Source organism: Arvicanthis niloticus, chromosome 20 (genome assembly GCF_011762505.2).
Source record: "Arvicanthis niloticus isolate mArvNil1 chromosome 20, mArvNil1.pat.X, whole genome shotgun sequence".
Taxonomy (NCBI): Eukaryota; Metazoa; Chordata; class Mammalia; order Rodentia; family Muridae; genus Arvicanthis; species Arvicanthis niloticus.
Genome location: NC_047677.1, coordinates 47,331,012 through 47,452,907, shown reverse-complemented (window position 1 = coordinate 47,452,907; position 121,896 = coordinate 47,331,012). Strand labels below are relative to the sequence as shown.

The window sequence follows — 121,896 nt, the reverse complement described above, 5'->3', positions numbered from 1 at the left end:
GGGAACAGGAATCGGGCTGCTGGGGCAGGAGTAGAGGGTGGGTCTCATCAGCTCCGGGCAACCGTATCCCCAGAGCTATGGGCCTTGATGGCTTTGCCTGACAGTTCCCCAAGTCCTAGGCCTTCCAGCTAACCTGAATTACAGTTCTTCGGCACCACTAGAAAACCTTTCTGGACAGCTCTGCCCAGAGCCCTCAACCTTCGTGGAACACCAACCACTGTGATGGTTATTCTGGACTTGACTGCATCTGGAAAGAACTAAGAGACTCTGGGTAAGTGTGGGAGGGCATTTCCGGGAAGGACTGACTGAGGGGAAAAGAGACTCTCCATGGTGGGCGGTACCTTCTTGGGGTGGCGTGATGTAAGAAGTCTGGGGGTGGGGCACAGTGCCGTTTGCTTGCCCACCTTTGCTTCATGCTTGTGAATGCATCTGCTCTGTTGCTGCTGCAGCTGCTGCAACCAGAACCCCACCTTTTCCTATGACTCCCGGGGCTCTTCCTGAGGTTCTTTATGGGTTCAGTGCCACATTGGGATTACTGAGGAGCCCAGTGTCCCGGAGCAGCTACGATATCCTCGCCTCTCCAGCGTGCAGACGCTTATATCATTTAAGCTGATCTGACAAGCCCTTTCGTTCGTAATAGACGCGTTCATTCTATCCCTCGGTTCCCTGACTAATGCATCCACTTACTTAATTGTCACAACCCCAGAGGAGATGCCACCTATGGCCTGCTCATTTGGTGATGTCTTCTAGGCTCTAGCAATATAGATTGAAACCAGTGTCCCTGGAATTCTTAGCAAATTAACAAACACTGTAGCAGGCATACCTCTGGGTCCCTTCAGAGAAGGGTGAACTTCAGAGCTCACGGTGGGGCTCACCGCTAGGGGTTCAGGGAGACTCCCTTCTATGAACCCTGTAGAACATCTCTGCAGCGTGAGCGAGGGGTGGGCAGAGGTGGGCAGTTTTCTCCTTCCGATCTTACTTCTCTGGTTTATGGCACGTTCTGGACACACTGAATGGATTCTTCTCTTTAACGTCAGGCCCCACTCGCCGGGGCAGCAGCCTGGCTCCTGGAATCGGTTAGAATACGAGGCATAAAAGCAGCTGGTGTGTGTGTGTGTGTGTGTGTGTGTGTGTGTGTGTGTGTGTGTGTGACCTTTTAGATCCCCAAGTCCTAGAAAGCCTCCCCAAAGGCTTCCAGCCAGCTTTGCTGATAGCCAGCTGAGGTGAACGTTGGCCTGAAGATCTTCTCGGTAGAGCTGAGTGTGGGCGCCGGGATAGGTTGGAGGAGAGCATCCTCACTATTTGGCTAGTCTGAGGCTCCTGTCCTTTATGTCCCCAATACACACGGTAGGGGAGGGGGGTCACCACACCAGGGCCTGTCCTGCGTGCATCCATACACGCACAGGTAGAGGAGGGGGGTCATTGCACCAGGGCTAGACGTCAAACTCCTCTCCTGCGTGCACCTCACATGAGAAGCGGGGATTAGGGGCGCGCAGGAACCGCACACGCCGAGCTGGGGAGCAGGCGGCCGGGCGGGCGCGGCCTCCGGGTACCGCGGCGCTGCCACCTGCGCAGCCAGCGCGCCGCCATTGGCTCGCGGAGAAGCCGCTCTAATCCGCGCTGCCTCCGCCCCCGCGCGGCGCTGCGCTCCGCGGAGTCTCTGACCTTCCTCCTTCCCGCAGCCCCGGAGAGACGCGCGGCGGTCACGCCAGCCTTTTCCTCCTCCTCCTCCTTCTCCTCCTCCCCCGGGAAGCCTCCAGGCTTGAGGCTGGGCCGCCGCCGCCCGCTTTGCCGCCCGCCCCGCCGATGGTGTCCGGTGCTCCGGCGCCCAGGTAGGGGGTCTAAAGCGTGGAGAGAGCCCGGGTTTGGGGGCGGGGTGGGGGATGGTTGGGGGGTGTATGTGGGGAATCCAGGGCCCCAGTGTGGGATGCAGGTGCCCAGAGTGTGATGGCGTTGGAATCAGCCAAAGGCAGGTACCTGGGGAGAGATGGGCGCGCGCCCCGGGATGCTCTTGGGCTTGACCCAGGCAGTGCCAGGATGACCCCTTGGGGATGCTGAAAGGATGGCCTCTACCCTGGGGAAAGGGGGAGGAAATAGGATCGTTGGGAAGCTGGGGCCTGCCCCCCCCCAACCCCTCGGTATTGAGTGTGTTTTTCTGGGGCCAGCTGGGATGGGTGGGCCGATGCCAGCTTGGTGCGTATGTTATTTCTGGATCAGAGTGGGCTGGGGAGAAGCACAGCCGGCGATGTCTGGTTTAGATTACAGGTACTTCCTTCTCTGCTTCCGACCCCTCCCCCCACCAGCTGGGGGTGGGAGGTGGAAGGAGAGAGGAGGTGGGGATGCTGAGCCCCTCCAACCCCCCTCCCCCCCCCCCGCAGATGCTGCAGAATGTTCTCTGCGCCACATCGCCTCTTTCCGCCAACCTCAGACCATTTAGTCACGGTTGGGGTGCTCTCCTGGTTGTGTTCACCTTTCAGGAGGCCGTGGAAAGGTTAAAGGGTCATTAATGTGACAGTGGCTTGGCTAGACCCAGCTTCAAACCCCGGCTTTTAAGTTTCAGCCTTGCCCCCCACCCCCATCCCCACTTCCCCCAAGCCCAGCTCTGCAGCCTGGGGGAAATGGACACGTGCGGCACCTTCTAGGCTCAACCAAAAATAGCCCATTGTCAGGGGCTGGCACAGCTGGGGCGCAGATTGCCAGTGGTCTGGGAAGCTCTGCCCACAGCCTGATTTTTTTATCAGATGTTTGCCTGGGTATCAGATCACCCTTCCCAAGCAGCTTCCTGGCGCCCCAGGTGAGAGGTCACCTCTGGCCCCATGTTCTTGAACCCTGTCAACCTGGAGGTTATTTATGTCTGACCTGTCCCCCTCTAGACCAAAGAGACTTTGGGTTAAGAATCTGATTTGTCTCTGTCATTATTCCTGTGTCTGAGAAGGGCTCCTCACTGAAGAAATGTTTGCAGTATGAACAAACGAACGAACAAACGAATGAATGAATGAATGAATGAATGAATGAATATGTAAATTCTGAGCAATAGCTAGCACACTGAGAGATGGAGGGGAGCCCCTTTGGTCTTTCTATTTCCCGGGACCAAAGAGCCACTAAAAAATTACTTTAACCCTGGAGTTGAATGTCACCTGTGACTTTTGGGAGGCTTTTGTCCTGATGTCTCCTGACATGTTGATCCCTGTGTTCCTGGGGAGGCTGGCCCTTTTGGGCCTCCCTTTCTTCAAGCTTCTGGGTTGGTGATTTCTCCTAAGGTGATTTCTCTCAACTTTAACTAGACAATCCATGTCAGCTTTCAGGGCTGGGTGGGCCAGGCTGTGCTACGTCTCTGGGGTCTTCCCAGTAAGTTGTGTGTGTAAAAGGTGACATGGGCCTTTGCAGAGCCCTTCTTGGCCGGCCTTGTTCCTTTGACAGGTGCACAGCCCTCCCGGAGTAGGCTGTACCACCCTGCCAGTCAGCTGACGCCTCTTCCTCCCTTCTCTGCTTTCCAACACTCTGAATTCTCTCGGTTCCTCAGCAAAGCCACACTGCTCTCGCCTGCAAGCCTTCCGAAGCGTCCTTGCTGGTGGCCCCTGCCCTATCTTACTCCTTCTCCTCAGACCCGCTCTCCCAGTCTTTGATTGACATCTTCCCTGGGTTATGGACAGTCTGTGGATGAAGGAGGTGTGTCTTGGTCTGGTGTCCCCAAGGCCTGACACAGAGAGACCGTCACGTGTGGAAAGTGTGACGTAGTGGGTCCTCCGTGACTTCAGGTCACTTGAAAGGTTCTTCCTCAGGAGATGCCTGCATCCCCGGCAGGATTGAGTGGCAGTGGGAGACCCCATTGAAGAAGAGAAGCTTCTGTGAGCTGGGCAGGCCAGGAGGGACAGGGAGGGCCAGCGGGGGAGGGGGAGGAGCTCACTGATCTGGGGGTCCTCCCCATGGAAGCAAGAAGAGGAGCTGAGGGAATGGCTGTACTGAGGAGGAACAGGCTCCAGCCAAGGGCCTGGGACACACTGTGACAAGCACTTTCTGCTGAACCATGCCCCTAGCCCCTCTCTGGAGGATTCTAGGCAAGGTCATTTCTTCTGTGATTTATAGCGCCAGCCCTTTGTTTTACATTAATTTTTTTTTTTTTACATTTCTATTATGATTGTTGCTATTACACTTTTGTTTTATTTTGTTTTGTTTGAGGCTAGGTTTTTCTGTGTAGCGCTGGCTATCCTGGAACTCACTCTGTAGACCAGCTTGGTCTGGAACTCACAGAGATCCACCTGCCTCTGCCTCCCCAGCCGGTGGGATCAAAGACATGTGCCACCACACCCTGCTTAGTATATACTTTTTTTTTTGAGACAGGGTTTCACTATGTAGCTCACGGACCTGGAACTCACTCTGTAGACCAGGGTGGCCTCAAACTCACAGAGCTCCGCCTGTCTCTGCCTCCTTTTTGTTACTTTTTATCATGTGTAGGTGTGCAGGTGAGTGCGGGTGTCTGTGGAGGTCAGCGGTGTTGGATCCCCTGGAGCTGGGGTGAACGGCCGTAGGGAGCCGCCCAGTGTGGGTGCGGGGAACCAGCTCATTCTCCCCAAGAGCAATGTGAACTCTCACCTGCTGAGAGCATCCTTCCTGGCCTGTCCTAGATTTTTTTCTTAAAGGAAAACCAAACCAAACCAGAACAACAACAACATCTTACAGGCTGGTGAGATGACTCAGTGAGGGGAAGGTGCCATTAAGACGGATGATTTGAGGTTGATTTCTAGGACCCCCGTGGGCAGGGGAGAGTTCCGACTGGTTGCCTTTTGACCTCCACTCTCGATGTGGCAAATAAACAACTAGGAAATAAAAGAAGAAACAAACCCGACCTTTCAAGCCAGATGTGTTATGTCTGTACACACACACACACACACACACACACACACACACACACGTAGACACTATGATATCAGCCCTTGGGAGTTAGAAACAGGAGGATTAAGAACTAAGTCCAGCTTTGCGGCTCATGTTGAACCTATCTAGACTATATGAGACTGTTTCAAACAAAAAGCTTTCGTTTCTTTCTTTTTCTTATTGCAATAATTGGCGTTTGCTGGGAATCGTTTAGATAGGACTGAAAAGCCGTTAGTTACTGTTGCCACCCTTGGCCTGCCCTGTGTACCCTGCAGTTGGTTTCCATGACCATGAAGGGCTGAGCCTTAGGGCCTGGGATGGGGTAGCCAGGGCCCTAGGAGGTACCCAACAGGAGCCACCCACTTGTAGAATCAGAACTTCAGTTCAGTGACAGTGGCGATCAGATGCCCCCACAGGCTTTGCAGAGCTGGCAGGACCTTCTAAGGTGTGTCCAGTTAGGTCTCAGCATCCTCAGGTACAGCTGCTGCACCAGGGTGGGCCAATGATGGTACCCAAGCAGCCAGGGCGATAGAAGATACTCACTTCTAGGAAGGGTGGGCAGGAAGAGGACTTGGTGAGGCAGGAGCTTAGATGTTAAGAAAGTGGGTACTGAAGAGGTGCCTTGAGCCTTCAAACTGGGGCTCCTGAAGACTGGGAGGACCAGAGGCCGTCAGCATCATGTGGTGGGAGAATGCTGGTGGGAGGGTAGCTCAGTGGTTAGGGGTACTGGCTACTCCCACAGAGGACCTATTCGGGTTTGATTCCCAGCACTTACAAGGTGGATCAGAACTGTCTGTCGCTCAAGTCCCAGAGCATCTGGTACCCTCTTCTGACATCATTGGGTACCAGGTGCACAGGGTACACAGGCATCCATGCAGGCAAAACGCTCATCCACATGAAATAAAACAAGTATATCGAAAAAAAATTTTAAAGCTGGTATAGGCTGGGATAGGGGCTGTCCAATAAGGTCCGGGATGCCTAGCTATGGTGAAGTCTGAATTTGAGCGAGGGACCTGGCTCCATAGTAAAGTGCTTGTGTAGTGTGCCTGAGACCCTGGTTAAATCCCATCACTTTAAAAATAAGTTCAGGGGGCTGGAGAGATGGCTCAGTGGTTAAGAGCACTGGCTGCTCCTCCAGAGGTCCTGAGTTCAATTCCCAGCAACCACATGGTGGCTCACAACCATCTGTAACGGGATCTTATGCCATCTTCTGATGTGTCTGAAGAGAGCTATAGTGTACTCATATGCATAAAATAAGTAAATAAATCTTTAAAAAAAACTTCCACAAATCGGGCTGTGACCCCCCCCACAAGTGTACTGTGGTTCACACCTCTCCACGATAAATAAACAAATAAATGTAATGATTTAAAAAGAAAAAAAGACAAACTTAATTTGTCTTTTATCTGAAATCTGAATTGCACTGGCATCCTTTGGCCTCTAGGAGGCGGTGTTTAGGGATGGAGAAGAGGAATCTCCTATTTTCTGGAGAAAATTGTCTCTGTCTCTCTGTCTCTGTCTTTCTGTGCGCGCGTGCGCATGCACAACTGTGCAAGCATAGAGGTTAGGAGAGAGACCTCTGGCCTCAAGGTCCACCGCAAGGTCTCTTATTCTGTCTGACAGGGTCTCTTACTCTGTGGTCCTCAGTCCAGGCTTCCCTGGATTCTCAAGTCTCCTCCCCTCTGGCCATAGGAGCACTGAGATTACAGACACTTCTGTTCCCAGCTTGATGTGTGTTCCGGGGACTCAGACTCAGGTCCTGATGCTCACGATGCTCACAGGGCGAGCCTCTTACCCACCGAGCCAGTGCCCCAGCCCACAGTGTGGGTTTTGAATTGTGTAAACTGATTCTCCACACCGCGCTTCGAGTGCTTGCCCATTCAGATGGGGCAGAGAGATTTACCATCAAGGTAGATAAGTAAGGTTAATCCAGGGTAGCACAAATCCTTGCAGTAAGCTTTTTCCTGGCGGAGGGTGTGTTAGACAAACCCTCACATCTCAGGGGAGAGTGCGCTGGCACCTCATATTTGGAAATACCATTTTGGGGGTAAGCCCAGTAGGTGCAGTCTTAGTAGGCAGCGATGATCGGTGACGAGTCACCAGGAGGACTCATCCGTCAGGAACAACCCCCCCTCCTCCCCCTCCCCCACCCGTGCCAACCAAGGTGGTTCTTCCTTCTGTTGTCATCCAGTCAGCCGCCCTCGGCAGAGTCTGTTGTGCACCAGGCACTGTTGTAGGCGCCTGGGGATAGTGGGGACAACATGAAAAGATAGTTGTAATTCATGGTAGGTTAAAGCAGGTGACTTTATATATGATTGAGATTTGATTTGTTTAAATTATTATTATTATTATTATTATTATTATTATTATTATTATTATTATTAGGTTTTAGAAACAGGGTCTCTCTGTGTAGCCCTGACTGTCCTGAATCTGACTTTGTAGATCAGGCTGGCCTTGAACTCAGAGATTCACCTGCTTCTGCCTCCCAAGTGTTGGGATTAAAGGCGTGTGCCACCACTGCCTGGCTCATTCTTATTATTTTTTAAGGGTTTTTGTTTGTTTGTTTGTTGGTTAGTTGGTTGGTTTTTTGAGACAGGGTTTCTCTGTGTAGCCCTGGCTGTCCTGGAACTCACTCTGTAGACCAGGCTGGCCTCGAACTCAGAGATCCACCTGCCTCTGCCTCCCAAGTGCTGGGATTAAAGGCGAGCGCCACCATTGCCTGGCTATTTTTTTTTTAAAGGTTTTAAAGTGTGTACGAGTGTTTCGTCTGCATGTACATCCGTGCACTACATGCGTGCCTGTCATCTGCTGGGTGTCAGATCTCCTGAGACTGGAATTATAGACAGCAGTGAACTGTGGGTGCTGGGAACTGAACCCAGGCCCTCTGTCAGAGCAGCCAGTGCACTTAACCATTAAATCATTTCTCTAGTCCCTTTTAAAATTATTTTTTACACTTATTAATTGGGGAGGATGAGGGGAAGGGGGAACACACCAGGGTCACAGCGCCCTTGTGGAAATTGGAGGACGACTTCTGGGAAATGATTCTTTCCACCGTGTGGGTCGTAGGGATGACACAAGTCCCCAGGCTTTGCCGAAAACATCCTTACCCACGTCTCATCCAGCCTGGGTTTTGTTTATTTAGGCTCTTCATCCTTGAGACACACAGTTCCTCACTGTGTACCCGAATGTCCTGGTCCTTGCTACGTAGCCAGATGACCTCACAGCAGATATCTGAGGTCTCTGTCTCTGTCTTCTGACCACAGCAGCTATCTGATCTGTCTGTCTCTACCTCCCGAGGCCAGGATTGCCAGTTCCACCACACTCGGCGTCTTTCTCCTCTTCTTTTCAGACATAGTCTCCTTATGTTTCCCTGGCTGGCCTGGAACCCTCGGAGATCCTCCTGCCTCTGCCTCCTGAGTGCTGGGATCAAGGGCGTGCACCTCCATACCTTGTCCGTAGTCAAGGTCTATAACAGCAGCAACGCCTTCAGGACAGCGCAGGCAATCTCCAACAAGCCCAATGATCCCTGGCACCAGTTTTCCGCTGACCTCCATATGGGTGCCATAAAATATGTATGTACGTATGTATGTACATACATATGTCTCACACATGCATGTGTAAATATTAGAAATATTAAAAATAAAAAAAGCCAGGCACTGGTGTGGTACGCCTTTAATCCCAGCACTTGGGAGGCAGAGGCAGGTGGATTTCTGAGTTCGAGGCCAGCCTGGTCTACACAGTGAGTTCCAGGACAGCCAGGACTACACAGAGAAACCCTGTCTCGAAAAACCAAAAAAAAAAAAAAAAAAAAAAAAAAAAAGCCAGATTCACACTTGGGAAATGGAAATAGGAAGGTCGGGAGTTCAAGGCCACCCTCTACTACAAAGTGAGTTCCAGACCAACCTGGGCTTTACGGGACCCTGTCTCCAAATATAAGGTGGTAGTGTGGCTCAGTGGGTGGAGTGCCATGCCTGGTGCATATAAAACTCTCCTGGGCTGGAGGCTTCTTGCTCCTGGCTGTGCGCTCAGCTCACTGTGCCAGATGCTCAATGAGCCAGTTTTGAGTATAGCCTAAGTGCTGACCACTCAGTAGTGAAGGACACACACTCTATTCTTGTTACCCGGACGCATCTGCCTAAATCCCAGTTCCCCCACAGAACGCTGCAGCCTCACTTCCCAGTGACAGCTGTGTGCTGGACTCCTTCCCATGCACAGCCCCCTGATGCTTGGTTGGCGTGGTTTTATCTTCTTACAGTGCTGAGTCGAAACCCAGAGTCCCAATACGCTAGCTAGGCAGGTGCTCTCCCACTGAGCTACAGTCCCAGGCCTTATTTCCAGTTGCAGTTGGGTATACTGAGACGCAGAGGGGCCTCAGGCTTCCAGCCAAGGTCCTTCTGAGCTTGTGATTCCAATGCCAGACTGTACCCAGGCTTTTTTCTCGTGTCCTCTACCCCTCCTCCAGCTGGGTATCTGGTGTCCCCCTATCACCGGCCCCATCAGGCTGCAGCCCCACCCTCTGCCCCTGTCTGGGTATTAGGTGACTGGCTGCCATCTCACCTGTCCTATTTGGCAGGTTCTTCTGATGGATCCCCCCATCTCATGGGGGTCCTGTCCTCACCTCTACCCCCTCACCATTCCCAGCCCTTTGTCATTGGCCCTGAAGAAGGGACAGACCCTGTTTGGCAATGTGTCGGGGTGGGGAATACCTCCCCCCTTCCCCCTCCTCCATCCCTGCTCAGGGCAGCCTGGTAAACACAGTGAACTTGGCTGGACCAACCATAGGGCCCAAGGGACAGGGCTGAAAATGGGTGGCAGCTGCCAGCACCTTCAAGCCAGGCTCACAGGAATCAAGTCTTGAGGTACTGAGGAAGGAAGGAGAGCAAGGCAGGACCAGGCTGGGTGTGAGGAGCAAGTGACACAGGATGGGGGCTTCCCAAGAGTCCACCCTGCTCCACAGGGCTGTGGCAGTGGGGACTGAAGTCATCTGAGGTCTGTGGGCTTCCTTGAGGGCTGTGTCCCCCTGGCAACACTCAGGGAACATTTATGTGAGGGAGGTTCTTTTTTTTTTTTTTAAACTGGGACAGAGTCTCATGTATCCCAGACTGTTTTCAAACTCACTGATTATCCAAAGACAACCTCAAACACCTGATCTTCCTGCCCCTAGCTTCCCAGTTATCAAGGTGTGCACCTCCAAGCCCAGTTTCTCTGGTGCTTGGGATAGAATCTTGGACCTCATGCATGCTAGGCAAGCACTCTGCCAGTTGAAGTACCCTCTCTAGCCTACACTAGTATATGTGTATATATATGGATATGTATACATACATGAATATGTACATGTGTGTATATGTGTATATATAGGGATACAGATACATATACTTGTATGCATATGTATATGTATGTATGTTTTATCACTTTTAAAAAATTACACTTAATTTATTCGTATGCATGCGCACATGCCTGTCATGGCATCCACGCCGAGGTCAGGGGACAGCTTGCCAGAGGGAGTTTGCTCCTTTACCACGTGACTCCAGGACACTGGACTCCAGTTAACTGAGGAGGGCCTTTCCCTGCTGAGCTACTCACCAGCCTCCCCTTCACTTTAGAAACAAAGTCTCTTGTAGCCCAGGTTGGCTTCGAACTCCCCACCCTCCTGCCTCTGTCTTTCAAGTGCTGGGATTGCTGGCATGGGTGGCCACACCCAGCTAAGTGTTTTCTTTACTGAAGAACTCATCAGGGCCTTAATATGCTGTGGTGCCAGTGTCAAGGAGCTGCCGAACCATCAGGATGCCCTTTGAGGAGTAAGTAGTGGGCAGTTTGTCCGGACAATTAGATAGCACTCCACAACCTGAGCCATTAGTGCTTGAACAGACAAGCTGACGCTAGAACATTTTACAGAGTCAGAGAGTCAGTCTTGGACGGCTACTTGGCTGTTGGAGGGTCAAGGGAAGACAAAATGTACACACAGTGAAGGGATCAACGGTATCAGGAGTTTAACGGCGGAATGGGGTGGGATAGACCAAGTCAGCTGATCTCTGTGGTCCTATATCGGCAGACACCTCCAGTCACACCTGACAGGTCCTGTCGACTCTCCGAGGCCACATGTGAGCCCCAGTGCAGATTGTGAGTGTTGGGAAGGATGGCGTATCCATGGAGAACTGTCAGTTGATAAATGTGCCCTGGGCGCAGGGTGCTCTAGGTGGGGAGACCCCGTGTGGGGCTGGGGGAGCATTCTGTACTTTCCAGTCACTTAGCTATGAACCTGACAGTCTTAAAAGTAAAGGAAGGCTGGAGATATCTCAGCGGTTTAGAGCACTTGTGACTTTTGAGCCTCAGCACCCACAGAGCGGCTTAGAACTAACTTTAGATCCGGGGCTTTGGGCCTTCTTGGGCAAAAAATGCACGTGTGTGTATGCTTGTGCACGTGCTCACACATGTATATGTGTGGTATTTGTACACATACACACACGTGTGTGCAAATGTGCACACGTGTGTGCTTCTGCCCATAGGTGTGCCTTTGTGTGCGTGTGCACGCATGTGTGCAAATGTGTATGTGCATTTTTGTGTGCATGCACTGTGTGTGCGTGTATGTGTGTGTACACAACCTCACATAGTGTCTGGGTGTGGTGGTACATGCTTTTAAGGCCTGCCACACTATGCCTGGCCCCCCTTTTTTTTTTTGGTGTGGGAGAAAACACAGCGTCTCTAGAAGGGGGACAGGAGGAACATCTTTTACATTGTGGCATAAGGTAGAGAGAGCATGGTGGGGCAGGGGCCAGAGGGCAGGGGCCAAGTTCCAGGCACTGTCTTTGTCTGCTCCTCTTTTCTCAGACAGCACAGATGGGGGTGGAGGGGGAGGTGCTGTGTGTGAGACAGCGTCCTCCACAACTTCCCACAGTCACCTCGTGACATGGGCACGACTGTCCCTGCCCTGCAGATGACAAAGCAAGAACAGGGAGCTGGTAACCGGGCAGGAAGAGGCTCTCGTGATGGGGCATCACCTGTGCGGAGGTTTGTCCCTGCCACCTCACAGGTAACGTTCTTCATCGCTGTACAGTATCAGGAGGTGCGAGCGTTAGGAAGGTCGGAGCAGGACTCTGGGTGAAGATTTGGAAACAGGAGGTTTAGATGCAGGAAGGCTGCTTACAGAGTTGTCCCATGTCGAGATGGTGGCCGGGTCCTCACACTTTACTGGCCAGTCACAGGGCACAGGCTCTGCTCTTCAGCTGAGGGATGTCCAGAGAAAGACTCAGGCGTGAGCCATCCGCTACCAGGTACACTAGAAGCGTCCAAACCCTGACAGGGCAGTCCCCAGCATTCCCAGCATGCCCTGCGGCCCTTGAAGTCTCTGCTCTGGGAACAGTTCACTGTGCTTGGGGCAGTTGCTTCCGGCTTCTCATTAGTCGAGGGGAGCTGGGCCAGGCCAGAGACTGAGCTTCAGCGCATGGTGGCAGCGTCTTAGGCAGTGACAGATATTTCTTTCATTTCCCTGCCTTTGTGTTTGTCTGTGTGTGCATCTTTGTGTATGCCTGTGTGTGTACATCTGTGTGTGTGCATCTGTGTGTGTCTGGGTGTCTGTGTGTGTGCATCTGTGTGTATGTACCTGTGTGTGTGTCTGTGTGTGTGTTTGTGTGTGCCTCTCTGTGTGTTTGTGTGTGCATCTGTGTGTGTGTGTCTCTCTGTGTGTTTGTGCATCTGTATGTGTGTGTGTGTATCTGTGTATGTGGGTGGGTGGTTGTGCAGGCATTTGACCAGCAGCTTTGCTGGCCTGTCTGGCTTCCCAGGCGGCCCAGACACTTTAGCTCCCAGTAAGTCTTAGTCCCTGGTTGCTAGACTCCTCAGCTTCCTGTCAACACAACGTAGGGGTACCAGAGCACAAGCAGAGACTTCTGCCCAGTGACAGTGACCCTTCCTTCCTCAAATCTCTTTGTGGACAGTGAGCCTTTTGCTTAAGACCTTTGGAGAATGGGTGGTGGTTCCTCCTGCCAGCAGGGTTAGCCCTTTCAGTTTGCTTTAAATGGGCCAGCCATAGCCGAAGTGTCGTGGGATTTGCTGGCTCCAGTGGCATCAGAGGAAGCCTGATGTGAAAACCCATACTCTTCGGCCTGTCGCAGGGTGTGGCAGTGAGTGGAGATACCGCTTCACCCTGTGGTTCTGGAGGAGACAGATTCCACCTGGGGTGGGGCAAGCATCACACAGTGGCTGTTCTTAGTGTCCACTGATCCACTGATGGCTCCAGTGTGGTACCTCAGCTGCAAACTTTTATCACCTTTCTTATGTTATTTTGGTTTTAGTCAATTAGCTTATTTTGAGATGGTTCTCATAATGCTGCTCTGTCTGTCCTTGACTCACAGGGATCCGTAAGTCTTTGCTTCCCAAATACTAGAATTAAAGGTGTACATCATTACTTCTATTTTGTTGTTGTTGTTTATGTGCATTGGTGGTTTTACCTGTGGGAGGGTCTCAGATCTCGGAGTTACAGACAGTTGTGAGCTGTCATATGGGTGCTGGGAATTGAACCTGGGCCTCCTGGGAGAGTAGAGAGTATTCTTAACTACTGTGCCATCTCTACAGGTCTCTACTTTAAATTAAAAAGAAAACTTTAAAAATTTAAAAGTTTAAAAATTAAAATAAATTAAAATTTAAAAAAATATATTTTATTTTATGTGTATGAGTGTTCTGCCCGCATGCATATATGAATGTGTACTGTTTGTCCATGGAAGTCAGAAAAAGGTGTGGGATCCCTGGAACTGGAGTTAGGAATGGTTAGGAAGATACCATGTGGGTGCTGGGAATTGAACTCAGGTCCTCTGCAAGGGCAGCCAGTGTCAGCCATTTCAGCCCCTAGTTATAGTTTTGGGACAGGATGTCACGTCATTCAGGCTGGCCTTGGAGTTGCTGTATAGCCATGGATGATTTGAACTCTTACCCGGCCTCCAGCCTGCGTGCTGGGGTTTCAGGCCTGTGCCAGCATGCCGGTATCACGGTATCACGCCTTGCCTGGGATGCAACCCAGGGCTTTGTCCCTGTAAGTTCTCCACCAGCTGAGCTGCACTCCGGCCTTACCAGTGACCTGTGGTAGCATACACACTGCTTTTGCTGGCTGTCAGCCTGGCTGGCTTCTAGAGTCTCAGTTACTGTGGCCATGTCTGTGGTCTATGGCATCTCTGACCTGTCTTCTAACTGTAACTCTTGTCCCATGCTGGCTCTCAGCTCGGGTCCAGCAACCCTGGCTCCTTCAGGGGACATTATCTGAGACTTCCTTCTGTGACAGGTATCTGCCAGGCTTCCTCCTCTTCCTCGTCTTCCTCTTCCTTCTTCTGAGTTCTGTCGCTGCCTTCAGACACACCAGAAGAGGGCATCAGATCCCATTACAGATGGCTGTGAGCCACTATGTGGTTGCTGGGAATTGAACTCAGGACCTCTGGAAGAACCGTCAGTGCTCTTAACCGCTGAGCCATCTCTCCAGCCTGCCAGGCCTTCTTGTAGAAGCAGGACCATGGGTGAAGTTCAGGTCCAAGGTGGCTTGTCCCCCAGCATGCCCACGCTGAAAGCAGTACTACAACCGAGCCCTCAGCCTCTCCCGTCATCCCGTGTGCCAGAGCTGTGCCCCACTCATGGCTGCAGATGCAATGGCTGCTTGCCGGCCCCCAGGCATGAGCTGCTGTCTGTTGGCAGAGGCCAGTGTCTCCTGCTGCCATCCGGACTGTTCTTCCTCAGGAAGGCTGCTCTGGAAAAGATCAGAGGGCACAGAGGGGATGCGTCTGAGGCACAGAGGTGACAGGCAGCTATCTGGCATCAAGACTGACAGAACGAAAGCTCTGCCTTCAGACCTACACCGCCCTCACTGGGCCGTGCCACCCACCAAGGCTTGTGATTCACACAGAGATTTTGTTGAGGGAAGTTACCCATGCCAGTAACCCCAGCTTCCTGGGGGCGAGGCAGGAGGAGCCTAAGAGTTTTAAGGTCAGCTCTGGCAGCACAAGGAGCTCCTATATTAAAAAATGAAACTAACTAAAATAAATAAATAAAAATAAACAAACCACCAACACCAACAAAAGCCCCAAACCATCGTAGGCTATGGTAGTTCTAGCTATACTACCATTATTTGGGAAACAAAGGTTAGGAGGCAGGAGGATCAGGAGTTCAATGTCATCCTCAGCTATAAAACTAGTTCAGGGGCAGCCTGGGCTATGTGAGAACCTGTCTCAAAATATAAAAACAAATGAACTGGGCGGTGCATGCCTTTAATCCCAGCGCCCAGGAGTCAGAGGCTGGCCGATCTCTTGAGTCGGAGGCCAGCCTGGTCTACTCAGTGAATTCCAGGACAGCTAGAGCTATTGGTACCCTGCCCTCAGCCCTCAGAGATGCACAGAGAAACCTATCTCAGAAAAACCTTAAAATAACAGATAAATAAATAAATAAATAAATAAATGTAAACAAACCCAGGGGATGGACCTTCAGAGTGATCCTCTGGTCCAGGGTCTTTCAGCAGGGTCAGGAGAGGTTGCAGACTCCACTCTCTAACATAAGACAGGGTCCCTCTCCCTCCTGTCCCTGTGCCAGGACAGCATCCCCCAGCAGGTTCAGTCCAGTCCAAGTGGAGCACCACAGATTGTGACTTTAGTAGGGACCACTCATGCATTTCCTGGAGGGAACTGTGGTCTGGACGTTGCTGACTCTGCCAGGCAACATGTCAAGGGTCCACTACCATGTGGGAGATGGAGGATCTGGGGGCCTCTGGGAAGTGTTTATACCTGAGGTCTGATCCCAGCACCCAATCCTCGATGACACATCATCACACAATCCACAGCCATAGGGTGGCCTGGCCCATCCAAATGCCTTCAGCTGCTTGAGGGGTACAGGAACCGGGATAGATCCTGCTGCCTCTGACGCCTGGCTCCAGTAGGGATCACAGGGACACCCACTGCAGCAGTGACTCCCTCTGTCTGAGGGACAGCTCCCTCTGCCCTCCTAGCAGTCCCCCAAGGTACAAGAGAACATCGCAAGCAGATTCACAGAGAGGGAAACTGAGGCCAGTCTCCTGTGCAAAATCACGTGGTAAGTTAGGGGCGGAGACCCTTTGATAGAACTGTAGATGGCAATCCAGGTTTAACCGGTCTCCCACAGCCTCCATTTTCTGGAAACGGTTCAGGACTGACTGCACCCACTTCCAGGTCACACCCTTGTCTGTTTCTGTGCTGTGCTGCGCTGGACAGCTCAGTGCCTGTGGTTAGCCTCACTCAGTAGCCCTGCTGGTCCTCAGAGGCTGACGGCACTGCTCTTTTTCCTTGTAGCTCAGGCTGGTCTTGAACCACGGTTCCTCCTGTGTCCCTTTCCCAAGTGAAGCATGAAAGGCTTGGGCCACCATGCCTAACCTTCTACCTTTTGAGACAGAGTCTCTTGGAGGTCACAGGCTCACAGGCTGAGTTAGGCTAGAGCTCTCCAACTCCACAAAGCCGTGGAGCTTTGCTTTTTGCATGGACTCTAGGACGTGGAATACAGGTTCTCCGTGCTCGCTTCACCAGTGGAGACATCTTTCTTTTTCTTGTTCTCCTCTTCTTCTTCTTCTTCTTCCTCCTCCCCCTCTCCCTCCTCCTCACCTCCTTCTTCCTCCTCCTCCTCTTCCTCCTCCTCCTCTTCTTCCCCTTCCTCCTCTTCCTCCTCTTCCTCCTCCTCCTCTTCCTCCTCTTCCCCTTCCTCCTCTTCCTCCTCCTCCTTCTCTTCCTCCACTTCCTCCTCCACTTCCTCTTCTTCCTCTTCCTCCTCCTCCCCCTCTTTCTCCTTTCTTTTGCTTTTTGAGACAGGGTTTCTCTGCACAGCCCTAGCTATCCTGGGACTCATTCAGTAGACAAGGCTGGCGTTGAACTCTGAGATCCACCTGCCTATCTTTCAAATCTTTTTTTTTTTTTTTTTTTTTTGAGACCACCCAGGCTGCTTTTGAACTCAAAGTTCTCATGCCTCCTGTGCCCCCAGGCCTACCGAAGCCTTTCACTGTTCACGCCTGTCAGGAGCACCTCTTACTTGCTTTTCTGTCTTCATCAGGATTTCTAATCTCTCCCCTCCCCTCCCCACCAAGTGAGCCGGATTTTCAGAGAGGCAGAGGGGGAGAGCTAGCTGAGTAGACTTAATTATACTAACGTGTGAATGGCTGACATCTCTTCCTTAACTCTTGCAGTGACTGTGTGTATGTGAGGAGGAGGCTTGGGTACTGGGGACGTAACACGGGGTGACAGGTATGTTTATTTAGTATGTTCCCGGCTCTGGGCTTAATATAACCAAACCAGTGATAGATAAATAAATGGTTTTGGAAATGTTAACTCCTAAAGAACCAGAAATATTGAGAGAGTTTCCTCCACACTTTATCATCTATCAAACTCATAGACATAAACTTTAAAAGTAAGAAAGGTGTCTGGGAGACGGCTCAGCCGCGGAGGGCGCTGCTTGCTCTTGCAGGGGACCTGGTCAGATCTCCATCATTTATGTCTCTTCATAGCCATCCATAGCTCCAGTTCCAGGGAAGTCAAGGCCCTCTTCTGGCCTCTGAAGGCACTGACTGGGATTGAATGTAGCACACAGACATATATACAGTCAAGATACTCACACCATATAAAATAAAAGTAAATCTAGGGGCTGGAGAAGATGGCTCCGTGGTTAAGAGCACTGGCTGCTCTTTCAGAGGACTGGGGTTCAGTTCCCAGCACTACATGGAAGCTCACAACTGTTTGTAACTGCAATTCCAGGGGATCTGACGCCCCCTTCTGGCTTCCTCAGGCACTGCATGCCCATGATGCTCATGCATACATGTACCTGGGCAAAACATTCGTCAGTGTGGAAAAATACAAATCGGTGTGGAAAAATATAAATCTTTAAAATAAAATATTAAAAAAAATAAATCTGGAAAATAGAATCAAAGCAGAAATGGTGCTGGGAGCCTGGGAGACGCTTGTTGACAAGCGTGAAGACATTGCTGTGGGGACCTACACGGCAGAATGGAGGATACTGACTTGTGTATGTTGCCTCCTGACCTCCACGGTTACACGTGACACAGTCACTCAGTTGTTTAGGCTGATTTTGGATTTTTTTATTCTCCTGCCCTAGCCGTGTGCTGCTGCTACAGATGCAAGCTACCATGTCCAGGAATGAAGAATTTATGTGATTCAACAAAAGTGGGCATGTAATTGGGCATGGGGCATGGCGGCTTCCAGCTCTAATGCTAACTCTCGGGAGACAGAGGCAGGAGGAGCTCTGAATTCTAGGCCATTCGGGGCAACAGAGTGAGACCATGTCTCAAAAAAAACAAACCAAAACCAAACCATGAAAATAGGCCCAGAGAGATAACTCCCGTTAAAAGCACTGGCTACTCTTGCCCATGTTCTGTTCCAAGGACCCACATGAGAGGACTCCAACAGCCTGTCACTCATCTCCAGGGGTCTGGCACTCTCCTCTGCCCTCCCTGGGCACTCATATACACTGAACATTGGCACACAGAAACATAAATAAAAAATTAAATTAATAATAATTTTTAGTAGGTTGTGGTGGCTCACTCATTTAATCCCAGCACTTGGGAGCCAGATGCAGATGGATCTCTGAGTTCAAGACCAACCTAGTCTACAGAATGTACCTTCTCTTTCAAGAACAAGGCTAGCCTGGTGACCCTATGTGATGGTTTGTATATGCTTGGCCCAGGGAGTGGCACTATTTGGAGGTGTGGCCTTGTTGGAGTGGGCTTGGCCTTGTTGGAGTAGCTGTGTCATTGAGGGTGTGGCCTTAAGACCCTCATCCTAGCTGCCTGGAAGTCAGTATTCTGCTAGCAGCCTTCAGATGAAGATGTAGAACTCTTAGCTCCTCCTGCACCATGCCTGCCTGGATGCTGCCATGTTCCCGCCTTGATGATAATGGACTGAACCTCTGAACCTGTAAGCCAGCCCCAATTAAATGTTGTCCTTATAAGAGTTGCATTGGTCATGGTGTCTGTTCACAGCAGTAAAACCCTAACTAAGACAACTGATCTCAAAAAAACCAAAAAATAAAAAACAACAAGCAAGCACTGTAGCTGGGAGGTTGGGGACTTGCAAGGCCTTGGCTTCCACCCCCAGCTCTGCACAACTGAAAGCCAAAAGAAAAAAACAAAAAAACCAAAAACAAGCAGGAAAAGGCTTTGAATAGACACTTCGCCTGAGAAGACACACAGATGGTGGGTAAAACAGTGTCCGACGTCAGTAATCACTAACAAAATGCAAATCAAGTCCACAAAAGATGCCACTTCACACTTGCTGGTGATGGCCATTAGCCCCAAAATAGAAAAAACGGTCATTGTCGAGGAGGATGTGGGAGCACTGGGACCTGGTGCTTTGCACGGGATTCCAAAACCGTGCAGCCAACCGGGAGAACAGCTGGTACTCCGGGTGATCCAGAAGCTGAAATCTTTGTTCCCAATTCTTCTAGATACTGAGAAGTTGAAGTACCTCAAAGAAGGTTTTCAAAAGAGATACTAAGTAGATATAGGGCCTCAAGCATCATTGTTCTCAATGGCGGCAGCATGTTCAGTGGCAACTGAACGGACAAACAAAACATGTTGTGCATATAAGATGGAATATTACCCAGCCTGCCAAGGAAGGCAATTCTAATACAAGCTGCTGTACGGGTTTTTTGTTTGTTTGTTTTTGTTATTTTTGTTATTTATTTATTTATTTTTATTTTCTTGAGACAGGGTTTCTCTGTGTAGCCCTGGCTGTCCTGGAACTCACTCTGTAGACCAGGCTGGCCTCGAACTCAGAGATCCATTTGCTCCAACCTCTTGAGTCCTGGGATTAAAGGCCTGCACCATCACTGATGGGCTAAGCTTATGTTTTTACTTATTGTTTTGAGACAGGGTCGTATTGAGTTAATCCAATTTCCCCTTGATCACTTTGTAGCCCAGGCAGACTTTGAACTAGATAGACATCCTCCTGCCTCAGCCTTCCAAGTTTGGATAACAGAGCTGAATCACAGCAGCCTGCAGTCTGTGCTTTAACAAGTACCACTCTGCCGAAAAGCTCCTCAGTCTGGGGTCACCTGCTCCCAGGAGACACTTGGAAATGTCTGCGTGGTTTTTTTTTTTGGGGGGGTGGGTGGGGTGGGGGGGTTGGAGACAGGGTTTCTCTGTGTAGCCCTGGCTGTCCTGGAACTCACTCTGTAGACCAGGCTGGTGTCGAACTCAGAAATCCGCCTGTCTCTGCCTCCCAAGTGCTGGGATTAAAGGCGTGCGCCACCACCACCCGGCATATCTGCCCGGCATATCTGCATGTTTTTAACATGTCTGAGCGGGATGGGTGTGTGTGTTCCCGTTGGACCTGGTGGAGTCAGGCCAGGAATGCACTTGAATTCCACAGATCCCAAGAAAGCCCTATATGTCAGCCAGTGCGGAGTCGGGAAAACCTTAGTGGACACCAAACTATGTGTGTGGTCTCTGTACTCCTCTCCACTGTGTGTGTGTATGTGTGTGTACCTCTGTGTGTGTCTGTGCGTGCATGCGTACACTCGGCCACCTGTGTGCAAGCCTGTGTGTGCACTGGAGATGGAACCCAGGGCCTCCCTCGAACATGCTAAGCACATGCATATCACCGAACCACACCCTATGCCCTCCCCCACATGCCTCCGGGAAGGTCAGGAAGACAGAGGAGGAAGGACTGTGTGGTACAAGACATTTACTTTCGCACTTGACTTCCACACTTGAGTTGGATGTCCCCCATTGTTCCCCTACAGGTTGAAATTGCAGAAATAGACATGGGATGCCCCGGCCCAGAGTGCCTGGGTGTTCTGAGGGCCTGGAACGCCCGGCCCAGAGTGCCTGGGTGTCGTGAGGGCCTGGGGGCGACTGGGCCCCGTTTGCCTCACGTTATTGCTAATGCTGTTTTATGGAGCACCGAGCGTCATCTCTAAATATAGCCCATGACTGTAGAGGCAGCTGCATCCCTAAGTGTGAGCGCTGTTGGGGGTCACGGCAGAGGAGGCTGGAGTATGAGGTGCAGGGCCAAGCCTTGGCTTCCCGGAGGCCTGGCGTTGGACTTGTGTTTTCCTCTCCCTCCCCTCCCCCTCCCCTATGCTTCCTCCCCTTCCTCGTCTTCCCTCTCTTCCTTTTCTTCTTTTTTAATGGATGAAGCAGATCCCCAACTTATGGTTTTGTTTTTGTTTGTTTGTTTGTTTGTTTGTTTTTTTAAGACAGGGTTTCTCTGCGTAGCCCCGGCTGTCCCAGAACTCACTCTGTAGACCAGGCTGGCCTCGAACTTATGGAGATCTGCCTGCTAAGCATTACCTTGTTTTATGCGGTAAAGGTGATAGAAGCCAGGGCTTCATGTATGCTAGGGAGCGCTCTGTCAAGTGAGCCACACCCCGACCCTGCATCAGGTGCTTTGGTGACCCCTCTTAGTGTCTGCTGTCCCTCGGACTTCTTGCTTCAGGAGTGTCCAGTTGGTGGCCGTGGCTATGTTATTAATTAATGAAACTGGGGAATTGACTGAGACAGTTTCACTGAGTAGTCCTGGCTGTCTTAGATCCACTGTGTAGACCCGGATGACCTGAACTCACACCAGTTCTCCCACTTCTGCCTCCCCAGGGACGGGATTCAAGGTGTGCTCCACCACACCCGACTTAAATGTATATTTTAATATTTATCCACTTGTCACCTTGATGTTGTTTTATTCTTTGGGGAGGATTAGAAAAGCCTTTAAGGAAAAGTCCTTTAAGCTGATTTAAATATCTTGCCCATACTGTGAGAGCACAGAGACAATGTGCTAACAGCCAGATAATTGTTACTTTGTTACTTCAACACACACTATAGAGAGTTCCAGAGAAGCGAGCCTGTGCTCCTCCATGCTTCTCCTCTTCCACCTTGCTCCCCAGCAGGATGTGCCCAGGTGTGTTGCCAGGCACTCTGAGTCTGTCGCTGAGACCTGACCCCAAGTCACCCACAGGAGTTCTGTCAAAGCCACTGTCGTCTGTTTTCCCTTGGACAAAGCGCTGCTTCTCAGCCCCGTGTTTTCTGGTTCTTGAGAACCCAGTGTTGTGTTTGCTCGCCTTGGTGTTGCTGGTTTGTGTTATCTATCTGGGTGTCTTTGTTTGCTTTCCTGCCCTTTCTTTGAATGCCTTTTTTTAAAACAGATTTTATTTATTTATTTTATTTATATGAGTACACTGTCACTGTCTTCAGACACACCAGAAGAGGGCATCAGACCCCATTACAGATGGTTGCGAGCCACCATGTGGCTGCTGGGAATTGAACTCAGGACCTCTGGAAGAGCAGTCAGTGCTCTTAACCGCTGAGCCATCTCTCCAGCCCTTTGGATGTCTTTTTAGGTCTCCTTTTGCACCGTCTCTGTCTGGACTCAGACAACATGCTCCATCTTTGCTTATGCTTAAACATCCTCTGTCCGTTCCTCTTCCCAACAACCCATTTTCTTCCTGTGGTTCAGACTGAATATTCTCTGAGCTCTGCACCCTTCTGTCTCTGCCCTCAACTTCACTGCTTCCCCTCCTCTGTTGTTTTCATTTTCCTGTTGAATCTTCCAGCGAACCAGCAAGAAAGGCTCCTTCCACCATTACAGAGTACATTTGCATGTTCATCATGGCTGACAAGGTTCTACAGCATAGGAGCCCTGCTTCCTCTCTGTTACCCTGTCCTTGTTCTCCGTCTGGGTAATCCTTCCCGACACCCATCCACTCATCCACCCACCCATCATCCATCTCCCCATCCACACAACTCCCACTATCTACCCATTCACTGATCCATAATCCACCCACCTATCTACCGACCCACCCAACCATTCCCGTCCACCTGTCCATCTACCTTCTATTGTTTCTTGAAACAGGGTCTCACTATATAGCCCTGCCTGGCTTGGAACTCACTATATAGGCCAGGCTAGCTTTGAACTTGCCTGCCTCTGCCTCACCAGTGCTGAGATTAAAGGTGTGCACATTACACATATCTATCCACCTACCCACCCATCCATCCACCCATCCATCCACCCATCTAACCATCCATCTATCCAATCATCCATCACCTGCCTACCCCTACACCCATCTGTCCATCTGTCCATCCAATCATCCATCAGTCCATCCAATCATTCATCCATCCATCCACCTGTACCCCTGTACATCCATCCATTCATCCATCCATCCAATATCCATTCATCCAATTTTGCATCCATCTAATCATCCATCCATCTATCTACCCACCTGCCTACCCCTATGCCCATCCACTCATCCATCCATCCATCCATCCATCCATCCATCCAATCATCCATCTACCCACCCACCTGCCCACCCCTATATCCATCCATCCATCCAATCGTCCATCTACCCACCCACCTGCTCACCCCTATATCCATCCATCCATCCAATCGTCCATCTACCCACCCACCTGCCCACTCCTATATCCATCCATCCATTCATCCACCCATCTATCCATCCATCCAATCGTCCATCTACCCACCTACCTGCCCACCCCTATATCCATCCATCCAATCATCCTTCTACTCACCCACCTGCCCACCCCTATATCTATCCATCCATCTATCCATCAATCCATCCATCCATCCATCCAATAGATCTGGGTCCCTCCCACTTCAGGACACTCGCCTTGTCTGTTTTCTCTGCCAGAAACGCTCTGCCCACAAATCATCACACATCTCCCTCTCTCCCTCTATTTAAGTCTGTTCAAATGTCACCTCTTCAAAGGGAGGCTGTAGCTGGGGGTGTAGCTCAGTGGTAGAGAGCTTCCCCGGGCCCCATCCCCAGCACCGCGAGCTCTAAAACAGCTTCACATTCGCAGTCTTTTCTTTTAGCCAACATTATTTTTCCAGATAACACAAGCTAGGGTTTGACATTACATTATTTATCATGTAACTCCCCTTTTGGCATGAAATGTCCCTGATCTTGTGGATGGCGTAAGCCTCGTTGTCTACTGTGTGCCCGACCCTTCTCTAAAAGATAACACTGCACATAGTAGGTATTCAGGAAGTACTTGCTGAACATACTCAAGACACTCACATGGGATTTATCCAGACACAACACAGTGTTGGTGCCGGCTTCATCTTCCAGCTGTGTGTTGACAGGGATCTCGTGCATAGAGTCCCAGGCTTGTGAACTGCAGATTCTGATTTGGGATGCCTGCGGTGAGGCCAGAGTGCTACATGTCTGGGTGGGCAGTGCAGACTGTGCTTGCCCTCTGTCTCTGCTGGCTCTGTCTCTTTTCTCAGTTTCTTTGTCTCTTTGTGTCTCCGTCTGTCTTCCTCTGTGTGTATCACTGTGTATATGTATGTGTGTGTGTATATGTGTGTGTCTGTGTGTATCTGTGTGTATGTGTTTATCTATGTGTATGTGTGTGTATGTGTGTATATGTGTATCTGTGTGTATGTGTGTATATATATATGTGTGTATTTGTGTGTATGTGTATCTGTATGTGTGTGTATGTGTGTGTGTGTGTATTTGTGTGTATGTGTGTGTATCTGTATGTGTGTATGTATGTGTATGTATGTATCTATGTATACGTGTGTGTGTGTATATGTGTGTATGGGTGTGTATGTATGTATCTGTATACGTGTGTGTGTGTATATGTGTATATGGGTGTATATGTATGTATGTATCTGTGTGTATGTATGTTATCTGTGCATATGTGTGTATCTGTGCATATGTGTGTATCTGTATGTATGTGTGTATGTATGTGAATCTGTGTATCTGTATGTATGTGTGTATGTATGTGAATCTGTGTATGTGTGTATGTATGTATATGTATGTATGTGTATATGTGTGTATGTGTGTATCTGTGTGTATCTGTGTATACGTATGTGTGTATCTGTGTATGTATGTGTATGTGTGTGTATATGTGTATATGTATGTGTATCTGTGTGTATGTATGTTTGTGTATGTGTGTGTCTGTGTATATATGTGTGTATATGTGTGTATCTGTATATGTGTGTATCTGTGTGTATATGTGTTTATGTCTGTGTATATCTATGTGTGAATCTGCGTGTGTGTATCTGTATATCTGTGTCTACATGTGTATCTGTGTGTATGTCTGTGTGTGTATCTTTGTGTGTGTGTATGTGTATATGTCTCCATGTGTATCTGTGTGTGTGTGTGTGTAACCCTTACCCTCCCACAGGCTTAGGTCTGTCCTCTCCCACTGACCTTCACGCCCAGCCTTGGACCTAGATTTTGAGCAGTGGTGCCTTAGACTTGGGTTTTCCTACTTACCAAGCCCTGTGCCTGCTGCCTGGAGTCAGCAGTCTGCTCAGTGGGCGTCCAGTGCCCTCCGGGCCGAAGGGCTCAGATACGGCTTCTGCCTGTTCACTTCCCAGTGCCCATGTGTTCAACCTCCTATACAGACCCTCAGTGGAGCCTTGTCTGTTTTGTTTCTGCAGAGCTGCTCAGGGGTCGAGGAGGATTCTGGCATTTTGGCAGCCAAGAGAACATTATGCAAATGACATGCAAATCAGAGCTAATGAGTCCTGATTGCATTGGTGTTGGTGCTGGGAAACACGTGGATAATTGTGCCAGAGTGGGGGCAGGGGCAGTGAGTGTTTTGGGGGCTGACAAGAAGCCACAGCAGGGGTGACAGAAGTGGGTGTCACAGGGGAGGGCTTGAGAGCAGCTGCTGTGTGGCCCTATGTATCACATGGTCCTTGTCTAGGCTGTCCTGATTAAGGAGTAGGAACAAGGGCAGAGGTTAGTCATGGGAGAACTGAAGCTGCACATTGTGGGGAGGGGGGCAGAAGGCTGTGACAGGGTCATGGGAGGTGGGGGAGGAGCTTCCCTGAAGTAGGTGGGGCAGATTAGGCTAATGGTAGGGGTGGTGTGGGAAGGATGCTCTCCATGGAGAGAGAAGGCAACAGGAGGGGTCTGCTCCTCTCACAGGGTCTGTCTGGTGTCAGTGTGTAGAATGGCAGGACTTGGGTCTGCCAGGCAGCAGATGGGTTGGGTCAAACTCATTGGGAGGGGCAGCTGTATTCAGCCTCCAAAGAGCTTCTCTGGAGGAAAGATGAACTTGGCTTGGGGGCTGGTGTGTGTGTGTGTGCGCGTGCGCGCCCTACAGCACCTGGGAACCCAATCCCTCCCCTCTGGAGCCCTCTCGGACCAAGGATGGCTGACAGTGGACTTCTTCCAAGGCTAGATGTTGGCCCTGATGCCCACTGCTTCCGATATTTCAGATACAATGACTGTTTTGCCTTTGGTCTGCTGAGGATGAGGACCGAACTTGGCTCTGAGCCTTACAGACTTCAAGTGCCTCTAGCCATGTTTTCCAGATAAGTCCTTCACCATGCAGTCACAAAGATCATAACGATCGCCTCAGAGAGGCCCAGCCTGGCTCTTTCTTGACTTTATCACCTTGAGAAAATGGCTCAGTCTCAGAGCCTGTTTTCTAGTGGGCGTTGTGGCTGTCTCGTGATTGGCAGGGCAACTGAACCCTCTAGTTCGAAGGTGCTTGCCACTGTGTACCAACATCTCCAGTGTTGTGGTACTTTCTATAGTTTGTGGCTGGCTTAGTTCACTGGCAGCAGTCTTCTGGCTGACAGGGACTTATGTGATGGATGTGGATTAGGTTCTAGTCATTACTAACATCCAGGGCCCGGTGGTACACACCTGGGATGCACACCAGGATCGAAAGGTGACAGCCAGCCTGGGCTGCGGAGTGAGGGCAAAGCCAGGCCAGGCAACTTCTCGAGATTTTGTCCTAGAATGAAGACTAGAGACTTGTTGGGGGAGGGGGGGGGGGTGCTGGTGATAGGTATGACTCAGGAGATGAAGGTGTGTGGAGCAAAGTCTGACCACCTGAGTGCAACACATGCACACATAAGATACAAAATTGTAGGACTGGAGAGATGGCTCAGCAAAACACTCACAGACATAAATAAAAATAAATAATTCTAGACCATTAAAAGAGACGTCCAAAAGAGCCTTAGTTAGGGTTTTATTGCTGTGAAGAGACACCATGACCATGGCAACTCTTAGAAGGACAACATTTCATTGGGGCTGGCTTACAGGTTCAGAGGTCCAGTCCATTATCATCATGGTGGGAAGCGTGGCAGCATCCAGGCAGACATGACGCTGGAGGAGCCAAGAGGTCTGTGTCTTACTCTGAAGGCATCCAGGAGGAGGGTCTCCTATGTTGGGCAGAGCTTGAACAGTAAAAGAGCTAAAAGCCCACCCCCTACAGTGACACACTTCCTCCAACAAAGCCACACCTCCTAATAGTGCCATTTCCCATGGCCTACCACAGCAGTGGTGTCCTGGAGCTCACTCTGTAGACCAGGCTGGCCTTGAATTCTCAGAGATCTGCCTGCCTCAGCCTATTTAGTACTGGGGTGAAAGGTGTGTACCCCCACACCTGGCTCATACATACATGCAACATACATACTTCCACATAATATCCTGCGTCCCTTATAAATAAACTTACTGTCTTTATAAAACTCATCATAAGGCCAAACTCTTATTCCTATTGATCCCACGTTGTTCCTTTTAAAATCCCCTTTCCCCCGTTAACTACAGTCTCATAGTCTCACTTTCTCATAAAGGTTTCTTCATTTATATGTACATGCTATTTGCGTGTGTGCCTGCATGACAGACAAGCACATCAGACAGAAGAAGCCATCAGATCTCATTACAGGTGCTTGTGAGCTACCGTCTGGTTGCTGGGAATTAAACTCAGGACTTCAGGCTGAACAGTCGGTGCCTGTAACTGCTGAGCCATCCCTCCAGATCTGGACTCTCTTTTTAATGCCGTTCTTGTCGTCTTCCACTTGACTCGCTCTCCTGTTCTCCTTCTGAAAAACGCTCAATCAGATGCTGTTTAGTGAGGAAGAGACACGTGTGACTCTAAAGTGGGCCATTTGTATTTCTACCTCTGTAGAATTTTAGATTTGTTTTTTATTTTATGTGTTCTTTTTGCTTGTATGTCATACATCATATGCATGCCTGTTGCCCTTGGAGGCCAGAAGAAGGTGCTTGATCTCCTGGAACTGGAATTACAGACAGTTATAGTTAGGGTTTTACTGTTGTGAACAGACACCATGACCAAGGCAACTCTTTTTTTTTTCCCCCCACGAGACGTGGGAGGAGAGCGGGATTCGAACACATGGGTCAGAAAGAGAGCGCAGAGGGGCCCTCTGCAGGATAGAGGGCTTATGGGCTGTGCCACCGCTGCCGGTTCCCTCAAGGCAACTCTTTTTTTTTTTTTTTTTTTTTTTTTTTTTTTTAAATAAGAATTTATTTATTTATTTTGTGTAAGTACACTGTAGCTGTCTTCAGACACCCATATGAGGGCATCAGATCTCATTATGGATGGTTGTGAGCCACCATGTGGTTGCTGGGATTTGAACTCATGACCTCTGGAAGAGCAGTCAGTGCTCTTAACCACTGAGCCATCTCACCAGCCCAAGGCAACTCTTATAAGGACAACATTTAATTGGGGCTGGCTTACAGGTTCAGAGGTTCAGTCCATTATCATTAAGGCGGGAACATGGCAGCATCCAAGTAGGCATGGTGCAGGAGGAGCTGAGAGTTCTACATCTTCATCTGAAGGCTGAAGGGTCTTAAAGCCCATACCCACAGTGACACACCTACTCCGACAAGGCCACGCCTACTCCAATAAAGCCACACCCACTCCAACAGGGCCACACCTCCTAATAGTGCCATTCCCTGGGCCGAGCATATGCAAACCATCACACAGACAGTCATAAGCTACCAAGTAAGTTCTAGGAACTGAACTCAGGACCTCTGAAAGAGCAGCCAAGGCTCTTAACCCAAGAGCTCTCTTGCCCCAACAAATAAATTATATAAATATATATACACATATATATGTATATGTATATATATATATATATATATACACACACACACACATATACATATATATATATATACACAGACATATGTATTATATATATAGTAATGGCTGGGGGTGCCTCATACTGGGAGAGCACTGTCACCCCATGTGTGAAGCCCTGCTTCAATGCCCAGCACTGAAAAAAGGAAAAACAAAACCAAACAGACTTTCCCCCCACCCCCCATTTTGTTTCTGTCTTCTGTTTTATCTGCCCTCTCTGGGGAGCAGTGCTGGGTTGGGGTGAAGCTCGGCCCAAGAAAGAAGACTGGGGCATGCATCTTAGCGGGGAGGCCGGGGACCCATGGAATGTGTGAGGAACTCTCTGACCCCAGAGTGCAACTTGCACTGATCTTGTTCTAGGAGCAACTACAAGCAAAGATACCACAGTGTGCCGTGATTCCGGGGAATAGGAGGCTTTGCTTCATCAATTACGGGAGGACAAGGAGATGCAGATGGGGAAATACACAGGAAGGGAGTGTGAACCTTGAGTCATAAGCAATAGCACAGCCCTGTGTCCTTGTGATGGAGAGAGCCGTCTATGGTCCAGATTGGTCCCCTCTGCCCTCAGTGTGCCAAGGGTCAGAGTGGTGTTAGCCACAGAATGTGTGGTTTTTTTCTCAGACAAGACTGTCATCAGCAGAGAAGGGTCACCAAGGGACAGATGCTACAGTGACCCTTACCTCAGGCGTTATTGTAGTGTCAGCTGCGGACAGATGTCCTGTAGATCATGCTGTATATCCTGGTCCCTGGTCCAGTGTTTGGTCTCAGGCCACCACTCCTCCTGGGTCAGGTCACAGGGCTGTGCCGAGTCTGGAGCTCAGAAGGTGGCCGGTCTGCAATAGGGGTGAGTGAGCCCAGGGCCAGCGGCTCCAGGTAGCATCAGGAGTTTCAGGGTGGGGGCAGTGGTGGACTGTCTCTGCCCTACGGGTCTTCCCTCAGCAGCACAGCTGAGCCAAATGGCCCAGCTCCTTAGTGCGGGGAGGAGCCCCATGGTCACACCCTGTCTGTGGAGCAGTTCATGTGTCAGGCCTGGCTCAGGGCACTTTCCTGCATTCAGGAGAGCATCCTCACACCCGGCGGCGAGGGCTCAGATGCGTAGCTGGGATTATATAGGAAGTTTGTGTGTTGTGGGTTCTGGTTCAGTGTACGCATGTGTGCACTCGTCTTAAAGACATGTGATGGGCTAATATTAGTATTGTACGTGTGCTTCTTGTGCACAGGTGAGCTGGTTCACAGGCTTGTGGAAATGCACGCATGCGAATACACGTAATAGATGTACATGTGGGTTGTGAGTAGGAGTGTGCGCTGACACACGTGGGTACATGGATCACATGTGTATGTGGTGTTCCTTAAGGGGCCTCAGAGTTGGCATCAGAGGCCCGGGTGCCAGCAGCCAACTGGAGAGCTTTTATGACTCTGATGCCCAGACCCAGTCTATAAAATGGGATACTTAGGAGGCAGAGGCACGGGCTGGAGAGATGGCTCAGCGGTTAAGAGCACTGACTGATCTTCCAGAGGTCCTGAGTTCAATTCCCAGCAACCACATGGTGCCTCACAACCATCTGTAATGGGATCTGATGCTCTCTTCTGGTGTGTCTGAAGAGAGTAATGGTGAACTTATATACATAAAATAATAAACCTTTTTTTTTTTTTTTTTAAAAAGGAGGCAGAGGTGGAAAGATCAGGAGTTCAAGACCAGTCTCAGTTCCATAGCAGATTTAAGGGCTGCATCAGACACAGCCACAGACACACACACACACAGACACACAGACACACACACACACACACACACACGAGTGGCTGGAGAGATGGCCCAGCGTGTATTGCTCTTTCAGAGGACCTGACTTTGAATCCCAGCCCCCCATGTCTGAAGAGAATCCCTCCAGCTCTAGGAGAACCAAGGTCTCCTGTCTCTGTAGGCACAGGTATAAATAAAATAAGTCTTAAAAACAACAACAACGACAAAATCTGGGGAGCATGAACATGGCTCGGTCAGTATTTTACTCAAGAGCTTAAGGATCTGAGTTCAAATCCCTAGTGCTTGCATAAAAAACAGAGACACCGTGGCACATGCTTATAATCACAGCCCTAGAGAGGTGGGGACAGTAGGGCTCTGTGGTGAGCTAGTGTAGGCCAACTGTGAGCTCCTGAGGAACCAAGCCCCCGTTGTCCACTGGCCTCCACGCACACGCACACGTGCATTAAAAAAAATAATACCGCGTGTGTGTGTGTGTGTGTGTGTGTGTGTAAACAGGGTCTCTCTATGTAGCCTCTACTGTCCTGGAACTGGCTCTGTAGACCAGGCTGGCCTTGAACTCAGAGTGACATGCCTGCCTCTGCACCCCAAGTGGAGTGCCGGGACTAAAGGCCTGCACCACCACTGTGCGGTCAATCACCCTTATTGTTAATAAAGCAGTATGGTGGCTCTCCATGGTCCAACACTCCGGAGGCAGAGGCAGGAGAATCTAGTCTGGGTAGTGAAGCCCAGGCTAGTCAGACTGTCTCAAATATAAATCTATGAATCCGTATAATGGGTATGAACTCTCATGGTACTAGATTGTGTGTCGCTATTTCACAGTCAACCTGGCATGGCAGGACTTGGGAATGGGGGGGGGTGCCTGGTCACTGAACCCCAATCAGGAGCATCACGTGCCCTGCAGTGAGGCTGACAGCCAAGGGGGATATCCGGCAAACCCGGGCCGGCAGCGAAAATTCACGAGAGGCGCGCCTGCGCCCGGGTCACCGCGGTGTGGTGCAGAAAGAGGACGTCCCCTGCCGTCCACCCAGGGAGGACGTCTGTGCGCAGCATTGCCCGGTTACCATAGAAACGAGCAGCGGGCGGTGGGTGGCTGAGGAAGGAGGCGGGTCGGGAGGGGGGAGGCCGGCGCGTGGGGGCGGGGAGCTGGCTCCTGCAGTTCGGGCGCTGTCGCCTCCCGAGCCAGAGCGCCGGAGGGGACCCCGAGGACTGAGCCCTGAGCCCGACGCCAGGCGCCCCTGTCCTGCCCGCTGCCACGGAGCAGGTGACCAGCCAGCCCTTCCGGCCCTGACCTGGCCCAGCAGGGGCAGTAAGCGCCCACCTGTCCCCAGCTTGGTGCCCAACCGGGCTCAGGTAGGCGATGGGGGTTCTGGAGAAGTCTGCGTGGAGAGTGGGGATCCAGCACCCCTGCCTTCCTGCTGGGCGCACCTGGTAGCAAGTGTTCAGGTCTGCAGGTCCATGCAGGTCCGAGGGGCTCTGGGGGCCAGGGACTTGCTCTCTGCATCGCATCGGGACTGTCTCCTGACTGTCTTGTCTCTCCTTCTCCGTATCTCCTTCCCTGTCCATACCACAGACGTGACTTCTAAAGCTGCCCCACTCCCTGTGGACAACAGGCTTAAGGGGGTAGAGTCTTACCGCCGCTGAGCTGTGTGTTTCCCTCAGGTCGGTGCCAGACAGGGAGGGGCCAGGCGTGGAGAGAAGTGCGCTAGTGCTGGTATGCCTTGCCCTCTGCGGCCAGACCCACTGGCCTCAGGGCAGAGATCTGCTAGTCTCTGGGCATTTGTCACGAACCAACCTCTGGGGGTGACTCCTGGGTGGGCTTGTACAGTGGACTGAGGCAGCTCAGTCCCTCCCCCTCCATGCCAATGGGATGACCCGCAACTCTCGAAAAGGGCTCCTGTCCCAACCCCCAGCCAGCCAGGGGTCTCTATGTTGTGGGTATTCTTGTGGCCTTCATCTGTTTCTCTGTCCCTCTGCGGGCGATGCCCCTGGGGACCTGCTCCTTGCTACTCCAGGAACAGGGACACTGCAGAGACTCTACCGCTGCTGCCACCGCTCCTGAGGAGGGGATACTGGGAGGAGCTGAGGGAGGAGGTAGCCAGGAAACCCTGCTCAGAGGGCCAGAGTAGGCTACCTTGAGAGTGGACTAGGGCCAGCACCCCCTGGTAGTGCTTGGTCCTTCAGGAAGCGTGGGCCTCCCTCCTTCCCCTAGGCACTCAGGTCAGAGGACTGGCTGCAGGGTGGGAACTATTGTGGTTTATGGTGGTTCTGATTTCTGCAAATCTCAAGTACACAGTCTGGGAGTGTGGGTAAGGATTCTCACCTTGAAGTCTGGGGCCTGGGGGTGGTGGTGAGAGAGCAGAGGTGTGCCGGCAAGAATGGGAACAGGGGTGCAGACAACCCTCTCTGAACTCGTCTGCCTCCTCTCCCCTCCCTTGCCGGAGCTTTGAGTTGGTATGCCTTGCCCGCTGTGGCCAGACCCACTGACCTCATCAGGGCAGTCAGCCTGGCTTAGTGATGTCTGGAAGACAGAGGCTTTTAGCCAGCACCTGCCCCTAGCTTGACCTCTGCTTCCTCCTTCCTGTCCTGTCTGCCCCCTCCCCACCCCCCTCTTCTTGGCAGACTCCAGTTTTTGCATGATATTTGGCATGTACTCCAATGCCACTACACTCAGGTTGGGGTCCCCCGGGGTATATAACTCATCTCCAGTTGGCTGCAGCCAAACCACCTACTTAGAAACCAAGCTGAGACCCCACTTTGCCCAGGAGCTTCTGCATAAGAGAGAGCCCAAGGAAGGTCCTGGTACTCAAAGGCCTGGAGCGGGGGGGGGGGGGGGGGGGGGCTGGCCTCCCAAAAGCAGCTCCATCCAGTCCATGTCAGCTGCCCAGACCTCAATTCCAAAGTCGCCCCTCCACTCCTCTCAGCAGTAGAGGTCTTCCTGACTCCAGAGTGTTCCCACACCCACGTTCTCTCCCTTCCTATGACCACCTCTCCCAGGTACCCTGTCCTCCAGAGCCACAAGGCTCTGCTCTCCCTGCCCACTGCAAACCTTAGAAATGAAAACTAGACCATACCCCACATCTCCTCAGTCCTTGTAGTGGCTGGGACAGAAAGTCAGGTGTTCTGAATTCAAAGACCAGAATATATCCTCCACCGGGCCCCTCCCTCTCCCTTTCTCACTCCCTCCCCCAGTCTGCTGTAAGAATCTAACCACAGAGGCCCTGATACCACCTCAGTGTCTTTACACTGGCTGGGCCCTCTGGCTGAGTGCTCCTCAGAGCTCTCTCCCTTACCGCCCTCAGATCTTTGTTCAAATGTCACCTCTGAACGGCCTTCTCTGGCCATCTGCATTGAGTAGCGTGGTTGCTGGACCCAGCCATGTTCCCTGTCTTTTTCAGTGGCCAGGGTTCTTCACAGCACTTGTCAAAACACAGCCTACTTTGTCATTTACTGGTCCTCCAGTTTCTTGCCTGTCCAACCCCTTTAGAATTTCATCCTCACAGGCTCAGAATCCCCCACCCACCCCCATCCCCCACACCCTGCTGCAGTTTGCATCCTTCCTGAGAGCCATGGCTGCCACATAGAGCCTGAGTCCCTGCCTCAGGGGTGTTGGAGTTTTGGGCTCTGGGATTTGGTCCTCGAAATGGGAGAGCAGTGCCTTGATCTGGGCAGTGGTGCAGGCGCTCAGGCAGGACTGGCGATGGATGTGACTCCCTTTGAGAGGCTGAAAAGGAGGGAGAACAAGCTGCTACATCTGCCCTCACCACACCCCATCTCCCCACCGAAGAGAGGCAACGCTCCCTTCTCTCTGCCACCTGGGCCTGATTCGTCCCTAGCAGGAGTGTTACCCACACCCACATAGCCGGCATCCCTGACTCTTCTCAAGGCGATCAGTCGCGGATGCTGTGGGCTCAGGACAGGCAACCTGGTGCCTGGAGAGGCGATGAACCCAGACCAGAGGGTAGGTGGCTTTACTCTCAGCCAGTCCCCACTTCTGCTCCCCACCTATGGGTGTCTCACTTAGGGTCTCCTCCCCAAAACTTAGCCCCGAGTCAAACAATGAGCTAGAATCCCTGGAAAATTAAAACGGGGGAAGCCTGGATCCTTCAAATCTCTGTGTCCTTCAGGCTTGGATCCATGGCCTGGGGTGAAGCCCACGCCTCACTCCTGCTGGGCAATTCTAGGTTCCGGGCACCTGGCTTTCTTTACTGTCACCGTCTACTTCATGGGATGTGTGCACCCTAAGGTGGTAGAGGGCATCTTCTGCCTTCCCATCCAACACCCTACACAGGGAAGCCGTGTTGATCTGTGGGGACATGCTAGCTCCTTCATCAGGTGGGGAGCAGGCCGAGGGTAGGGCTGTGTTTGGAGGTGACATTACAGAGGGGAGAGGGGTTGTTCAGCTTGCGTGTTGCAGCTAGGATGCAGATAGGAACGGGCTGGAGGCTGCCCCCTGATGATCCGAGGCTCCCTCTAACCCCTTCTGCTGGCCGAGTTCATCAAGCTTCTGGCTACTCAGGCAGTGAGCACCCGACACTGGGTCTTCCTGCTTCCCTGCAGCAGAGGTAGGGCTGGATCCTGCCTCCTGCCTCCTTTGGGGGGCTAATGTCTGAATTTATCATTTCTTAAAGAAGCCCCTTGGGGAGCTTCAGGTGGTGAAAATGCAGGTCAGGTGGTTAGTGTTTGTTCGTTTGCTTGTTTGTTTGTTTGTTTGTTGGGGACATGGGAGATCTCCCGTGGCTCAAACTGGTTTAAATTAGCTATGGACACCAGGACAGTTTTGAGTTCCTGATTCTCCTGCACTTTCTGAGTTCTGGGATAACAGCTGTGTGCCACTGCACCTGCCTCAGGCCAGCTTCTAGATCCAAAGAAAAGCAAGAAGAAGTGAGCCCCAGGCCTGTCTTTTCACCAGGACCTTAGGAAGTCCATGATGAGAGCTCGGTGTGTTAGCTGAAGGTGTTGGCCATAGAACAAGGCTTACCACTGGTCACTGTGTTGGTGGCCCAGTGCCTTCTACCTCTGCCCCAGGATAGGTGGTGTGCACCTCCTTCAACCAGCTTCTCAGTGAGGAAACCGAGGTACCAGTAGTTGAAGTAACCCGCCCACAACTGAGAAGGGCAGAGCTGGGATTTGAACCCAGTCTTCAGTCCTATATGACGTGGGCAGCACACTGCAAAGCTGGGCTGGTACCCTGAGCCTACACTGAAGGAGAGGTGTGAGGAGAGGGCGGATGAGGGCTGGGAACTCAGGAATTGAGGCAAAGGGGAGGCACACTTGAGGGTGTGTGGCCAGAGGAGGATTATGGATTGGAGTGATGGGGGCCACACTAAGACCATTTTTACCAGGTTGGAATTCCAAAAGAAGCTTATCTGCCCTGCCCATCTCTAAGGAAGGAGGGTGGTGGAAACCACTGGGGATGTGAGCTAGAACCTGAGATAGCTGTGGATGGCCAGGCGGCCTGGAGGGATATTGCAGTGCTGGGCTGAACACCTGAGGACCCAACCAGCCCAGAGTCTCCTGCCTGCTGTGTGACCTGGGCCTGTTGCTTTACCTCTCTGAGTCTCACCTACCCTGTAGAACTGAAGAGCCTATCTCCGTGGGTTGTGGAAGAAGAGGGTGCATATAAAGAAGAGGGGACTGGGACCCATGGGTGTTGTTTTGCCGATGCACACGTGGGGAAACTAAGATTCCATCCCCCATTAAGAGACTTAGCCAGGATCTCCTTTGTGGCAGGTAGTAGTTAGAAGCCCACCAGGGGTGCACTGGCCTCACATAGAGAGGTTCCCCTGAAAGGGCCGCCACAGTACCCACACTAAGGGCAGCTAATGAATAACAAAGGGCGACCTCAGAAACAGTCCCTTTTACAGATGGGACAACTGAGGTGCAGACGGGTTTGAAGCTAGCCTGCTGGCTCCAGTCTGTGTTGTAAGACTACACTGTGCAGCCCCTCTGCCAGGGTCAAGTCCTAGCGGGGACACTAGGTCTCCTCATGATTGAAGGGATGGCTAGTCCCTCCCCTAAGGATTTCTGGGAAGACAACAGAACAGGTGTGCAAGGGTCTGTGACACCTGTCATAGTTCTCAGTAAAGCTCTGGTTCTCTCACTGCCTCTGGCCTCATCCCTTTATCTGGCTTCCTCCTCACTTCCTGGGGGTTGGGGCCCAGAAGGAACCAGACCCACGTGGGGACTGTAGCTGTAGTCAGGTAGGACCCAGCTCCACTATTCGCCACCTCAGTGGCCCTGGATATGCCATCTTATCTGCCCTGGGCCTCAGTTTCTCCATCTTTACACGTAGATGAAGTACCTAGCATGTAGACCAGCTCTTAGCACGTACCAGACACTCAGTAAATACTCGCCGCTGACAACCAAGCATGATGCCAGCGATGGCAAGGGCTGCAGATCAACCTAGCATGAGAGAGGCTGAGAAGGAGGGCGGCTTGTCAGCTCACACCACATCGCATCTGATGCTGTGACATCCCAGGACATTCCATCATGAATTGGGGAGAGCAGGAATGTGGCAATTCTTTGGGGGAACCCATGGCATCCTGAGTTCTGGTCCAAATGCCTGAGAAACTGGTGCATTTCCCAACCCTAGCATTAGGGGCCTTGGAAAGCGGGGTTTTCCCCTTGCTGCTGGGCAGGGGGAGCAGCTTCCCCTTTCCTCTGCTCCCAACTTCCCACTCCCCTCCCCCACTAGCTGTACGTGGGTGTGTACACTGTGGGAGGGCTCCTTTTGCTATCTCCATCCCCCACTACCAAAGCCATCCTCAACTCTGCCCAGGGATATACGGACAGCACACTGTGCCAGCTGCCTGTCCCTTCAGTCTAACCAGGTGGGTATGGGACAGGAGCCCCAGAGTCAAGCCCCCCAGCGGCTGTGCACTGTGCTCAGAGCATAGAACAGACAACCCTGGTGCCTGCTGTCTGTTATCATGACCCTTGTGGCCTGCAGTAGTGCTGGCTTGCTGGGCAGCTGGTCCCCATGGAAAGATGTTTCCCCCCCACACCCCGTCATGTTCCCACACCCCTGGACACACTCTTCACAGCTACATCCCTGAGCCCCTGCGTTTTCCATCTCTGACTACCACCTGTCGTGACTGAGAGTGAAAAGCTGGAGGGAGACTGCGTGTGGTGGCCTCTTGTCTAGGAAGTCCAGGAGCCTCTTGGGCACGTTACAGGAAGTGCCAGATGCCAGCCACACCCACTTCTTGACCCCTGACTGAAAGCCCTGTCATTAAGAGGGCGTGGCACTTTGTGGGAGAGGAACCTCCTCCTGCCTCGGTGTGCACGTGATCCCGTGTGGTTCTGAGAGCTCATTTGACGTCATTCGGCTTCCACTACCCCACCCTGTCTGCCTCTCTAAGCACATTCCCATGTGGGTCCGACCCTGAGGGGCAGGATTGTGGAGGGCCTAGAGTCTGCCGTGGGCTGGGCTCCTTCACTCATTTTGTTTAATTCATACTGATTTATTTTTAATCGTGTGTATGATGTAAATTTGTGTGTGTGGTGCCTGGAGTTACAGCTGGTCATGGGTGCTGGGAACCAAACTTGGGTCTCCTGGAAGAGCAGCAAGCATTGCTACCGACTGAGTCAATCTCTCCAGTCTCTCATCGAATTCTTAAAAAGTCATGTTCCAGGAAAGCCCAGGGGTCGGGGGTGTCACATAACTTGCCTAGAGTCACAGAGCACATTGGGATTGGACTTTTCACGGGCCACAAGCTACCTCAGCTGGGATCCCAGGGGAGTCCAGGAAGCCATGTTGCCTGTGGCCTGTGTACTGTTAGCCTGGCATTGCCAGGTCATAGCCACACTGTCCCTGGGGTGTGCTGAGAGGATACCCTCCAGCCAAGCCCCTAGGCTGGTGGTCATTCTTTCTTCTCTTGGGCCAGAGGGTGGGATTGGTTTTGGTTTTTGGTTGTTGTTTTTGAGACAGGGTTAAGCTAGAAAGCCCTGGTTGTCCTATGTAAACTAAGCTGACCTCAAAGTCAGAGATGTCCTCCTGCCTGTTTCCTGAGTGCTAGCATTGAAGGTCTGCACCACCACATCCTTCTCCCTTTTTAAATTTCTTTTACTGTATATGTATGAGTATTTTACCTGTATGTACCTCTGTATGAACATTACATACAGAACCCATGGCGGCCAGAAGAGAACCTTGGATCCCTGAGACTGGGAATTAGCTGGTTGTGAACCATCATGGGTGCTGGGAATTAAAGTCAGGTCCTCTGGAAGAGCAGTGAGTGCTCTTAAATACCCCCCCTCCCCACACACACACACCACCTTTGTTTTGGTTTTGACATACAGTTCATGTGCCGGAGAGATGGCTCAGTGGGTAGAGCATACAGATACAAGCCTGCGGCCCTCAGTCTGGATCACCGAAACGTTTGTGTTCTAGTTAGCTTTCTATTAATGCAATCAACATTATGTTTTTGGGACAGGGTCCAGCTTTATAGCCCTGGGTGTCTTGTGTAAACTAAGCTGACCTCAAACTCAAAGATGTCTTCCTGCTTTCTGGGTGCTGGTATTGAAGGTATGCACCGCCAAGAGCAACCTGGGAGGAAAGGGGCTTTCTGGCTTACACTTCCCAGTCACAGTTGGGCTTTGAGGGAAGTTGGCTCAAGCAGGAGCTGAGGCAGGAAACATGGAGGACCACTGCTCACAAGTTTGCTCAGCCTGCTTTCTCACTGGGTCCAGGACTCCCTGCCTAGGGGTGGCAATGCAAAAGGGGGCTGGGCCCTCCCACGTCAACCATAAATCAAGAAAATTGCCTCCGTTTTCGTGGTGGACCCAGGGTGATAACAGCCTTGCTCGCTCCTCCCAGTCACGTGTGTCCTCGGAGCTGGTCATCATTCCAATTATGCTTTGCGGTCTTCCCCAAATAGTTTCTTTTTGTATATATGTATATACTTTCCCAGCCAGGCTGATCTATGCACGTCACTTTGGTCATGTGGTGTGGCTTGGAATGGGGTGGGAGCTATGGGTCTGCACTGTATTTTACTTAGCCCCAGGGACATGGATTTGGGTCACTCCCTGCCTTTGGTGGCCACCTCACACTGTTGCAGTGGGCCAGCCTGTGCATGCATGCTTGCCTGGCACCCTGAAGGTGAATTCCTAGAGGTGGTGTTATGGGGGAGACCTCTGTCCAGTGAGACTGAGTGTCACGTGTCATCCAGTCTGCCCCCCCCCCTTTGGCTGAAGAGGCTTGTGAGGCCCTGTAACACTGGGTCATTACAGGAATAGGGTACCAGGCCAGAGCAAATGGAGAGGCAGAGGCTGGGCAGGGAGGGGCATCCCTGACTGAGGATCCTCATGGGTTGCTACTGCTTGCCCTGAGTCTGAGGGATGGTGGTTGCTAGGAGATGGGGTTTACCTGTCCTCTCTAGGAGGAGCTGAAGCTTGCAGAGCCAGGCCACCCTAACCCAGATAGATACCTCACAGTACATCAGCTACAGCTGCATTGCACAGACAAGGAAGTGTCCCGGGGAGCTATGGCTGCCTCTTTGAAGGCCCCTTGGCCCTCTGTGGCTGTTTCCTGATGATTGAGGCCCAGTCGGGGAGGAGTTTGCCCCCTGGCCCCTGGGGCAGATCGTGTCCTAGATTGGGCGACTGTGATGCCTGGTGACAGATCCAGGGCAGACACAGCATCCCGGCATGTTGTGTAGATCACAGTGTGACCCCAGGGCCAGAGAGCCACATGCCCAGACATGTGGGGGAAGGCTTGTGAGCAGCTTAATGGGGGCTGTTGAGGCAGGGCCAGGACAGTCAAAAGAGGATGGACAGGGCCCAATGGGAAGAATGTGTGTGTGTGTGTGTGTGTGTGTGTGCGCGCACTCGCTTAGGTCAGGATGTAAATGACAGAGGTGCCTCCTGTGAGAGTCCAGGGAACTTCAAGGCAGAAGCTAGGGCTGTAGGCGCTGAGACCAGGGACTCTGTGTTGGCGTCAGGGGAATGCAGGACTATCTTTTGCATCTAGTGTCAGGATCCAGCTGGGTCACGGTGGGTGGGTCGTGCTAAGGAAAGGGGGCTGTGCTCACCGAAGAAGCCCACTGGTCTTACCGGGTGCAGATAAGGCCCAGGAAGGCAGGAGGGAGGGCTTCTGTAGGATGATGGCATCTGAGGAGAACCATTCAGCTGAAAATCCCGGGAGGCAGGAGGAGCAGGAGTGGAGTGAGATGTAGATCAGGAACTACAGATTATCCTCAGAATGGTAAGCCCTGCCAGGAAGCCCACCCGTCCCAATTTGAGGCTCATCCCAGAGAACCTTCCTTCTCCATGGGAGTCAGGGACACGAACCTGGAACAGGACCATTTCCCTCAACTCTGAATCTCTCTCCTGCCCTTGCAGCTTGTGAGCGGCAAGCCTGCTAACTTCACATCCCCACCTGCCCGGCTCCCAACGGTTGCACCATGTCTGGCTCCTACGACGAGGCCTCAGAGGAGATCACAGATAGCTTCTGGGAGGTGAGTGGAGGTCTAGGCTCCCACCTGTCCCCCTGTTCAATCCAATCCTTTCATCCAGACTCCCTTGGGATCCTTAAAAACAAACAAACAAACAAACAAACAACAGTGTCCAACAGGTGGTGAAGCCTTGAAGGTAGGCTAGAAGTAATGCTCGCAGCTCTTCCCAGGCAGCGGCCTCGCTGTTCCCATTGTACCCCTCTGCATGTTGGGCAGGGCAAGACTTTTGAACCAGAGAGTGGGGTTAGCTGGGAGACCCCATATCCCGTAGAGGTAGAGGTGAGACGAGCCAGCATTTCAGGGGCCTCTGAGAACCTTTGAGCCCTGGAGGAAAGAAAAAATATTGCTTTTGGCTTTGGAAAGCAAAACGGAACCTGGCAGGCCCAGATTAATAAGTGCTCAAAGAGATGCCCCACAAAACACAATATTGTGTCAAGAAGCAGCAGCTACGCTCAAGCTTATACGACTCGTATAAATATAATAGAATTAGCTCACAAGGGCAAAAATGAATAATTCATTATAGCCCAAGTCCAAGTTATATAAAATCCCGTCTGCTTTTTTTTTTTGTGTGTGCGGCAGGGAGGTTTCAGGGGAGGGGAGACGTGGAGGGCGGGATGAGGCGGGAGGCGGCGCGCCCCCTGCAGGCCAGGGCCGGGACTACAGGGGCCGCGCTGTCACTCGCTGCTCCGACGCCAGGTGGGGAACTACAAGCGGACGGTGAAGCGCATCGACGATGGGCACCGCCTGTGCAACGACCTCATGAGCTGCGTGCAGGAGCGCGCCAAGATCGAGAAGGCATACGCGCAGCAGCTCACCGACTGGGCCAAGCGCTGGCGCCAGCTCATCGAGAAAGGTGCCCCACCCCCGGGCTCTAGCGGGTCTCCCAGGGCGGGTCCCGGTGCACCCAGCACCCAGCCATAGAGCTTTCACGACCAAAAGACCAAAGGAACCAAAGCAGGTCCCTTTATTCTGCTTTGTATGACTCTAGAACACACACACACACACACACACACACACACACACCACCTTTTATTTTGGAAGAGGCTTAGTTTTGATACAGAAATGTAGCCCAGGATGGCCTCCATCTATATTCGACGGAGAATAAACCCTGCGGTCCTGATCCTTCTACCTCCCCTCCCCAAATCGATGATTTCAGGTGTGGACAGCTATGCCTAGCTTCTCTTTCTCTCTCTCCCTTCCACTGCTATTTTGTTTCTTAGAGACAGAGTCTTGACAGCTATGAAGCGCTGGCTGCCTAGAACTTGCTACTATGTAGACCAGACTGGCACAGAAATCCGCTTCCTGAGTGTTGGGTTTAAATTGTGCACCACCATATCTGCCTGCTGCTGCCGCCACTCTTCAAAGTCTTGCTGTCCGGCCCAAGCTGGCCATGATCTTGAGCTGGTCAGACAGACTTTTTCCATTAATATGCATATTTTTTCGGAATGACTCGAAGGGAAATTAATGCTATCAACCTCACCCCCATTCTCAAAGTCTCCAAATAGCAAGAGCAACAGGAGCTCATGCCACCCTCAAGCCCTGTCATGATCAGAACATTTAAAACGGCTCCTCCATAAGCTGGGCAGTGGTGACTCACAACTTTAATCCCAGTACTTGGAGGCAGGGACAGGCTGATCTCTGTGAGTTCAAGGCCAGCCTGGTCTACAGAGCTACTTCTAGGACAACCGGGACAATACAGGCAAACCCTGTCTTAAGGGAGAGATGGCTCAGCGGTTAAGAGCACTGACTGCTCTTCCAGAGGTCCTGAGTTCAATTCCCAGCAACCACATGATGGCTCACAACCATCTGTAATGGGATCTGATGATGCCCTCTTCTGGTGTGTCTGAAGACAGCTACAGTGTACTCATACAAATAAAATAAATAAATCTTAGGAGAAAAAAAAGAAAATCAAAATAGCTCATACGCACTTTTGAGAGAGTGAGAGAGAGAGAGAGAGAGAGAGAGAGCGTGGAGCGAGAGAGCTAGCGCTTGATCTCAAATTCCCTAAACAGCCCAGGGTGACCTTGAACTTCTGACGCCTCCCCCCCACCCCCCCCAGTCAACAGTTCCAGTTTATTCAGTGTTGCAAGTCCAGCAGAGGGTTTCCTGTATGCTAGGCACCACTCTTCCTCCAGAACCACACCCCACCTCTCTGTGGTCTGCGCTGGTCCAGGGCCCACACCAAAACACTGTGCATCCAGTTGCCAGGACCCTAGATTCCTATAAATTAGAAGTTTCAAGTTCAGCTTTCCTTACGCTTGTTCAGAGTCGCCAGTCCTCATGGGAGCAGGGCCTACACTGCCTAGCAACAAGTGAATGTGAGGTCTGCTTCCCATTGGCTCAGATCCTTGTCACTCACCTCTGGTGCCCGAGTTTCAGGTTCAGCATCTTGCCTAGAGTACCTATCCTGGGCCCAGCGCTGTTCTGAGCCTGTAGAGGCTCCTGCCACGAGGTGGCCCACGAGGAGAGGGAGGCAACAGGTGGGAAGCAAGACAGATGCTGGAGAAGAACACATGGGGGGGCTGCAGGCTAGTGTGAACGTGGAACAATCAGAGAAGGCTTCCTGGCAGAAGCAGTCATCGTGGGCCTTAAGAGGGTAGATAGAAGTTTGGGGAGAGTGGAGGAAGATGTTTCTGTTACCATGGGAACAGAGGGAGAAAGCATCTCTCAAAGAGGAGAGGACTGTAGGCATCGAGTGTTGGTGGGGAGGGGTCCCTGTAACTTCCTGACATTTCCTCCAGGTCCGCAGTACGGCAGCCTGGAGCGGGCATGGGGTGCCATGATGACAGAGGCAGACAAAGTCAGCGAGCTGCACCAGGAGGTGAAGAACAGCCTGCTGAACGAGGACCTGGAGAAAGTCAAGAACTGGCAGAAGGATGCATACCACAAGCAGATCATGGGCGGCTTCAAGGAGACGAAGGAGGCCGAGGATGGCTTCCGAAAGGCCCAGAAGCCCTGGGCTAAGAAGATGAAGGAGGTACCTCAGACAGGCAGGACAATTGGCCCGCTCAAGGGTGGCGGGTCACAGGAGGGCACCTGTGGACAGGGAGGCTATCCACAAGGTAACGCCAGCATCTTGCAGAAAGAACTGTCCGCACACGGTCTCTGGTCCTGGGGGTACTTGATGTGCTTTGCCCAGTACATGGGCAGCTGCCTCCATGGATCTCTATGACTGGCATGTCTGCAGTACCATAAGGGGCAGCATCCATCCCCAAATGAGCCCATGGGCTGGAGCCCCCTGCCTCTTACAAAGGCACCTTCACAGTGAAGGGATGTGAAGTGGGCAGGCATGTGTGCTGATGGGTGACCACCTGTATGCCCACCTTGGCCGTCTCTCAACAGCTAGAGGCAGCCAAGAAGGCCTACCACTTGGCTTGCAAGGAGGAGAAGCTGGCCATGACCCGGGAGATGAACAGCAAGACAGAGCAGTCGGTCACCCCTGAACAGCAGAAGAAACTGGTGGACAAAGTGGACAAATGCAGGCAGGATGTACAAAAGGTACCTGTGGTGGTGGTGGTGGTGGGGTTTGGGGTGGGGTGGCCCTGAGGGTGGTGGCTGGAGCTGCAGGCCTGATAAGGCCCTACCCCATCCTCCATCCTGGTACCCGCAGACTCAGGAGAAGTATGAGAAGGTACTGGAAGACGTGGGTAAGACCACACCGCAGTACATGGAGGGGATGGAGCAGGTGTTCGAGCAGTGCCAGCAGTTTGAGGAGAAGCGGCTGGTCTTCCTGAAGGAAGTCCTGCTAGATATCAAACGGCATCTCAACCTAGCGGAGAACAGCAGGTACCGGGCAGTGCCCGCTGAGTAACTGAAGTACAGCACCCCAGACCTGGTGACCGGGAGGGGAGGGAGGACTCACAGGAAGCACCGGTAAGAGCCTGCAGGTACAGCTTCTGCATGGGTGATACCTAGCAGTTTCCTCGGAAACACAGCCTTGGGTGCCAGGGCATGGCCGTGGTGAGGCCACTGGGGCTGCATGTGCCCGGAGCTGCTCCCCAGAAAGCATTCTGCTCAGGCTGGAGGGAAGACCTGAGCTCCATTCCCAGCACCCACATCAGGTAGCTCACAACTGATGGTAACTCCAGCTTCGGAGGGTCTGTTTTCCTCTTGTGGACTCTGAGGACGTTTGTACTCACACCCGCAGACACACATGTATAAAATAAAACTAAAGAATAAATAAATCTGGGGGTGGAGAGATGACTCAACCACTTAAGAGCACTTGCTGCTTTTAAAGAGGGCCAAGTTAGGTCCCCAGCACCCATGTCGGGTGGCTCACCTGTGATCTCCAAGGTCACAAACCCACTTGTGCTATCTGCTCACGCAGACATGGGAATAAAAAGAAACCTTAAAAAACAAAAACAAACAAAAAAAAAAAAAACCCGCTGAATGCCTTTAATTCCAGCTCTTAGGAAACAGTAGCAGACAGATCTCTGTGCGTTCAAAGCCAGCCACGGCTACATAGAGGCATTCTGTATCAAAAGAAAACAAAGATTGCAGAAAAAAAGTGAAGGCGGGGCAGTGGTGACACACTTGGGAGGCAGAGGCAGGCGGATTTCTGAGTTCGAGGCCAGCCTAGTCTACAGAGTGAGTTTCAAGACAACCAGGGCTGCTACACAGAGAAACCCTGTCTTGAAAAACAAAACAAAACAAACAAAACAAAAGAAGTGAAAGGTCTGGAGAGATCGCTCAGCAGTTACACGTTATGATTGCCAGCACCTGTATGAACGGCTTAAGAACACTCCTAACTCCAGTTCTGGGGAATCCAGTGTCCTCTTCTGGCCTCCAAGAATACCAAGGACACGTGTGGCACACACACATCCATGCAGACAAAACACCCATACACATAAAATAAATACAATTTTGAAAATAAGGGGGCAGGAAGGAGCCTTCCTGGCTGGGGCTTTGAGGAGAATCTTGGCCTCTGAGTGGGCTGAGAAGAAAGCCTACGCCACCCTCCTCCTCCACAGCTACATCCATGTCTACCGAGAACTGGAGCAGGCCATCCGGGGGGCCGATGCCCAGGAGGACCTCAGGTGGTTCCGCAGCACCAGTGGCCCTGGGATGCCCATGAACTGGCCGCAGTTTGAGGTAAGGATGTTCTCGGTGGTGAAGTGGGATCCGGCGGGTTGAGAGGGGACTGCGGGTTCAGACCCCTCAGCCTGACTTCCCCTCACCTCCAGGAGTGGAACCCAGATCTCCCGCACACCACTGCCAAGAAGGAGAAACAGCCTAAGAAGGCAGAGGGGGCCACGCTGAGCAATGCCACTGGGGCTGTAGAATCTACATCCCAGGCTGGGGACCGTGGCAGGTGAGTACCTCCCATGGGGCTTCTGGGTAGGAAAGAGAGACCCACACACTGGGCCAGATACATTGTATCCAAGAAGACAAGGAACTACCCCAGACCATAGCTACTATGTGTCCTCTGCAAAACAGGTGGGTGACCCTTCAAGACACCTGCTGTGAGTCACACGGTATTCTCAGCATTCTTCTTTAATGGAGTCAAGCCTCCGGCCAGTCTGAGAAGGAATAAATGTGTGCGTTTTAAGTCCAGAGAGACTAAGCAACATGTATCACCTCAGAACCAGGGAAAGCGGTCTGGTCCAAGCTGGTACCCATTTAAGGGTAGTCTTTCTCACAGGATCAGACAGTCCTTGAGTCCTCCTTCGCACTAGCTGAAGTATTAATGCAAACTGTTCAAGGTAGCTAGGATCACCGGCTGGGAACCTGCCCTGTGTATCTGACCTTAGCTTCAGCCATGTAGAATCTGGACCCCAGCTCTGGTTAGGAGAGGATGTTAATACGGGTAGGGATGGGGTCAAGGCCACTGATAGAGGTCTCCATTTGCACCTAAGTGTTAGCAGCTATGACCGAGGCCAACCGTATGCCACCGAGTGGTCAGACGATGAGAGCGGAAACCCCTTCGGGGGGAACGAGGCCAACGGTGGCGCCAACCCCTTCGAGGACGATGCCAAGGGAGTTCGTGTACGGGCACTCTATGACTACGACGGTCAGGAGCAGGATGAGCTCAGCTTCAAAGCCGGTACGGGAGCCGGGCTGAGGGTGGAGCTTGGCTGAGGGCGGGGCGGGGCTGGAGGACTAGGGGGAGGAGACTGGGCTTGGATTGGATGTAGGAAGAGAGCAGGGGCTGAGGGAGAGGTCTGGCCTGAGCTGGGTAGTGCAAGGGTCCGGCTTGAAGACAGGAAGTCCAGGTAAATGGGATGGAACTCTGGGGCAGAGAGATGCATTAACAAGGCATCCCTGTGTCTCCCACTCCAGGGGATGAGCTCACCAAGCTCGGAGAGGAGGACGAGCAGGGTTGGTGCCGCGGGCGGCTGGACAGCGGGCAGCTGGGCCTCTATCCTGCCAACTACGTTGAGGCTATATAGCTACCTTGCCCACCCGACTCCTCTCACTCCTTGTCCACCGCCTTCCGCCCTTCCCCCTCCCCTCGCCATAGAGTTCCAGACATATTTTCCGATCAAGCTTTTATTTTTTTAAAAGTCAAAACAGAACAAAAAAGAAGAAATATGAAGAGACAGCGTCTGCGGCCTACCCGGAGGCCAGGGGAGTGGGGCTTAGGATGATGGCCTCCCCCACAGCGTGGGCAAGGATCTTGGGACTTAACCCAATGTCACATCTGGTCTACAGAGTCCACCAAAGAGTCTCCTGAGTCTTGAAGGAGATCTTCTGGATCCTTCTACCCTGTCTCGCTCTCCTGTCCCACCATGGCTGCCAGCAGCTAGCTACCCTTGTCACCTGAGCCTGGCTTCCTAAACTCTCCTGTCCCTCTTCAACCACCCCCTTCTCTTAAAGGGCCCCCAATCTTTAGTCTTCCACTCTGCCCTGGGGATGCTCTTCTCATCCTGGACCAGTGAGGCTGGGGGAGAATTCCTCTCCTTTTTCTGTGGAGGTTTCTAGGGGTCTCTTCATTTCCCCAGACATGAAGGCAGGTGAATGGGGGCAGAGGGGAGTCATGGCATCCCTGGCACACAGAAGAGGAAGAGGGAGAACAGACCATCTGTCCAGGCTGTGCCAATACTCCCAATGCCAAGCCCACTTAGAGGGATGAAAAACCCTACAGGTATAGAGGGCTCCTCCAGGGAGCATCTGAGCATCTGACAGAGAACCTGCCGTCTCCTAAGTCCTTGGCACTGGGCAAAGCCTCCTCCCTGGAAGCCCAGGACAAAGCCAGCAACAGTAGCAGCCTCCTCCCATTCCCTGGGGAAGAGGTGATTGGCCACCCATCCCCCTCCCTTCATGGTCATTCAGAAACAGAAACAACCCCAGGCAATCACTGTGTCAATATCAACCTTTGTGAGGCCGATCTACAAGGCTCTCACCTGGCTAAGGGCTCAGGGGAGCAGCCAGGTCTCTCTAGTGGCCTGGAGGCGGGGGGGGGGGGGGGGGGGGGGGAAAGACACTGGGCTCAGGGGAGCATCCAGGTTGGCACTGTAAGGGGAAGCCAGCAGCTCAGGCTGGCCTGAGGAAGAAACTCTGAATGGTCACTATATCTTTCTTTCTTGACCTTTTAGTCCCCAATATACCCCCTGAATGCTGGCAGCCCCCCTCCCACTCCTATTTCTCTAAGTCCAAGTCTCCGTTAAAGGACTCTGGGGGTGGTAGGGAACACAGGGCCCTTGCTTGTGGTTGGAAAGTAGGTGGCAGGCTGTCCCTTGGGTGAGTGGGGTGGGAAACAAGACAGGTTGGCTAAGACCTCCTACAGTGGAGAGTGGGCAGAGGCTGTTTCTCTGGACCTTTGGGAACACAGATTTGAGAAAAGTCTCACACAGCTGGTGTCTGTTAGGCCTCTGGCCTACGGACATTCTCTGCCTCCCGAATCAGGTGGCATTTTGGGCCTCCAGGGAAGAGTATACCACCCACGTTCTCCGGGACCCTTTAGCTCTCTGCTGCTTCTCCCGACACCGTCAGGTCATGGACCCAAGCATTGGAGTTCTGACCACCCCCCTCTTGAGTAGGGCTGTGGCAGGGGCTTCTGTTGGGTTAGTCCTCCCTCAGGGCCAGGAGTGGGGGACATGGCACCCAAGAGACAGGCACTTCCCTGTCACTGTTTGCCCTATGGGCTTCAGCTGCAGCCCAGGTTGGGTCCTGGGCCCCTCAGAACTGGAAGCAGGATTCAAACCCCCCTTTCTCCACAGCTCCTCCCGCCTCCCCAGATGGCAGGCTTCCTCCAGCTTTTATCTTCACCCTCACCTCAGAAAGACAAGAAGCCGCCATGTCTGCACCTTGGGGCCTGGGCTCCCCCTCTCTGTGCCAGCGGCTTCCCAGCACCTGGGGAGGGCTGTGGCCCCGACTGGACCCCAGGCCCACCCCCATGCAGTATACTAGCTGCCCACTCTTGGGCAGGAACTGGAAAATCCATCCCTTACGAACAACCACCTTCAACAACCCCATCTGGGACCAGACTTGGTCCTCAAGTTCCTCAGCACCCCAGTGTGGGAGGGTCTCTCCTCTGGAAGTTCCCAGAGCCCCAAGCCAAGCCCCACCTGTTATTGCTGGTGTCAGGGCACCTCAACCTTGGGCTGGACCACACCCCTTCCTCGCCGTGTCCACACCCCTTCCTGTACTCCCCAGGGGCCCCTTGATGCTGCACGGGACCCTGCAGGGCTCAGTCAGTGATGTGTTTCGTCCCCAGTTAACCACCATCCCGCAGCCTGGTTCCAGGAGGAGCCGAGGTTGTTCTACCACCCGCCGCCACTGCGTCTGCCTCCCTAGGCTTTCTGACATCATTAGTTCCGACACTTGTGAAACTCCGAGACGTGCCGTGGTCTCAGCAATGCACCTGTTTTGTACATGATTGTGTAATTTAAAGGTATATAAATACAAATATATATCTATATCTATATATCTATCAGTTGTGACCGTACGGCTGTCGATAAAACCAGAATTCTGTCACCCTGGCTGGACTTGTCACCTGAGTCACGTGCATCCTCAGTTCAGGGGGGGTTGTGTGGGCCCTTGGGAAGGTCTTTGGAGTGAAGATGTTTCTCCTGGAGTGGGCTCCGTACAGCTGACCAAGCTGGGTAGTTGAGGGCACAGGTCCTACCCAAGGGAGGCCACCGAGGCTCTGGCCTCAGATACAAGGTGACTGAATAGGGCGTTTAAAATCCCAGACTCATGGCTCTAAGGCTGGAGGTTTGGCACATTGGCAACATTCTTGCCTAACTTGTGAGGTTGTTTCCATATGCGACACAGCAATCAGCCAATAAATAAATGGCCAAACTCATGGTCCAAGGGTGAGCTTGATCTTTAAACAGTTCTGAGTTTTAAAACAGAATTCTAAAAAGCCATTGCTCAGGCCTCCCGCGGAGAGACACTGGGTCTTCCTTGCTCTCCTGGAGCTAGCCCCGCTGTGAACACGTTTCCTAGGAGGTCTCCTGGGAAGCATCTGTGCTGGCAAACCAGAGCTCAGCCCTCCATGCCCTGCCAGGCCCATGCCTCCGGGCATTCTGATGCCCACTTGCAGCTTAACTAGGTCTTTTCTGAGACCCAAGGCTCCCTCCTTGTGTCTCACTCAGCTCCCCGATTTTGTGGGGTATCTTTTTTCCCCTTCCCTTCCCCCTCTAGCTCTGGTCCCCACTCACTCTGCTCCCCTGCTCTCTCTGGCCCAGAGTACACTGTAGCTGTCATCAGACACCCATATGAGGGCATCAGATCTCATGGGTGGTTGTGAGCCACCATGTGGTTGCTGGGATTTGAACTCAGGACCTCCTGAAAAGCAGTCAGTGCTCTTAACCACTGAGCCATCTCACCAGCCCCTCTGTGGGGTATCTAGAAGGTTCCTCTGACACTGGCAGTCTGATGGGGTCCGCGCATACACGCGGCGCCTCTGCTATCACGTTCCTGTACCCTAGGTGCACACTGTGAGAGTGGAATCTGCCTTGATAACCCTAAACCTATCCCTGTCTGAAGCCCATTCCTATCCAGACAGGACTGTTCTCTCCTATTTCATTATCTCCCTTCATTTTGAAAAACAGTTGATTTACATTTCTATAGAACATGTGTGAGTGTGTGAGACACAGATCGGCCAAGAGCAGTGCCTCTGCTCAGACCCATTGAGGAGGTCAGAGGGCAACCTTGTGCTTCCTGGTATGAACCAGCCTCCCTTCGTTCTCCCTCTCTCTCTTCCCTCCTTCCTCCTTCCTTTCCTCCCTCCATCTCTCTCTTTCTGCTTCATTACTTTCTTTTTCTTGTCTTTCCTTCACTCAAGTTAGAGTCCTGGGCTGTCAGGGACGGCTCCGTAGTTAAGTGCACCAGCTGCTTTTGCAGAGGACCTGAGTTCCATCCCCAACACCCACACAGCAGCTCACAACCTTCTGTCGCTCTGGTTCCAGGGAACCCAACACCCTCTTCTGACCTCCATGGGCGCTTCATGTATGTGGTATAAGGCATACATGTAGGCAAAACACCTCATACAGAAAGTAAATCTAAGATAGAATAATAAAAGAAAGAGTCTCATGTAACTGGCCTCAAAATGGCCGTGTAGTTGAGGGTGATCTCCTGCCTCCAGTTCCCAAACATTAGCATTACAGACTCAGGCCTCCTTGTCCAGCCCAAGAATCTTAGAGTCAAAGCTGTGGCCTCTTAGTCACAGAGGCTGTTCCAGTTTGTTGGGGGCAGGGGGGAGGTCCCTGAAATGAGGCTTCCAAAAAGGAGTCAGGAAATGTCTGTGCCAGGTGAGGTTCTGATAGTGTCAACAGAGAGAGAGGAGAAGCCATGGCTTGGTGCCAGCTCCCAAGCTGTCACTGGGTAGATGTAGCCTTCAAAATGTTCCTTGCTGGAAGCTGCCCCTCTGGTCTCCCATACCTCCCCTCTGTGGAGCTGTTTCTGCTCCCCAATCTAAATGTGCAATCCTCCTGCCCTTGTGAAAATTCCCTAGCCCTGCCGAGCTCCGAGCCTGGCGCAGGCACAGCTGGGACATCCAAGTGGGTGACTTAAGGGACTCCTGAGGGGCAGGATGTGCTGGCTGGAAACAACCAGTTTAACAGAGTTGAGCCTGCCTCTGGCCAGGGTCACAGATGGCCTCTTGCCTGGGGAATGGGAGACAGCTGGGGCCTATCGAGACAGAGGCCTGGGTAGAGCCCCCACCCCACCCCCAGTCCGATCCCAGGTGACAGATGCCAAGGTGCTGTTTGCTTGTTGCCAGGAGTAAACATTCTTCAGGAGACAATAAAAAGTGCTGGTGCAGAGGGCCTTTAACCCTTTGTGGTCCAGCCAGGGTGGTGACACTCTGGAGGCAGAGGCAGGCAGATCTCTGAGTTCCAGGCCAGCCTGGTCTACAGAGGGAGTTCTAGGACAGTCAGTGCTACACACTGTCTGAGTGTGTAGAAACACTGTCTTGAGAAACAAAACAAAATAACAAAAACAAAAAAACCCTTGGTGTTCTGGGTGATGCTGGCTCTCTGTTCTTTCTCCTAAAAGTTTGGCCTCAGAAGGAAAAGGCTGTGGGGCAAGAGATGCTGATTCATTTGGGAAGGAGAGGTAGGGAGAATCCTGTCCCCGGGGCAGGATGAGGGAGTTCCTGGTCCTGGCATCCATAGTTGTCTGTCTGTGGAGCTAAGGGCTCAGCTATTCGGACTTTGAAGGCAACGTGTACAGGACAGGAAGGTGACCCAGACTTCATGGTTTTGTTGAGAAGGTCAACAACCAAAAGGCAGTGGGCCGGCAATAGCACACAGTAAGTCCTCAGAATGCTTGGTTAGGGCAAATAAATCCAGGAAGTGTGATGCAGCTGTGTCGGGCCGGAGACTGGGATCGCCACACCCAGGCAGGCGGACACTCTGCTCCTCACATGCAAGTGCCTCTTGTGCTCAGGTAAGGGATTCACAAATCCATGAATAGACCTTGTGAAATCTTTGAGGGGAACAGGGGGGGACAGAGGCTACAAATCCTTAGAGCCTTACAACGCCTCTGTCTCGGGGCTACTGGATCACCCACCATCTCCCACAGTCCACTACATGGTTCAGCATTCTTAGGCAGCTAAGCAAATCCTCTTGCAGGAGAGCCAGACCCCTGGCATACCTGGGCACAGGTGGGCACACATGCCAGCAGGCCCTGCCTTCTATCAGAGCAGACACGGAGGTTACCTTCCTTACTCTGGGCCTGTGTATGGATGCTGAAGACAGCCTGGTCCTATTTCAGCCAGGGTAAAGCAATGCAGTGTCTGACTAGGCTATCTGCTTTGTCCTGGAGAACCCTTCACCTCTTCCATAACATCCACCAAACAGCTCCCACTTTTCTCTCAGGCTTGGTTCTGTGACACTTCCCTGGGTAAGTTTCCCTTGTGGTTACCACCCTAAGCACCTGGAACCACACCCACCCTTGACCGCTGCTGGCCTCCAGGCTATGCCACCTGTAGCTAGACACGGGATACCTGTCCGTTATCTTACACCTTTATTATCCATTCCTGGTGCACCCCTGGCTCCCCCAACACAGGGTGCAGACATCTCTTAGCACCATGTTAGGTATCATCAGGGTGGGTGGCAGGAGCGGAGACCAGTGGCATCACTGGCCTGTGAGCTGACTCTGTTCAGTCCCTGTATGCTGTAAGTGGTTCCTCCGGGAATTCCACAGTTCAGGCCTGGCTCTGGGAGTTCCCCGTTTGTGAACAGTCCTAGCTCCCTCCATCCTCCTGGGACCTGTGTATGACCTGAAGAGGGACCCAGAGAGCTCATGTGTATCCCCAGATCAGTGGCTGTCTGTCTGGGACCTTGGATTCTGGGATACCAGCAGCCCCTAGATTCAGAGTGAGCAGAGAGGCCCAGGCCATCCAGAGAATGGCTGCCTGGGGCAGATTGTAGGCCTCTGATCTTTGTGGCTCTCAGACCGGATGTACAAACTGGTAGACGAGGCGCTGAGAGATGTCGGGTTTGCGAATGATGCCCTTCTTGTAATACTGGCGGATGGAGCGGCTTAGTTTATCGTAGTTCATGGCCGGCCGGTTCTTACGCATACCCCACAGCCGGGCTACCTGTGCGGAGTCCTCAATTTTGAAGATGCCTGGGGGGGAAGGAGGGTGGGAAGAAAAGAGAGAGGGTACGTGGAAGGCATGAGAAGAAAAGAGAGATCAACAGATTGGTTTGGGGGAAAGCAAAGTGGAGAGATGCTGGAGCTTTTTAGCCCTGGGTCCCGGGCAGCTGGGCAGCTGGGCAAGCCTCGAGACTTAACAACTCTCCCTCCCTCTCTCTCTCTCTCTCTCTCTCTCTCTCTCTGGATGTCCTGGAGTGCTGGGATTAAAGGCATGTGCCATCATGACACCCGGTATTAGTGAATATATTTGATTACTTTTTACTTTTATTATTGGTTAAAGTTACAACTTGTACACAATATCATATCAAATCCCTAACCTGAAATTTTGGATCAGAACTGTGTCCGAGTTTGGAGTTTGTTTATTTTTTTAAAAAGAAATATATATATATATATATATATATATATATATATATATATATTATATAAATATATAAATATATATTATATAATATATATAATATAACAGATGGTTGTGAGCCACCATGTGGTCGCTGGGAATTGAACTCAGGACCTCTGGAAGAGGAAGAGCAGTCAGTGCTCTTAACCACTGAGCCATCTCTTTAGCAAGTTTGGAGTTTTAGGATTGGGAATATTTGACAGGTTTCCCTGGGCCAGATATCTACAGTGGTACTCTGAAGAGTCTCTATTGGAGATCATTTGAGAAATCTGGATTAAGGTCAGGCAACCTACATCATTAAAGTGAAATTTGGTTGTTTTTAAACATTTTAACTCTGGACCTAGAATGTTTAATATTCTATTTGGGGCTCACATTGCATTTCTGATGGACACATGAGTCTTTCAGGTTGGAACCCTTGTTAATTTTTTTTTACTCTCTTTTACTTTATTCATGGTTACGTGAATGTGTGTCAGCAGACGTGCCCTGGGTGTGCGTACATGTGGAAATTGGAAGACAATTTTGCAAGAGTCATTCCCTTTCCGTCCTCCAGGGATCAAACTCAGCTCTTCAGACTTGGGTGTCTGTACTGAGAACTGTCTTCACCAGCCCCGAAGACACACTGTTTTCTGTTTTTTTTTTTTTTTTTTTTTAAAGATTTATTTTATTATCTCATGTGTATGAGTGTTTTGCTTGCATGTCTGTAAGTGTTTGCATGGTGTTCCCCGAGGTCAGAAGATCCCTGCTGCTGGAGTTAGAGGAAGTCCAGAATAGCCACGTGGTGCTGGGAATTGAATCTTGGTCCTCTGCAAGACCAAAAATACCCTAACAGCTGAGACATCTCTTCAGTCCTGTTTCATTTTTATTTTATTTTTATTATTATTTTTTATTTTTATTTTTGAGACAAGGTCTCTCTTTGTAGACTAGGGTGGCATAAAATTCATCTCCAGCCTCTGCCTCCCCAGCGCTGGCATTAAAGCCGGGCGTCACCATGCCCCGCTTGCAGCCAAAGTGTTTTCCCATTCTCAGCTAATACCCTCAAGTCGGTGCTGTGTTCCAGGACTGTGTGGGGCCTATGGAGTCTCACTACCAGGGCGGGGTCTGGTGCAGAGGCCGAGGAAGACACAAACACCTCAAAAGCCCTAAACCTCAAAAAAAAATGTCGGTGCTGCAAGAATGTGTCTGTGTCTCTTAGGTACAGAGTGAAGGTGGGGTCAATTTAGGCCACACCCCCTCCCAATGCCCGTTTCTCAGTAGCACCACTCCCCTACCCAGCCTCAATTGTAGCTCCGCCCGTTCCCCCTCCCCGCCCCCCCCCCCAGCACTGCTCGTGCTCCCAGCAGGATTTCTGCCCTACGGAATCCCTCCTTCTTCCGTCCTCCCCACCTGCACTTCACATTGAAGCCACGCCCCTGACCTAGCCCCTCCCCTCAGAACCCCGCCCCTACAGCCCCCAAAGCCCCACCCCACCCGCTCTGGTCCCTCCCACAAATGTCAAGTCTCCTTCCAACCCCTCCCCGCCCTGGTAAACAGAGCCCCAGCCGATTCTACCTTTCTCCTTGTTGAGCCAGCGGATGAAGCGGCCATAGCTGTGGGGCTTGAGCAGCAGTTCTTTGAGGAACTGCCACAGGTGGATGGGCTGCCCGGAGCACGACGAATCCACCTCACCATCCGTCCAGCCCTCCTCGCTGGTGGAGGCTGGAAGCCAGGGCGGGCAGGGTGAGTGGCAGCTGCGACCATGCTCTTCTCAGGGCGGCCTCCCTCAGCCCCACCAGGCCTTCCTGCGCCAGCCTTACTCACCGCAGTAGTGAAGAGCCCCAGGCAAGGTCCTCTCCTTCATCCAGGCCGCTGTGGAACAAGAAGGGGAGGTTGTCGCCACCCAGAGCTGGGAGGTGGGAATGTAAGGGGCTTCCCGCTCCACACTGTGAGATGGGGCTAGGACATCCCTTGAAGCTATGGGCTGGCTTCATCAGGGCTCCAATTGCCCACTACTTCTGCCCACCCTTAGGCCATCAGCCAAGGACAGAGAGCCCTTCTGCTCACGTCATAACCCCTGGCACCCGAGAGCGACCACTCACAGAGTCACCTGAGTACGTCCTGGCTCCCATCTCCCATTCATCTCAGACCTCTAAGAGAAGGGGCCTCGACACAATGAACAAGTACAGAATCCTCAACAATTCAAAAAAAAAAAAAAAAAAAAAAAACCACCCCCAAACCACCACCACCACCACCAGCAACAACAACAACAAAAGGCAGGCAACAGTACTGTGTAAGTGTAAAGCAAAAAGGTGCCAGGACTCATGTGCAGAAGTCAAGACAATTTGCCTCCTATCATGCCAGTCCTAGGAATCAAACTCCAGTTGTCAGACTTGGAGGCAAGCACCTTTATCCACTGACCCTCCCTGACAGCCTTCATTATAAATAATAAAGCTAACCTGAAAAGGGGTTTTCTCTTTAAAAAGAAAATAAGAGCTGGCCATTCACGGTGACGCATGCCTGCCATGCCAGCACTCAGGGAGGCAGAGGCAGAGAGAATGATGCAAATCCGAGGCTAGCCCGGTTTACAGGATGGCCTGGAGAGGAGAGGGACTCAGCCTGTGCTGTCTCGTGTCTCACCTGACTTCCAGATGTCCAGGTGGGCATGCAGCACATCCCCACCCAAGGGTGCACGCTGGCGGAACTGTTCCTCCGACATGGCGCACAGCTCTTTACCGCCCAGCTCCTGGAAGGCCTTGCCTGCTGGAGGCAGCCGGTACTGGTGTTCTGTCCATAGAAGCCACTTCTGCACGTTACCAGGGCTCCAGTCCCCAGGATCTGGGCAACAGACATCATCCTAGCTCAGGACTGCTGGTGGGCACCGCCCCATGGTGGGCACCACCCCAAAGGTGGCCGCCCATGGGATGGAACACCCATGAAGTTTTGTTGCCCAGAACCACATATCTAGAGCCTTGAGAAACCCCGTGAAGGCAGATATTCCACTAAAAAGGAAGTGAGAGGGAAAGACCCTAAACCAAGCTTGTTGCCTTGGTAACCCATCACATCTCAGTGTCTCTCTGGCCCCCTGCAGGGCCTTTCTGGAGACCCCAGCCTTAAAGAGAACAGTTACATTCAGCCAGAAACATACATGCTTTGCCAGACACCTCTTGCCTTCCACAGTCTTCTCAAGGAGAAAACCCTTCCAGGACCCCTTCCTTCCTGGAATTTTAGAGACGAAGAGACTGGAGTGTGCAGGAGGAGGGATCCAATGCTTGCCCAGTGCTTAGAAATAGCTAGATTTGTAGCAGCTGCCCCAAGTGGCTATGGGAAGGGAGGAAGTCACCAGTGATGTGTGCCCCTGGGAAAAAGCTCTCAGGAGAGCCTAGCAGGGCACACAGCTGGAACTAGACTGGGTCACAGTGGCAGTGTGGCCTCCAGATGAATGCTGGTTCCAGCCAATGTCCCAGCTTAGTGACCTGCAAGCTACACTGCTCCCACTTCACGAAGCCATTTTCTTTCCCTGAGGTCAGTTCGATTTGTTTCTGTCCCCATTGTTTGGAGAGCACGCCCGCCTCATGCTAGAGCTGGAGGAAGCGCCTCTTCCTCATGGGGGAAGAGGTCCCGTGGGAGAGCCTTCTGGAGTGTGGGAAAGTAGAGGAGAGATGTGGGCAGGAACAGCCTTGAATGGGGACACCACCTGGGAGCATCTGGCAGACTGGTGGGGGTGGGGGTGCAGGAGATGAGCATGAGGGGCAAGAGAAGCCCCTCCTCCTCATGGGGGAGCTATAGAATGGAGGCCAGGACTCCCTGGTCCACAGTAGTTTCCCCTGCACAACTGGCTTCATGATACACCCCAGACTAGGCACGCATGCACACAGATACACACAGACACACAGACAGACAGACAGACAGACACACACACACACACACACACACACACACACACGAGTCTGTTCCTTGGTGTCCCCTCCTTATCTCATCATCCCAACTCCACACACAGAGGGACTTCTATGTCCTGTTCATTGCTTCCTCTCCTGGTCTCTGCACAGGGAGGGCGCCAAGCAGGTGAAGTTGGTCAGCGGTTGTTGATTGAGTATCTATCATGTCCAGTGTCATCTAGTGACGTATAGACAGCGAGGTAGGAAGAAACCAAGTCCCTAACCTTCAGATGGCAATCATATCACAAGAACAAGAAAACGGGAGAGGCGAGAGAGGTGAGCTGTGGGTGACAATCTCAGCAGCGGATCAAAGGTCTCATGGAGATGCCGCCAGTTAAGACCTGGAGAAGGCCAGGGAAAGGCTAAGTGGGTATCTATGGGAAAGCATTCTAGGTTGCAGGACCAGCAGGTGTATAGGAAAAGCAGGGAGACCATGTAGTTAGAACAAAGTAAATGACAAGAGAGGGGAGCTGAGTCCCGGAGAAGGTGGGGAGCCAGACCAGATCAGGGCACTGAATGCTCTTTATGCACTAAGTGAGGGCCCGGGCAGGCGTGGTTAGGCATAGGCTCTGGTGCTAGCTGTTGTGTGTCCTGGGCTGCCCAAGGTGATCAGAGTCCATCCAGGAGATCTCCACCCTGCCTCTATCCCCGGGCGGGCGGAGGTGGCAGGGATGGTCTCACCTGCTGTGATGTTCAGTAGCTTGCATGCCGTCTCGATATCTTTCAGGACCTCGCCCACCACCATGGACTGCACCTGCTCCAGGGAGTGCTCATCCAGCGTGCCCCCAGAGGCCTGGCTGTCGATGACTGGACACTGCTCAGGCTCCTCCGGGTGGTCCTCCCTGGCACTGGCCTCAGGGACTTTGGCAACCCAGCTGCCATCCTCGGGATACATGTTGAAGTAGGAGACGTAGAAGGCAGACAGGCCCTGTTCCGGGGTGGCGGGTGGACTAGGACTCCATTCCTGCTTCTCAGGGCCCATTGCTTCCGACGCTGCCTTCTCCACCCCTGTCTGCAGTGCCACCTCTGGGGACAGCAGCAGGCAACCGGGGGACACGTTGCTCAGGCCTGGGCTGGCGCTGCCCATGCTGTGGCGGAGGCTTGTGGCTGCTTCTGCAGAAATCAGAGAAGAAGAAAAATAGGCCTGATGGCTGTCCAGGCTCTGTGGGGGACCACTAAGCTGGTTATAGGATGGGGACTCAGCAGGCAGCGGGCTGGAGAGAGGCAAGGGGGCTTCTGGGTCACTGGGCAGTGAGTATGGGCCTGACTGGAAAAAACAATGAGGTAGATGTGTGGGCAAGAAGGGGCATGGGCAGGTGGCACACATTTTCTTTAAAGGTCTTAGGTAGCACTGGCTAGACTGAACCATGTGGTCCTCCTGTCTCCTGCAATTCCCAGGTGCTGGACCCATCTCTGCTTACCCTGTAGGACCCACCTTGTAGCTGGCTTTTGCCACATGGGTGGGTACGGCAAAAGAAAAGGCCCCGTCTGGAAAAACCAGACTTGGGTTTCTTCAAGGGCCACAGTTAACCTGTTGGAAAATGCCCTACAATTCAGGAAACAGCTTCCTGTTCTCTTGGACTAGCAAAACTTGCACACACACACACACACACACACACACACACACACACACACCGCTTGCTCAGTGCCCACCTCCCCTTGCTCACCACCCAACTTTTCCCACCACCACCCCAGCCCCCAGCACTGCCCAGCAGGCCCCACAGGAGAGAGAAAGCCAACAAAGGAGAAGGTGTTGTCTCTGGGTCCAGGTTTTCCTTTCAAAGAACTCTTGAAGCAACAAGGAAGAATAGGTTTGGGTGGGTGGGGTGGACAGGGGTCGGGGGTGGGTCTGGATTAATTTCAAGTTCTTCTGTGCAAACGTGTGTGTGTGTGTGTGTGTGTGTGTGTGTGTGTGCGCGCGCGCACGTGCGCGCGCGCACGCCATGGGCCCTTGGTATTTACCAAGGCAGTGTCCATAGCCTGCTCTGTGAGTCCCCACCCTGCCCTGTGCCCACACCCTATGCCCCAGGTGGTGGCCCCACCCGAGGAGAGCCTCCCCCAGTCCTCAGCCCTCCTCCTTCACTCCACAATGGCCTCCTGCCCCATCCACATCCCCAGCGGCCCCATGCCTGCCACGTTAGGACAGTCTCTGCCAGCTCCCTGGGCCCTGTGCCCAGCCACCAGCTTTTCCAAGAGACGGGAGGATTCTTTGTGTCCTTATGCTTGCCTGGCCTCAGCCACAGGTGGGAGGGGAGATAGGTGCTGGGGTCCAGGCAATGTTGCAAGAGAGGTCAGCTTGGCCAGCGCTGGCCCAGGTACTATGTAATACCACATCCGTACCGCGTCTGCCGAGTAGGCTACACAGCCCTGGCATCCGTGCCCTCCCTAGGGAAACAGCCTGAACCTTCTTCTTATCCCTATTTTACCGATGGGGCAGTGAAGAAGTCTTCAGGAGCCTTCCTCAGCAGAGACTCCTGCTCCCCTTCCCAGCTCCACTCACTCTGTTTCCCAATGCCCAGAGCTCCTCTGACTGAATAACTATGCAGCAGACAGAAAGGCAGGCCCCTGATGCCTGGGGCCTGGTGGCTGGGCTTAATGGCTGGGGGCCCTGGATACACCTCTGGTATCTCATGGCAGCATCTGGACTGGGGCGGGAGAAGAGGGTGTCACAGAGAATGCAGACTCTGTCATGCCAGGATGCCCACACATACATTGTGCTGGCTGGTCATGTCAAGCTGACACAAGCTGAGGTCATCTGAGAGGAGGGAATCTCAGCTGAGAAAAGGCAAGCCTGTAGCCTCTAGAGGCTTTTTGTTTGGTCTTTCAGTCCCTATCTGTCTTGGAACTCTTTTTGTAGACTAGGCTGGCCTCAAACTCACAGAGATCTGTCTGTCTCTGCCTCTTGAGTGCTGGGACTAAAGGCGGGCACTGCCACCACACTTGGCTATTCTCTGAATTGGTGATTGATGGGGGAAGGCACATCTGATTGTGGGGTGGGGGCTACCTCTGGGCTAGTAGTCTTGGGTTCTATAAGAAAGCAGGCTGAGCAAGCCATGAAGAATAAACCAGTAAGCAGCACCCTTCCGTGGCCTCCGCATCAGCTCCTGCCTCCAGGTTCCTGTTCTATTTGAGTTCCTGTCCTGACTTCCTTTGGTGATGAACAGCGATGTGGAAGTGTAAGCTGAATAAACCCTTTCCTCCCCAGTTTGTTTTGGTCATGGTGTTTCATCATAGCAGTAATAACCCTAGCTAGGACAGCTACCCACAGCCTGGGCTAAATGGACTCGGGGGTCTCATCTCATAGACGCAGATGGCCAGGCTCAGGAGACTGTAACCTGGCTGTGTGTGGACTCTGCTCCTTGGAACACAGTCTGGTTAAGGAGACTTCCTCCTTCTGGGTGTCTTGCCCACCTCACGACGGGTCTCTTCATCTTCCGAGGTTCATCTTCTGCTCCTGACTGCTCACCCCTCCCCGCTACCAAGTTCGTCGCCTCCCACCAACCTTTTATCTCTGCTCAAGAACCTGGCATGCATGGTTCCCACTGTCTGTCTTGCCCCGTGGGCTGGGACGTGACTCAGTTGTGAGTGTTTGCTTAGCGGGCACACACAGGGCCCTGGGTTCCATTCCTGGTCCTGCATGGGAGCTGTGTGGTGATTAGTGGCAGGGTTTGGACCAGAACCACCAGTTAGCATGGCCTCTTCCTATCCAGGTTCTGATAAAGCTGGCCTTTCTTGCCTTGTTCCTTGCAGAGGGGCATAATCACGGCTTTTCCCCCAGGTCTTTTTTTTTTTTTTTTTTTTTTCCCCAAAAATGCCTTTCTCTCTCATCCCAGGCTCCCTAAGCCCCACCCCCAAGGAGCCCTTCTGAAGTCCCCCTTTCTGATGACCCACTGGTGACTGGCAGTTTAGTCTGTGACTACATCCTCAAAAAGCCATCTGCTAAGGGTCTATGAGGACATGGGTAGTAAGCTCAGGGAGTGGCTGGGAGGGACCCAGAGATGCACTGAAGAACCAGGATCTAACTAGAGATCTCCTGACATCAAAGTCATTGCTCTGTAGACAGTCTAAGGTCTGTAAGGGCCTGGCATGTTGGACACAGGCCACCATCCCTATCTCTCTCCACTGCCCAAGGGCTGCAGTTTCCTGAGTGATGCCTGCGTTCTCCAAACTTCGAGCTGATCTCAGGGGTAAAGCCACGTGTCCGGATTATGGCTCAGTGGGGTCTGTCTTGCTCTTGTCCCAGAAGACCCGGTTACCTCTCCAGACAAAAGAAGGCTTGGTGACAGCTGGTGCAGGCAGAGGCGGGAGGCACAGCCACATCAGAGGGTTAGTGGATAGAGCTCCATAGCTCGGAATCTATTTCTCAGTCCCTCCTGGCCCCCAGGAAGGTAAGTGAGCAGAGGGCACAGACAGACCAATGGTGGAGACTGGGTACAGCTGTTTCTTGGTACCCCATCCCCTTCGGGGCCACCTTTGCCTCCTGTGTCTTCTGTTTACACCTGGCACTTCATCCCCAGGGAGTGAGGTTGCCCAGGAGGCCCTCACGAAATGTCTGGCAGCCATGTGTGGTGAGCCCTGTCCTTTATATTCTGTGAGGCTCCTTCTTCCAGACCCAACCTCCTAGGGATAGTGCGGTAGCATGTAAATGCCTTAGCCCCTGTCCCCCATCCTGAGACCTAACCTCAGCAGCCCAGACTCCAGGACCCAGCTTCAGACCCAGTGGAAGTAGCATGAGGGTCATCAAGTGAGGGAGGGTGACAGAGCCAGCTACTGTAACCCCCTGCCAGCCTCCCAGGGCCTCACGACAAAGAGGACTGACCTTGGCTGTTGGCTCTTCCCATGGCCTCTCAACCTCTGAACCCTTTAAATAGGCTAGAGACAGAGTATGGGGCAAGGCTAGACCTTGTGAAGTGCCCCACAAGAATGGGTAGGTCCTTTCCACTTGCACCCCAATACCCACCCCCAGCTGGTCAGCACCTTGGAGAGAGCCAGGCCAGTCTAGGTTATAGGGAGCCCCAAGGGTACCACTTTCTTGCATCCCTCCTGCCCATCTCTGTCTTTCTGCCCCCGCCTTCCTGGGATCCAGCAGCCTCACCCCTCACATCAGCCTTTCAGGAGAACTGAACTCAGGCCTCCTCACAGCTGGCCATGCCGTGCCCAGAGTCCCAGACTCACTCCACAACTGTCCACTACCCCAGTGTAGTCTGCAGTGGGCTTGAGCTACTGGGACCTTGTCTTTAATAAAAAAAAAAAAAAAAAAAATGAGAGAGATAAGTGGGGTGAATGGAGAGACACAGCTGAGTGTCTCCAATTGTCCCTGAAATTTGTGTCCACAGGTTCTGAAAGACTCCCCTCTGACAGCAGTTACTGCCAGCAACCCCCCCCCCCCAGCCCCCGTGAGCCTGGGGCTTTAAGAGTCCACGAGCCATGTTATCAAGTTTAGTTTTACCTGGCTTTCAGTACTTTCCAGAAACTGCAGTTTACATATTCACTTAGCCTCCTGTTTGTGTGAGCCCACCCCCGCCCCCGGAAGCCCCTTTATTCAGGGGACTCTTGGGGTCCATGTGACCACACTCCCTGTTTAGCAGGCACTGCCCACATCTGAGCCCACAGGATACAGCGGCTTCTCACTGTCCAAGGAGCCTAGGACAAGAGGAATAAGGAGGTGGGAACTCAAGACCCATTCCCAGACAGGAAGTGCCCGTAGTTATGTGCGATCACACGGGACGGGAGGGGGGAGGGGCTTTTGCCTGTGAGAAGAGACTCGATCCTGGACCTCTGTCAAAGCCCCAGCCTGAACCCCAGCTAGGAAATCCCTTTACCACATCTTAGCCCTGGATGGAGGAGCTAGGAGTGCCTCGAATCTGGAAGAGCGCGGGTGTGTGTGTGTGGGGGGGGGGGGGCGTCTCATTGGCTTTTTCTTCTGTGCTGGGAGGACCTTGTCCCAGGGTCCCTTGCAGGATGCTGGTGAGGTCGCTGGCTGTCCAGGAGTGATCAGAAAGTACGGTGGGAGAGGTGTGGCGGGTGGTTGGAGGCCAGAGCATTAAATGTCAGCAAGGGCCCAGGGCGATGGAGCCAGGGTTTGCTTTGAAAAGAGCTGCTCTACCTGCTCAGCTGCCTTTGGGGGCTCCGGGGTGAGGGGAGGGCCCCAGGCCTGAGTTAAGTCCCGCCTCCTGGCCTGCGGCAAGGGGCGGGTCCCAGGCCAGATCTAAGCCCCGCCTCCTGGTCTACCGCTCTAGTTTCTTCTGGGACAGTTTGCGAGGCTTCTTAAATGGCTGTGGGTGGCCTGGCTTAACGGGGCTGGAGTACTGAAGGGAGACATCAGCTCCCGGAGTGGTGGCCTGAATGCACACGGGGAACCGGTGAACGGGGAGACTGGAGAAGAGGAAGGGAGAGGAGGGTGGGATGAGGGGGGAAAAGGCAGTGGTTCTGACCAAGTGAAGGAGATTTGAGGGGGGACGCTAGGCTCCCTGGCCCTTCCCCACACTACCCGGGTCTATCCTGGTTCCTGGCCTCATCCACCCCTCCATACCTTCTGGTGGGAGCCAGAGCCAGGGATTCCTGCTCATTGTATGCCCTCACAAGCCTAGGATACAAGCCAACACATCCAACCAGCACCCAACCAACTCCTACGCAGCTTGCAAAGTCCCATTCCGGTGTGTCAAGTCCCCATCGTGATGCCTCCCTTGACTGAGTCTAACCTCGATCAACAGACCAGGAGCTACAAATACATCCCATCTTGCCCTGTGTGCCCAGCCCTGGCCTTCTGGGCAGCCGGAACCAACCCTTTCTGGGTTCAACACTGCCCACAGTAAGCCAGTCAGCATAGATTCTCTGGTGCCTGTTTCCTGTCAGGCCCATCTCTTAACAGCCACTGGGCATCCATGGGGTGTAGCCCCTCTGTCAGGTCAGGGTGGCAGGGAAGTCCCATCTGACTTACAAGGTCCTTAGGAGCCTGGGTGACAGCATGAACAGAGCATTCATTTCTGGGCATCCAACATACCTGGTCCACTCACAGCCTGGCTCCTAGACCCATCCCTGTCCTTCCTCCCGGTCCACCTGTATGCTGGGATGGGGTACTCCTCCAGAGGCAGCTGAGGCTCAGCTTACCAGAATAGTCCACATGGACAGCACCTGCCTGCTGTGCCCTCTACCTCAGATGGAGGGGGGGGGTGAGCTCCGGGGCCTGTTTACCTTGTTACTCAGGGGAGCAGCTGGTATGGGGCACTGCAGCTTTATTGGGGGTTGTCTGGAAGCTGTTTGCTTGGGGAGGTGGGGACAGGAAATGAGCTGAGTCTGTCTTGGCCAGTCAGCAATGGAGGCCTGTGGGATCTGACAAGTCTTAGAAACAAGTGTCTTGGTGGTGAGTGCCTTCACTCAGCAGGCAAAGGCAGTTGTAACCAAGTCTGGCGACCTGGGCTCAGTACCTGGGACACACATGAGAGAAGGCAAGAAACGCCTCCAAACTGGGCATGTTCAGGAGGCAGAGGCGGGTGTGTCTCCGAAGGACCCCAGGCAACAAGTTGTCCTCCAACCTCCACGTGAACACTCCTACCCCTGTGCACACACACTCTCAAAATAATGCAATTTTTAAAAAGCCAAACAAGGAGAAATGGGTCCCCTCCAGGTGAGGTTTAATGTGAATTAAACACCAGCCTGGGCTACAGGACTGAGTGTTGGGGCTGAGAGACCTCAGAGACAGAGACCCTGTCTCAAAGCCCAGCCAGCATGGTGGCTCACATCTTTAATCCCAGCACCCTGAGACAGAGGCAGGCAGATCTGTGAGCTGGAGGCCAGCCTGCTCTACATAATGAGCTAGAGGCTAGCCTGGTCTACATAATGAGCAAGACCATCCTCTGAATAAACACTCCCCCAAAATAAAACAAAAGCAGACAAAAGAAGGGAACTGAGTGCCTCAGGACTGCCCCCCCATACAAACACACATACACATATATACTTACATAAACACACACAAACACACATACACACATACATACACAAACACATACATACACACACATACATAAACACACACAAACACACATACACACATACATACACAAACACATACATACATAAACATATACACAAACACACATGCATACACACACATACATATACATACACAAACACACACATACATACACACACAAACACATATACACTCATACACACACATACAATGTTGTTTTCTTTGTGTGTCCAGACAAAAGACACAGCCCCCTGCTTTCCCGGTGCCTAGGTTTGCTCTATGGTGTCCTCCGCCTCCCAGGACTTGCCAGTCTGTGCCACCCTGCTCTGCCACTTTCCTGGGCTCCAGCTCCTGTCTCTCTCGCTTTTGTCTATGCCTTGAGCCCTTAGGGCTAGGGAGACCATGTCTGTCCATGGTAGCCAGGCCAGGCACACACTTGCTCTTTCCCTCTGGCCAAGCAGCCAAGGTGACAGTGGCCCATCCACTGCCCAAGTTTCACCGTCAGGGCAGAGGTGGCCAGGCCCCGGGGTGGGGGCGGCTATACATCTACATGGCCGTTTTCATTTTTCCCTCAACCTGTATAGGAGGGGCTCTGTGCAAGACCCACAGTCTTGGGGCCCCCAAAAAGAAGGGGTGTCTCCTAGGCTCTGGATCTGACCCAACAAGGCAGATGGCAGCATATGGAAAGGACAGGACTCAGGTGTACAGGGTCCCTGGTATCTGGAACACAAGCTCCAAGCTTGCAAAGCGCGTCTCTATTTAGTGTCGGTCATCAGCCTCCCACGGGTGACAGGAAACCCCACGGAAGGGCGCACTGCTTCCTACCACACTCACCCGTTAGCCGCCTGCTGTCTGAGAAGTCGTCCTCTGCAGAGCTAACCTCAGGGACCAGGAGGAGGCAGTGGGCAGCTCCGGCCAGTGCTGGGTCTCAGCCAGACATCAGTGGGGTGAGCAGGGCTGGGGTCAGAGGTGGCTCTTGGGTGGGCCACCCAGGCCTCTCCACCCTTGAGCGTGAGTCTGAGGCCTGAAGGTCTATAGGCAGGCCCCTGTCAGAGGCTCAGGGCCACCTGCTGGCACCATGACAAGGCACAAGCTGGGGGTTCTCACCGGGGTGGCAGCAGGCTGAGGTGCTAGGTGTGGGAGGCAGAGACGGCAAACGGAGTGCAGGAATGTGCTGGAAGGAAGTCAGAGGTAAGATGCAGTTAGCCCGCCAGCTTTTCCATTATAAGTAAGCCTTCCTTATTTACCTGAACAAATACGCTCCCTGCCTACCTCAGACCACAGGAAGGCTCCTGGTTAACCCTTGAGGGCCTTGCCTCCCGAAGGAAGGAGGACTCAGGCCCTCCCTCCTCTAAAAGACCGTTGCCAGTGTGCTCACAAGGTACAAAGGGTGCACCAGTGGGACCAGAATCTGGACTCAGAGGGACCATCTCAGGATGGGACCAAATTGGCAGAAACAGTGTCAGTTCAGGGCCACTCACTCCTGTGGAGATCATCAAGACAGGCCAAGGGAGTCAGTGAGGGCTTCCTGGAGGTGGTGTTGTCCATCTGCCCAGGTCCTGGGAGGGCTCGAGTCCATCTGGGGACAGAAGCTATGCCTTCTCTACCCCACATCTTCCCGCAGGCCCATGACCCTGAAGTGATGCAAAGGACCCAGGGCAGGGTCAGCCAGCAGCAGCAGGTGATTCCACGGCCCCTGAAGGGGAGCAGCTAGTAGGACACACAGAATGGGGTGAGGGGTTCACAGCTTAGGCCCCCACCGCCCAGGCTCCTTCACCTACTCAGGAAGCAACACAGAGAACACTCTAGCTCCTTCTCATGCCCCAGAGCTGAGTGCACCCTGACAAAATCACCTCAGAATGCAGCTTTCGTCCTGTCAGCTGAATTACGGAGGTCTCATCATGTAGCCTGGGATGGCCCAGAAGGCACAGAGCCCCACCTGCCTCTGCCTTCCTAAGTCCTGGAATTACAGACAAGTGTCACCACACACACACACACACACACACACACACACACACACACACACACACGTGCAATAACAGCTGGGGCTCTTAACTGCTGAGTCAGCGCTCCAGCCCCAAAAAAGTTCACTGCAGCTTTCAAACTCCAAAAGTAATCATGTGACCTCCCACAGCCTGGGCTTAGGGAAAGCACTTTGACCTTCTGGGCTAGCCTCTTACCTTGACCCACACTAATATCTTCCTACAGCAGGCTGGACTATGCGGCCCAGGACACAGCCATTACGTTTACTGGCCCCTTTGGTGAAGAGTTTTCAGACTCTGTCTGTGAGAAGGCAGAGATGGGTGAGGCAGTAATTCAGAGTTTAGAAATGGCAGCAACTAAACACTTGATCCCCAGAGGCTTGATCCTCCAAGGCCAGGAAGCAAAAAGCCTCTACATTTCCTTGACTCCTGCACCTTCCTGTCTCCTGCTCCAGGCACCCTCTTGTCCCCACTCTCTCAGGCAATGGTGCTCCCAGCACAGGGCTCTGATACATCAGTACTCAGCTGCTGCCCAAATGTGCCTGCGTGGATGAGTGCTGGGGAAAGCTAGCGGCCCATGTCCACTCCCTTCCTTTTCTGAATAAAGAGTTCTGGGTTACTTTTGATGTCTATTTTGAGAGGCTAGGGAGGAAAGCCAAGGCGTACTGCATGTTCCAAGGTGTTCTCGTGTAGAGCCTCTGTGTACACACCCTCCATCCTTACCTGGTGATTTTTAGCTGGGTACATGGCTACCTGGAGTGAATACTGTTCAGCCTCCCTTGCAGCTAGGTATGATCATGATGCCAGGAGGACTCTTCCTCTGCCTCGAATTCCCCCAGTGTGATGTCCAGATACCTACTTTGGGTTTAACCCAAAAATACATCCTGAGGTTAGGGATGTGACTCATTTAGGCTTCCTTGGTATGAGTGGGTGCTCAGGAGGTGGAGGAGTTCAAGGTCAACCTTGGCTATATAGCCAGGTGGAGGCCAGCCTGAGCTACATAAAACCCTGTCTCGAAAGGCCCAGTTCATCTGGAGTCACCAGGAAACAGAAATCAATGATCACACTCCCTCTCCCCACAGTAGAACCCTCAGAGCTTCTGTGAGGGAGATCCCCTGGGACTATGTCCCCTCCAGGAAGACAGTGCTATGCCCACTTCTTAGGAACACTTAAAATGTCAAGTCCAAGGTCACGGCTTTGGGGCAGATTCAAACTCAAATCGTCAGTTTTCTGACTGGTCCATAGTGCTCCTCACCCGCCGGGATCTATTCTCAGGTCCCTTTCTCGGGCCTTTGAGTTGCATCAGGCCTTCTGCCTTGCTCACTGAGGCGGGCCACTCTCTGGCCCTCTTTGGCCGTGGCAGCAGATGAGCTGGGGTGCCAGAGTCTACCCTCTCTGTCTAGACCTCAAGGCTGCTGAAGGTCATACTTGACCCTTCTACCCCTGCACATGTGGGACCAAGGATGTCTTCACCCTTCTACCCTGGGACCCAGCATGTCCCCCTGTGGGACTGTCTGTCTTGGAACTATTCTTCAGCCTCCTGAAGAATTCGCTTTCTCCATCTGGGCTCTGTGAGCCTTCATGATGTTGAAGAACAATGACAAGGAGCTGGAGAGATGGCTCAGAGGTTTAGAACACTGACTGCTTTTCCAGGGGTTCTGAGTTCAATTCCCAGCAACCACATGGTGGCTCACAACCATCTGTAATGAGATCTGATGCCTTCTTCTGGTGTCTGAAGACAGTGACAGTGGACTCACATATGTAAAGATAAATAAATCTTAAAAAAAGAAATCAAGAACAACAGAGGTAAATGAATCTTTGTTCTAGTGAGGTAGGGTGGCAGTGCAGCAGAGTCTCACTATTCCTGAAACTCTGCGTAGACCACGCTGCATAGACCACGCTGCATAGACCACGCTGCCCTAGAACTCATAGATATGCTTGCTTCTACCTCCTGTGTGTTCAGCCTAAAGACGTGTACCAGCATACTTTCAGTTTCATTCGTTTGCCCAGGCTAGCCTACTTGTAGAAGAGGGTAACACTGGGCATTATCTAGTCCTGGGATTGCCAGGGTTTGCTGCAGGCTCCCCCTGCCTAAGACTTCATTCTTACAGTTTTTTGTTTTGTTTTGTTTTGTTTTACACAGGGTTTCTCTGTGTAGTCCTGTCTGTCCAGGAACTCACTCTGTAGACCAGGCTGGCCTCGAACTCAGAAATCTGCCTGCCTCTGCCTCCTAAGTGTTGGGATTAAAGGTGTGCACTAGAATGCCTGGCTTATTATTACACGTGTATGTGTGTGGTGTCGGGAGGTCACACATGCCATGGACCGTGTGTGTAAGTCAGTGGGAATTTGTCCGCTCTTACTGTGTGGAGCCTGGGATAGAGCAGGTATTCAGGCCTAGTGGCGGTGTCCTTACTCCTGAGCCACCTCACGGCCTCTTCATTCTATTTTGTTGTTTTTGGTTTTGTCTATCTGTTTCTTTTGTTTTGTTTGAGACAGGGTTTCTCTGTGTAGCCCTGGCTGGCCTGGCACTCACTCTGTAGACCAGGCTGGCCTTGAACTCACAGAGGCCCACCTGCCTCTGCCTCCTGAGTACTGGGACTAAAGCTGTTCACCGCCACGCCAGCTCTCTCCTCTGCTTTACTGCCTGACAGACTCCTCACTCCCCGAGACCTTCTCGGAGTCTCTCCCCTGAAGTTGCCCTGCCCCCTTCCCAGGCTGCCGGCTATTCTTCAGCTCTCTCAGCCTTTCTTTTCTCTTCTGCTCTTGTGTTGTTGTCTTCACTTAGACATCACTTCATGCTGTAGCCCAGGCTGCCCTACATCTTGGCAATCCTCTTACCTCTGTCTTCCCAGCATATCCACCCCATGCCGACTCCCCTAGGGCAGCTGGCACATCATCAAACCCAGGATGACAAGGTCTGGGGCAGCTGGCTGGCACACCCTCCTCACCTTGACGCTCTGACCACCAGGCAGCCAGGCCTGGAGAGCTTGAGCTGAGGTCCAGAGCTGGTGTCAGCAACACTGCTCAAATGATGGAAATGGGGGTGGGGCCTAGGTGCTTTGTGAGTGAAGGTTGTGTACACATGTTGGGAAGGTCTGTCTGTCTGTCTGTCTGTCTGTCCGAGGACAGCTGTCTTCCTGGCTTGATTTCTGTCTTATCTCTTAGAACTCCATCGTCTCTATGTTTGGTTTTCTGAGGAACTTCGAGTTGTGATAAGGGCAGAGAAGCCTGGGCCTATTCCAGCTCCGGAGGGATGAGGTTGCCACATCCCCCAGTCCCAGGCTCTGGTTTCAGGTAAACAGAACAGTGGAGTTATGGGGCTCCTTCCTTTGAGATGTGAGGAGTCCGAGCTTTTTACCTGGTTGGGAACATGAGGGAAGGCAGGAGGATCAGCCTAGTTTATGAGAGTCCAGGCATTATCCAGTGAATGTAGGGAAGACATTAGCCTGCGTCCAGAGAGGCTGGGGAATAGGCCTAAGAACACACCGTAAGCCTGAGATCTGAACCCAGATCCCAACTTGTGGTCCCATGAATGCTGATTCAGCATATCAGGTAATTGATGCCAGTAAGCCTGTCACTCAGGGGTCACTGCCCATGCTATCTGGGGTCACTGCCCATGTAGGTCATTCACAGGTACCAGGCAGAGGTTTCTGGTTGGCCCAGGGTCAAGGCTGAGATGTGGCAGGAGAGAGGCCTTAGGCTGTGCCTGGGTAGGAAACGTCGGGACCAGGAATGGCCCAGAAAGTAGCTGTTTTAATACTTGGGGCATGTCCAGGTACGCTGGTCCCTTGCTTAGTCCAGATTACCACGTGTTCCTCTGTGCCTGGCCTAGCAACAAAGTCTGGCTGTGTTTGCCTCAGAGAGTCACAAAACAGTCCCCAGCAACTGATCTAAGGGTAGCCACTTCGGGGTCTCCTGGTTCTGTGAACAATTACAAGACACCATAATGCCTATCCTTGTCCAGTCCAGGGTCCAGGTCCTTAGGCATCTCTCCTCCATGTGGGCATCCTCTTCTGCCTTCAAGTGCACCTCGAGAGACACCCCAGGGGGAAGGCTACTGATCCCTGCACCCAGGCTTGGCTACCCATAGGGCTTCTCCACACAGCCAATAGCACTGCCTGCTCACACCTAAGATGGCATCTGCCAAGGTGAACCTCAGGGGTCCTAGCCAGGCAAGCCTGCAGTCAGAGACGAGCTCTAAGCCAAGGGAAGCTTGTGGACCTGTTGGGTGCGAGGGCAGACAAACAGCCTTTGCACACGTGTGCATACAGACACAGGGGCATCATCCTTGTCCCCCAGCAACCCTGTGTTAGGAAGCACAGCTGCCCCAGACCTGCTCTTGGTCCTCAGGAATCTCTTCACTCCACACAGGGCTCTGAGTTCCCTTGGCCCAGGCACTCTCTCCAGGTCCTAGATACTCACAGGCACTGCCCCCAGGTCCTGGATGCTCACAGCAAAGTGACATACGAGGAGTTATGTTTGTGCCTGAGTGCGGGGTAGGCAAGTCAGGGAAGGTATGCAAGTAAAGTAGCAGACTGAGAAGGTGGGGAACCGCTTGGGTCTCTGAGGTTGAGCATTGAAGGGTTATCTTTTGCAGGTGGCTTCGTGCACCCAAATGGAGATGATGGACTAGGAGCTCATGGTACCACCGTGAAGCCCCAGTCACTGGTGTACCAGGTTGTCCAGGCTAAGTCTGTCACTGACCAGACCATGGCTGTGAGCCAGCAGCTGCACCATGACCTCCAAGCACTTAGACAAGCATCTTCAACGGTCTCAAGGGTCCCTTTGAAGTGACGCTACTGTCACAGGCTTCCTATTAATCTTCAGAGAGGAAACTGAGGCACGGAGCTGGGTAGCATGTAAGAGGTGAGGAGCCTGGCATGGAACAGAGCCAACTCTTAGCCACCTCCGGGGCCTCCCTGCTTGGGATGTGGTATCAGTTGCTCCTCCCCTGCCTCAGCACCAGGTGGACCCCAGGCCTCGGCAGGGGGTGGAGGTGGTGGCCTGCGGCATGCCCTCACCCAGGGAGCTGGCTACTGCCTTTCTCCTACTGACGCAGGGCCAGCAGGCCTGCCGGGCCTTACAAAACCACAGGGCCGATAAGAATACAATCAAGCCTGTTTTGCTCCTTTAGAGGGGCCGGGCCAGGAGGCCACCACTGCGGTGGAAGGACTGCTGGCAGCTCGGGGACTGCTATCTGTAGCCCTGCCCCCACTTCCAGCAGCCCCTTTGAAATTTACCCACCTTATCAAAGCCCCAGGCTTCCCCCTAAACTCCAGGGACAGCTGTCCTTTGTGTGAACTCAGCCTGCCACCCAGGGTGTGTGTGTGTGTGTTTGTGTGTGTGTATGTGGTGGGGCTGGGGTGGGCTCCTGGGAAAGAGCACCTGGGCTGCCCACCCCGAGAGGCCCCCAGTCACACACACACACACACACACACACACACACACACACACACACACACGTACACAAACCCTGTTTGTCACTGCCAGGTACACACCCTTGTACCTGAACATCCACCTCCAGTCTCCAGCATCCAGCTAGCCCCTCCTCTGGGCAGCGTTCCCCCACAGGTGCCAGGTAGGGAGAACAACTTCCTTCCTCCTCAGCACTTCCTCAGCCACAGAGACCTGCTTCATGCCTGGTCCCCCAGCCGCACCTTCTGCAAATGTTTATTGAGCATCTACTACACGCCAAGTCCTAGGGGCCGCGCAGCAGTGATGTAGGACCCCAGCCTTGCTCTCCCAGGGAGCTGGTGTTCTTGCTGTGGAAAAAGATGATAAATGCTGGCACACAGCATCAGAGGGTGCGGGCGGGGTGCTCCCTACGGGTAGAAATAAGACAGGAGAGACTGGAGGTAGGGAGACAAGTTTACAGTACGGGGTTGGAGAACAATGCTTTGCAGGGGGCACTGGAATGGTGATCTAAGGCTAGCCTCCGCCTCTGCACACTCAGAACCACAACACAGGAAGGGAAAGCCAGGAGAGAGGTGGAGAGCCAAACTGGGTGTAGAGAACAAGCCTGTGCTTGTGATCTTAGCACCGAGGAGGCAAGGGTAGGCAGATTGCCAGTTCAAGGCCATCCTGGGCTACATAAGGAGCTCCTGTTTTATCTCAAAATGAAGGGGCTCTGGGATTGAATATAATAAAAGGGCCTGGATTTAATCCCTGGGGTGGTCCAAACAGAACCGCGCGGTAACCCATCACATGCTTATTTTAGTGAGATCACATAGCACGGATGACGGCAGAGCAAAGGGTTAGAATCCAGGAGCCCTGTGGGGGCGCTCGGAACTCCCCACTTCCGTCTGAGGCCCTGGCCAGGACAGCCTGGCCAGAGTTGGGGCGCTGGGTAAAGGGGCTAAGCTTGGATGTGAACACAGGGCTCACGGCCCATCATGGCTGGGCTTGTTTGGAGTAGAGACTTAGGAAACTATAGAGAGGTGCAGGTAGCGTTGGACTCCAGAGATCTGAGGTCACCAACTCAGGCCCTCTCAGAATGCTCAGTGCCCCTTCCCAGGTCACTGTCTTTGGGGCAACTCAGGAAGGCCAGGCCCAGAAATTCAAGGGCATCCTCAGCTACCTAGTGAATTGGAGGCCAGCCTGGGCTACTACATGAAACCCAATCTCAGAAAAACAAGAGGAACAAAACATCACAAAAAGGGGCATTGTCCGAGCTGCAGGGTTGTGAGCTGAGGCTGCGCGTGCCTGGCGCGTCACTGTTCGGCCAAGGGCTTGAGAGGCTTGCCCTAGGTCCTCTGGTACATGGCAGACTAAGTCCATACCAGTCTTTTAGGACACCTGCCCAGGGGGCATCTCTCTCTCTCTCTCTCTCTCTCTCTCTCTCTCTCTCTAACTTTCTCTTGGCAGCTATGCCTAGCCTCATGTTTGCATCCTGACTGTCCAGCTCCTGGATCCCCTCAGGGCAGGACACAAAAAGTACAGCACTGTCCAGTAAAGAAAATGAGGGAAGAAGCCGGAGTGACTGGTAGAGAGCACGTTTGAAGCCGTGCACGCGATCTCCTGCACCACAGGAGAAAAGGGAGAGCCGGCAGTTTGCGCTGGGTTTGGTGACATACCTGTAGTCGCAGACATTACTTTCCATGTTTTCTTGAGTCCGTCTGCAGAGCCCGATGCAGATGCCATCTCTAAAGAGCCTTCTAGATCCTGCCATTCTCCAGACACTGATAACCCACACTGTACATAGTTGTCTCAGCCTGTCTACCTGGAGCCAGGAGCCCATGGACACAGGCTGTGTCACACTTGCCTGGTGTTCTTAGACCCAGGACGGCCTGGCCAAGGCTGAGGAGAATGGATGGGTGTGTACGTGTAGGAGGCTGGATGGTGCGTGGAGAGATGGGTGCGTGGATGGGTGAGGGGGTGGGTGGGTAGACATGGATGAGTGAATAGGCGAATCTGTAGACGGATTGTTAGGATGGGTAGGCAGGTAGGTGGGTCCATGGGTAGGTGGGTAGGTGGGTAGCTGGGTAGCTGGGTAGGTGGGTAGCTGGGTAGGTGGGTAGGTGAGTAGATGGGTAGGTGAGTAGATGGGTAGGTGGGTCCATGGGTAGGTGGGTAGGTGGGTAGCTGGGTAGGTGGGTAGGTGAGTAGATGGGTAGGTGAGTAGATGGGTAGGTGGGTTCATGGGTAGGTGGGTAGGTGGGTAGGTGGATGCATGGGTAGGTGGGTCCATGGGTGAGTGGGTAGATGGGTAGGTGGATGCATGGTTAGGTGGGTAGATGGGTAGGTGGGTGCATGGGTAGGTGGGTCCATGGGTGGGTGGGTAGATGGGTAGGTGGATGCATGGTTAGGTGGGTAGATGGGTAGGTGGGTCCATGGGTGGGTGGGTAGATGGGTAGGTAGATGCATGGTTAGGTGGGTAGATGGGTAGGTGGGTGCATGGGTAGGTGGGTCCATGGGTGGGTGGGTAGATGGTTACGTGGGTAGATGGGTAGGTGGGTGCATGGGTAGGTGGGTCCATGGGTGGGTGGGTAGATGGGTAGGTGGGTAGATGGGTAGGTGGGTGCATGGGTAGGTGGATGCATGGGTAGGTGTGTAGGTAGATGAATAGATGGGTAGGCGGGCATGTGGGTAGGTGGATACAGAGGAAGGTGGGTAGGTGGGTGCATGGGTAGGTGGATGCATGGGTAGGTGTGTAGGTAGATGAATAGATGGGTAGGCGGGCATGTGGGTAGATGGATACACAGGAAGGTAGGTAGGTGGGTGATGGGCTGATGGATGGACAGGTGGATGACTGTGTCAGGGAATGAGTGGCTGGATAAGGGATGGGAGGAGAGGCGGATGGGCAGCAGTGGGGAGCAGGTGTGTGTGTGAATGAGCAGAGGCTGTCGGTTGATACGTAGGCATGGGAACTGGCTGAGCCAGGGGCTGAGTGGACAGACGGACTGAGTAGTGGATCGGCTGGAAGGACAGGATTGGGCAGTGGGAAAGGGGAGGGTAGTGGAGCAGAGGTAGGTATAGGCCTCCCTCTGGATGGACAGGGTTATGGTGTGAGACCTGCCTATGTGGCCAGGGCCAAGGGTATATGGGAAGAGGAGGGTCAGGGCACAGTGACAGGAACAGGAGCTGCTTCCTGGTATGGGGTTCTTACCTCTCGCCACACCCTGGGGTTCCCCAGAAGTGACTCAAGTCCTATCAGGTGTAGGGGTACAGGACAGGCCACTCAGACCCCCCAGTCAGGTCCCTTGGTGGGGGAGAACTTCATCACTAGCTCAGGACAGGTTGCGACATGCCTGGCCCCGTGCTCAGGGTCAGGAAAGTTAGGCCTAGAGTCATGCATGGCATCAGATCTTGATTCATGATTCTGCTGTCCTTTCTTACGGGGCCAGGCCATAGAGGGACTGAAGCTTCTCTAGAGGCCTGATGAGGGGGACAGAACAGGCCACCTCTCAAGGCACCAGCCTGAATGTCCAGCTGCAGGGCCGAGGGCCCTGGTGGGCAGGACACTCAGTGAGAGGCTGGGCGGAGGGAGCCGAGCCCCATCTCCTCCCTTACAGTTCTCTCCTGCTCCTTCACAGCCAGAGGAGCAGTGTGTCCCATCTCCAGCTTAAGGAGGGGAAAGAGGGAGGAATGGGAAGGGCTAGGCCAGAGCCCTTAGGAGTGTGGGGTTGTCAAAAGGTGGGTGCCTGTAGCAACTTCCCAGAACTACAGACTACAGAGGTGGGAGGAGCCACCGGCTGGGCTAGTCTGATGGTGTGTTTTGTAAGGATATGGAGGAGGGTCCAGAAAGGGAAAGAACTTGCTCAGAGTCACACAGCACTAACTGCTTCCCAGACACTTCCACGTGTTCTACAATCTCCTTCCAGCAGCCCTCTGAGGCGGGGAAATCTATTGTAATCTCAGCCCGGGACGTTAAGGAAGTTGCTGGTGGCCAGGTTGTTTGTGAACGGCAATGCTGAGAGGGTCAGGCCAGGTGGCGTGGCTCCAGAGCCCGTTAGCTGTGCAGCATCTGTCCTCTCTTCCGGACTCTGTGCCTTGGTTACCATCCCACTGGATAATAACGTCACTGGTTATGTTTACTGACCCTTTCTGGTCATGGTGGACTGAGACTTTCCTATAAAGGCTGTCGCTTATATACTTAAGAACTCTGTGGGGTAGATAAGGAACGAGAAGCACAGAGATGGCCAGCAGCTGACCCAGAGACCAACAGCTATGAGAGAATAGCCAGAATGTGTAGTATCCCAAGTCTCTAGAGAGCCTGCCCTGCTGGGGCTGATCAAGGGGCCGTGGGGCCAGTGGGTGTTGGAGGAATTTTATCCTGTCTCTCCCTCCACTTCTTGTTGGCTTCTTCTGCCCAACAAGGCTCCCTCGTCACATCAGAGAAGCCAGGGTCCCCGGTGTCCTGTCTACATACACTTGGCAGCTGCTTCAGGAAGCGGGACCTGCCCAGCTTCTCAGGTGTCACTGCCCAGCGGGCAAGGAGACCCACACCCGCCCTTGTTCCCTGTTGTCCTTTCAGGCCTTCAGAGCTCATGGGATGGCGGGTCACTGGGTGTCAAGATGAGGATACCAGGGGCAGTGTGGGCTGACGTGGGCAGGAGCCCTGTGGTGCAGGGCTCGACATCCCTCATCTGTGAGCAGGTATGAGTGGGAACAGGTTCAGGCCACTCACCTGGCCCTGGACAGTGTCCACCTTGTAAGCAGAGGAAGGGGCAACATTTTTGGGGGTGGGTGGGAATTCACTGTGTAGGCCTGACTGGCCTAGAACCGGATGTTTACACCAGGGCTGTCCTTAAACTCAAAAGAGATGGATGCACTTACCTCTGCCTCCTGGGTGCTGGGGTTATACACGTCGCCACTAACACATTAAGTGGTAGAGACTGCTACCACTGGCTGTGGGTGGGGCTTGGATCACCTTCCAGCCCATTTTAGAGACATGCAAACTGAGGCAGGCAACAGAGGGAGGTAACATCACAGATAGTAGCAGAGCTGATCAGGATGGTCCCACGTAGTCCCAGGCATGTAGGGAGGTGCCAGCCAGGGCCAGATAAAGATTTTTCTCTTGGCAACCTTCACCGGGGATGGGCACACAACCTGAAACAGGTGAGTTTAGGACCAGACTCTTTCTCTGACTTACTGTGCAATACCCATTAAGTTAAGGTCTCTCTGGGCCTCCGCCTGATCTAAAAACTGAGAGGAGCCAGTCATGGCAGACAGTATTCAAACTTGGGAGACTGAGGTGGGAGGATCCTTGAACCTATGAGTTCAAATCAAGGTCAGCTTGGGCAACAGCACGACCCCACCTCAAAAAAAAAAAAAAATAAATCAAACAAGCCCCTCAGGCACGGGGCGGGGGTGGGGGGCTGAGGGGTTAGACGGTGTCACCAGCCCTTGGTTGGCAGTCCTGCAAGTGTCCGCAGACCTTCTCATCATGGAAAAGGCCTTGTTGGCTCTCTCAGCCTCTACCTCACGTGATTAGCACCCTGTGAAGTGGCATCTTGCTTGGGGTGGCTCTTCACACATGTTCATCTCCACACTTCCCAGCGAGGGAGATCTCTGTCATTTATAGATGGGGAAAACTGAGACCCAGAGATGACAAACAGTGACCGCGGCCCCACCCAGGGTAGAGGCCTGCCAAAGGCCAACCCGCCATGCCTCTGCCTCTCCTCCAGGCTAGGCCACGGCTGGGCTCAGAGGACATCACAGCTGGCTTCTCCTCCAGCCCTGGATTCCCGGGAGAAGGTTTCAGGATGGCCGCCTCTCACCCTGCCTGGTCCCACACACTGCCTGGGGAGGCCTGACAGGGTATCCGGAGCCCTCAGGGTACCATCCTTCCTCCATGGCCCACCCTTTTCCTCAAAGATGGTGGAACCATTGGTCCCGGCAGCCCCAGCAGCCTTTGTCTTGGCAAGGCTCATCCTTCCTAGGTAGGCCCTGACCTCGGTTCGACCCCATGTGGCTAGTGCCACCTCATTTTACAGGTCAGGAAACTGAGGCAGAGGAGCCCGGCAGGAAGTGTCAGGTGAGAGCTCTGGCTTAGTTTAAGTCAACTCCTGTATGTTCCCCCTCGAAGCCATGAAGAAGGAGATAACGCAGATAACACACTTGGCTTCGGACGGAACAAACAGGCTGTCTGATGAGGAGCCTGGTCTGGAAACCCCAGCCTCTCCCTGACTGAGGGGTTGGCCACTATGGAGTGAAGCTGAGTACCAGGCTCCGCTCCAGACGCCTTGTGAGATGGCACGCTTCACTGCCTGCCTCTCTCCCTGCCCAGGTTGGAAAACTGGGGGGCTAGGCTCTCAGGCAAGGCCTTCAAAAGGACACTCGATTCATCGGGACCCTCAGCTTGCCATCACCCTTGATGTCACCCCCCTCCTCTCTCAGGCTGTAGAGGGACCGGGGAGAGGTCAGAGGAGTCTGTCTGCACTGGGCCTTCTCAAGTGGACTTTAAGAAAGCTCGGAGGTGAACTGGCCCAAAGGCCTTGGGGGGCTGATGGGAGGTGGTTTGGAGGCTGTCTCCAGAAGAGGAGATCAGAGAGCGGAAGGGAAAGAGAGGACTCTAGTGTCCCCCACCCCACCCAGGCCTGACGCATGTCCTGCACCCTTGCCTCACACTGGGACTGCTCATTTGGTCTCTACTGGGTGAGGCCTCCTAGGAGGGGCTGTTTGCTCTCAGGGCCCAAGATGGCTTTATGGTACCATCTGGAAGATGTGGCATGGGCGGACCTGGCTGGCGCAAGGCCAGGGCAGAGAGGGGACCGGTGACACAGTGAGGTCCTGCGCCCCAGCTGTTGCCTGGCCCTAGAAGAGGCGGGCTGGGTGAGTGGGGGTCCAGCCCAGAGATTCAGATGGCCAGGAATTAGCCCTAGGTCACACTTGCTGAGGTACAAGGGACATCGGAGGCAGGGCAAGGGTGGGACAGGAGACCTGGGGCAAGGCCTCAACCTTCCTGGAACTCACTATCCTGTCCTGTAAAGTTGGAAGAGTTTAGACCTTCTTTCTCTGTGTGGGTGCTCATAAAGCCCAGGGGCCAGGTGTCTTCCTCAGGCCAGAGAGCCCTGGGGAATCTACCTGTTTCCACCTTCCCTGTGCCCATGTGCGTGGGTGCTCTGTAGAGGTCAGAGGTCAATGTTGGGTGGTGTTTTTCTCCACTTTACTTTTTTTGAGACAGGGTCTCACCTTCAACCTGGGACCCTAAGAGTTCAGTTAGACTGGCTGACCAGTCTCCACACGCCAGTGCTGGGTTACAGGGTTTCCTGCTTGACCAACAAGCCTCCAATCCCTGATTGATTGATTTGATTTTTAAGATAGGCTCTCATGTAGCTCAGGTTGGCCTCAAATTCACTGTGTAATTAAGAATGACCTTCAACTCCTGATCCTCCTGCCTCTAGCTGGGATTATGGGTGTGTCCCACTATGCCCGGTTTATGTGGTTCTGATGATCAACCCCAAGGCCACCATGCTAGGTGAGCACCTACCAACCTAACCACATCCCCAGCTTCCCACAACTCCCAGGGGTGTTTGACAAGCTTCCTTTCTGAACATCAGCTTCCCGTGGGCTAATTCTGTCTGAAGCATGTACGTGCAAGGCTGCAGGGAGCTCCTGAAGAGAATCTGTCTGAGCCCTCCTGGTTATTACTTCTTCAGAACCGGAGGTAACCTCAGTGTTCCCACATAACATAGCGAGTCGTTCTTGATCTTCCCTGGTCTCTGGGACATCAAGGCAAAGGCAGCAAGAATCCCACCTTAGCACTCAGGAGCAGGCTTCCTCCCCAACAAAGGTACCAGGACTTAGACACAGCCCTGGCAGCGTGAGGGTTACTCGTCCCACCTGGTACTCTGACACAAGGCCGAGCTCCTTCCAGGAGGACTTGCTGGCCCTGGAGATTTCCTCTGCTGCAACTTGGAGTCCATGGACCCAGGACCCCGGGGCCCAGCCCTGGAAGGAGAAACACAGAGTTGGGTTGGGGCACCATCTAGGACCCAGTAGCAATCCTGAGCTATCTCAGGACTAGAGCATCCCTCCCCCCATGTCCGCAGCACTTGAATCCTGCCTTGGAGCTTTCTCCCACAGTTGCCCTTCAGAAGGGTCTGGACCCTGGGATGGAGACACACCAGAAGAGGGCATCAGATTCCATTACAGATGGTTGTGAGCCACCATGTGGTTGCTGGGAATTAAACTCAGGACCTCTGGAAGGGCAGTCAGTGCTCTTAACCGCTGAGCCATCTCTCCAGCCTGTTTACTTATTTTTATCTCTTTCTTTAAGGGGTGTGTGTGTGTGTGTGTGTGTGTGCACACGCGCGCAGATTTCAGAGGCATTGGATTCCCTGGAGCTGTAGTCAAAGGCAGTAAAGGGCACTGGGAACTGAACTCAGGTCCTCTCCAAGAGCAGTGTATGCTTTTAACTGCTGAGCTGTCTCTCCAGCCCCTCTGAGAATCCAGATTTTCTTGGAGCCTTCCTATGTAGCCCGGGGGCAACCACAATCTGATCAGGTGATCCGACCATGTGTTGTTGGGTGAGGGCTTCAAGCAGTTCTAAAAGGAGCCTGAGGTAAGCCTGGTGGTCATCTGTTCTGTGACTGACAACAGCTTCAGGTGTCTGTGGTGCTTTCATTTAGGCAAGAATCAGCCTGCCCTCTGACCCCTGCCCTCTGACCCTTTGTGAACGTGTTTTGATCTCAGGGTGAGAATGGCTGCAGAAACATCCTGAGGATACTGTGTGATATGGCTGCCTGAAGTCTTAGACCTTCCAGGTTGAGACTTGGCAGGAGAGATGGCTCAATGGTTACGAGCACTAGCTACCCTTCCAGAGGACCCAGGTTCAAGTCCCAGTACCCACATGATGGCTCACAACCCATCTGTAACTCCAGGTCCGGGGGATCTAACACCCTCACAGACAGACATACATGCAAGGCAAAACACCAATACACATGAAATAAATTAGAAAGTTTTTAAAAAGTTATTTTCCCATATTAAATAAAAAGGGACATTTACCTGTTGTGAACACAGCGGCTCCTCTTGTGAGCGCCCCTAGGAAGGCACATGTGGGAGCTGCTGGGGTGCTGGGCCATGCCCACATCCTTCCTGGGGTGATGCTCTCCCATGTGTACACAGCAAGCAGAAACAGCGTTTGCATTCTTAATATGTGAGGGACAGATTCAGCCTGTTGGAGGTTATCCTAAAGAAGTGGAACTCAGATAAGACCAGCTTACAAATGTCGGATGATGATGCCCATGATGACGATGGTGATGGTGATGGTTAGACATGGGGTCTCTGTGGCTCACGACTGAACTCATTAGTCACAAATCCCTTCTAACTCCGGATTCTTCTCCCTCCACCTCCCAACAGCTGTGATCACAGGCTCGTGCCACCGTGCCTTGTACTGCATCTGCCGTCTCAGCTGAACGGTGTTGATTTTTGTCCTACGTTTTACAGTGTTAGGGACTGAACCTGGGGAATCCTATATATACTAGGCAAGTGCTTGACCACTACATTTTCCTGTCTCAAGTGTGAGCTTTGGCGTGGACATGTGCTGAGCCCACACTTCCAAGGGGTTGCGTGGGTGTGGGGGTATGCAGAAGGGTGTGCGTGTTCTACACAGGATAAACCGGAAACTGGAAACCTGGTGTTCTTCACTGAATTACTGGGGGATAACGGGGGTGGGGGGGGGTGTTGGCTGCAGGCAGGGACTGCTCCTGTGCCCCTACTCAGGGGGTCTCTTCCAACAGCTGCAACCTCTTAAAGATGCAAATTCCTTTTGCTCCATGCAAACCAGTCCTGAGAACCTGAGAACCAGGGCTGCCTCTCCTCAGGGCCCAACCGCCACTATGATCATCTCCGCCAAGCCCTGCACGAAAACCCTGTAGCTTGGCTGAGGGAACTCAGTCAGGCAACAACTGCCAACGGCTGATTCTTCTTCCCTGGGGGCCTGGCATTCCTGGCTGGCTCTAGTGTTAGGAAGGGAGTCTGGGCAGGAGGGGTCTACACTGACAATGACTTTGGGGAACCTTGAATGTTGAGGCTTGTTTAGGGCCCCCCTCCCAGTGCTGGAGAGAGGCTGGCTCTGTGCATCTTCATGGTACACTGAGTGGGGGGGGGGGTGTCTACTCATGAGATCTGTCCCCACAGATGCTCACTCCTTGCCGCCCTCAGGGGTATCTCTAGGCCTGGAGGAAAAATGGAAAGAAGGACTAGACAGGGCTCATCATACAGAACTTCTACAATTATCTGTGGCAACAACTGTTTCAAACCTACCAGCTCTTCTTTGAAGGTGCTGCAGCCCTGAGTCTTCATCTTCAGCACAGACCCTGGTGGAGTGTGCTTGGCTGTCAGAGGTAGATGGTGGCAGACAGGCAGAGCCACGGTGAGGCAGGTGGGGCTGGCTGCTGCCTGGTGTCCATCTGACCCTGGCCTCCAGGCCTAGCCCCGGCTCTGATCCTGTTCCTGTGGACACCTGGATTCAGTCGGCCCTTGTATATTCCGGTCCCGTAAGCGGTGAAGCACAGTGGCCAAACCAGTTACCAAGCTGAGGTTTCCTGACTGTCATTCTCAACCTGGGGCCCCTGGAGCCTTCGAAGGTGCCTGATGTCTGAACTGGGCTGGTTATGTGAACTGGCCTGGGCAGTGTCTTTTCTAAGAGAACAGGCCAGCACTACACTGGGAAGCCCCTTGTCACTATAACCCCCACACAATGCCCACTTGTATGCTCTGCCCCCCTTTCTGAATGTCCAAGCCTCTTTTGGGCATCCCCTACCCTCCACCCTAAACCAAGAAATGTGCATGAGTCTGTTAGAAATAAGAGCTGTGGACTGGCGGTACGGGAGAGCATGTGTGCCTCTAGCAGCCTCTCAAATGCCCAGTGTTCCAGTCTCTTCTCCTGTGGACCCAGACCTGGTCATAGCTATCAGACTGCCATGATAGAACAGTGGTCATTCCTACTGGATGCCAGACAAGCACCTGGTGATGAGGCTGGCCATTTTCATTCTTAGGACACATGGCTGTGAGTGTCACCATCTGACCCCCAGTCCCTCAGCAGTGCTCAGACTCCAGCTTCCTGGGAGCTGAGAGAAAAGGCAATGTCTGGGTCATGCTTTCTGGGAAGGCCCAGTCAGAGCAGGCAGCCTTTCCTGAGGAGGCCTGGCTCACATGCCTGGAACAGCATTCCCTGTACCAGGGGAGATGGCCAAATTCAGGGACAGCTCACTTTTGTCCCCCAGCCCTACACCTGTTAGGGCCGCCCCGTGATAAGGGCCACCTCACTGTTCAGCTCCTGTTCTTCCCTGGGAACAGTGACAAGTCTACTGGGACAGGGAGGATGGGCATTTTGATCATTGGTACAGATGAGGATGGCCCCATGGGCCTCTCTCATCATGCCCCAAGTCACACACAGCACACATCTGTCAGATGGCCTGGGTGTCCTTAGGGGAAAAGGTCCTCAGGAACTGAGGCCTCCATTCTTCATTGCCAGCCCCTAGGAGAGGGGCAGCCCTGGGCAATACCCTTGCCCACCGTCCAACCTGCTGAGATGAGAGTCACTGGGGCTACCAGGGACCGGGGCAGGGGCAAGGCCAGCTGCCACCAGTGGCAGAGTGTGCTTCAAGCAGGCTTGTGACAGGTAAGGAGGTCCCATCTCACTCCTGTTATGACCTCAGCTGGTCCCAAGGTTCAAAACTTCCTAGCTTCCCCTGGACTGCGGACTCAAATCCACCCACGGGACTCGTATACTAGGCCTTAACTTCAGGAATCATCTCTGGCAACTAAGGCCTGACACTTCTGTCTTCTCGTCCTTTCCTCTTTTTCTACCATGTAACTGAGACCGGCCTTGAACTCCTGATCCTCCTGCCTCCACCTCCCAAATGCTGGGACAGCAGGCATGTGCCACCACACCCAGCTCTGATTCATCTTCGTGGGAGCCCGGCTTTCCCACAGTTCTTTCTTTCTCAAGGCGGCAGCTGGAGGAGGGGCGGGGATCCTTGAGGGCTTTTCTGAACGGCTGGCACCTCACCCTGAATGGGCATTCCAGTCCCATCACCGAGCCCACCTTAGCACATTACTCTCTAGGCCTGGGGTGTCACCACTGCAGAGATTCACAAGGCTTCCCCAACCATCCTTGGGAAGGGATCTTGTCTCCCTTCAGTTCTGGTCACCTCTTGACACATGACATCTGTGCCTGCCTGATCTGACAGGACAATAGCCCTGCAAGGGCTGCTGTGTCACCTGTACCCTAAGACTGCCTGGGGATGGTGGTGGTGGTTGGGAGGGGTATACAAACAGCTCAGCTGGTAAGGTGCTGAGTCTGGACCCCCACTGTCCTGCAGCTGCAATCCCAGCACTGCAGGGAAGAGATAAGTGGGTCCCCAGGGCTGACTAGCCAGACTACCCAAATAGGAGCTAACCAAAGGTCAGGTTCCCCGACCCTGGCCCCCCAAGTAAGGTAAAGAACAAGAAGACACATGCTATCACCCTCTGGCCTCGGCACCCACATGTACCCCAGATTTCTGCATCTCTGGACTAAGAGGAGGTCAGAGATACAAACACATGGTCCTTGTCTCTGAAGCAGCATGACCATCTCAGAGATCGGCAGTGTGTCTGGATACCTGCCCCTACCCTCTCATTCCTGTCTCTAAGCTGTCTTGTCTGTCCCTTTACCATCGGTGGCCCTGGAGTCATCTTGAGAGCATTCATTGCTTGCTCTCCTGCCAGCTGGTCAAGGTTGGACTTCAGGTGATATCTGGGAAACAGCTGGGTCACAGAGGCCAGATTGGGAGGGACCTTCTCAGGAACAGAGGAGGAGGCTCAAGTACAACCTGAGCTGGGCAGGGAGGTGGTTGGAGTGCTTGTTTTACCCAGAGGGCTGGGTCCCCGACCACTGTAGCTGCCTCCCCCCACCCCCCAGACTCAGCTGAGAGCCCCCTCCCTGTCACCTAGCCCGCGTGGGAATGGCTCAGGCCAGGAGCTACCACTGAGCTTGCTCTTTTCTTCCAGGGCCCAGTGACTTCTTGACAGGTTACAGCCCCAAAGATAAACAGATTCTGCCAAGCAAATAAGTGTTCAAGAGCAGAGGTGTCGGGGGTGGGGGGGCAGCCCAGGTGACAGGGCAGGGTTCCTCCCCTGCAGAGAGCAAACAGCTGTAGGCACCTGGAAGGAAGCAGGGTGCAGGTGCATTGTCATGGGTGAGGACACTTGGGGTCCCTGGTGCTTCCTGGGGAGTATTGCATCAGCTCTTGGCACAGGGGATCAGCTCTTTCTGGCAAGTCTGTGTCTAGAGGTTCCCGGGGCTGCCTAGGGGGACATTACAACCTCTGTATGGTAAATTCCCAGGCTGGACTTGGAAATTTACCCAGCATCACTTGAACACAGATGCTGTGTTCTTTGCCAGGCAGGGGGAAGGCCCATGCATGGTCTGCAGCTCCAAATTGGCTCTTCAGTTAGGGGAAATGCCGAAGAGGCCTGGGAGGCCCCAGTCCAGGGACCTGGGGTCCCAGCTTGCCTCATCCAGAGCTGAGACACGGGAAGCGCCTTCCCGATGTGCTCTCTACAGCACAGGCAATGATGGGGGGGGGGGGGGGAAACACTTTGAGATAAGAGTATCACATAGCTAAGAATGACCTAGAACCCCTGATCCTCCGGCTTCTACTTCTGAAGTAATGGGGTTCCAGGTATGGACCACCAGGCCCCACCAGACTCCAGCTCTGAACTCTGAGGATCTCTTTCAGGCTGACCTAGTGCTCTTGAACCTCTGTGAGTCCTGAGGACAGAGGATCCCATGGGTGTGTGTGTGTGGACTGATTGATAGCTCACCAGTTCACCTGCTAGCTGCCTGCAGTGTGTTCCTAGCACTTGGGTTTCCAGTCCATCCCAGAAACCTGTAGTCTGTAAGCAGTAAGCAGTGAGCAGCACCCAGGAAAGATCCCCAGGCACCAAGGGAATCAAGATGTATAGGAAGCCAGTAGCCCAGTGGGATAGGAACACGCTACCCGTTCCTGGCTTGTCTGTTCCCCAAGAGGACAGAAGGTCAAGGTACTCTGCCTTCTAGCACTGTCCTTAGGCTGTGCGGGATACACAGTAAAGGCCAGTGTCATGGATGGTCAACACAGTCTTGGCTGGCATTTCTTCAGCGCTGGGATGGCAGTGATCAACAGAGTCGTGGTACGTGATGACACGTGGGCTGCTTGGAGGCAGTTTCTTTACTTTTGGATCACTGGGTACCACTGGATACCAGTGTATCCCCAGGTTGACTCCCCACAAGAGCTTGGTTCTGGCGTGCCCTGGCCATGGTACTATTTTGGGAGGTTGTGAAATCCTTAGGGGTCAAGTTGGCTGAAACATCTCACCATTTGAAAGCCTTTGAAAGCGACAGCTCTGCCCTGGTCTGCTTCTTGGTCAGCCAGCATGTGAGCCGATCCCACCTTCCACTGTCACTGACAGTGACTATCACAGACAGAGCACCTCTGGCCACGTGTCAAGTCCTCCTCAGCCACCAGAGTACATCTTTCCTCCCTTGCTGGACACTGTCATGGCTATCCTATATAGATTAATATACTTTCCAAAATATGCATCTTAGGGTTACAGTTCTCCCATCTCTACCAGAGCCACTGTGGGGTGACACAGGCTGACAGGCAGCTAGCTCAAGGATGCAACAGAACTCACACACACACACGAGAAAGATGTTTTTTTTTTGTGTGTGTGTTAATTTAATCATACAAATATTCATTTACATGGTAAGGAAAACCTCATCTTCATTTCCTAGGCACCACAAAGCCCCACCAGCCAGCCAGCCATCACTGTCCAGGTGGGAGGGACAGCAGGCTGCCCCACATTCACCCAAGGAAACAAGGGGTAAGGGGCAGGTGGGGAGAACACTCAGTCTGCACCTGCTAGCCTGACCACTCATGTCCTTTCCAGATGGGAGCTCAGGCTAAATTTGGGGGTCTTGGCGCTCATGCCCACTGCCCACTGCCCACCTTGGCCACCAGCTATCTTGGTGAAAGCACCTGGCTTACGGTTACAGTCCATACAGGGGGAGAAGAGGCTGCTTTTGTAGAAAAATGCCCCAAAATTCTGTTGTTTCTATGGCAAAAAGAAACAGGCATGCACACAAGCACACACACTTACACACAGATTCTTCCCAAGCCTGCACCCACCTACCACTACCCGCCCCCAAATCCTCCTGAAACATGTGCTGCCAGATGGGGGTTCTGCCAAAAGATGGCCTAGTGCTCACGTGTGAAGGCTCTACGGGCTGTAGACAGGGTCAAGGCGTGTACCAGTTCTGGCCTTCTGAAGGACCTAACTCTCCAGGATGCACAGACAAGGTTTGTTTCTGGGAAGGAAGCCAGGGTACCTGAGCCATTACATTTGCCAAGTGAGGCTGCTACAAGCAGGAAGGGGCACAAGAGGAGAGCAAGGACACTCGGTGACAGCAGGGAAACTGAGCAACTGTGGTACCTAGTGGGGTCAGATGGGGAAGGCAGTGAAGCAAGGCGGAAGCCTCTCAAGGTTACGGGAGGGCATCTGGAGATGCGCCGCTCCAAGGCCAGAAGCAGGAAGAATGCTGGGCATGCATGTGCTCTACGGTGGCAGTGTCCTCAGAGACTGGCATCAGTTGTCTGGCCCCAAGAAGGTCCTCAGACAAAAGGCCCTGAGACTTGTGACTTGGGCACCTGGTAGGGACGGCCCTTAGCTCAAGGGCCCAAGCGTACAGAGGAAGTAAGGGTCACATAGAAGCTCTGCCTCACTGGACACCCAGCTACACTGTCTTCTTTCTCCACCTGCCCCAGGGACTTTTGTTTGTTTTGAGACAGGGAAGGTGAGGGGTTTTCATAGAAGCTCTTCGTCACAATCAAGTGTTTAAAATCAACAGTCGTAGAAGGGGGGAGGAGGACGAACACCACACGCTTTTTGGAACTCAAACATCCAGACAGAGACAGGCAGGCAGGCAGACCAGACCCGCCCCCACGCACACACACCCACCCCTGCGCCCGAGGACCTCCTAGATCCACTCACACCTGATCTCCCTGCTCTGCTCACAACCCTGCAGCACATGGGGGCTGGAGGCAGCCAGGGGACCCTGCAACCACACTAAATCCACATCCCTGGCTCTCAAGCCACTGACTTAGGGAAGGAGGGGTTAAGAGGAGGGACTTTGCATATTCTTGTATCTTTGGCAGACAGCTGTTCTAGCCTGGCTTAACAGTCCCACGGAGAGATCCACATTTCAACCCGAGTGGAGTCCATGGGACACCAGTGGGCACCTGCCCGGGGAGCCAAAGCCTGTGTGTGCTCCAGCTGGGCTCCTGCCGCCCACACTAAGCAGCCCTGCCCCGCTGGAGGAGGTCTTCTCCTTTTCACCTGACTGTGACCTCTCAGGCAGGAGTTAGTAGTGGGGCTCCTACCTGGGGCTGTACCTTCATTCTGTAATGGCGGGAGCCCCAGGACATGTGGGGGAGACTGAGGAAAAGGAGCTGTGTGACAAGAGAAGCAGGAGACAGTTCACACTTGCTGATGCCCTACAAGCCAGTGTGCACAGAGTCCATGCGCACACGCGCACACCCAGCGAGCCCAGGGGACAGGCCGCTGCACCCCAGCCGTTACAAGTGTGTGAAAAGGACACCTCTGGAATGGAGTGTCCCTTGGGCTTCTGTGGCCACACAGGAAAGTCCTTACCTCAGAGAGGTTCTGATGCTAAGAAGCCCCAAGGTTAACAGACACCAATATCAAAGGGGTAAATTAACAAGAGATTAAAGAAAAGGGAAGAGGAAGGTGGTATCTCATTGGCAGATGCCACTAAGAACAAACGGGGGTCAGACTCTGCAGTCGGTGGTACACAACACGTGCCCAGCATCCCTGACTGGCAGAGTCGCCAAACATGCCAGGCCAGCCTTAGTGTGACAGGTTTCCAGGGCAGGCACTGTCCTGTAGCATGCTGTCCCTGCTTAGAAGATAAACATCGGGAAAAGGAGGAACTAACATGTGCTCAAAACTACAACCTCTCTGTAGGTAAAATAAATTTTGTTTAAAAAGATGGCTTATTTTCCCCCATTTAAATCTCTTCCCCTTCCCGAGTGACCTAACAACTCATTAGACTGACGTCATCACCCAACCCAAGGTGGCTGCGTGGCTCTCTTCTCGCTCGGTCGCCTCAACAGCACGCCTGCAGTTCAGCATTCACACATGCATACTGAGTTCACTCAAAACTAGTCTCTTTCTTCCTCTTCTTCTGTGATTGGGGGGTAGGTGGGGGTCTGAGCCAGGGGTCCGTGCGATGTGGTCTGCAATCCAGAGGAACCCCTTGCCCTCTCCCCCCAAAGTCAGGCCTTCTGTCTTTTGTTAGTTTTTCTTCTTGCTGACACCGTTTAAGACTGGCCGAAGGGGTAAGGCCCGTGGAGCCCCTGGAAGAGAATGAAGACAGTCAGTGGAGTCTCCCGGTGCTGCCTGACGAGCAGAGCCAGCCCCAGTCAGAGGCACAAGGGCCATTCCCGTGCCACTGAGCGTCTCATCAGACCAAGGACCAGGATGTGAGCAGCTGTCACGTTTCCCACTGAAGCCCACACCAAGCGGCAAAGAGGAGGCCAGAGAGACACTGCCTGTCTTGTGATAGGCAGTTCAGCCCACGCTCCCTTCCTTCCAGCCAGGCTGCAAACAGTCAGGTAACCTTGACATCAGGCTCCCAAGGCTCCTCCCATGGCAACATGACACAGTGGGTGAAGCTGCCTGCTGCCAGGCCTGAGCCCTGAGTTCAGTTCCCACAATCCACATGGTGGAAGGAGAACTGACAAGTCGTCCTCTGACTCTGACACGTGTGCTGTGGCACATACAAATGAATACATGTAAAAACAGCACACATAGTGGGACCTGCCCCACACCATCCTGAATCCTCAAAGGTGGCAAGTTCCTGCCTGGCCTCAGGGCTGCCATTTTCCCAGACTGAGGCTGGTGAGCTGGCAGATACTGGGGGAGGCCTCAGCACCACGTCTGAGGACAGCACTCTGCCACCCCCCACCCCCACATTTCAAACCATGAGATGCTTAAGATAGGGTCTCACTATGTAACCTGGTGTAGACAGGGATTCTTTTAAAGACTGACTTTATTACACATATGTACCTCTGTGAGTTTATGCATCACACATGCATGCAGGAGCCCTTGGAGGCCAGGAGCAGGTGCTGGGTCCCTTGGAGCTTAGGCTACAGGCGAGTACGCAGAAGCAGCTTGCACCCTTGGCAGGAGCACCACGTGCTCTGAACTCTGAGCCCCCTGGCCAGCCCCAGGACTGGAATTCGTGAGCCTTCTCCCCTTAGCCTCCCAAAGTCCTGCAACGACAGGCACTTCCTGTGCTCCTTGTTGAGTGGTGAAGACACTCACCCTGTCTGTCTGATGTTAACAACGAAGCTCTGCAGGGCAGGGCTGGTGCACTGAGGGGCAGACTCAGGATCCTTGAGTTGGAGCCCCATTTAGAGTGGAGTTCTAGGACAGCCAGGGTTACACAGAGAAACAAACAAGGAGCAGCAGGACTCTGCCTCCCTTTCCTTGGGAGGACTCACTCCTAGGAAAGACCTGAAAGGTCAAAGGTAACAGGTGACCAGCTAGCTCTAGGGTCCTGCATTCCGCCGCCTCTGTGGAGAATACACAGGATCCAGCCATCCCACAAGTGACCAGAGACACCTAACCTGTGCTTGACGTCCATGTGAGGAACCCTGAATCCAAGCCTAACTCACAATGGGAAGGAATAGGACATTTCCCATCTACCTGAAGGAATGCAGGCAAAGTCAGCACACTTTCAAACATTAAACATTTCTTTTTTTCTTTTTTCTTTTTTTTTGGTTTTTCTAGACAGGGTTTCTCTGTGTAGTCCTGGCTGTCCTGGAACTCACTCTGTAGACCAGGCTGGCCTCGAACTCAGAAATCCACCTGCCTCTGCCTCCCAAGTGCTGGGATTAAAGGCGTGTGCCACCACCGCCCGGCTAAACATTTCTTTCAACAGAATCATGTGGCTATGGTGGAGCCAGGGTGACAATCTTATGACCCAGTGTGGTACCTGGCTCTCTCAGAAGGCCTAATTTAAGAACTGACCAAGGACAGGCACCTGACCAGGCTCAGAGCACCTGCATGTCAGGACCTTCCAAAGTCAGGCTTGTAAATGGTTTATTGGGGTTTTTTGTTTCTTGAAGGGTGGGGCACACGAATCCCCATCCACACATTTGGCCACTGTCATGGAGGCTCCAGCAGTGGGTGGGTGGCAGGTAGGAGACACACACCCTGGTGGGGACCTGGGAGAGCCTGCTCCCACCATGCACGCTCACCACGTGCCTCACACACCCGGCCCCTTCACATAGCCATCTGTATAGCAAACAGTGCCTGGTTCAGGATGCTCAAAACCAGAATCCCAAGGAAAATGCCACTGTCCAAAGCTACTAAGGATGAAAGCAAGCGTTTTTTGTTTTTGTTTTTGTTTTTTTTTTCAGTAGAAAGTGTTGGAGATCAGAAGTATTGGTATGTCTCTAGCTGCTCAGTGGTGTGCGAGTGCATGTGTGTAACCAATAAAGAAGGAAAACTGGGAGGGAGAATGGAAGGAAGGGAGAGAGAGTGTCAACTCTCCACCAGGTGCTGCAAAAGCATTAACATGCTCTACATGAGTCTGAGAGCCAGAGACAAATGATGCTCCATCCCATAATGGGGGTTGACCTGACCAAAAGCCACAGAAGTTGGCGTTTAGGGTAACAGGATGCCACATGCCTGTGGGCCCTTCACTATACATATCTACAACAGGGAAATGGAGGCTGCGACCCACTTGGTGGCTCTGCCAAGCACGGGCTCATAGATTCCATCTTGTGGTCTTTGGCGGGAGGCTCACGTGCACCAGCACTGAGAACCCTGCAGCTGAAGGCGACCTGCCTTGACTCAGTACTTGCCAGCAACAGCTACTCAGCCAGAAGGGCCCACAGAGAAAGCTTACAGTCCCTTCAGCTGGGAAATAACACAATGCTCAAAGGGCTGAGCAGGAAAAAAACCACAGAGCAAGTCAGGTTTGTTTTCAGATGGAGGATCCACCCAGCCCCGCCCCCACGGTGCCTGCTGCATCCCCAGGCCTGTGGCTTGTCTGTGAATGCTTACAGGAGAGCACATGTGACTTCCAAACAGTTGATCTCTCCCCATTCCCCATTTAACAGTTGAGATGAGATGTCTGCGCTGGGCAGGGACAGGGACACAGACGTGTGCTCTCAGAATGCCACCTTGGGCTGGACCCTCAGACCACCCAGTGTGACTTACTGGCTTAGCTTATGGTTATCCTTGATTCTCTAGGAACTGAGGTTCTAAGTCTTCTGGAAAGACAAAGCCCATGTAATTCTCTTTCGAATGAATCAAGAGCAGCATCGATAAGGAGCTGATGTCTAGCTGTGCAAAGGTGGCTGAGGACAATTTAACTGCTGTCACTTCAAGGGAAGGAGGGAGGAGGGAGCCATCTGTTTGGAAACCACCTCATGACCTAGACGCCCCACTTGCAGGGTCAGTGTGTCTTAAGAAGACCACAAGACACAGCCAACACTGCACCAGCTGCAGATGAGAGACGGCTAAAGGTTCCAGTGTCAGCGTGTCAGGCATTCTGTGTGGCAGGAGGCCACATGGGAAAGTGCTTTTCCTGAGAATGGAGAGCCAGCAGGCAGAACACATGGCCTGTTCACAGGACTCTGCCATAGTCCTACAAGCCAGCGGACCAGAACGGGTTCTGGTGGTCAATATCAAGCCCAGCCTGGAGACTGGGGTCTGAAGCACAGGCAGCATTCACTCTTTGCTTGCATTCAGTGACAGCTTCGCATGATGCATGCATGCGCATGGATGTGTGGATGGTCGCTCTGAACTTGGAGCTCCCCAATCTAGCCAGATTGCCCAGGAAGCCCTAAAGTCCTTGTGTCTCCACCTCCCCAGCACTGGACTCAGGGACAGATCACGGCACCCAGCTCTGTTGTGGGTGCTGGGGACACAAGCTCAGTTCCTCATGCCCCTGCAGCATCCACTTTCCCTCACACCAACTCTTGTATCTTCTGTAGCAGCCAACTGCTGGTAAGGGAAGCAGATCCAAGGATGATGATGTACCAGACAGCACCAGAGAGCCCCGAGATCAGCTCTGACTCGAACAAAAATCAACTTAGCATCAGCATGGTGGAGAAAGCCACCCTCCTTTAGGAGTCCATTAGCCATGCCAACCATGCTGTGAACACACCAATCCAGTAACTGTCCTGCTGGCTCTCCATCTAAAGGCCAACTTCTCTTAGAGCTGACTCAGAACTGCAGAGAAACAAGCTGTTACCACATATGCCAGAGGAGGAGGAACAGCTCAGGCCTGAAGCAGCTAAGGGAGCCTGGAGAGGCTAAGCTTAGTAGGGAAAGGCTGTCAAGACAGGCAGCCGAGCGTCAGCTAGCCAGCGTGCAGGCAGTGAGGCACCCCGGCAGCCTACTGGAACACAAGCACCACATGCAGTCAACACATGTTTCCTGTTTGCCCCTGAGAGAAGAGATCCTTCTGCTTCAAGCCAGATGAGACTATTCAGGGCAGCTGGTGTCAGGTCCTGAATGGTCTGTCTGAAGTGTATCGTTAACTACTGCAGGCCACAAGCTGGATGCCTTTCTATCTTGTTATGACTGGAAGTTCATGCAAACCATCCTTATCTTCCTCAGAAACAATTTAAAGATACAGCACTTGTATGCTGAAGACGTGGTACCATGCCCAGCAGGCGCTGCCCAAGGTCAAGCCTTAGTACTTGTGGAGAAAAGATGTGGACTTCTTACACAGTCTGCAAACCCAACACCAACAACTGACTGGACCAGTCCTCATGATGCTAACTAACCCTGTGAGCAGAGAGTCATGGCCAGTCCATGAGCTTCTGTGAGGGCCTGTTAATACAGGAGTCCTAAACTACGGTGTCAGCATAAGCCTTCCCCAAAAGGGGTACACACTGAGTATCTGAATATGAAACACTTCTGCTGAAATGTTTGGGATGGTCCCCCAGATTTTGGAATATCTGCACGCACAGTAAGCTGGCTGAGGGATGGGGGCCAAGACTAAACAGTTTATTAATATCTCATATATCGCTTACTCTTCGATCATTTTTATATGGAACGGGTTCTTAGTGTAGTTTTCCACTTGAGGAATCCTATTGGTATTTGAAATTTTCATATTTTGTATTTCTAGATTTAAAATGCTTGAACTTATACAAACCAACCAACCCTCACATTAAGTGCATCACAATGTAGGAGCTTGAACAAGCAAGCTAGTCACTCACTAAGAGCTAGCTCTGCCTCAGCCACGTCTTCTTCGCTTCTCTCTTCAGTCCCCATTCTGACAGTGGGCTGCCTCTGAGTATGGACCATCCCAAGGAAGGGATGTGCTGTGCTGGAGACTCAACTCTTGTCTTTTATCTTGGGGGGAGGTGCCAAAAAGAAGCCGAAATTCCTTTTAAAAGGACATTTCCCAGAGACCATTTGGATTAATCTCTTCCCCTCTATTTGAAAACTTGCTTATACCTGTCTTTATTTCGCTTTTGTGACTTGGTTTAAATAAATAAAAAGGTTCACACAGGCTAATAAAGAGGACTGTTTGCTGCAGGGACCCCCCCCCCCCCCCAATGACAGCAAACACTTATCAGACCTGCTCATCCTCTTCCTAGCTTTGCTTGCCCAGTGCAAACATAGATGAGTACAAGGTTTAGCAGGAAGTGCTGTCCTGATACTGGACTGCACGTATCAAGTGCTGGGGCCCTGCTGGAAGGACTGGCCATCTGGGGCTGGAGACTGACCAACGTGATGGGATCTAAGGCTCTCATTAACAGGAATGGACCAACCAGCAAAATCAAAATGTCAAACTCAGCCCTCCACCTGCTGGGTGATGGTGTGTCAGGACCACTTTCCCTGGAAAGTGCCCTAAAGTTCAAAGACATATTTATCTCTGAGCTGCCAAAGGATGAGTGTAGACACCTACTTCAGGCATGTCAGGGCAACTTGGAATCATGACCTTCTGATTCTGCCAAACTGCTTAAAGGTTCTAACTGCCTTCTTGTAAAACCATTTTATTCTAATCTCTGTGACAGTTTCCCAGCTGGTCTAAACTACCTTCTGTGTGTGCCCACCCCAGCCTATCCATCCTGTCAGCCACAGGCTCCTGCCCACCCAGCCACTGGGAACCATTCAGCATCGTCCATCCATCCCGGTCTCCTTGTTATCCACACACCTCACCTCCCTCCCTGCCCAGGCCAGGTACCCACGCCCAACAAGTGCTGCCAGGCCTCAACCTTCCCCTGATCCACGAGGAGTCACTGCAACTGTAGCTTCCACAATATCTGAGGGCCAGAGACTAGGCTCAGCTGCTGGAGGGCTTCTGTAGCCTATACAAAGCAGTCTTCGGCTAGAACTGTGTCATGCCACAGAACCACACCTAAGCACTAACTGAAGTTCTGTAAGCAGATGAAGGAGCTTGGCTGAGTAAGGACTTAAGAAACCTTCTTGGCCTCAGGACCTCCACTAACAGTCAGTGTGTTAGATAGAAGAGATCTGGGGACAGGGTTCTCTCTGGCCTCTCCTAGGGCAAGGAGATCACTTGGGAGGCAGAGGCTTATGTAAACAGAAGACTTCTGCCTGTGCCAGGCCGACCACAGACAGGCAGTTTAGACCCTGTCACAAACCACCACCCATCATCCAACACAAGAAGCCAACAGGAGCACACGCGCATTCTACCCCAGGGTTCAGGAGGCTCAAACACAAGAATTGGGCTAACATGGGCTACCTGCGACAACCAAGATTTAAAACTGCTCAGTGCTTTACCGTGAACCCTGAGGACAAGTCACCCTGACTGCCACATGACATGCACATACACAAAAACAGATGTTAAAACGTTAAAAAAATCTCAAAAGGTAGAGGGGCTGGGGAGTGGCTCGGTGGTTAAGGGTGCTTGCTGCTCTTCCAGGGGAGCAGAGCTCAGTCCCAGCTGCTGCATCAAGCAGCTCACAACTGCCTGTAACTCTTCTGTTCCAGAGGCCCTAATGGGCACCCACACACGCGTGCCATACACACACATACAGTTGAAAAGTATATTAACATTTAAAAATTTTATTGTAGCACAATACATTTTGAGAGAAAAGAGAAAAGCCTGAAAATACAAAACCATGTTCTCCACGTTCTTTTTCTCTTCTCTGGCTCAAGTCCCTGCCCTGTTCATGGGTGACACTTTGAAGACAGGGATTGGCAGAGGCTGAGCAGAAGAGACTCCTGACTGACTGAGCACCATGAAAGCTGTCTCTGTATAGAGCAGACAACTGTAACTGGTCCTTCGGCAACCCACTACAAGCACAAGGCTCCAGTCCCCCAGGTCCCCTGCAGGGAGGGAGGCCAGCTCTTCCACCCGGGTGTAAGAAGGGCTCTCCCACACTGAACAGCTCTGGAGTCGCCAGAGCCGCTGGGTCACAGAGGTGACAGCTCTGCACCTATGCCAGGAGATCCTGAGCCAAGCGTGGACTGCTGTTCACAGACCCTACCTTAGAACCCCACCAGAAATTAATGCGGGGGGGGGGGGGGGAGAGGTGACATGACCAGTGTGACAAGAGCTGGCAATCCCAAGAACACAGCTGTCTTGTGCCACAAGCTGGCCAGTGTCAGCAGTCTGAAACAATGCCCAGAGCCCCAAGACAAACACAGAGGAGCTCGACACCTTTGAAACTGTTGAGGTACAAAGGAGAGTTCCTGGACATACCTCTCAGCCTCAGTCAATCAGCAATGCTACATAACAAAAGACATTTTCTAGGCCCGTGCTGTTTGCTTAAATTATTTTAAAGTGCACATACAGCCCATGCCAATGCAAACACCAGCACAGCCGAGAAAGGCCTTTACTAGCTCTGCGCTTTCAGGAGATGGAGTCATCGGAAGAGCATCAAACCCAGAGTCCTCTGCCTAACAAACGCTTTCTGTACAGAATGTGCTGGGCTGCCAGAGCACAGGTGGGCAGGGCCTTGCTCTTCCCTCTGGCTTCTTCCTTCTTGGCCACGGGTTCTCAGCTGCTAAAGGTGGGTTAGGAGTCTCCACACCTGAGACAAACATACAGACCATCTGCCCAGGACAGCCAGTCCTATTCATCAAAATGTGATCTAGCAAGCCAGACTCTCACTGGGCTCTGGTCATGGCCCACTATTAAGTGCTGTGGGAAGACAGCAGGCACTGGTGACCAATGTATTATTCTCTGTAACTATGGAAGTCCTGAGCTAAGCGAGAGGGCTTGACAAGGACCCGACTTTGATTCCAAGCACACCCATGGTGGCTCACAGACACCTCTAAGCTGGGGCTCGACTGTGCTCTTCCGCTGAGCCATCCATCTCACTTACTCTTAGATTTTGGGTTGGCGGTGGTTGTCACCTGAACTCGTGTCCTGCCTCACCTTCTAAGCCACTGTGGCTTTAGATGTATCCACCATAGCTGGGTTTCTGTTGTAGGTGACAGGGTCTCTTTGTGTGGCCTCACAGGCCTGGGACTTGCTGTATATTATATTCCAGGCTGTCCTCAACCTCAACAGGCTTCTGCCTGTTTCTGCCTCCTCGGTGTTGGGATTAATGGTTTGAGCTACACAACTGACCTTTTTTTTCCCCCTTTCTTCTTAAAAGTTTTTCTTTGTGGGTGGAGGCTGAGGGTGGGGAAAGGGTCTTACCCTGCAGCACTGGCTAGACCAGGCTGGCCCCCAGCTCAGAGACCCATCCACCTCTGCTGGGATTAAAGATCTGCAACCATGATGTCTGGCCCCCTCTCTCCTTTCCTTCTTTCTGTCCTTCCTTTTGTTTGCTTGTTTGCTTGCTTGTTTCTACTTTCTCTGTATGAGTTTTGCCTGAGCTAAAGTCTGCACCATGTGGACGCTCTAGGTGTGCCTGGGAGCACAGCTCCACCTCTGGACTTTTTCCACTGGAGGATTTTGTTCCAGAGACACGAGTGCTGGTTTTACACACCCTGACAGCTTCAAGTGAGCCTACCAGCTAGAGAATGGCAAGCCACATGACAAGATTAGACACCATCCATGTGAACCACACTCAGATGTACAGCTCTGACCCTGTCCTATACTCCTGACGCCACCCTTCTAACTGCTCTGTCACTGTCACTCCTCTCACCCCTCGCTCCACCCTGTGCTCTGCTGCATGGCACCTCTGCTTCCATGGCTCCCTGTGCTCCATACAGGGCAGAGAGACCATGGCCCTCCTCAGTGTCCCTAAAGCCCCCACTATCTGATCTCTGCCCTCTGCCCTCCCCTGCAGCTCTCGCCCCCCCCCCCTCATTTCTTGAGCCCACCAGGCACATCTCTACATTGGGACTCCAACTGCCTGTCTCTGAGCCTAGAGTTCTACGCAGCCTCTGCAGACAGAACCTGCCAAAAGCAGCCGGCTCAGGAAAGAATGAGGCCATAGAGACTGCACACTCTACCGCTTGCAGGACAATCAGGGAATGGAGGACAGTTGTTTCTGTGACTTCAGGAACTATGAGTGCTTTTGTCACAATAGAAATTTCAATGCCAACAAAATCTGAACCCAGGAGATCAGAGACATTCTTCAGGATCTCCTCCCTGCCTGGAGGACGGAGAAAGCTGCTGGGACAAGGTGCTGAGTGAGGCAGAGACAGCACCTGCCTGGCTCCTCCTCTAAATGCTGAGGAGCTAGCACGGGGCAGGAAGACCTCGCAGAACTACTTGGTCACTAAACTACCCAGGAGAGCTGCAGAGGGGCCCTCTCATGACATCATTAGTCCTGCTAGTGACACAAACCATCACTGGTAAACTGTCACATGCTGGGCCTACTTCAGCTGGCCTCCCCTAACCACTCCTTATTACTATGTTAAACTTCCTTTTTGATACAGTGTCTACCTATCCCTGGCTGTCCTTGACCCTACTATATATATATATAGATAGATCAGGTTGGTCTCGAACCTGTCTTGCTTCTGTCTCCAGAGTGCTGGCATTAAAAGTGTACCTCACTATTCCAGGCTACTTCAAAGCAGATACGAAGATCAAGTCACGGCATCTGCACTCCATATAGTAAAAGATTAGCTCCCAGACTCTGCAGTACAGACAGCCCAAGCCCAGTTTTGGCCACAAAGACCTTGTTTCAAAAACAACAACAATAACAACAAAAGCAAACAAAGACTTGTCTTACACCAATCCTTGCAGTGTCTTCATCTGAGAAATTAATCTCTGTATGCTTTAGTAAAAAAGCCGCAGGGCAGGGCCAGCAGTAGGCCAAAAGGCTTATCAGGTAAGGATGCTTACTCCCAGGCCTGACAACTTAGGGCTGATTTCTGGGGCCCAAATGATTAAGACAGAACCCCAACTCTGCAAGGTTGACCTCTGACCTCCAGACACACACCATGGTGTATATATGCATGTTTGTATTTTCAAAACTGCCAGGCAGACACACACACACTTGTATTCTCAAAAATACAGGGCAGAGGTGGGACTGTGGGCACGGAGGACAGATGGCACTCGGCTGCAGCTATTGCAGTGGAGGGAGGAGCGAGCAGAAGGCAGCAGAAAGGATCACGTGTTCTCCTTCTGAGCAAGGGCTGGGCGGAAGTACTAAGAGGCTCAGGCTATGATCCAGTTTAAGGTGGAAGCACATGACCAACAGCAGCCTGCCTCTTCCTAGAGCAAAACAGCCATACTTGCCCTGGGGTTCAGCTTGCCTGGTGTAAAGGCTCTTTGCTGCAGACAGGAAGGACAGACAGCACCTGCTGCACACACACTCACTCCCACCTGTCCTCTGTCTCGTGTCTTACAGTTCTGGAAGGTCTCAGAAAGCACAGACTTCAGTAGGTCTGCTCACTTTTTCTACACACCTGCAGGGCTTCCATTAGCCAGCTGTCCATACAGCTGAATCTCAGTGTGAGAATGCGCTGTCTGGAGTAGGTCCCCGTCTTCTGTGACCCCCTAGACTGCACCTGTTACTATCACAGTGAAAGGGTCACTCGATCAGTCTCATCCTCACTAGCACCTGGGACAAATCTGCCATGACTGAGCTGACCATGAGGCCAGTCAATTCTCAGCAGAATCAAGAAGCCAGCTTCAGGAATCTTTGGAGCAGATTGGCATGCATGTCCCTTGCTGACTCCTTTGCAGCTCTCCTAGGGAGGGGACCGACTGTGGGTTGTGGGCTGTAGCTGGGGCACGGGTTCTCACTCAGGCTTAGGACTATTCATGGCAGCCAGCGAAGGATGTCCAGTCCCAACACTGACAGAGGTGCTATTCTATTGACACAGCACCCAGTGCTCAAGAAGCAGAGTCCTCCAGAGATCTCTGTGCGTTGTCCTCCCAAGTCTTACAAGTCAAACTCTGCCAGAGACAGCAGGAAACCATCTCCAGAGACCTTGAATGGGCTTCCAAGAGTATCGTGTTCTTCTCTGGCCTATTACCCTAGGTAATTCCTATCTCTGCCAACTCACTGACGCCAAAGCAGCCCGTCAAGCACAGCTCTCGCACACACTGAAGACGGCAGCAGGTAAGGCACATGCACCTCCTTCTGTCATTAAATGTCACTTGGCTTGTTTGCCCTGAAAGTTCAAATGTAAAGAGAACACTGCTCTAAATCCTCAGCAAGTGGAATGTGTCAAAGTGACACCAAGGCAGCTCTACACTAGAATAATGTCTCAGCACACCCCAGTGCTGCCTCTCTCCTGCCCTAATGGTACCTGGTCACCTCAGTTCATGCTGGCCTTCAACACACTTCAGCAACCCAGAGGAGGCGGCGCTCTCTCAGCCATGTGGTACCCACATCAGAGTGCTGTTTCCTGTTGTGACACTGGGCAAGGCACGCAGCCCCCAGAACTTTTGTCTCCTCTCCTACAGGCACGGTACGCCTGCAGCTCTCCTCACTCTGCCAAGGATGCACTTCACAACTGTAAGCATGTCGACCTCAAGAACCAACTACCCCGTGTTCTCAAGTCAAACACCGACATTTAGGCTCACCCATGCTTTACTTATTAACTTACTGCATGCCTGAGTATACTGTCTATGTACATGTGTGCAGGTATCCTAGGAGGCAGAACAGGATGTTAGATCCCTTGGAGTTATAGACGGCTATGAGCTACCTGATGTGGGTTCTCTGGTAAGAACAGCAAATGTTTTCTAACCACTGAACCATCTCTCCATCCCCCTTACCTATGCCTTTAATGTCTCTTTAGAAAAATAATGCAGTGTATACGTGAAGGTCCGAGAACAGTGTGAAAGCTGGGTCTGTCCTCTCAGCACGTGTCCTGGATATGGCCTCATGTTGGGCTCAGCATCTGCAAGTACCACGGACAGCTCGCTGGCCTCACACATGCTCTGTGAGACTCGTTACTAGACAGACCTCCAGTTGTACCCACTTGAGTTTCATGTCCATGGATATATCTGTGTACACTAAATTATTTGTTTTTGTATATATGGGTATTTTGCATGTGCATGCAAGTGCCTGCAGAGGGAGTCCGATCTCCTGCGACTGAAGTTAAGAATGGTTGTGAGCTGCATGCAGTGCTGAGAACTGAACCTGGTCCTCTAGAAGAGCAGCCTGTGCTCTGAACCCTGAGCCCTCTCTCCAGTCCCTTAATACCAATATTGTCTTTCTTGTGTCTCTTGTTTGTTTGTTTTCTGAGACATAACAGTTCCTCTGTGTGTAGCCCTGGCTGGCCTGCCTCGGCCTCCCAGTGCTGGGGTTAAAGGCGTGTGGCAGCACAAGAGTTAGGTCCAGCTTTGCCAAAGCCGTCCGTGATGTCTCCTCCGCTCTTCAGGAGAGAACACACTGGAGGCAGTGCTCACACAGCACTCACAGCTCCCCGCACCACCGTCACAGCTGTCGGTAATCTCCGGTGAGCTGTGCGAGCCCCTTTCCTTTACCTCTGCTCCACTCCCACTGGGAACACTCGCTTCCCTGCTGTAAATTACACAACTGACACTTCTGATTCAAACTTGACTCTCAACTGCTCTGCGAGCAGCTACTCTTCCCTGCTGCATGGTCAGTGTGGGCAGGGATCGGCACTCTACTCCTCAGGCTGACTGGACAGTGAACCGCTCTACATACTGCGGATGTGGTCATTACTCACTGACCACTGCCTGTGCCATTCCAAAGGAGGTGGAGTCAACACATCTGGCTGGACACAGAAAGCGTAGCCAGATGTCTCATCTTGTTTCCTGAGTAAGATTTTACTTGGATTAAAAGCTACAATGCTTGTCCCAACGTCTCTTCAGGATCAGAGATTCCCATTACTAATCCATTCTACCCAAGCCTTCCTGGTATCGTCTCTAATGTACTGAGGGCACAGCAAGGCCCACACGTGAAGTGAGGACAGCCTGCACTTCCATGCGTGCACTCTTTGGGTCTTGGCTTTATGAAGCACCTTAACTCACTGAGTCATCTCACTACCTGAGAAGTTGCTTTTACTTGTATTTAAAATGATTTAAAAATTTATATGCAAAGCAGGTGTAGTGGCACACCCAGCACTCAAGAGGCAGAGTCATTCAGATCTCTCTGAGTTTGAGACCAGCCTGGTCTATAGAGTTCCAGGACAGCTACAGTTACACAGAGAAATCCTGCTTCAAAAAAACCGATGGATGGATGGATGGATGGATGGATGGATGGATGGACGAACAAGCAAGCAATTAAGCAAACAAACTTATGTGTATGGATGTTTTCTCTGCATGTCTGTGCCTGTGGAGGTCAGAAGAAGGTGCTGGATCCCCTGGAACAGTAGTTACAGATGACTGTAAGCTGCCATGTGGGTGCTGGGTCCTCTCCAGCTACTTTTAAATGAGGGGCTGGGGGTGTCGGCAGTAAGAGAGTATAAGCTAGTCAGTTAAGTACATGAAGCGGCCTTCCACTGCCTAGCACGAGCAGCAGGGCGGGGCAGGGCCTTAGGCTGGCGGGAAGCTCAGCCCTTTGCCTCTGTTGTGAACATGTGAATAACCAACTGGTTAGAAGCCTCAATCCCTGAAGGAAAAGTTGGTCCATAGCTAGAAATGACATCAGCTCCCTAAGACGGCTATCACACTCAGTACAAGGCCCAGGTGGGTAAAGCAGCGCCCTGTTCTGCAAACAATCCAGTACGTGAGCTGCTTCTGCCAACTCTCACCTTTCACTGACCTTAGCTGCACTGACTTTCCACTGTAATGAGGCTTGCTTGGTCAAGGTTGGCTGTTCTATCTGCTGTATGGGCAACAAAGAGAACTTTAGAGACAATATTCTGGGTTCGGGATATAGGTTGGTTGATAGGGTGCCTGCCTAGTTTGCATGAGGCCATGCTCCATCTCCAAGACAGGACACAATGAGGTGAGGTTGCTGTCTGTGAGCTTAATTAGTATCTATGGACACAGGAAAACAAGTTCAAGGCCACCCTCCTCAGCTCTATACCAAGTATGAGGCCAATCTAGGCTGAGACCCTGTCTCAAAAAGAAAGAAAACTCGTATGAATATGAAGATGTGGAGTCTTGGCCAGCTATGTAGAGCCAAGCCTGTAAGCCCAATACTTGAGAGGCACGGAAAGGAGGACCCTATCTCAGAAGTCAGAGAACTTGGAGCCTTTCCTTAATGCAGGCACGTCACTGCCTGGCCCGCTTATGTGTCCGCAGTGAGCACCTTAGCATCCTCCTGTGAGACTGACCACAAAACCCAGTGAGTGGACTACCTGACCCCTAGCACACAGCTCACTTTGAGCTTGTGTTCATGGCAGGAGAGGGCACACAGGACTGAGCTTGACAACAGCCCTGGCTATGTGTTCAGACCCAATCCAGCAGCCGGGGGCCATCTTTACCTCAACAGTGAGTGGGAACAGCTGAGCTGGCTAGCACAGAGAAGCTGGCAACTCAAATGCACAGCACAGCCTCTCGAGAGCCAGAATACTGAATGGCAGTCAGTTCCTCACTTATCTCCCACGTGTGCAAAGTCAAAATATCACTCTGAGCCACTCCAGGGTGCGGGGGAGGAAGTCATGAGCCAAAGCAAACTGAAGACACAACACGACACTATGTGACAGAGTACAGTCACAGACAACAATCTTGGGATAAAATAACCCAGCTTGACTTTTTACTCAGGGGAAACCTGCCTAAAGCAAGACAACACAGCAGGAGCCTGTTGCAAAGGGTGCCAATGACTGAGCTCGGTACACTCCTGCCTGGGAAGCACTGCTGATGATGTTTTGACAGTTTTAAAAATATTCACGGTAAATAGCCTCGGTTTTCAACACCTGAGTCAGAACAGACACAGTGGTAAGTTACACATGGGATGAAGAAGCAGCCACAGGGCACTCGGGGAAGGGGGATGGCTTGCAGTGACGCTGCTGGTGGGGTGCCGAGCAGTTAAGGAGCCACGTCTGCTGCGGGCAGTGGTGGCCTAGCATTCTAGGTTTGCCATGAAGGAGCATCACGAATCCCAAGGCCCACCACCTGCCCCTTCTCCGAGGGCACCTACCTTACTGTAAGTCACTACTGATAAGTTGTTTGCGTGACTGCTGGGGGACAGATTTACAGAGTTCTGTGACAGTCTATCCTGATCTTGTTCGGTTTGGTCAGGAACAGGAGCCCATGTATTTTTGCTGATCGAGTCGAACTCGGAACCCCCAGGGTCTGTTAGGTTGTTTTCATCTGATTGTCGGTTCTTTTGGGGAGAGGCAAACGGGTTGAAGTTTCCTTCTACCTTGCGATGTGGCTGTGTGTTGAATTCCGTTTCAAAGGATGACAGCTGCTGCGTTACTCCTAAAAGTCCACCCACCTCCACACTGAGAATCACCCAGATGACATCTGAAACAAAAAGGCAGCCGAGTCAATGCCAGGCCCACCCTTGGCCCAGGCCGTCACCACCGAAAACCCAAATACTACCTACACCCAAGAAGTCGCTCTCCACAGCCAGCGCTTTGAATGCTAGGGAGGCGTGTGCACAGCACATGTGTCTTTGCCTTCAGTGATGCCCAGGGCAAGCTCTGGCACGCTTCTGTGGGAGGACCCACAAAGCCACGAGGAAGGCTCCCCAGCTGATGGTCATATCTGGAAGTCACTACCAGAGAGCATGGAGGACCGGACAGCTCCAGTTCACAGAATGAACTGCTCTTTGTGCATGTGCTTAATCCTGAAAGCTCTGGTAAGGCACAGTTCTTAAAGCTAAAAAGGCTTCCTTTTGGTTGTGACTAGACTGACAACATGCTCAACCCTGGCCCCTCGGGAGGTGAGTTAAAATGGCCGTCTGCTGTTCACAAAGAAAAGCTGCAGCAAAAGGCATTATGAACAGTAAGGACGCACATGGAAAGCGAGCTAACCAAACACATGAGTACCGTGTTTTCCTTTAGGCACACTGAAGGCTCAGAGGAGCTGGGATTCCTGAGCTAACCTGGTCTTCATGAGCTCTGTTCTTCTGTAACACAGGGAGACCTGACTACACAGCACCATTAAGTTTTTTTTTTTTTTTTTTTTTTTTTTTTAAAGATTTATTTATTTTGATTCTGTGTGTTTGATGGGTATTTGCCTTTGTGTCTGTGCACCATAGGTGTGCAGAGCCCCCAGAGGCCAGAAGAGGGTGTTGGAACTGGGGCTGTAGAGCACTGTGAGCCATGGGTTCTGATGTACAGGCTGGGCGCATGGTGGCCAGCCAGGACTGCAGAGTGGAACCATAGCCCTAAATAGACCAATACCTGGTGAGAACCTCATCTCTGATGTCTTTGTTGTCAAAGCTAGGGCACAAACAGAAAGTAAGGGAACTCTGTCCTTTGATGCTGAAACAAATGTGAAAAACCACTGCAGGGTTATGGAGGCGACCCACACCATGGCCCAGCAATGCAGTGACACAGGGGAGTGGGGCTGCCCTCAGCGCTGCCCCACGCACTCACTCACTTTAGTGCTCTGGGAGCTGTACTGACAACAGGCCAGCTAGGAGCTGGGCGGCACAGGAAGCAGAGCTGCAGCGACACCTGCTGCTCATGCCTGGAACTAGCAACTCTTTTCCTCTGAGAAAGACTGCAGTTCACAGTATCCCAGGCACACATTCCAGATACACAAATAAAGTGTCAGTTGTCTCTAATTCTGTGTCTGCTGCAGATCTCTGGGAGTTTGAGGCCAGCTTGGTCTACATAGTGAGTCCCAGGACAGCCAGAGCTATGTATAGAGACCCCATCTCAAAACATCAAAACAACAAACTCTGTGTCCTCGCCACAGCTATTTTACATAAGTTATGCTTCTGAGATGCTAGTCTCACCATGGATCCCTGCCTGGACTCAAACTCCCTGCAATTCTTCTTCCTTAGTGTCCCAAGGAGGTGGAACACTGTGTTAAGACACCATGGATGGGCATGCCACTGTATCAAGTGAGAAGACTTTGGACTCCACACTAGTTAATCTGAGGAAACAGTGCTGTGGGCCCCGGGAACAAGCTGTTAGCAGGCCGAGGGACTTGCTGCATACCTTCCCCTGCTAGCTTTCTAGCTGAAGTGAATGTGTCTGCATAGGTGTAAGTCTGTGGGAGCATGCATGAAGGCTGAAGATCGATACCTGGTGCCTTCCCTTTATCACTCATTTCTCTCTCTGAACCTGGAGCTCACTGATTGGCCAGACAGCACACTTCAGGACCCTTCTGCCCCTACCCATCAAGGCTAGAATTATAGACCTATGCTGGCTTTTCACCTGGGCACAGGTTCTTTACCACTGAGCCATCTCCCTGGCCCCGAGTGTCCCATCTTACAGTACAGTTATATTCCCGCTTCCTGTCTTCCACCTGTCTGGCCTAAAGTCTATTCTACGTACAGCTGAGTGCAACACACTCAGCTCAGGAAGCAAACCGCTTGAGAAGCAAGGCCGTCTTCAGTGAGGAGACCACTGTTCCTCATACCCGTCCCACCTCTGTCTTCCCTGCTGGCTGAATTTACCAAGCAGCTGTCAAAGCCATCCCATGCGGATGCCCGGTGGAAAGAGTCCGACGGCCACTGTGGACAGTACAACGTGTGTTTGTGGTACAATCTCACTGTCCGAGTACAGCATCTGAACCTCCCACTTAGCCCAGTGGTGCAGTGGTTGCCTTGCATGCATGAGTTAATTCCCAGTACTATAAAAACTAATTAAAATAGGGTAAAAGTGATATTCTTTTTTAAAAGAACTACAAACCAGAGACTATTGATAATATATACAACAAAATATCTACCAGATTACAAGTAAACTGCCGTAGTGAAATGACGTCACTGTCTGGGGCAGCTGGAGGTGGAGGTGAGGGTGAGTGGAGGGAGTCTCCAGTGCAGAGCATGCAGCTCTCTCAACCCACACTCTAGCCCCAGGACTCCGAACCCTGAGCACAAGAACTAGAGCTAGTTAAACCAGCCCCGCTTCAGGCCTTTAGATCCTTCCCCACCAACATATGACCTTTGACACCAATAACTAGAATAAACCAACTGGATGTACTGGAAAAATAGCCAAGAAGGTAAACTTAAGCGGCGGACACGCCCAGCCGGGACTCCCTACCAACAGGGAAACCTGGCTTGCAAATGTCTGGTTTGAAGGCCACTTTCTTGGAGGATCTGAGTCAGAACTTCCAGCTGGAAGATGCCATAGGTACATTTTATCAGGGAACACACTGCCTCAGAGGCAAATGTTCCTTTCTAGTAAAATATAAACTTTTTCTTAGAAATGTGTAACAAATTAGTAAAGAAATCATGTAAGTGGCCAGGATGCCAGGCAGGGACATCAATCAGATTTTCTGAACTAGCCTGGACTACATAACCAGACTGTAAGAAGGGTGAAGAAGCAATGTTCTACTTGGAGTCCACTGTGCATATCTGTAACACATGAAGATCACACAAACAGTGTTAAAGCAAGTGCTTACTTACACTCCGCTGTCCAGCAAGCCCAGACACCACTCCCAAGCTGTGAGCCTCTTTCTACAGCAGATGTGTGGATCCCTCTAAGAGCGGGTGTGCCTGTGACCTGAGTGGCAGATGGGAGCCGGTGTTGCTGCTGAAGGACAGCATGGACAAGCAGGACAGAGCTCCCAAAGGGAGCCTGCAGCACTGCACCAAAGGAGAGACAACAGCATAGAATGCACTAGCTTGACACTTGCAAGTGAAGAAGCAGGGACAAGCAAAGACTGGCTGGACACTGGTCCCCAGCCACTTGCTAAAAGGACCTCCAGGAACGACAATCCCTGCAGCATGAAGACATATCTGTGAATCATGTGAATGTCCACATTCTTTTTTTAATGATTTATTTCATGTGCATTGTGTTTTGCCCACACGTATGTCTGTGTGAGGGTGCTGGATCCCCTGGAACTGGAGATAGTTGTGAGCTGCCGTGTGAGTGATGGGACCTGAACCCAGGTCCTCTGCAAGAGCAGCAAATGCTCTTAACTGCTGAGCCACCTCTCCAGTCCCTGGAGTTTGGTCTCTAAATAAAAAAGCACAAAGGCTCCCACTCCCAGCAGAGGCCAGCTGCGGGGCTGGAGCATGGGAAATGTCAGAGAAATCTGAGCATCAGAAAAGCTGCCATTCAAGAACAGAAGACACAGACATGTGACAAGTCTCGAGAGTGAGCCTGCAGGTGCCCTGTGGCTAAAGCTGGAACAGTTGTGAGCAGCAAGCATCACAGCAGTAGCTCACTCATACATGAGACCACAGAGGTACACAGCAACGACTGAAGACATGAGCAAGAGACAAACTTGATTGCAAAGGATTCCAGACAACGCACTGGACATGCCCTTCTGAAAGGTAGAGTGTTAGGTGTCTTCCTCTGTTGCTTTCCATCCTATGGGGGTTTGCTGCTGTTGTTTTGGCGTTTTACTTGGTGTGGTTCTGGTATTTTGAGACAGGTCTCTCCCTATGTACCCCAGGCTTGCCTACAAGTCGTTACATTAGCCTCACTCTCAGACCTAATGCTGGATGGACACCATGCAATAATGCACTGAGGTGGCCAGGAGTCGTCCTCGGTGAGGCTTTAGATCCCCAGTGACTGACAGGACACAGGCCATGCCTGCTCCTCCCATCTTCCTAGAGAACCTTTGTTTCAGGCCTTAAGGAAGCTGTTCTCAATCCACACAGTCCTAGCTGAACTAAGGCAAGAGCCAACCCAACAAAGCGGTAACCCCACCTCTCAGTCCTCTCTCCAAAGACAACTACATCCCCCTTCAGGCACAGGGTTCACTGACAGACTCCAGGAAAGACAGCAGTAACGCAGGCCCTCTGACACAGCTCTGCCTGTTTTCTCATTCTCACCTTTACCCAGGTCCATCATGGGGCCCAAACTAAACCAAACATTTTTTCCAGCTCAGTGGTGAGCAGAGACAGTTCAGTGTCTGCGGGTCTGGTCTCTCCATGGCCATCTGGCTGTTGTAAACAGTCCCCCCTCCTTGCTCAGCCACTGCCATCTGCAATGAAGAACTGAGCTGCGACTCCTGGCCAGATATGCTGAAGCTGTACACCCTGGCTGTCGCTCTCCTCCCTGGAAGGGAGGACAAACATGTTCTCTAATTTATCTTACAGTCTTGACACACCAAAACCTAAAAATGCAGTTGTCCTGCATGGCTCAACCAAACTAGTTTTAGCCTAAAAATGAAGCAGTGTCTCCCTATCAACACTCTGAAACTCTTTGTTAGTGACGGATGTTTGGGGGCTAGGCATAGCTAGGCATGGCTAGGCATGGCTGAGCATACAAATCCCAGCAGAAGCAGGCAGTCAAGAGACTTTGAGTCCAGTGTGGTCTACAGAACGAGCTCCAGAACAACCAGGACTACACAGAAAAACCCTGTCTTGAAAAGCCAGCCAGCCAGCCAACCAACCAACCAACCAGATGCTGCTTGTCCGGGTAAGCCCTTTCTGCTCCTTCTACCTGCATGGTCATCATTTCATGATATGCAATGGCTCTCTTCATAGTGTATAAGCACAGCGTATTCTTTAGAGCAGGTTCAGTTTCATCACAAACTAAGAGAAAGTACAGACGTCTCCTACATGCTCACAGCACTGTCCTGTCTGTTACCTAGTGCAGTGGTGAGGCCCCAACGCCAACATCACCCTCGGGCCACAGCTTGTGCTGTTCATTTTGGTGCTGCATGTGCATGTCACTGCAGACTCACACTCTGATGTGCATGTCACTGTAGACTCACACTCTGATGTGCATGTCACTGTGCAGACTCACACTCTGCCACCTTATGGTTTTAGAGACTGGAGGTGAAAATGACAATTCTTTATCAAACCTGTCCTTAGAAAGTTCCTTTCTGCCCATCTGTGGCGTATCTTCATTCTCTGCCAACATATTTTGCAGAGGCTGTGAAGGCCGTCTCATCACTTTCTAATACACTCTTTTCCAGATAATTTTTGGGCTTCTGTCTATTGCTATTCAGCCTGTTTGGGCCATAAGATGGAAATCAAGAGATAAAGTGAAATTCAAAAGATCTGCAAACGCTGCTGTCTGAGTCTGTCAGTGAACTTGCTGTTTGGAGGCTGTAGCTCTTGTTGGAGACGGTACTGAGGCCGACTCCTGCTCTGCGTGTGCCTGTGCTGTGTGTGTTCACGGTGTCTAACACTGCCCATGCTCCCTGTCTTTGGTGTCTGACACCAACTGGGGAAGTTCCCAGCTGTTAGTTACTGTTTGCCTCTTTCTTTTCCCAGTAACACACACAAGTGTTCTACCTGTGTAGCTGGCACACAGTTTTTCTGTGTGCTTTTTTAAAGCTATATTATGACTTATTATTTAAAGCATGTTTGTGACTTCAGGTAAGGAGCGGGTATCAGAGCCTCTGGAGCTGCTGGTGCTGACATCACAGAGCTGCCCAACAAGAGGGCTGGGAACTGAACTCCAGTACTCCAAAGAGCAGCAAGAGGTCTTTTCTGCTGACACGGTCTTCAGCCCTCTTTCTCGTTCCTCTGCATCATGGTTCTGAGATCTCGATGAAAAGCCTCCAGTTCAGAGATTATTTCCTCATTCATTACACTTCTAACTCTTCCTCATTCTCTGAGTCCCTACCTTTCTGCTCGCATTGTTCATCTGTCACTGTGTGCTCTCTCCTATGTCCCTTCATGCAAACAGAACGTGTACTTTAAAAAATTCTCAGTCTGAACTAGACATGGTGGTATATGGCCACCATCCCAACTAAACAGTGAATTCCTAGACAGCCAAGGCTACACAGAGAAGCACTGTATTTAAACGTGTGTGTGTGTGTGTGCATATATATATGTGTGTTATGTGTGTGTGTGTGCATATATATATGTGTGTTATGTGTGTGTGTGTGCATATATATATGTGTGTTATGTGTGTGTGTGTGTGTGCATATATATATGTGTGTTATGTGTGTGTGTGTGTGTGTGCATATATATATGTGTGTTATGTGTGTGTGTGCATATATATGTGTGTGTTATGTGTGTGTGTGTGCATATATGTACATATACATATACATGTATACACACACACACACACATATATATATATACATATATATAAAAAAGCCACCCCCCACTTTTGTGGTCTAGTGCTCCCGTGCTTCCTTGGGTCGTCTCATTGATGATCTTGGTTCCTTCACAATGTGGTGTTCTTCTGCAGTTCTGCTGGCACTGCAGTCAAGGCTGTGGTCAGGAGGCGCAGTAAGAGGGATGGCTACAGTCCCATGAGCATGTCCACCTCGGTGACCTCTGCATGGCTGTGCACTCCAGCAGTATTCCTTGGTTTCCCCTGTATCTCCCTTTCTCCATAAGGAAGCTGGCATTGTAAAACTGGACATTTCCTGTTGCCCCTGAAGCTAAAGGATGAAGGAAGCATTTTTCTTTTTAGGTTTATTTATTTATTTTTAGGTATGAGAGTGCTTATCTGCATGCACACCTGCATGCCAGAAGAGGACATCAGATCCCAACACAGATGGTGGTGAGCACCATGTGGCTGCTGGGAACTGAACTCAGGACCTCTGAAGAGCAGCAGTGCTCATACTTGCTGAGCAGTCAAGCGCAGGAAGCACTTGAGCAAGGCGCCGTGAGCCACTGCAGGACACACGGCTCACCGCTCACTCCAGCCTCCCCACACTGAGGACTCGGAGTCTCACGTCTTACCAGATAGGTCAGAAACACCTTTCATCACCACAGATGCATGCCAAAGAAGAGAAAGAGACCCCATGGCCCTCAGAAGCCAACATTTACAGTAAATACAACTGTCACTAATGTTTATACAAGAAATTCCACACAGATTTACTTGGGTTAAGACCTTTCTAGAGCCCTGACCTTCTTTGTCTGAGATAAGACACTAGAGTGAAGCTGTAGTCAATGCCCTTGCTGCTCTGTGGCCTGGACCCTGGACTCTCCTTGACAAAATCCTGCCATGATGCCAAACAAGGAAGAAACTCGATGGGAGAGCTCAGTCAGAATCCTTAAGTAGTAGCTGGGATGACAGCTCACTGAGTGAGGCTGGGCCTTTGAGGACTTCATTTAAATTCCCAGGAAGACAAGAAACTCCAGTGGGAACATGTCTCCTCAGAAGTCAATTAAACTGATAACAGACTGATGCACAGTGAGGACAGACAGGCTGGTGCACACAGTAGGACAGACAGGCTGATGCACACAGTAGGACAGACAGACTGACACCCAGGGTCATCTTCACACTTCCACCCTTGAGCAGCTGTGGCGCTGGCACATACATCAGTGTACACAGCAAGTCAATAAAAACAGAACCCTTAGGAATCCACCTCACTAAGAAGGGTCCACATCGGATGAGCCGACAACTGAGGTGAGATTCCTGTACTAAGCAGTCAGGATCAGACCTGTCTTAATCACAAAAAACCTAAAACTGGTGTTCCCTTAGTGGGTACTAATTCTCTAACCTGTGAGGTGGACGCTAGCTCATTTCACTGATACAGAGGCTGAGTCGCTGGAAGGTAGTCAGTTACTGCACTCCTGAAATCAATCCAAATGCATTCAAATCCAGACGTGACTCGTGCTCTTTCTCTAATGTAAGAGGAAGAATCCTCCACCTCTTCCTCCTCCTCCAAATGAAGCAAGTGAGTTTTATCTGTTCATTCAGCAAGTACCCCGGACTTTGTTTCTGCTATGGTTAACGTATTTTAGTGATGGTTTATAGACCTTGGCAGTCCAGGAAAAGTGCCCACCCACAGAGACAGGGAAGCACATTAGTAGCTTCAGGGTCTGCAGGGAGGAAGACAGCAGGGCTAAACAAGCAGGGTCTTCGGTTCAGGTGCCAACAGTGTACGTAATAAAATCACTACACAAGACTGATGAACCTACACAAGACTGATGAACCTACACAAGACTGATGAACCTACACAAGACTGATGAACCTACACAAGACTGATGAACCTACACAAGACTGATGAACCTACACAAGACTGATGAACCTACACAAGACTGATGAACCTACACAAGACTGATGTACCTACACAAGACTGATGTACCTACACAAGACTGATGTACCGGGGCTGGAGAGATGGCTCAGAGGTTAAGAGCACTGGCTGCTCTTCCAGAGGTCCTGAGTCCAATTCCCAGCCACCACATGGTGGCTCACAACCATCTGTAATGGGATCTGATGCCCTCTTCTGGTGTGTGTCTGAAGACAGCTACAGTGTGCTCATATACATAAAATAAATAAATCTTTAAAAAAAAAAAAAGAAGAAGAAGATTGATGTATGTTCCGCGCCCCTTCCGAGTCCCCTTGGCCGCAAGAGAGACACGGGAGGCAGTGTTCGGGTAGTTACTACAGCGAGGCTTTATTCTTGTATCAGCTGAAGCGGAAGACCCCAAGCCCAGAAAAGGCACTGCTTATATGCACCCTAGAGTGGCGTGTTCACTTCTGATTGGCTGTTCACTCATCACCCCATATTACGCCCCAGGATGGGCAGTGACTTGGTGCGCTTTCGCCTCTTGCACCTGCGTGGTTTAGTTGTTTACTTGTGGGAGCACAATATGCCAGCACCATCTTGTAATGGCGGATGCTGTCACCGCTCGCTGCGGCTCCCTACAGATGTACTAAGCACACACATGAACTGTGTCTTCAGCTCACTTAGTGCCCTTGCTTCCAAAGACGACCCTGGTGCGGTGACATACACCCATGGGAGGAGCAGGAGCTTCTCATTGCCATCCTTAGCTACTTGGTGAGTTCGAGGCCAGCTTGGGCTAAATAAGCTCTTGTATCAATATCCTTTCTTCAAAAAGAAAAACTACTACTGATGCAGGATACTTGATCACACCAAAAACTCTCTGTTATTTACTGAAAAAAAGAAAACAAAAACAAAAAAAACAAAAACCTGTTTCTAGTTATGGTAGGGCCCAGCCCTTAGCACACACCTTTACTCCCTTCTAGCTGGAATATACACAAGCCCTTAGCACACACCTTTACTCCCTCTGGCTGGAATACAGACAAGCCCTTAGCACACATCTTTACTCCCAAACAATGAAGTAGAAGGAAGCAGCCATGTTTGAAAGTGATGTCTAATTGAGTGGCAGACAAAGTGACGACTAATCAGAGAAAGGTTTGACAGAACAGGATCTGCCCAACTCTCACGTGAACAGAAAGGGAAGAGAGGTGATGTGAGAGAGAGAGAGAGCAGTGCAGAGAAGAGGCAGTCTTACTGGGGCAGTTATAGAGAGTCAGGGTGCAGAGAGAACAAGCCAGACACAGATGAAGACAGAATGAGCCAGAGGATGATTAGGAACCAGAAGATAGAGTAGATTACTAAGTTAGTATGAGATCAAGCAGAGCAATTCAGCCAGAAGCTGAAAGAAGCCAGTTTGAATCAGTTAGCATGGAGATGAGTTTTGGGTCAGAACAGCTGAGTTGAATGCAGCTAGTCAAAGTTCAGAAAGATCTAGAAAGGGTGAGCTTATTCAGGAGTAAGTCTCAGAGGCTAAAACATCCAGGCCTAAATTAGATTGTACGAGGCTAGAAGCTTCCAGGCCTAAGCTAAACTTAGCAGACGGAGGCAGCACACCTCCGAGAAAACAATTACTTCAGGTAAATCCTGCGTTTATATACTGATACTGCACTAATACAGTGTTTGGATGAGCATGGCTCATTATTAGAATACTTGGTTCCCAGTTGGTAGAAGCACAGGAGCAGTATTAGGGGTGTGCCCTGTTGGAGGAGGTGTGTCACAGGGTGGGTGGAAATTTGAGGTTTCAAAAGACTAATGAGATTCCCAGTGCACTTGCTTACGATGCTCGAGCACGCACGCACGTACGTACATACATGTGTGAGTGTGTGTCATTAGTACTCTCCCTTGAGTGTGGATCAAGATGTCATAAGCTCCCAGCTGTCCTTTAACTATGTCGAGGACACTCAAACTGTAAGCGAAATTAAATATTTTATAAAGTTGCCTTGGTCATGTGTTTTAGCACAGAAACAGAAAACTAAGACAACAGTTACTATTAATCCAAAGGATACAGTAACTATTAATTATTTTGCTTTTTTTCAAGACAGGGTTTCTCTGTGTAGCCTTGGCTGTCCTGGAACTTACCCTGTAGACCAGACTGGCCTTGAATTCACAGAGATCCTGCCTGCCTCTGTTTTGCAAGTGCTAGGATTAGAGGCATGCACCACCACCGCCACTCAGTACACATTTCTTTTTTTGTTTTTTTTTTTTTTTTTGAGACAGAGTTTCTCTGTGTAGCCCTGGCTGTCCTGGAACTCACTCTGTAGACCAGGCTGGCCTCGAACTCAGAAATCCGCCTGCCTCTGCCTCCGAAGTGCTGGGATTAAAGGCGTGCGCGACCACCGCCCGGCTCTCAGTACACAGTTCTAATGTTTGGGAATTACACAAACACCTTTATATAACTTGTGAGCCAAACAGGAAGCCTCTAGGAAAATTTGAAAACCTTTGTGAACTGAATAAAAATTAAAGCAGTGTAGTTTGAAAGTTGTAGAACACAGCTAGAAGCGAGGTTCAGGAGACTGCTCCACACTCACATCACAGACGTCTCAGTAAGTGACGTCTCATTTCTAAAACCAGATGTGAATGAACATAAACCAAGTGGCAGGGATAATAGAGTACAAATGCATGCAAGGAGCAGGCCACACCCTTGTCATTAAAGCACAAGGGAGGGTCAACACTCTAAGTCAGCCTTGACACAGCGAGTTCCAGGCCAGCCAGGCTACATACCTAAGACCCTGTGTGAAAATAACAGCAAACCAGAGACATCTGCAAAACCAAAAAGAACCCAAGTAAAAGTCAAGAAAAGCAACAGATGACCCTTTGAAAAGGCCAATACAACTGACGATACAATGTGACAGTGCACACGGCATCCACCTGAGATCAGACACTAGCTTGCAGGAGTAGATTTCTTCTTTCACTGTCTGAGTCCTGTGGACTCAATCAGACCCTCTGGCTTGATGGCAAGTACCTTTACCTGAAGAGCCATCTAGGCAGCCCAAGGTCTCTCATCAACAATTGGAATAGCTAGGCATGGTGGCACACACCTTTAATGCAGCACTTAGGAGGTGGGTGAGTCTGTGTGAATCTGAGGTCAACTTAGTCTATATACTGAGTTCCAGGCTAAACAGAGACACATGGAGAGACCCTATCTCAAAACAAACAAACAAAACAAAACAAAAAACCAACCCAAAACAACAAAACAGTAACTGGCACAGGCAGGTGGATCTGTTGAGAAGCAGCCTTCTAGGGCCTTTCCTGTGACAGGCTCTCATCCCAAGCCCATGACCATCCTGCAGCCCCAAAGGCTTGAGGCTTGACAGACATCCCTTCTCCATGCTGCCTGGACTCCTCATCTCATCGGCTCCTGTGGAGGCACTAAGTACTCTGTGGGTGCTAGGCTCCACCATCCAGGTCTCCCCAAGGCCCACCCTAGGCAACGAACCTACTTCTTTGAGAAGTCCATCTTCTCACTCGTGGCCACAGGGCTGGCATACCCTGAGCACTCAGCAGGATCACCCTAGGCCTTCAGCAATGTGGTCACTGGCTACTGAAACTACAAGGAAGCAGTCAGCCCAGCCAGGTCAATCCCAGGGCCCCCTCCTGACCTGGCAGAGCCACAGTCCCAACTCCTGTGGAGGTAGGCAGGAGCCTGCCCCACCCTGTAACCTAAGCAGGCTGTGTCAAGAAAGACAGCAGCAGAGGCCTGGAAGAGCTCCTCCTTTCTTACCACATCACCACCCTGAGCTGTCCTGACTCCACAACTGTGCCTTGCACTTGTGGAAAAGACTCCCAGTGCTGTCCTCCCACCACAGAGACTGGTCCAGTGTACTAGGAGTGGCCTGCCCTACAGAGTGAGCCCGATGGCATCACAGAGACTGGCCCAGTGTACTAGGAGTGGCCTGCCCTACAGAGTGAGCCCGATGGCACCACAGAGACTGGTCCAGTGTACTAGGAGTGGCCTGCCCTACAGAGTGAGCCCGATGGCACCACAGAGACTGGTCCAGTGTACTAGGAGTGGCCTGCCCTACAGAGTGAGCCCGATGGCATCACAGAGACTGGCCCAGTGTACTAGGAGTGGCCTGCCCTACAGAGTGAGCCCGATGGCACCACAGAGACTGGCCCAGTGTACTAGGAGGGGTCTGCCCTACAGAGTGAGCCCGATGGCATCATTTACACATGTTTCCAATTCATTTGAACTTCACTCACTGTGTCTATGTGATGTGCTCATCCATAGCCTGCTTGTGGAGGCCAGAGGACAACCTGTAGGGCTGGGTTCTCTTTCTACTGAGGGAGCCCAGGGATGGGACTTGGAGCATCAGGCATGGCGGTGAAGGCCTTTACTTACAGGGCCATCTTCACCAGCCCATACTAAATACTTTAAAAAGTCCTCAAGTAAGTCTTGGGTCACATATAAGGTCTCTTTACTAAACACTTCTAATTTTGAAATATAAAAAAGAGAAACTATGAAAGAAAAAACTGGTTTAGTGCCATTACACCAACACCTGACCCCAGCCTTCTACATCATGTCAAAGTAAAGGGCAAGTAAGACCCCCAGGCGGCCAGATGAGGAGGGCAGAACCCAGTCTCACTCAGCAGGCTCAGCACTCATTCCCTCTGCACAGGAGGAAGCATAGGCTCGCTCAGGACAAAAGGAAAAGAAACAAAAAAAAAAAAACAAAAGCTCAGGACAGAACAGAGATGAGTGGATAGGTGTACACCCACCTATCATAGGTGGCCTTTGAGGCCAGCCTGATCTACACAGTGAGTTACAGGACAGCCAAGGCTACAAGAGGCTCTGCCTCAAAAACAAAAACAACCTCCAAAACCCAACCCCCAAAAAGACAGAGCAGAGAATGATTTCTAGTTGAAGTCTTCTGCACTGTTGGGGAAACCCACAAAAGCACTGCGTGGTAGGTGCTGGCCACCATTACAAGGCAGACTGCAAGCTGCCTTAGCTCAGCAATCCCACCTTTACTCAAGGCTAGCAGAGGTCTCTCGGGTGACAGTCACACCCTAAGCTGTGACTCAGGAATAGAAACTGCATGGAGGACTTAAGATCACGCTTGAGATGCTCTCAGATGAGAGGCACCCAGTAAGCACGAGTTGCTCTGCGCAGGCCTGATGACTTACTACCACACCTCCCTGCCTGTGGGAGCCTAGCGAGCCTGATCTAGGACAAGAATACACAAGGTACTTACTAAGATGTTCCCGTTGCAAAACAATCCAACAAAAGTTTGCAGGCATTTAGACTAGAATTCTTACTTCCTGGCTTGCACCATTTCATAAATTGAGGAAATACCATGCATTCGATGTGCTCATTTAGCAGGGTAGATAACCAACTGCCCAAGAGTCAAGGCAGCTGGGTCTACATGGTGAGTTCCAGGACAGCCAGGACTACGCAGTGAGACTCTACCTCGACAAACAACAGAACAGAACCAATCGCTCCTAAGTTAAAAGGAAGCCACCACTACCTTAGATCCAGACCCTGAGCTGTACTATTGCACAAGCTACTTCTGCTTTCCTGGGGGGGTGGGGGTGGGGAGACACTCTTAATCTTAGTACTTGAAATGCAGCAGCAGATTGATTGATCTCTGTGAGTTTGAAGTCAACTTGGCCTACATAGTGAGTTTCAGGAAAAGTTCACAGTACATAACACAGAAACCCTGTTTAAAAAACTTTGTGCCTTCTACCAATCAATCCCTGTGGGTAGGGGCTGTGAAAGCGTTAGTGAAAGCAAGCACAGAGAAAACGATGCTGACATCATCCAGCGAGGCTGCTCAGCCCAGGACAGTAAGGCTTTTGATGATTCCAACTCAGACACACAAGTGTGCTGCTAGTCCCCACCTCACACACAGCTGATCACTGCTTTGTATAACATGCCTCTCCACAGTGGTGGGGCTACGGACATACTCACCATCAGCATTTGAGAAACTTCTCTGAAAAACACAGCGGTTTCTTTCTTTTCTTTTCTTTTCTTTCTTTCTTTCTTTTTTTTTTTTTTTTTTTTATTGTTAACCTTAAGTATACTTTAAATATTTTAAAATATTTAACTATTTTTGGAACTGTGATATAATGACACCCTTTCTTCCCCTACTCTCTGAAGCACAGCTACTTCACATACTGTCTCTGACTTACATCTAGCCAGATATAACCACCTGGTGGAGCATGCCGGACAGCAGGCTTCCTTGTCTGAAGCTGAAACCACCAGTCTCAGAAAAAGACTTAAAGATTTTAAATTTCATTACAACTTTAAGTGTCCCTTCTAAAACACTTTCTTCAGAGGAGTCTCAACAGCCTAGAGCAGTGTCTCTAAGCTGAACCCAACTGTGCTTTCAAGGGAGGCTCCTGAACACCGAGCATCTTACAGGACAATGTCTAGAGACCATCAAGGGAACTTGTATGCCTGAAAAAACAGCTCAGAGGTTAGAAGCACTAGGTTTGGTCCCCAGCACCCACATGGCAGCTCACAACCATCTGTATCTCCAGTTCATGGAGATCTGACGCCCTCTTCTGGACTCTCCAAGTACCAGGCACACACACAATGCACCTATACACATGTAGGCAAAACACTCATATACATAAAAAATAAAATACAAATGTAAGATGGGGGTGGGGTAGGGTAGGAGAATAAACATCTTTAATCCCAGCATTCAGAAGAGAAAAAGGAAGGCAGATGGATCTCTGAGATCAAGGCCGGCTTGGTCTACACAGTAAGTTCCAGGACAGCCAAAGCTATGCATTAGGATCCTGTCACAAAAACCAACCAAATCTAAAGACAAACAAACAAACAAGAACTAAAACAACTGTACTTATTTAATGCACGCGTGTGATGCAC

General features: G+C 52.0%; 3 protein-coding genes across 8 annotated transcripts in view; 1 reads left to right on the top strand and 2 right to left on the bottom strand.

Moving 5' to 3' along the window:
• Positions 1 to 1,650: 1,650 nt before the first annotated feature.
• Pacsin1 (protein kinase C and casein kinase substrate in neurons 1) lies at positions 1,651 to 49,860 on the top strand. Of its 3 annotated transcripts, none has more exons than XM_034524238.2 (10): positions 1,651 to 1,832; positions 40,827 to 40,942; positions 41,636 to 41,792; positions 43,681 to 43,916; positions 44,282 to 44,437; positions 44,550 to 44,725; positions 45,910 to 46,030; positions 46,123 to 46,250; positions 46,795 to 46,982; positions 47,219 to 49,860. In XM_034524238.2, the coding sequence occupies exons 2-10, from the start codon at positions 40,889 to 40,891 to the stop codon at positions 47,326 to 47,328; spliced, it is 1,326 nt and encodes a 441-aa protein (XP_034380129.1). In that variant the 5' UTR covers positions 1,651 to 1,832; positions 40,827 to 40,888; the 3' UTR covers positions 47,329 to 49,860. The 3 variants fall into 3 exon arrangements, with proteins under 3 accessions (XP_034380129.1, XP_034380130.1, XP_034380131.1); XM_034524239.2 differs by lacking the exon at positions 1,651 to 1,832 and adding an exon at positions 31,669 to 31,838; XM_034524240.2 differs by lacking the exon at positions 1,651 to 1,832 and adding an exon at positions 40,373 to 40,689.
• Positions 49,861 to 53,336: 3,476 nt separating this feature from the next.
• On the bottom strand, positions 53,337 to 75,411 carry Spdef (SAM pointed domain containing ETS transcription factor). 3 transcript variants are annotated; one of them, XM_076916516.1, is made up of 7 exons: positions 75,325 to 75,411; positions 67,104 to 67,443; positions 58,979 to 59,410; positions 57,000 to 57,197; positions 56,184 to 56,231; positions 55,935 to 56,081; positions 53,337 to 53,959 (listed from the first exon to the last, which is right to left on the bottom strand). In XM_076916516.1, exons 3-7 carry the CDS (start codon positions 59,382 to 59,384, stop codon positions 53,781 to 53,783), a joined length of 978 nt encoding a protein of 325 aa, XP_076772631.1. In that variant the 5' UTR covers positions 59,385 to 59,410; positions 67,104 to 67,443; positions 75,325 to 75,411; the 3' UTR covers positions 53,337 to 53,780. The 3 variants fall into 3 exon arrangements, with proteins under 3 accessions (XP_076772631.1, XP_076772632.1, XP_076772633.1); XM_076916517.1 differs by lacking the exon at positions 75,325 to 75,411 and adding an exon at positions 59,733 to 59,828 and having other exon boundaries at positions 67,104 to 67,506; XM_076916518.1 differs by lacking the exons at positions 53,337 to 53,959; positions 75,325 to 75,411 and adding an exon at positions 54,467 to 55,189 and having other exon boundaries at positions 67,104 to 67,509.
• Positions 75,412 to 88,372: 12,961 nt separating this feature from the next.
• The window catches only part of Ilrun (inflammation and lipid regulator with UBA-like and NBR1-like domains), a 68,558-nt gene continuing 35,034 nt past the window's right edge, over positions 88,373 to 121,896 (bottom strand). Inside the window, exons 4-5 of one of the 2 annotated variants that reach the window (XM_034524193.2) lie at positions 106,150 to 106,478; positions 88,373 to 91,095 (exon numbers count right to left, since the gene is read on the bottom strand). In XM_034524193.2, coding sequence (XP_034380084.1) covers positions 91,060 to 91,095; positions 106,150 to 106,478 — 365 coding nt within the window. In that variant the 3' untranslated portion in view covers positions 88,373 to 91,059. The remainder of the gene's footprint in view (positions 91,096 to 106,149; positions 106,479 to 121,896) is intronic. The other variant, XM_034524194.2, reaches the window with a different exon arrangement.

Bases quoted from the DNA above. Each gene is read 5' to 3' on its own strand.
- Pacsin1 (XM_034524238.2), top strand. From the start codon at position 40,889: ATGTCTGGCTCCTACGACGAGGCCTCAGAGGAGATCACAGATAGCTTC. The intron at 44,438-44,549 runs GTACCTGTGGTG...TGGTACCCGCAG, and splicing joins GCAGGCAGGATGTACAAAAG to ACTCAGGAGAAGTATGAGAA. The intron at 46,983-47,218 runs GTACGGGAGCCG...CTCCCACTCCAG, and splicing joins TGAGCTCAGCTTCAAAGCCG to GGGATGAGCTCACCAAGCTC.
- Spdef (XM_076916516.1), bottom strand. From the start codon at position 59,384: ATGGGCAGCGCCAGCCCAGGCCTGAGCAACGTGTCCCCCGGTTGCCTG. The intron at 56,082-56,183 runs GTGAGTAAGGCT...CCTGGCTTCCAG, and splicing joins TGGGGCTCTTCACTACTGCG to CCTCCACCAGCGAGGAGGGC. The intron at 53,960-55,934 runs GTAGAATCGGCT...CTTCCCCCCCAG, and splicing joins CTGGCTCAACAAGGAGAAAG to GCATCTTCAAAATTGAGGAC.